The sequence below is a fragment of the Glycine soja genome, chromosome 16 (genome assembly GCF_004193775.1).
Source record: "Glycine soja cultivar W05 chromosome 16, ASM419377v2, whole genome shotgun sequence".
Lineage (NCBI taxonomy): Eukaryota > Viridiplantae > Streptophyta > Magnoliopsida > Fabales > Fabaceae > Glycine > Glycine soja.
Window position 1 is genome coordinate 30,907,337 of NC_041017.1, and position 141,598 is coordinate 31,048,934.

Consider the following 141,598-nt stretch of genomic DNA (forward strand, 5'->3'; position numbering starts at 1 on the left):
TTTAAAAAACAATCTTGAATTTGGCATAGACAGACTTTTCAGATTACATTTATTTATTTATTTATTTATTCAAATCAAATGCTGCATACGGCTTTTGACGGTCCAAAAAGGAAATATATTTTTATGGTAATTGAATATATTATAGTTTTCATAATTTTCTGTGTAACATATGTTACACTAATATGATTTTTTTTAAGAAAATCAGTATATATTGATAGTATAAAAAGTTTTTTTTTATAATTTTATTTAATTGTAATTTATTATATATGATAAATTTATTAATTTTTATTCTAATTATTTTAAAAATTTTACTAATAATATTTTATAATTGATTATTAATGTAATTTTTTTGTAAACTGAAACCTGAAATTGAACTCTTCTTTCTTCCATATTTTTTTTTGGCATTAATAGAAGCGTCGTTTATAAAAGAAACCATTTATTTGTCAATCAGCATCAATCACGACGACAGCTAATCTGATTGTCCTTTTATTTTTCTTTTTTATTCTGTGACTGTCTCTGCTAGTTTATTTTTTTAGTACAGATTATAAGCAACAATTTCTCTTTTCAAATATTTGTACACATCTGCTAGTTTAATTTTAAAAGTTTAGTGAAAATATTCGGTAAAAAAATTTAAAGCATTTTGTTATTGGAGATTATAGTGACAATGAAGTAAATAATAATAACCCTGTAAAAAAAAGTAAATAATAATAATAAATTTTATTTTGAGTCTCTTTTCTTTTGAAAAATATCTCCTTATTTTTAAATTTATAAGTTAAATAATTCGATTTATATATTGAGTTAGGAATAAAAAAATTATTTTATATTAAATCTAAAAATTTTAGTTTATTATTTTAATTTTTAAAAGTAAAGCAACACAATTTATCAAAGCATTGAAAAGATGGTGTATATATATGATAATTCTAAATTTAATCTCTTAATATATTTTTTTAAATAAAATATTAAAAAATATTGAAAAGGATCGAATTATTATTATTATAAATGATAACAATACAATAATAATAATAAATGTTACTTTTTATTTTAAAAAATAATCAAATTATTCTTAAAATTATAGATTTAACGATTAAATTTATCTATTCAATAGTAAAACTTATTAATTTTACATCAAAAATAATTTTTTATTCAATCTATAATATTTAGTACATTATTGTATTTTTTTAAAAAAAAATCATACAATGTTGTCATAATCGTAAAAAATGGTTGGTGTACATGATAAATCTAAAATTAATCTCTTTATAAAAATTATTTAAAGAATATAAAATAAGTATCATCTCTAAGGTATATACCTAGTGACGGATAAAAAGAGACACTAAGTGAAAGTTTGGTTGCGATCAAATATATAAGAAGAGAGAGAAGAGGCACATAAGAGCAAAGAAGTGTGTTTGGTTGCAAAGATGTGCGGAGAAATGTTTTAAAGAATTCTGTGGAATCCACCTCTATTTTTTCTTGAGTAGATTTGAGAAGAATTTTTCACTGTCCAAATGTTTTGACTATCATGCCCTTTACCTGCCTCGTGGAACTTGTGGGCTTAGACACACAAAAGCAACTAGAGCTCATTCATCCCACTATTTGTATCAAATCTGAAACCAAGTGGGTTTATTTTTTGTCCCATAATTCTAGACTACTATACATAAAATGATAAGTCTTATTTGTTAGGTCAGCATGAAGTTGCTGAACATCTTGGCGTTTTTGGTAGTGGTGGTTTTCTAGTGGAAGAAATAATGAGAGAGGTTTTGTGTACTATTACAAGCTTCTTTTTCACTCTACTTCTTACCTATCTAGCTTCTTTTATCTTCTATTCTCTCATTTTCTCTCCTCACAACTAAATAATCTGAGTATGTTTTGGATAGAAAATTTTAATCGATGAAAGTAATTTATCTGAGAATTTGAATTTCTGTAATCTAAACTTTATTGTTTGAATGTTTTTTTTAAGAATTTAAATGTTTGGAATTTTAAAACAGAATTTTAAACAACTAAAAATGTGGAATTTTAATTTCCTTCTAAAAGGTGAGAAATTGAAATTTTTTTTATATAAAAGAATCTTCTAAAACCTTTACGTATTCTCTTACTAACTTTCATCATCTCTTCTACCTCAAAGTTCCTGAAATCTTTAAAATGTTAAAAATTCTTAACTTTAATTTTTTTTATCCAAACACAAAATTTTAAAAATAAAAGAATTTGAATTGAAGTATTTGAAATTCTTAAAATTTAAAATTTCTTAAAATTTAAAATTCTCTCATCCAAACACACTCTAAAAGAATTCTTACTGTTACAATGGTTAAAAGTCCACCATTGTATCAAAAACTCACCGTAAACTAATGGCTTAATATCCTTTGGTAATTACTTGTCGGTAAATTTTATCACGGCCTCAAAAAACCCTAAATAATACAACGAGTTAAACTTATTATTATAACTTGATGGTAATAAGGTGAGTTTAATCGTGAGAAAATAAGTGATAAGAGAAGAAATATAAAAGAAATGTAGATCATGTGATTTAATATAAGATAAATACATATATAAAGACAAGAAAAAACTGTGCAAGTACACGAATATATAGTATTGTTTAATTTTCTTAAAATTGATCTATCTCCATTTTCTTCTAATATTTAAATAAATTGTTGACCCGTGGTTTTATAAGCAGTCTTGATACTCTGCGACTCTGCGACTCTGCGCCACCCTTCTTATCTGCTCTCCTTCTTTGACTAATCACCGCTTTTGAACATGTCTAACGTATCGTTGCCATAAAATGTGACTTGTTCTTTTCTCTCATATCGTGTCTTGCGTAGATATATATTCCAACACGCTTATCTCTTGCATATTAGAACATACTCATCTTATATATTAACAAATTCAAAGTGCAAACACCCTTTCATTTTATTTCATAGAAATCTCCAATTTTTTTTGATAAAGCATAGTCCTCATTCTATACTATAGCTACACAATCTTCCGAATCTTCGATTAAACCGTGTTTTTTTTAACGGTTGAGAAAAATAGCAAGACATGGCTGAAAATACCCAAGTTTATGAACGAACTCTGGAGGAAACACCAACCTGGGCTGTTGCGGTTGTGTGTTTTGTGCTGCTTTCGGTTTCAATCGTCATAGAACATATTATTCATGGTATTGGAAAGGTAATTAAACTAGGCAGGGTTTATGTTTTACTCAAAAGACATGCTTATTATTATTATTATTATTATTAATGTTGTTAACCATAAAGTAGAATAAATAGTTTTTACGTAGTTAATTAACCATCATTTAGTATAATATTATGAATAATCATCGATACTTTATAGTGTTATTCAAGGTTTTAAATTCTGGTCATGCGGTCGCAGTTTTGTCGCAATTCATGATATTATAGGAAATTGCCAACAAATGCAACTGAAACTCCAAAAAATTTGATTTTAAAACCTTTTGTATATTATTCTATCTTTGTGATTCAATATTGATATTTCTAACATCTGCCTTGTACCTTGTTCGGTTCATCCCTGACCTCTTGGTGTGTAACTTGCTACTTCTAATTATTGCAGTGGTTCAAAAAGAAACACAAAAATGCTCTCTTTGAAGCGTTGGAAAAGGTGAAAGGAGGTACTTGTGCTCTTCTTTAAATTCATCATGGTTGAATTCTTGTAATAGTTGCTGCTGAATTTGAGTTTCTAATTAAAAACAATTTTCTTTGACATTTTTCTGTTCAGAGCTTATGCTGCTAGGATTCTTATCCTTGCTCCTAACTGTGTTGCAAGATCCAATTTCTAAGATATGCGTATCAAAAAATGTTGCATCCACTTGGCATCCTTGTGCTAACCCAAAGGCCCCAAAAACATCTCAATCTGAGGATGAATCTGAAGACTTTCAGATCAATTCTAGGAAACTCCTACAATATTATGACATCATACCAAGGCGTGTTCTAGCTACAAAAGGATACGACAAGTGCGATGAAAAGGCAAGTTGAGCATCTTCACTGTTGAGTTATTTGTTACTTTTTATTGCATTGAAAGAACAACTTGTGTATATAACAGGCTTGCGAAGATAAGAATAATATTTTGCCCACATCCACCTACTTAAAAATTATTAGGTGATGGTTCTGACTAATTTTCATATAACATATAATTAAGTGTTATTATAAATTAAAATTTGAATACATATTACTTAGAGATTGATAGGTTTATAAATACCTGCTTAATACTTCTCCTTGTCTATATCCCAAAGAGAGAAAGAAATATAACAAAAATAAGTTATATGATATGAGATAAAAGAAAAAAAAAAGTCAAACAAATGTTTATTTATAGCCTTAGAGTATAAAAATCGAGATTAAAGATATAATTTAAAAAATCAAGGTTATGATGAGAGAAATACTATTAGAAATGAAATAATAAATATCACTAAAATGATGCAGATTAAAAAATAACATACATATTTTTATACCTTAAATCAATTTTAGTCTCTCTATTTTATTCAATTCACAATTTTGATCCTTACATTTTAAAATAGAAATATTTGGTTACTAAATATTAAAAAAAACAACTACTTTAGTTTTCTTATTTCAAAATAAAGACATTTTTGGTCTTTTTATTTTACAAAATTTATAATTTTAATCAAATTGTCAAATTTGTCTAAGCTTTAATTTTTTTATTTTGGTTAAGTTGAATCCTAAGCATAACATATTAGGTAGCATAAAAAAATAATTTAGTTAATTATGATGTAAGAAATAAAATGTAGATAAATTGAAAATTGGATCAAAATTATATTTTCTTTTAAAATATGAGATCAAAATTATAAATTTTTTAAAATAAGAAAATCAAATATCTCTATTTTAATATATAAGAACTAAAATCTCAATTTTTAAAACAGAGAGATCAAATGTCTCTGTTTTAAAATTAAAAAAAAATTATAAATTAAGAAAAATATAAATATCAAAATTGCATTTAAGTATATTTTTATATATTTTTAATTTTGGCCAATTTTATATATTTGTAGTTAATTATTGTAGATGGTTTTGATGGGTGATTTTGCATTTGCAGGGAAAAGTTGCTTTTGTTTCAGCATATGGGATTCACCAGCTCCATATATTCATCTTTGTGCTGGCCATTTTTCATATTCTACAATGCATTGTAACACTGGCTTTGGGAAGAACTAAGGTATACTCTCATGTCCTCCCCCCGATTTTGACTTCAGAGATGCTCCTATATATAGTTTCAGAACTTGTGTGCGGGATTTTTCTTTGTTGCTCTGTGGGTGAATTCATTGTTTGGTTCAATGGACGCAGATGAGAAAGTGGAGAGCATGGGAAAATGAAACCAAGACTATTGAATATCAATTTTATAACGGTAAAACTCCATAATTTCTTGTTACTCATTTGTTAGGTGCCAAATAATGTCAATGATATCGTATTTTCTATGCCAAGATTTCAACCATGCATATATATATATATATAATTAAATATTCATTGGCTTGATGTACGTGATAACATGGAGGTTGACTTTCTTACAGTTTTGATGTGACTTTTAGGTGGAACACGTCTTGCGTTTGTTTTGGATGAGAAACAAAAACACTATTTTTTATTATAATAGTAGTACATTATTCGTTAGCAGGTCAATTTTACAGAATAATATGGGTTTGTTCTCTTTATTTAGTGGAAGTTAATTACTTAAAATACACCTAATAATAAAGTTAATATAAATTAAAATTAAAAGTGCGTTATAAAATGTATTATAAATATTTTTTTATAATAACACTTTCATTTATTTTAATGTATAATTTTTTATGTTGATAATTTTTAAAATATACTAATATATACTTGATACAATGACTTATAGTAGTGATGAAAATGTAGTAGCTAGATAAATTAAATTACTGCTATCAACTGTCAAAATATTATAAGGTACCGATAATAAAGTGTGGGAAAATCTGCATATATTCATTCGATAACGAAACTACATTTTTATGTTAAATGTAAACCATGACTTACACTTATCTTTATAATTTCTTTATACTGTTAATACATATATTATTGATTTACACTAATATTTTTATATCAAAAACGAAAAAGTTAAAAAAAAATTCCCCACAAGAAAATAGTAGCCATTCTTGGCTGGTTAAATATACTTTTTCAAGATATATCGTAAAGAATGGGTCTCTGTTTTTGCTTTCGGCCATTTTATATGGTCCATCTCTCTCTTTTCTTCTTATAAAGTTGGTCCATCTCTGATTGTGCCATTTATGAATGTGTACATATTACAGATCCTGAGAGGTTCAGGTTTGCAAGGGACACAACATTTGGAAGAAGGCACTTGAACTCTTGGAGCCAGTCAACAATTTCGTTATCCATAGTAAGGACACGTTTATTCGACTTACAAATGAAATATGCTAAAATTCCTCAATTGAGTTATTAATTTTTCACAAGGAGACTAATAAGCCATTAGCCAGCTTTTGAATTTCAAGTGTTTAATTAATTAGTTGTGATTAGTTGTGATTAGTTTGTGACACATAATAAATACATTAATTTCTAAGTTTCTAACTAATGCCTTTGTACGATGCTCGAATCAGGTTAGCTTCTTCCGACAATTCTTTGGATCTGTCAACAAAGTTGACTATTTAACATTACGACATGGATTCATCACGGTGAGTTATGTTTGAAAAAATTTCCTAATTTTGACACTTTTTTTTGGGGGCATTTCAAAATGGAAAGACTATTATATTTGTGATTATTTTAGGCGCATCTGGCACCGGGAAGTCATGCAAGATTTGATTTCCAAAAGTACATCGAAAGATCACTTGAGGAGGATTTTAAAGTTGTAGTGGGGATAAGGTATGTTACATTGATTTACGAGTTATTGTAAATTCCCTTATTATGCTAGTCTTCGATTCCGATAAATAAATAAATAAAAACATTGATTTGTTTTCATTAACTTAACCATCGTTTTAAGCTCAATGGTTTTGTGACTTGCAGCCCAATCATATGGTTCTTCGCAGTGCTATTCCTGCTGACTAATACACATGGTAAGCAGTATTCAAAATTTTTAATGATGTAAAACTTTAATTTAGTCTATTAAATTGCCTGCATCACTCAATTTGGTCCCCAGTGTTACAAAGAAGCAAATTTAATCTTTATAACTCTGGCAATCATTATTCAATTTAAGTTCTGTTTGTTTTAAAGTTGAGTTTAAATGATTTTATTAGAATTAATTTTGTACTGTTGAACAAGGTAATTAACTATGTGCTCTTTTACAGTTGTACCTCTGTGCACCAGCAATATAATGCAACTTATTTATGCAGAAAATATAAATTCTAAAATGTTCCAGTTTATCCCACTAATCTTAGTTTAAATTTTTTGTTCTATGTGGACAGGGTGGTATTCCTATTATTGGCTTCCATTCATCCCATTAGTGGTAAGCACAGATTACTACTCATTCTGTTTATGTTGCCTATTTTCCTGTCTATATTTCCTTTCTTGATGTAAGTATATAAATAACTTATTGTTATATTTAATGTGAATTTTACAGATAATCTTATTAGTGGGTGCTAAGTTACAAATGATCATAACAAAGATGGGACTGAGGATTACAGACAGAGGAGAAGTTGTCAAAGGTGCACCTGTGGTTGAGCCAGGCGATGATCTGTTCTGGTTCAACCGTCCTCGCCTCCTTCTCTTTTTGATTCATCTTGTTCTGTTTCAGGTAACTTCACTATTTCTTTTTCTTAGATTCTTTCATCTAAGGAATTCTTGTGCTCAGAAAATAACTTTGTTTGCTTGTATGTTGCAGAATGCTTTTCAACTCGCATTTTTCTCTTGGAGTACTGTAAGTTTATCGATTTTGATCAAGTTTTCTTTAATTTGTAACTTACAAGCTCACATCGGTTATTGCTACAACATTGAAGAAAATTTTAGCAATGCTTAATATTATGAAGTACAAACATGCATGCATTCAGGAATCATGTCGTTTCTCTGCTATGAAATAATTTGTTTAAATAAAATGACAATCTTTATCAGTATTAGGAGACAATCTTTATAACTGAGTTAGTATTTCTAAATTGTCAAATCACATGAAAGCTCTCTCCTCTTGAATTAGAAGAAGTAAGAACCTAGCTAATACCGAAACTTTATGTTTAAATTTGATTTTAATTTGGGAAGAAAAATTGAACACTGGATCACTAGGTGAACAAATTTGATACCATGTAAAAAATAAACACTTCAAGAAGTTGAGAAATTCCATAACTAGAGTATTTGATTAACATCTCTGACATAACTGAAAAGCCAGCTTCCTAAAAGGTACAACACGTTATTAGCAAAAGGAGATGTCTAGTAATAGATAACAAGAATAAAGGAAGAGCCACTTCCATCCAAAGCTGCAAGATTTTTCTTAACTTCTCCATAATTTTCTGTTTCAGTATGAATTCTCCGTAAAGTCTTGCTTCCACGAAACAACCGAAGACAATGTCATAAGACTTGTAACGGGGTAAGTTCATTTTCTGTTATAAAAAGTGCACGTGCCAATATATAGAACAACCATTAATTAGTTCATTATATATATAACTAACAAAGAAGTGGCAATTTTAATTTCAGGGTTGTCATACAAGTTCTGTGCAGCTATGTGACATTGCCTCTATATGCTCTAGTCACACAGGTCTCACTTATCCATCTAAGCATATATATATATATATATATATATATATATATATATATATATATATTTTTTCTTGGCATAAATTTAGTCTCTCAAATAGGGGTCTGTCTTTTTTAGTCCTCTAAATTAAAATTTGTATATTTTTAGACCCTTATATTTGCAAAATTAGTCCTTTTTTCTGTTCCTTCCGGTCTTTCATGCGGTTAAAAAGCACCATAGCTTGTGTATCTACACTGTCAAAAATTAGTCAGGAGGGAATAAAAGAAAAGCATTTTGCAAATTTGAATGATTAGAAAATGAAAATTTTAATTTGGGGTTTAAAAAGACAAACCTCAAATTTGAGGGACTAAAAATATATTTAAGTCATTTTTCTTTCCCCAGACTAACCACTGATTTCATTTTGTTTTTGCAGATGGGTTCAACCATGAGGCCCACCATCTTCAATCAGAGAGTAGCATCAGCTCTGAAGAACTGGCACAACACTGCCAAGAAGCATGTAAAAAACAGTAAGCACACCACACCATTCTCAAGCAGGCCATCAACCCCTCAATATGGTATGTCTCCAACTCATCTGCTACACAAACACCTTGCTGGAAGAAGTGAGAGTGCACAAACTTCTCCAAGAACATCCAACTATGAAAATGAACAGTGGGGTGTTGAAGGATCACCTTCCCCGAGCCACCATGCAGTAGCTGCTGATGAAACCCAGATGCAAGTTTTGGAGCCAGGCTCAGGCTGCTCAGGTTCAGCACCAGAATTGCCTATTAGCTCTCAACTTGATATCAGAGTTAGTTCATCTGAGTTTTCGTTTGAGAAAAGACACATTCCTGGAAGTGATTAGATGTGTAGATTTAGTTTTTAGTTAACCGGTTCAAATGTGCAGCTTCTGTACATATCAAAGTTCCAAATGCATGCATGCTTTTGCTGCAATGCAAAGCCATGCATTTGAAGAATGAGGCATAATCTTTTTTGATGGAGCACGATTTGTTGAATGAGGAGTGACACTTTGTTGAAGGCAAATTTGCTGTTGAAATTTCATTATGTGTACATGAATGTGTACAACAACAAAATATGTTTCCCTTCCAAATGACTAATGTTAGGTCATGGGTTCAAAGAACTGTTTTAAGTGAGTGTTTGGATATGTGTATGTAAAATTCATTTTGAATTAATGCGATTTTTTAATTGATTCTTATAAACTTGATTTGTAGTAACATGATTTTTGTTTGTGTATCAGATATTAGAAAAGTGAATTTGATACATAATGTTGTCTGAAAACATGTAGCAAAATTAATTTTGAGCGCATAATTACCAAAATGCATGTAAGGGTATGCAAATAAGTTCAAGGGTGTAATAACGTCAGCCTAATGGAATATTCATTGTCTTCCTTGAATTATGCATGAAACATATTTCAGTTTTAGTTCAAATCGAGATGTTGGTTGGTACGTAAATACTAAACCAAAGTAATAAAGGAGATTCATGATGTAATCACTAGAAAACTAATGTGGTGGTTGCGAATAAGTTGCACTCAACGCCAATTGCGTTGAAAAAAAATGATTACATTGTTTTAGCTTCTGTATCTTGAAATGCATATTTTGTTTTTTTTTGTTGAACGTGAGTTTCAATGTTTAACCAAACACATATTATATCTATAATAACAAATGGATAGATTTGAATTATTATATGGGTTGTTAGACCTTGAAAGTAGTAGAATCAGCTCCTCAACTCAAAATTGTATCTACATACACATCAACTACGCATCCGGTTTTACGGTAGCGACTATACAATCAGTTAGCCCAAAATCGACTACATATGGATCTGGTTAATCAGTCTCAAGCATTTGAATCCAATACCTCTCATTTTGAATCTTGTGTCTTCCAATGGAAACTAAATGGACAAAAATGTCCCGTCTTCTTTCTTTTGTCTTCTTCCACTAGTAATGCGCCCGACCCTTCTCATTCGGCCCTGCGCCATCCTCCACCATGCCACCTACCACTGCATCACACGCCACCCATCATCACAAAAATCAAAAATCAAATCAGCACCACCACGCCACACACCTTCGCACCACACAACACCACCCCACGACCACCTAGAAAGGAAATTGTTGATATGAAACTTCTATTATGAAATTGTTGATATGAAATTTCTAAGAATATATGTATTATGAAACAATTATTTTATAATAGGAAAAATCTCGTTCTGAAATAGTTGTTCTACAAGTATTTAAGTATTATGAAATAACTATTCTATAATAAAAAAAATTATACACTTTTGGAATAATTATTTCTAATAGAAAAAATTATTTCCAGAAAAAGTGTTTGAGATTCTTTTATTATGGAATAATTGTTCCATAATACATATACAATTTTAAAACAATTATTTTGTAATAGCAAAAATTTCATTAAGAATGAGATTTTTTCTATTATGAAATAATTCTTCCATAAAAGATTTATATAATTAAATTCAAAAATTTTAGTATAATTATTTTATGAATCAATGATTGCATAAATTTTTATCGACTTAAATATATTTTTAATCTGTTTGTTTCTCTTGTTTCTTTCCATTAAATAAATAAACAATGATACTTCCTGATTTTTTTTTCTTTCTTCTCAAATCAAAAGAGCATTGCTTGATTATTAAATCATATATTCCCTGTGGAAATGATACTCTACATACTTCTTACGTGTAGGACCGGTGCACTTGCAGCAATCTTAACACTTTCCGTACCTCCAAGAGATAGTTAGACTGCATAGGGTACCAATTCACATAGTGTTAAATAGAAATCCTAAATTTATCTCTAGATTTTTTAAGGCACCCATCAAGCCTTTAGTGCCAAGCTCAATTTTAGCATTGCCTACCATCTTCAGTTAGATGATTAGAGTGGGAGGGACTATATAGTTTTTAGAGGTTATTCTTAGGACTTGCATCTTAGAGGAGAAAGGGAGTTGGGATATGTACTACTTACCTTTGATAGAGTTTTCTTACAATAACAGATCCCACTTTAGCATAATATGATACATTAATTACGATGTCTTGTATGGTAGGAAATGATATAGAAACCTGTTGTAAAATGCTATTTTTGCACTAGTGAATATTTTTTTATGCGTTTTGCACTAGCTAGTGAATATAAAATTACATTGTTGATATCCAATAATGTTATACAAATAACAGAATTCAAACATATATATCTTCTCCAAGCATTACTCTCTCTAACAATTAACAATGGAAAAAAAAGTCAAACGTTCTAAATGCATGTAATGCAAATAATACTAGTTTAATAACGTATGTTTTATTAGTAAAGTTAAAAATTTTAGATTCACTTTCTTTTTAGTTAAACACATTAAATGATTTGATTACCAAGTTGTGGATTTGAGAACCTTGGTGATCAATAATATTAGTAAATATTTTTACAAACGTTTATTGAGTCTTAAAACATGTTTTGATTCTGATAAGTCCCTGAGACTTAACTCACCTATATTTTTACCGTGAAAAAAAAATACATAAAATTCATTGAATAAAAGCTCACATAACAATTGGATTAGTGATCAATATGTTGATTATGTTATGAGTCATAAAAACACAAAATTAGTTATAATTAAAACCACTATAATTTTTTTAGGTCCCATTAATTTTATTTTTGTGTTGGTAATGTCACGTTAGTCACCAAGTAAAGTAAGAAGGGTGAGCTGTAGATTTGCATATAAGGCTTCAATATTTGGTCATCAACCACAACCCAAAGATACTGAAATTACTAAAGGCAAAAAATACAAGAAGCTAGATGATCATGAATAGCAAGTTCCTTTTGGTTTTACTACTCACGGAAATTCTTAACTGTGAAGTACAATATTTCAATGCCAACCCGTACGACTATTTAGAACTAGCCTTAAGGTGGCCAAACTCCTATTGCTTAACACATGAAGATGGTTGCATGGATATAGTGCCCCAATATTTCACTATTAGCTACTTTCGTCCCAGGAAAATGGGAGGGCCTGATCTACAATATTGTCGCACTCCAATTACTCTGTCAAATAGCATTGTTAGTATCTCTTCCACTCCCATTCATTGAGATCATAGTTATAACATTTTATGCATTTGATTTTCAAGTGTTCTTCACGGAAAATGTCCTTGAAATTTGTTAGAATAAAACATGTTTTTATATATAAATTTATCCGTAAATATTTACTTAAAATGAATTGAATTTCATGTGTTAAAATAAACTTGTGCACCTAAATTTATTTTACCATCTTAGTTTTTTCTTTATGCTTATCAAGAAGTTTATCCAAATTAAACATCGCACTTCAAATTTATATAGCTAAATAATTTGATAGTTTGTATATACATGCAGATTGAGACAAACAAATATGACCTACTTAGATTCTGGCCTGATCTGACAACTGACAATTTTATAGAGAGCAAGTTATTATGGAGGGACCAATGGAAAAAATTTGGATCCTGCTGTTATATGATGCCAGATGATTATATTGTTTATGCACTCAACAATAGAAACAGATACGATCTAAAGAGAATCTTGACAAGTGCAGGTAAATATAAAATGAAATTCAAATTCATGTTTCACACACGAAAAGTTAAGTGAAAAAGAATAGATCGAATATGGAAATTCAAATTCATGTTTCACACACGAAAAGTTAAATGAAATTCAAATTCATGTTTAAGTTGACCATGTTTTGAGCTTGAATTGTTCATGTTAAAAAAGTTAGTTTGGTATCTGGTATCCACTTGATATATAGTGAGGAATGAGTTTCATACTATGTTTATATAAAATTTATTCTTGGAAGTTTCAGTCCTAATTTAAGGAACATCCTAAATATGGGAATGTGATCCTGCTCTCATAAATGTCAGGTATTGTTGCCAATGGAAATTCATATCCAACGTATAGGATACTACAAACTTTCAAGAAAACTCTAGGTTTGAATGTGAGCATAGTTTGTGAGTCAGATAGAAGTGGCAATGTTTACCTTGCAGAGGTGCATCAATGTGTAGACATCTCGGGAACAATGCCTATAAATTGTGACAACAATGCAAAAGGATGTGACGATGACCCCATCTTTCCCTATATGGGATTTCAACCAGATAAAGATCCCAAGTAATAATACAATGCAATCGCAATCTCTTAATTGTATTGCCCCTAGAATATATAGATGCATCATATATTGTCTAGTTTTTGTATGATATTTATTGATCTAATTACATATTTAATTTTAAAAACTTATTTTAAACAAGTAATAATCCTTGAAGAACATTACAAAATGTAATAATTTTTAACACTATTTGGAACACTACTGGAATGATAGATGTAAATAAAAAAAATGTCGCTTACAAATGCTCTGCAATAAAAATTGTTAAATAAAATTAAAAGTACTTAATATAATGGAAATAAAATATATTATAAGAAAATTTATTAAATCAATGTAAAAAAATAAATGCGTACAGTGTATAAAAAATTGTTTAATTTTCAGGTATGATGTGTTGAAAAATTTAACTATTTTGTGTTATGATTATAAAAAGAGTAAGTTACATTTGCACTGTGCCTTCCCATCCCCTTCTTTTATCCGATCCCATTTTACAACGCTCATTTCAGGCAAGGGATAAGATAAAGGAGAAAATATGAAGGAAACGAAACAAAGGGAGAGAAGAAATATTACTCCACACACTAACTCACAGAGGATGGAGAAGGTTGAAGGGAGAATGGGGAGTGAAAGATAGCGGGTTTAAATTCCTTGATAACTATCATTTTTAATAAAATTAATAAATTAACATTTGTTAATAAAAAAAAAAAACTAATATGCATGGAGGAGAAAAGATAAGGCACAGAATTTGTCTCACACGTGCACTCAAACTTAATTTACTGATTTCACGAATTCATTAGTCTAGGGTGCAGTACACAAGAAGTCTTTTAATAGGAAAATTCATATTGAGAAAATAATAAATACTTAACATATAACTAAGGAAAGGTACAATAGACTATTACAACTCAGTCTCAGGCTATGCAAATAGGCAGTGAAGTGATGTTCTTATCATTGAAGCAAGAAAAATGGTGCAGTGACAGTATAGCATATTACTACTAATTATTAGTGATGTTTCGCCGTTCAATCTCTTAATCTTGAAGAATATTGCTGAGTCAAAAAAATATAGTAGCACAACTTTCATTTGCCAAGCTTGTTGATAAATTTGATGCACAATATCAAGCCATCGCAAATAATCAATTTTAAATCATCTCATGTCAATTTTGTGTATAAATACATACTATCTTTCTTTGCAATGCTAATAACAAATGTTGCATATAAATGTGGTGTCAATGTATAAAGTCTCCTATTCTGTGGGACTTTCATTATAAGAAAGATTCTCTATGGATTCGGTGGGTTCATCATTACTATTTTAGAGAGAGCGATATGTGGAATTACAATACTTCTTCATCAGATTCAGTTTTGATAAATAAAATCATTTAAATAAAGAACTTTATTATCTTCAATCTTGGAGCATCAATACTTGTTAGCAAAGTCTATGATTACATTAGAGGTGTTAAGCCTACTGTTAGTAGATGTTCTGTTATATGAAGCCCAGCCATCTCCCCTAAGATGTCTTTCATTTTATGACTTGTTAAAAGGAACCGACTGCTTACTCTTGACAAAACTACTTTTTTGAACAAGAGTTTCCTCTATCCTTTATGTTCAAATGAAGCTGAGTCAAATGCTCATTTGTTCTTTTCTTGCAGGAAATATCTCCAAGTTTGGACTCACATTCGTGATTTGGCTCCTTTCCACAAACGTTTCACTTATTTGTAGCGCATTACTGACTCTTTAATTAGGAGCAGATCCACATCAGGTGTTCAAGGAAAATTTCGTTGTCTGACTATAACAATTACAGACTACTGCATCTGGCTGTCTAGGAACAAGCTGATTTTTGAAGATTATCAATTTTCTGTAATAGAGGTTATTAGTAAGATTAAGTTTCTTATGTATAGACAAGCGCACCTATTGCATTTGTTTTAACATCTTGATATAGACCTTCAATTTTCTCTAGCTGCGGGGTATGTCCTGTTTATTTTTTGTATCATTTTGGATTTAATATAATTTATATTTTTCCCAAAAAAAAACATTGACACCACATAAGTAATATTTTTTTGGTTCATATTAAACAAAAAAAGTCTAAATCTAAACCAAATCAATCCAATTAAACTTAATTGATTTTGTTCCTCTTAATTATTTTTTTAGTCATTTACATTAAGAGGTGTATTTTTTCAGTCTCCCAAATAAAAATTTGCATCTTTCGGCCTCTGAAATTCAAAAAACATTTTTTTAGTCTATTCCTTTAAATGAAAATTGTATTTTATTTTAGTCCCTCAAACTTTGGCAAACAGACTAAAAATAACATTTTTTATTTTGAGTCTAGAAACTACAAATTTTTATTTGATAGTTAAAAAAACATGTAGCGGAAGTTGATCCATGTAGCCGACCCCACCTAGTGGGATAAGGCGTAGTTGTTGTTGTTGTTGGTTAAAAAAGCATACCTCTTAATTTGAGAAACTAAAAATAATTAATAAGCTTATTCAGTTTAACATGGTGGGTTAACTCAATCCATTCTTAACTTAATTTTGAGGTCTAAAAGTTTGCAAGACTTTTTTTTTTTCAAAAAAAGCTTATAGAAAATGGATTAAAAACAGACCACCAATGTCACAAGGGACTAAAAACAGACCACCAAATTTGAGGGACTAAACACCCAAGGCCGCCAGTGTCACAACCAAAGAAATTGCTTACGAATTCATGAGTGGCCAAAAATTTATTTTAAGTGGATACACTAGGTCTTCTACCACAATAGTTTAATAAGATTTGCCAAAAAATGTCATCAACCTTAGCATTTTCACTATTTTATCACGATAACCAAATATGACATACGATAGTTTCCACAATCATTATTAACTTTCATTTACCACTGAACCATGGATTCCACAAGAGGTTGGTTGTTTTGTCATATTATAATTCAGTTGAGGCGTAGTAAAAATCTTCACTATCATCATTTGGGAGCACAAAATGTATTGTGCAGCAAATATCCGATTATGCAAGGATTCGGTAGGCCGTAGTGAAATTAAACTAAAGCATAACATTAAAATAGGTAGAAAAAATCTTGCACCCTACAATACACTTCAGGGGTAGATGTGTATGATTCCACTTCTTGCACAACCCAAAGCTGCCAATATTCAAAACGTTGGGGCAGCTATATCTTCAAGCTCAAGAACTTGGATGGACATCTAATGGTATGCTAATTGCCTTGTCCATGCAATTGCATGATAAAGTTTGTCTTTATACAGGGGACAACAACTACAAAACTCTTTAGATTCTGATGGAGTAAACTTTTGCATCATAAAAGTGAGTAAAAATGGACCATTAGATCATTTTATTTTCAAAATCAACGGTTTATATATTTTTTAATTTTTCATTTTTTTTCTTTTTCATTTTTGTATCTTCTTTCTAAAATTAACCCTCTCCCTCTCTAATGTTATTTGTCCACTACCTCTTCCCAATCCTAACAATCAAACCCGTATCGCCACCACACCTCTATCAAACTCGCGCCACAAGGCGGTGGTGCTGTTGTCACCACTATGATGATCTACCTTTGTTGTTAATGGGAATATAAGATGGAGAACAAGAGAGGGAAGGAGAACGATCTATGGCGGAATAGCCTTGAACTTCTCTCTCTTCTTCCCTTCGTCCTCTACTTTCATCGCATCAAAGCTCTACCATCTCCACCATCCCTGACGACAAACACTTCATCATACCTGACAGCCACAACACCACCTCCAAAGCTGCTCTGTCGCGAGTCCTGACTGTGGTCCCTCGCATAGTGGCACACTCACTCTCATGCAAAGAGTGTGATTTTGATGGCGACGAAGTACATGGGTATGGTGGCGATATCTAGAAAGAGAGGGATTCGGGAACCGTGACAAAGATGTGGGCCTTGGTCTTCAAATGTCGAGTCTTTCTCTTCTTCTCTTCATTGTTTCTGATGGGACAAAATGGTGGGATAGCGGAGAAGGTAAGGGGTTTGAGGTAGATGAAAGAGAAGAGGGAAAAGAGGAGTAAAATTGATAAAGAGAAAAAAATAAATAAAAAATAAAATAAAATGTGAAGAAAAACACGAACCCTTAATTTTAAAATAAGTTGATCTAACGGTTTAAATTTTCACTTTCGTACGCACGGTAGACTCCGTCTTAGATTCTATATATTTGGGTAAAGTACACAAGAAAGTCAATTATATTTATCTGACAAAAGAAAGAGAAACCTTTGGTTTTGTAAAGATCATAGTCCATGGCAAAACTCAATAAAATCTTCCTTGACCTAAACAAAAAATTTCTAATTACTGTACGACCTCTGAAAATATCACTCCTAATAGTTTCATATTGGCTGAACTGATCCAAATTTACAAAATCTGAGGAATTACACATTTTCCTCAGCCTCTCTTTGCAACTCACGTCGTGCAGCAGCCAACCTCTCTGCAGCCAATCGTTCTTCCAGTGCTCGAGCACCTCTTTCTCTGCATGAACAGTACCAATTGCCATGGCAAGTTATTTTATGCAGTACAATAATTACAAGAATGATGCAACAGTTGTTATTGCTGTTAATAAAATGTGAAAATAATGCCAAAAAAAAAAAAGGAAATGAAGACAAGGAATTTGAACCACTCCCCCCCCCAAAAAAAAAAAAAAAGTTCTGCTTAATGGAATAGTAGTATGATGTTTTATCAAAATAATAAACAAAATAAAATATCTTGATGAAATAATATGATTGCTTTAGTTAGTGTTGCAATAGCACATGGAAAATTTCATAGCATGCTTCTTGAGTTGATGAACACCTAACAAAATCAGTTACATATCCAGATTCTAGTACAACTTTGACCTTACTAGTTTTTCAAACCAAAAGAAAAGGTATGTGTTTTAGCCACTATGATAAGGAGTTGAAGTATTAATAGACAGAAGCCAGGCTTTTGATTCTAATTCCTTTCCTTCTATAAGATTATTTGCTTTTTTATGGCTAGCAGAAAGATAACATGACAACTAGAAATTTGAGAATAAAAAGCAATTTTACTTTTAGATAAAATAAAACAAGAAAAAGAAAGGCAAGACAAAATATGCACTCAGAACATTTATAAACAACTTATCTGTTCTTTGTTTGAGCTGAATAATTTATCTAAAAGAAAGCCAATAAAGCAACCAAATATGCAAAAATAGATTGGACACTTGCACCTCTCTACTGTTTATTTATTTGATTTTTCCACATGACATGCTCCACAGAAGCAATTTCTACTTGACAATAATATACAGGTGACCCAATTAAAATTAACAACGGCTATGTAGAATTACCTTCTCCTGGATGCCTCAATTGAGTCTGAACCTGGTAAAGGCTCATTTTCCAGACTGTAGCCATCATCATTAGAAGCATCATATCTTCCACAGAGCATTCGATGAAATATTGAAGCGATAGGGTCAATGACCGGTCTACAAGGCAGCAAAAACATAAAAAATAAGAGTTTCTTAAAATCTAGAAAGCCAATACTGCAACTAGTCACTTATTTTTGCTGCAAACTAAAAGCTGAAATTACCTTAAAAATTCTGGAAAAAATGTGGAGAAAGCAAAATCTTCACTCAGGTCACCTCTATGTTTAGTTTCTGGTTTCCTCTGCCAGTATCTAAGATAAATCCAGCTTATATACGTGCCAGATATAATGGTTGGAAGATATGCTGTAGCCTCTAGCGTCCAGAAGCTAATAGCAATGGAAAGCAATACAGTGATAGATGGCAACCACTGAAGAGATGTAAGTGGTAAAAAATTTAGGGCATTTGCATAAACCTATTGTCGCTGATAAGTGACAAATTAGAAGAGGATAAGAGTATCAAACCTTTGTTTTTATCTTAATGAAAGGAAGCTCTTGATCTGGTATAATTTGCTTGACGCCAACCAAGAAACCAGATACAACTCCATGAAATCCAGAAAGTGGCATGTAACTAGAACATTCCACAAGAGTATTAAGATCAAAAGAATATTTGTTCAAGGTGGATATAGAAAATTGAATGCCTCTTAAGATTTAACAGATAGCCTAGAAAACAAGTAACTTGGAAGTCTGGGGGACCAACAAAACAGAACTTCTGTTCCATTGTTTTCTAAATGTTAGAGCCAAAAGAGCACAAGTAATAAAACTTCAAATGGGCCTCCATTTAGCTTTTAATTTTAAAATTTTAAAAATGGAGAGCCAAAATGTAGCACAAGGTGTGGGAAAGGGAGAAGTATAATACTCTGAAAGAAAAATAAGACAAAACATCATGATCAGCAGAAAGAAAATATCATCTCAGATTGTAACGGATTTTTATATACTTACAGGTAAGTCTCCAGCCTTGTAATGTAGTAAAAAGCAATAGCAGTGATGAATAAACATACTGAAGTTAGAAGATTAACCACAAAGATGAATTTAAAGAATTCCCTGGAGCCCCATATTGGTTCAAGCAGCTTCCCAATAAACAGGAGACTTAATGTGCTGACCACTACCTATAAAATTGTACAAACCATGTTAATTGTGAAGTTTTCTTATAAGCAAGATTTACAACTCTGGTAATACAATGAAATATGAATAGTGAGTTCAAAAAACAGCATGTGCATACCCCATATATAGATTGTTCAACATAACCAGCTGTGATGAGATTCCAGGCAAATGGGATTGTCCTGCAAAATGAACAGAACAGGAAAATAAGTTCTAAAAAGAAATTTGAAATATTCACAGTGTGGTAACCTACATAATCACACTTATATGGAGAACCCAACAAGCACAGTAGTAAAAAGAATGAGCTTTGTATTGATTCAGTTATATATAAACTAACATAATCTAGCAAAACCTAAATTTGATGTCTTTGTGGTCTGCAAAACAACTCTTTTCCTAAAAACTAGGAAATCATGTTAGCAAGTAGATATTATAATTTTTAAAACTTTACTTGATTACTTCAATCTACATGTATAACAAAATAGGGAAAATGTTTTTATTACTGAACAGTTATTAGAAGTTTCAAAACTCTTCTGTCTATTGTAGGTGTCACAATTCTAATTTATATTAGAACCCCTAAGGATAGTAGATAAAATGATTTTTAACCTCATTTAAAGTGATATAGAGGGAAACCACGAAGGACACTGGAAGAAACTGTAAAAGGGGATCTCATGGTGAATAATATCCTTGAAAATTTGGTTATTAATCAAGCCCAAATATATCATGGGATCCATATAGCAAACCTCACTTAGAGAGATAAGGCTGTTGTAGTTGTTGTAGCATTTCTCTTATATGTATTTTTCTTTAATCTGTCCAACCTATTATCAAAAGGGAAAATGAAAGTTCTTATCAAGACTAACTTCTAAAACTGACTTAGTTGTTGTGATCCATATAACTCTTTAGCTTCTACACATTCAAATTTATAAATCTCAAAAAGTATTTCTATACACACCGAATGAAAGTTTTCAGTTCGTTCTATCTGTTCATTATATTGGCTAAGTTGAGAAGAGTGATCAGCAAATCTTCTCAACTACATCCTGTATCAGATAACTCTTCTCAACTATATTATGTATTTGTGAACTCAAGAGTGGTTAGAGAAAGGAACAATTCAACCCTCTCTTCTTGTGCACTTGCCAACTTCAATAGTTTCACTTTGTCACTATGTGATGAGGCATTATTTTACTCCATCTGTCCCTTTTATAAGACCCATTTCAGAAAATTTGTTTGTCCCTATTTATATAACCATTTCTAATTGTACGTTGCATTAATTATTTTTTTTCCTAAAGTACCCTTAATTAATTAACAAATTTTTCAGCCAAGGAAATAATAAATGCTGGAAATTAATGAAATAAACACTTTCTCTCTCTTATTAGGATTGGAGAAGATAAGTAACAATTAGGTGAGAAACAATTAAGATGAAAGAGAGAGATGATTAATTTCAAAAAAAATAAGGGTAAATTTGGAAGAAAATTACAAATTATTGACAAATTTAATGTCACTAACTAAATTAATCAATTTTCCTAAAGGGTGTGAATTAGTTGAAAGGGTCTTATAAAAAGGAACAGCAGGAGTAGTACTTTTCCTATTGGCATTTGCAATAACAAAATGAAAAGAACAACTTCCCCAAGGACCCTTGATTTCACATTCTTCAATCAACATTTAGTGGCAAGTAGTAACTGTAATAACATAAGTACTCACTGAAAAAGCAGCATAAACAAGCTAAACAAAGGACTAAAATATATACTCAAGCAGTCAAGCCCATACTAACTTAGTAACATTAGTTTGCCTTAATGACTTAATGTTACATATCCTAGCACCAATCTTTCCCATTCAATTACAAACTTGGGGTGCGTGATTGATGATGCCATAAAGCCCATTGGATGGTCAAGATCCTCCATCAGCTAATGCAAGTCTCCATAGACGAGCCTCATGAAGCCAAGGCCCGCTGTGCTGCTGCTGCCCCCATCCTTGATAATTAGCATTAGCAAGCCCCCTCCATACCTAACAAGATGGTGATAATAATGAGGATAAAAAAGAACCCTGATAGCCAAGCTATCACAAGTACGTTTTGGACTTGTGGATATTGTGCTCTAATATCTTATATTTTAAGCCATACCTATTGTTCAAACAACTTGAACAAGCTCAACCACAGGCTCACAAAACTTAAGCCCTAGCTATTTTATATATTCTTAATCCTCCACTGAAATGCCAGATGTCCTCATCAAGCCCAGCTTACCCCTAGGATCCTTCCTAAGGAGATTTATAGTGAAACTAAAGTCAGTACCCATGCAATTGAGAGTTAGCTGGACATCAATTCAAAAATGCCTATCATCACCAACAAGCCATTTTGGAGGGGGAAAAAAGTTAACAGCATGGTGATTTGGCTGGACACTTTCATTATATCTATAGACAAGAAATCACAAGCAAAATCCACCACAGTACTGTCATTAGACTCGTAATGTTACATAATAACTCCTAGCAAAATTTACCCTAAAAAAGGTTATGTACTTGTTATCATTTATGACAAGTAAAGCAGCCACGATTTAAGGAATTTGATTGGGTGCACCCAAATCTTGGCACAAGTTAAATGCAACATATACCTTTTATACCTAATACCAAGGTTTTAAATTGTGGTAATGGTGAGGATTACATCGCAGTTCTTGACATTGTGGGAAATTGTGAACAAATGTGACTGCGATGGCAGTTGTGACACGGTTGCAAAGAGTTCAAAAACCTGATGTTGTTGCTGAAATCTCAGTTGCAAACCATTTTTCAAAACCATGCCTAATACCGTACAATTGTCACATACTTCCATTGACAGATGAGAGGTTTAAGCTGATCTCTGCTAGGTGACATGATGGGTGATTTGAGTTCAACTCATCCTTTCCGCTGTTTTGCTATTGTAAAAATGTCAGCCGCTACCTTCTTTTAATGTTTTAGTTTAATCTGTCCTCAAAAACTCAAGTAATTTGTATTAGGAGTCATTAGCTTGTAACTTTAGCTCAAGTTATGATCGGTCAATTATATGCAATAATCATCTCTTAGCGGTTCCAATTTTAGTTTAATTATACCTTAATCAATGTCATTTTACATGCGTATACAAATCTGGAATTCAGGTAGGATCTCACAATCATCATCACAATCATGCAGTTTTAAGCGTATCCCCCCTCGATCCTCCACCACACAACCAGAAACTAGGGACTATTGGAGTCACAGATGATTGGTAAAGTAAATAATCATAAATCATATTTACACATTTTAATTATGCATAGTGGAACATGCGATTCATTTTACAAGTTAGGGCACGGTACCTGGCGGGAATAAGAGCAAGGTAGTTAACAGCTGAAGGGAAAAACTGAACCGCAATGTGACCGCAAACAAGCACCACCGCAAGGCCCTTGCATAACCGAGTGAACCCAGAGAAGAGGCCCGTGCCCTGAAACCATAAATTAATCAAAATAAAGAAAATTGAAATGAGGAAGCTTCGAAATTTGGACAAGTTTATAGAATTAGAATCGGAATGAAGAAGCAGTAAAGTGTTACCCCTGAAAGCGCTGGCGTGCTCATGGACTCGGCGTTGATCCCAATCTCAAGAGGATCGGATCTGATTATGGGTTTTGTTAAAACAACAAACAAATAAAAATGGGCGAAGAAAGTGAGCTCCTGAAATGGTAGAAGATGAGGATCTGATCTTCAGAGACCCACTTTACACTAACAGTGATGATCCAAATTAAATACTACTGTTTTTTATTTTAAGAAAAATGTTCTTTTTATTTAAATTTATAAGTAATTAAAGGTGTGAAATGTTTTCAATTAGAATTTATTTTAAAAATTGAGAGGTTCTCTACCAAAAAATATTCTATATTTTTGGTAGAAAAGCTCTCAAAAACTTCCTAACAGGAACTGGGTTGAAAATAAAGTTTAGAAATAACATCAAGGGTGTTTTTGTCATTCTCAGTCATGAGGTCAGACAAGGGTGTTTTTGTAAAAATGGTAATTGATTTGGTCCATTAATTATTTTCGAAATTTAATTCGGTCCTCTAGTGGTTAAACGGTTGAATTGGTTATAATTTTTTAAAACGATCCAATCAACTGTTTAAGTAATTTTTACAAATTGACCCCCAATAAGTAATTTTTACAAATTGACCCCCACTCCTCGCCACTCTCACCAGGTTCCACCGTGGAAGTGAGCATCGACGACGATGGCTTCTACGGGTCGTAGTTTTCTGCCACCATTGTTAGTTGCGTGACCATCGTCTGGTTTTTTGTCAAGTACCTCAACCTCATGGCTTGCGAGAAGTTGTCAATCTTCACCAGCTTCGGACACTGCCCCCGCCGGAGAAACATCAAGAATTCAAGTTCCGCGATAAGGTGGGTGCATTTCACAACGACAGCTTGTGGGAGGGTCACATCACTCAAAAATTAGGGAATGGAAGGTTTTGTGTGTATTTCCCGGTCTCGGAGGAGAACATGGTGTTTTCCAAGAACAAACTCAGGACTCACTACAAGTGGATCAATCACAATTGGGTTCTCCCAATCACAAATCACAAGGTATTTCATATGCTAAGTTTTTTTTTTCTTTTGTAAAAGATAGTAATCAATTTTTAAAATATAAGGAGGATATAGCTCACTTGATTAAGCAGGTTGTTGAAAACTCTTGAGATAAAAAAAATAATTTGTTGAAAATTGTATTAATATAATAATGTTTGTATGATCAAAAGCTAGTATGTTAGTGAAATTTCTTAGGCTCAGGTATGGGTGAGAGGTAAAGAAACAGAATGCAAGAGATAGAGGCGAGACAAGAGGGACATGATCAGTGAGTTGCCAGACGGCATTCTGATGCATTTAATGAGTTTCATGGACACAAGACTGTTGTTCAAATTTGTGTTTTGTTTAAACGATGGAAAGAGTGTTCCTCGCTTAGTTGCAAGTGCATGAAGAATTTTAAGAAATTTGTGTCTTGAGTTTTGTTTAGTGGAGATCACTCTTGTTCCCTACTTAGTGTTGATATTATGAGTTGGATTGAATCTGAAGCTCTAGACGTGTTCATCGAGTATGTTATGTTACACAATGTCCAGCAGTTGACAATGCATATAGGTTTAAGCAGCAGACCCAATTTGGATTCCCTCCCTTTGGTCTTTTGCAGTAAGTCTTTGGCATCCCTTCAGCTTTCCGGTGTGCATGACTCCTCTTCTAGAATAGTACTTCCTAAATCTCTGCACTTGCATGCATTGACAATTCTACATCTTGAATGTGTCTATTTTACATCAATTGACAATGACTGTGCTGAGCCCTTTTCAAACTGCCCCGTGTTAAATACTTTATTCATTTGAAATTGTGAAATGCATAACAATGCAAAAGTTTGTATATGGTATTGGTACGAAGTAATTTCTACCGGAAGCAATGATTAATCTTTGTCAAAAACAATAAGCACACGCAAGATAGGTATTTCCCTTACAACACGATTTATTTCATACCCAAGAATCAGCCAAGAATCAAACCTTGAACCACTTAGTTATGGAACACAAATGGTTATGACTTGTGTCAACCGTTGTTGGTCGTTCTCCATATACCTAATTCTACCCTTTCCTGTTTGAAATTAACCACTTACATCAATTTTCTTACTATTTAGTAAATTGTGCTTTCTACACCAAATCTTAGTTCTTTCCTTATCAAGGGTTTTGCTTGTCACCAACTTTCTTCCTCGTGCAATCTTTCTTTTCTTGGACCAGTGAGTATTTGTTTGTGTTTTATCTCTATTTCAACCTTCACAAGATGGCTGCAAGTGCTTGCCAATGTTAAGATATTGACGCTAACTTGGGATACCCTTCGAATGATACTATATGTAAGTTATTTTAGCATGTATTTGTCTCTTCACTTTTTAATGCTCATAACATGTCTGCATTCTATATGCCAAATTTTTTGTCAATAGTCAGTCTTGCATTTCAAAATATCCATTTAAATATGTATTCTAATATTGTAGGATCTCTCATATCCCAATTCAATGATGCTTCAATCCCGTGCTTTTTTAGATTGGAGTCGTTGAAAGTGAAAAATCAATTACGCCAACTATCTGATGGGGACATAAACAAAGTAATGGAGTACTTGCTTCAAAATTCTCCAAAGGCCAGAGTTGATATCATAAGTGCTTAAAGGGATATCCATCCTTAACTCATTAATTACGCTATATTGTAAGTATCTTGATTATAAGGTCTTGTTTATAAGGCTTGTTACAGTTTTTTTTTTCTTGACTTTAACAAACGAAAAATTTTAAATTTAAGAAAGTGTCACCGTTGACAACTGTGTCGCTGAAACATACGGACCTTTTATTCTTTTGTTGTTGGAAAAGGATAGTAAGATTTATCAATAACAAGGTCCCCTTTGCCAGAATTAGCAGCTCTTGTGTGTGTGTGATTTCAATCTTATGCCAAAAGCTCAATTGCCTCAGCGTATTCGAGAGTCATGGAATTCCCTTGTTTACGTCATATAAGAGGAAGGGACCTTTGGCTCCTGGTCATGGAGATGGTCTAAGTGTTCGGAATAATACTTCAACGCCTTTGAGATTTTTGTTCATGGGAGGAGAGTCACTTTTTTGTGATTAGCACAATATGAGATTGAGAAAACTATTCAAAATCTTGGCCAACTCAAAAACGGGTTTGCAACGGGCAAACATTGACGATCTTATAAATTTGGAAATAAAAATAATGTTTGAACTTTGAAGTTCCTTTTCTTTTGGGTATTTTACGGATTTCATTTTATATATTAACAAATAATTTTTTCTTAATATTTATTATATAATTGGGTTTTTCTTTTTATTCTTGTGCTATTATAAAAATTCCTTTGATAACTCTATGTTAATTACATCTTTCTTAATTTTTAAATTAAATGTTTTGTTAATGTCAATTGTTAACATCTTCCTTTACAAGTTTTATTTATTGGGAAATTTTTTTATTAAAAAAATATAATACTGCACTCCTTTGTAATTTTTAATGGAACTCTAATAATAATTTTTTATTTATTAATTTATTTAATCAATATACTAAAAACATGATTATTAAATAGTAATATCCATCCTACCCACCCACTTACATTCTTTTATTTTTTTATTTTTATATCATCACATCAGTTATTATTCTTTTTTTTTTCTCTATTTCTCAATTCTATTAATCCTAATCCACCGAAAATGAGGGATTAACATTACTCTTAATTATTTGACTTTAAGTCACCTACCATTCACAGAAACAATTCTACTTTCCACCACAGACAATCTTAATCTTATTGATTTTTTGAAGATCTGACATGTAACCTCCACCACACACAAACCTCCCTAATATCCGCAAGTGGTTCCACTTCATCAATCAAATTGGATGGACAAATATCAACGTGGACCAATAACAAGTCACAGGCTAACATCATCACCCAATGGCAATCCACTTTTGGATTTGCCTATATCCACACCACTCTCCTATATTCTCTTGTGTTGTTGAGATTCTAAAAATTGCCAGTTACATTCCCTTCACATGATTCTCACAAACAACTCTTGAGAAAGAAAGAATGGCTGCCAACACATTGATGAGTTCTGCCATCTCAGCCTTCCCATCTCTCCTTTCCTCCTCAAAATCCAGATTTGCCGCAGCAGTTCCTCTTTCCAGCTTTGTTGTCACCAATGCCTCTTCTTCTCGCTTTTCCATGAGTGCTGACTGGATGCCTGGCCAGCCTAGACCCCCCTACCTTGATGGTTCAGCACCTGGGTATGCTTCAATTTCCCTTCTTTTGTTTAGTGCAACAAGTTTTTTTTTTTTATCGCCATACATTAGTTGGTTGGTTTTGTTAAAAATGTCACATGTAGGGATTCGAATCTGTCACCTTTCTCTTCTTTTCTTTTCCCTTTTTCCTTTTTTCAACCAGTGAACCAATCTTATATCTATTGTTTAGTACAATAATGTTTCAACATGTTTTCGGTTCTTCAAATTATGATTCTAAAGAAGAACTTTGCATGTTATGTACAATGAAGGAAACTTATGTTTTCACATACTCGTCTTTTGGATAATTATGTTATTGTTATGAAATATGTCAGTTTTACTTATTAATCTCTGCAAGAAAACTTGACTAGCCACATTTAGTGGTAAGTGACTAATCTAAACTATATAATCTACTCAACAACTTATTCCTGATTAAAGTTCATATATCTTTTAATCTTTACAAATTAAAGCTGGTATGGTTTTAGTTTCTAGTGAAAGATTAAAAGTACAATGTTTTTTATTAAATGTAAAAAATTGAAAATAGAAAATATAAATAAATAGAGATTGGAACCGAAAAAAAAATCACTTTGTTGGCATATTTTAGTGATTTTGAATGGTTTGGTGGGTTTTGGTGTGATGGTGATTTATGCATGCACGTTTTGCTCTTATGTTTCAGTGACTTTGGATTCGACCCTCTTCGTCTTGGTGAAGTACCAGAGAATCTTGAGAGGTTCAAAGAGTCAGAACTCATTCACTGCAGATGGGCCATGCTTGCTGTTGTAAGTGTCTCTTTAAAAAACAGCGGTTTCCTTTTTAGTCTTTGTAAAATTGTAAGATGCTAGCAGAAACATGCATTTAGGATAGTAAACATTCCATGAATCATTTAATCAGAAACTATTATATAAAATAAATTTGTCCACTCTTATAATTACTATCTTACACAAGTAATATGAAGGATGTTTTATCATATAATTAATTGAAAATATAATTTTTTTTACACTAATACTGCATACTCATGAACCTCGATTTGATAGTTTATTGCAATTATTTTATTTTAGAAAAAAGTGTTAAATAACACATTACCAACGTCATATGTTAAGATCTAATTTTATTTCACTTGAAAAAGTGTGGTATCAGACATTGTCCCCAATATTAAAAAATAAAAGCTCTAATATGCTGAAATTACTTATATTTTGCAGCCAGGGATTTTGGTTCCAGAGGCATTGGGCTTAGGCAACTGGGTAAAGGCTCAGGAATGGGCTGCAGTTCCTGGTGGCCAAGCAACCTACCTAGGCAGCCCAGTTCCATGGGGCACCCTACCCACCATTCTGGCCATTGAATTCCTTGCTATTTCCTTCGTGGAGCACCAAAGGAGCATGGAGAAGGACCCTGAAAAGAAGAAATACCCTGGTGGTGCTTTTGATCCTTTGGGATACTCTAAGGACCCTAAAACATTCCACGAATACAAAGTCAAAGAAATTAAAAATGGTAAGAACTCCTCAGCCATAACATCTATTTTTTTTATCAGTAAGAATCGAACTCAGATACTGAGAGATTTATAATAATTCGCACACTCTATTTAACCAATTGAGCTAGAAAATGGATGTACTACTAACATTTGTTTGTTGTATAGAAAATTGACAACATTTTGTTATTTGTTCAATGTTTAGGACGTCTTGCTTTGTTGGCTTTTGTGGGATTCTGTGTTCAACAATCAGCTTATCCCGGCACTGGACCTTTGGAGAACTTGGCTGCTCACTTGGCTGATCCATGGCACAACAACATTGGAAACGTCATTATTCCACAATCGATTTTGCCTTGAAAAAAAATATATATTTGTTTCAATAGCTACCTGTATAACTCCGTGTAACAATTTGTAATGAATCGGATCGATCTTGCTACGTTGGTATCGCTGTGCTGTAATTAAACTTTGAATTCAAACTCATAGATACTCTGGCAACTAGTTGGTATGAAAGAGAGGCTTGAAGCAAACTTCCAAGTCCAAGTTTAAAATTTGCATTACATGACTAAATCCATATATCATGATGAATAAAGCATGTTTTGGACCAACTGCAGCCTACAAATTAAGTACCAACTTCTGTGAATGCTTCCTAAAGTATTAGGCATGCGGTGTGTTCCAGCAAAATGTTTTACATTGGTTCCTAAATCCTAATCATCTAACGACTTTCCAACAACATTGTGTTTTGTTAAAACTGCTTTTCCTGCCAAATAATAAGTCAGCTAAACCTATACAAATTCAGCATTAGGAAATGCATATTTGTTCCAGTCAATGAAAGGGAGTCAAGTGGTGAAAATTAGAGAGAATATGATGCATTGGACTGCCAAGCTGCCGCAGCTGCATTGTTGCTTATGTTGATATGAATAGTCTTGCAAAAACATTTCACTAAGCCTGGAGAAGTCTAACATAGACCTATTTGGGTAAACTTTAGAAGCACTTCTGAGAAGTAGATAAAAAGAAAGTAATGATATGAGTTTCTCCATGAACTAAAATGAATTCTCCATTAACTAATCATTAGCTAATTTACAAAAACTCTCTCATATAACTTCTCTAAAAGATGAAAAGATATTTACAAATTAACTAATGATTTACTAATGGAAAACTCATTTTAGCTTATAAAAAAACTCATTTCATTTCTTTTTTCTTATTTTTTTCACCTAGAAGTGCTTCTAGAGATGTCGCCCAAACAGGCACAGGCCCCATGTATTCTTCTGTTATTCAAAAATTAGGTTTTACCATGTATTTTTCTTTTATTCAAAAAGTAGGTTTTGCCCGTGCACTGTACTCTTTTATATGCTACCTATGTTGCTATTTATAAGATATAGTTAACCAAATTTTTTATCCCTTATTATAAAACTTCATTTTATCTTTCTTGTGTATTTTTTTTATTATTATTAAAATATTATGAATTGTCTTTTTCTCTCCTATGGAGATTGGAGAAGTATGTTCCCAATACAATTAAAGAAATTTTTTTAAAAAAAATTATAACTACATAAATTTAATGTTAACAATTCTTAATAAGCATAAATTAGTCAATTATATCTTATAGTTAAGGATAGAGGGAGTAGTGTGCAATATTATTAATGGTAGATGTTAGTTTCAGATTAATGATTGATCACACTTCTCCCTTTTTAGGAGATTTAGTTGTTATGAATCTCAACGCTATCCATTAGCACTATTTGATTTCTTTCTGGCATGCCGAATGTGGTGGTTAGTTTCTATTTGATAACACTTGCATCAATTGTGCTCGAGGGGCTAGGTGCTCGGCTCAACAGCATGACCTTGGTAATGTACTCTCGCATATGCTCTGTGTGTTTGGAAATGCTTATGCAATGCACGTATCAGTGTTTTTTTAAGTTCAAACTATATGGTTGATGCATAAGCTAGTAATACTTGCACCAAGTGGACGCACATCACTCCCCTCAAACATCTAAGCAAATACACGGTTAGATGCTAAGAGTGGAGCAATGTTGAGGTTGGGATGAACCTAGTTATGAGCTTGGCCAGAGCAATATATAAATGAAATTAAATTATTTTACTTTTATTTAGAAGAAAAACTTAAATACGTAGTGTAAATAAGCAAATAGAAATATCAACTATCACACCCTTTGAAAGAAAAGGAATTAAGTAGATTATATGATTCCGAGTTCTCATGGCTGATGTGTAGTGATGCTTAAGGTAGATCTGTTGATTAACAAATTTAATATAATTTTTATGCATTATAGCCATGTTGGCACTCAATGTGCCATATCAGACACTCTGCAATTATAAATTGACAGATCTTATAATAAGAACTAAAATGACAATGATTTCTAATTTTAAGAACTAAAAATTCTTTTTCATTTTAGATATTTAAAAAAAAAAAAAACTAAAATGACAGTAGCATGTAAGACCGAGCAATCCTACAAGTAAACCCACAATTGACATCTTTGGATGCCCGTGAAGAAAAAAGTGAATCAATTAAAAAATTTAACCATAATTTATTTTGAGAATTAATTATTCTGCATGGGATGAGGTTGATTGAGAACTCTTTTCATGGGTTTCCAATTTTCCATGATTTGTCCTCCAGCATAGACCACCTGTAGCAAAGACAGTTAATTGGTAATTGGTAAGACAAATAGTTAATTGGGAAGCGTGATACAACACAAGGCAAAGGAAAAAAGCTCACTCACAACAACACAACAACTCCCTAGAAGCACAATATGGCGAAAACAACACTAACAAACACCCTCCAAAGCCCTCATCCCCCACATTGCAAATACAATTAATTTTGCTGATGATTTACTGCATCAGAAATGTAACACCGTTTAATTACAACAAATAAAACCCTTTGCCAGACTAATATAATTTCAGTGGCTATGTATGCCTGTTCTCAGTGGTCAAACTGCTGCTACCTCCACCCATTCGATTTGATTCCCCAACCTTGGCTGCCAAAGCAAGAACTTCAGGGGACATTTCCCAGCTTCCACTTTTTCTTCCCCAGCTGGATCTCCTGGGATGCATTCCGGCACGGTGACTAGTTTCGTCTACTGTTGTCCTAATTTCTGGAGACAACTCACCAAATTCCCCATCCTTTACAGCCACGCGGTCATTTAATTGACCTTCAGAAGGATCAAGAGCAGTACCCATGTCGGCCCACACGGTTTTCCTGCCCATCTCTATGTCGTCAACAGCTTTTCCCATGCTCGGGCTCATAAAGCCTGCACCCACCGATCGAGCAGGTAATACTGGTTCCATTGGTACCTGTTGAAATTATAGGATTTTAGGTATAAAGGGAAGAAAGGAAACAGAATGTAACACTGAATTAATATTAACTGAAATGTAGCACTGATGTTATCATAAAACCTACGACACTAATACTAATCATATACCCTAACTAATTAGGTAAGCATAAGTAAACATGATAAGATTAGAAAATATGGTAATCAATCGGAAAGATAATAATGAGTAACAAGGAAACTAAACCAAGAAAATTATCTTATATTGAATGACAAGATATTTTCATATATTCAACACTTCATCTAAAGTCATAGCTTACTAGGTTTTTAAACTTGTTATAAATATAACCATCAGGGGGGGAAAATATAATTAGAGACTGCAGAATAAAGGGACAAGGCTTGTTCTCTGGGACTATTGCAGGGCCAAGCTGATTTCTGAGGAAAAGTCACAAGGCAAATTGTTGCTTTTGGTAAAGCCATGAGAACAGGCTAATTTCCATAAGAAAACCATGGGGACAGATTCATATCTCTGGGAAAGCCATGGGGCCAGAATCATGTCTCTGAAAAAGGCACGAGGCCGGCTAATAATTCTTGTAAACTTACAACGCTAGGTTGAATTCTGCAGGAAAGCCATGGGACTAAACTGATGTCTCCAATCTCACAAAGTCACACAATACACAATTTGAATCAAAGAGAGAAAATCTGAATAGGGTGGCATTAACATCAACTAACTGGGGCAGAGGCGGAAAACTATGATTACACGGTTTACCCTACTGACCAAAAGGGGTAAAAACCAATGCACAAACCTCTGAGAAACAAAACTAGACCAACAGCACTAATTATTGGAATAGAGAAGAATGCCAAAAAAAAAAGGATATGATACTTTATAGCCAACTAAGAAGGAAAATAGGTGGACAAACTAGAACTCTATTTGTGTGTGTCAGGTGGGGAGGGGGGGGGCAGCAGAGGGAGGGTCTTGGCAGTGGAATAATAACCAGATAAGTCACGAAGGAAGGTATTGCTCTAATACCATGTTGAAATTATGGAGTTTATAGATAGAGTGAGGAAGAGAGATAAAAGATGAAACACTGAACTGATATTAACTGAAATATATTACAAAGAATTAATGTTATCACAATTTAAAAACTAACCCTTATTTATCCTAATCATAATCCCAACAAAGTAGAGATACAAATTAAAAGAAAATATGGTAACCAATCCTAAGATATAACAAGGAAATAAGAAAGGAAACTAAATTTGGAGGATAACCTAAGATATTTGCAATAAGATATTCTACTATAAGATATTTGCATAAATTCTAACAGCACCTTTGCCCTGAAATTGTTCTTTGATTGGGGAATGCTGGTGCAGAATATCTCTAAGAAATTATTGAACACTCCTGTGTTATACGGGTTGGCCCGTCGATCATATCGGTATCTGAAGTTCTCATATGTAGTCTGTAACAGTAATGGACACAAATATAAAGTTGCAAGTCCAGTAGGATAGATACTTAATTTTAAATTATACTACTATATAAAGATTTTAAAAAGGACTGATTACCTGATTTGTACTTATAAGATATAAATGAAAGGCAGTCAGGCCACCAACAAACCACATTGATATGAAGGTGTAAATTATTAACACTATGGAGGCTGGGGTTTTGATCATTGCCTTCCAAATTGTTGTCTCCTCTGCCTCCATAATTCTTCTAATATAGACCCAACAAAATGCGAAAACATATATACAAAGTAGTGTAGTTGAGAAGACAAACATGAAGAAGAAGCGATAATTACGCTGCATAACAATTGTGCACACATTCAGATACATAACATTCAAGAGTGACATGTATCAAATAATAACTGAAAAGTCACCAAACCAGAAATATATATACAATTGAAAGGAGAATAAAAAGCACATTAAGAATCCTCAAATGGAAAAAAAAAAGTTTAGTTCAGTTTAGTTCAACTGTATATTAAGACAGGCATCTCTTATACTAACTCTAAATTCAATCCAACCTAAAATTTTCTCATGAAAGTAAAAAGAGTTCCAGTACAAAGCATTTTGAGAGTGGAAGCTAAGCATAATTGGAAGGAGTATTTCTCTTGACCATCATTAATAAATGAAAGCCACCCAACAAGAATTGAACCTAGATTTCCAATATGAAACTCAATGCTCCTAAATTAACTATAAAGCATAATTGTATTATGTATGAAAGCATAGAAACTCTAAGTAATACATCTGAAAGGAAAATTTCCATAACAAAATTCACCTTAAGGACAATATATACCCATCAACCATTATGTCACAATTTATGAGCTGGACTGTTCTACAACTTTGCATTATTATTATGAATTGCCAGATATAATAAACTGGAAAGTAATATATCATACTAATATAACCTTCTGATGATGAACTTTACATTCAAATTTTGACTCAAGGAATCTAAACTAAATTTTGGAAATACAAGTGTTGATAATTAACAAATTACTAGAAAATGCTAGATTTTCCAGCATAGCCTATGTACAAAATATGAACTATCTCAACAAGTTCCAAGATGACAAAAGATCACCTATCTCTTTAAATTTCATAACTATTAGATTCTACTCACCCCAGATACCAAGCCAGTCTTTCTGCCTAGCAGAGGAAATTCTGCAGATCAGACTCAATTAAAAATCAATTTTGTCAAACAAAAGGTCTAACTTACCAGCCCAATGCACTGCCCAACCCAGGGACAATGGTGATCAAACCGTTCCACACAGTTATTACAAATTGAGCAGTGAGAACATCGAGGAGGCCTGTAGAGCATGCAAGTATCACAATACTTGACCTTAACAGTAATTCCATTGACCTCAACCTCCTTAATTCGAGGCAACCGCAATTGAGGAGTTTGACCAGCCCCAACATCTAGACTACCTTCAAAACCTTCTGGTTCTGGAGGATGTGCATTGCGTGGAATTATGCCAGGGTCTCGTCCAGATGTTAACAAGAGAAGAACTAACACCTAAAAAAGATTATAGCATCAGCATACAGTAGGAAATAATATACTTCATTGCTCATAGTACAGCAAATGTGCAATGCCATCTAAAGAAAATGATGTGTTGGTGGCTCCACCTTATCACAAAATAGCTCAAATGATAATTAACCAGCACATAAAAGTCAATGGTTGTGAAAAACCCTACCATGTTTCTGGCTAGTAATACATGCACTAAAAGAAAGAATTTACATGTAAAGAAAAAAATTCTCCTTTCAAACTAATTTGTAAAAGATGTATTATTAGTTTAGTCTGCATGCATACTCACCAAGGCCTTGTCCAGTTGTCCAGATATTGATTTTGTGAATTACGAGGCAAACTCCCAAGTGGTTGATCAATTTTTATTGACACAACCACCCTGAATTCTAGGGGAAAATGCTGGTGCTTATTAGATCATTACTGAACTAACTCTTATCTCAGCTTCAGTCTTTCAATCATTTTCTCTTGTTTTCTCTGATTCTCTCTGATCCAAATAACTTCAGTTAAATTTTCATGACACTCAAGTACATCGCATATCCATGTAGACCTATTATGGCATCATCAATATCGTCCAAGTTAAACTCAAGATTTTTCACTGATTATGGTCAGGTATCATCTAAACCAGATATGACTGGAATTTTTCAGTCTTAAACATGAATTTTGACACCTATATGAGATTGACTAAACCAGTTACCCCAGGTCATCTCCTGTTTTCCTTTCAGGAAACATTTGTAAGTCATATATCTTGAATTTCCAAGCAAGATGCACTCCTTAGGTTCATTCTCAGGTAAAATTAAAAATACAAAACAATGTGCCAACCAGATCAGACATACGCTTTGGCTCCCGGAAGACACTTTCTCTTGACAAGGAGGTTAATTTGTTGATTTTCAATAGGCTATGAACACAACAAAACTATTTCATTCATATTCTTTTGCTTAATTAAGTCAAAGTCAGACTTCAACAAGAACCCATATATCACCCAAATTTATTAACTATTTATACTTTGACTTAATATGATATCTGCCACTCAACTGAAAACAATAAACTCCTCTAAACTATATGCAATTTGAGTTGAAAAAGAAAAAGACAGAAAACAATAACCTAATAACTAGTAAAGTAATATAGAAGTTCCCCCTAGCAACTATTAAACTATCAAACTTGGGTCAGATACTTTACACAAGTTAGATTGAAGAATTGCAGACAATGAAGCTAAAAAAAGTTTTGTCTTCTAATGGGTTTCAGGGTGTATGATGTGCTGTTCTAACTTCTAATTCAGAAACAACAGCAAATTTACTATGCATAATAGTAGATCATACGGAGAAGGATTCTGTGTTTGGTGAATCATGGAACCTGATGGATAACAAAGTACTGCCTTCTTGAACTTCCACTCACAATTTTCTACTGGAATTGATGTTATATTATATCAGTCAAGGAAAAAGATGGTATTAGCAGTGTTTACTCCTGTCACACATTCTTTTAAGTTTGAACCCAAGAAAAGATACAGCAAGTGCTTCACAGGACCTGCAGATCCTCCACACTTTTCCACTCAATTTCTGCCAGCCTCACACTTTTACCCTTTCCTTCGATACTTTATTTCTCACAATCAAAACTATTCAGTGCCAGCTCAACACGCAGTTATGTCCCAGATTATCAACAAGAATATTCCTCACTTTCCTATTCTTCCCTACTCACCCACACGTAATCATGTACTTCTCATCCCCTTCCTTGTAGAATACACCTTACTTACAGGGATATATCAGAACCCCATTGCTTAGGAGCAATTAATCTCAATTAAGTTAAAAGGCTTTGACAAAAACAAGGACAATACTGTTCTGTAGCAGAGTGCTATTTATGCTGACATTTGGTGTCTTTAGTTAGAACTAAACACTTGGATACTTAATGGGAAATCACCATAATTGATAATGGAATAAATTGTATTCACCATGACCAGTGTTTAGAATGACTCTCTTACAGCTAAGCAGTAAAGTGCTCACAGTAGGCTTGAAATTTTATTTGGATTATTGGTTTAAGGAGGAGGATGTCTACTCAAACTTCTCTTAGCGATCTTTGTTTCCCCTTCTAATAAAATATTGTCTTTAATTTAAACAAAATGACACAATGCACAATACTTGGCTTGGCCATAGATTTCCATTTTTTTTGTCAGGAGAAAAATTATGTTTGTTGCACTAGTTTAATGATTATGATCAAATTAGTTTCATTATGGCCATGGCTAGTTTTGTTTTAATTATCACTCAAATAAGCAGAAGAAAAAAGGGGCATCAGCCAAGTTGTATTTCATTCAGAAATCAGAAGTTAACCAAATCCCAGCTTCTAGCTTTACCTCAAACAAGTGAGTCTGAGTTGCAACATAGAGAAATGTTTCTCAAGTCAAGACTATAAACAAAGTTCCCAATCAATAACGGTTGAACAATGTAGGCTCAAAGAACAAAATTGTATGCATGGTGTGTGTTTGTATGCGTATGAGAGAGAGAAGGAAGAGAGAGAGAGAATCTCACATAAATTGTGAATATAACAGCAATGGCCATTATGGTTACCCCCAAGTGATCAGAAAAATCATCTATTAGTTTTCTGGCAACATAGACACAGAAAACTGCAACGGGAGCAGCAATAAGAAAAATCGTCAGGGCCAATGATCTTGCATCTGGTCCAAATATGAACCTTCCCTGAAGAAAAAATTTCTGCAGGAAATGGATGAAAACAATGAATATGCATTTTCACAGTAACATAACCACCAGAACAGCAGCACATTTCAAATAAAGTTGCAGCATCAGCCACTAACATAATAATATTCTTTTTAAGTACTATGGAAAAGACAATTTAGGAAAATCAAATACAAGTTATAAACTAACCAAGTGATTGAACACAAGTGGTTAATGTACTAAAGTTAAGGTTGAATTGTTCAGGTACTACCCGAGTTCGATCTTTGATGGAAACAATTATTGATTAGGCTTTACTTACCTCCCGGCTGAACTCCGAACTAGTTAGGGTCTCTTTCCCTGATGAACCGGAGGGTTAAGACAAAAAAATACAAGATATATACTACCAATACCTCAACATCACAATATAGAGAATTTGTCATAAAAATAATGTATATATTAGTCAGTACTCAGTACTGTCCAAATTCAGTGACAAGGGTTCAACCTAAATTCAATATATCATCTTAGAAAATAACCAGCAACTACTTTCTGCTTCACAACTAAAATGTATGGCCAATCAACCCACTATTCTTGTCATAACCTCACTTTATTATTCAGCTTTCCCAAATTGCCTAGGGTCATGTTTGGATAAACCTCTCTATAAACACTTATAAGAGAAAAAAAATAATGTAATGAATTGAGCTTTCCAGAAAAGCTAAAATCAACTTACACACTTAACTTTTATAAAAGCTCTTTAAATTAACATCTCCAAAAACAAAAAGTTAAGGTGCATAAGTTGATATTTTAGCTCATATAGCTCAACGCATTTTACCTTCTTAGTTACTTCTCCTCTAAGTGCTTATAGTCAAGTTTATCCAAACAGGGCCTTAGATTCAAACACCAAAGCCTCCTTGGGCCAGATTCATTCTCCCATGTTTTCCCCTCAACAAAAAACCAATTTCTACTAAAAAGAAAAACACTAAACGATCACAGTAAATAAATAAATAAATAAATAAAGACTAAACTGAAAATTTTAAAAAAAAAATAGAAAACAAGCTATGACAGAATGCTGGGTGAATGAAAATAGTAATTTTAAAATATACAAAATTTAAAGTAAGAAATAAAAAGGGGGAGGGAGGAGAACTCACATTGCTCCCCTTCCACGCTTGGTAGACCCGCAAATCACCGGATCCCGAACCCGGATCCGAACGCTGGGGTGGAGGCACCACGTACATACCGTATCGTTTTTTTCAAAAAAAAAAAAATCACACACACACTCTCTCTCTTTTTCTGTTGAAAGAAGGGAAAAAGGTGAGAGATTGACGGCAATCTAAGGTTGTTCGGAATAGGAGGACATGGCGGAAAACGATGAAGGTGTCACCGGCGAGCTGAAGAATGTGAATGTGAATGCAATGGAAGTAAAGTAAAGTGAGGGTTTCTTTCTTCTTCTGTTGGGTTTGAGAAACAACAAGCGGATTCGCTTTACATTTGACTACTATTGCTGTCACAGTATATGTGTCTGTGCTTTACAGAGTGTCCACCATGACGTGGCTGCCTTAAGTAATGTAAGAATGCATGTTTAAACATGTTTTTCATACGTATACATCTAATATATTATTTTTTAGTTTATTATCTAAAAATATTTTTTATTTTAATATTTTTAAATATTTTACTATTGGTATTTATTATTACCTTAAATCTATTAAATGATGAAGTATTAAAACTATCCGTAGATATTAAATATAATATTTTGAAAATGTTAGGCAGGAAAATATAAACAAATATTTTTTAGGTAATAAACTAAAAAAAGAAAATATTACATGTATAAAAAATAGTTGTAAGCTAATAATGTATTATTGGGGCTTATGATTTATTGTTTTTTGTATGTATCTATGCTTATAATAGTTCATCCTTCTGGTAAAATTAGTGGCTAGCTGAATTAATGTATATTTGGAAATTAGGTGAAAAAATATTTTTGAAGTAAAAGTAATTTTGCTAAAGCACCATAAGTCTTGTTTCTGCTTTCATTTTGTTTTTATCCTTTAGAGCAATCCAAACACGCACTTAGATAGGTTATTGTTAGAAGATTTCTTGAGTTTTTAGATGAGTAAATATGTGTTTGGTTCTTTGGATTGGTGAAACAAGGTTGTTATAGTTGTTTTTGAATTTAAATAAATTATTGAATTCCAATTTCATTAAATAAGTTATTTCTTGTCATTGGAAATTTAATAATGAAAATAAAAATATCATTAAATGGTAACATGATATCTTATGATTTAAAAATAAAATTATTGTGTGTTATCCTACTTAAATGTTCACTCAAGTTTTATGTAAGATAAACCAAATTAAAAGAATTTAGGAACCAATTTGACACAAAGCTATAATATTGATTACTTTTCTAATTTACATATTTACATTAAATAGCATAAATCTTTTCAAATCTTCTGCATCTTCATCTATGATTGTCGTTTTCCTCTATAGAGTGTAGTGGAGAGCATCTTCTACACGAGGAAGGAAGCACAAAAAAACTTCAAGTGCCATATCTGTAAGTGGGAGCGCATAATTTAATGGTTGAAATTTGCGTTTTTGTAACTGTGATAGAAGAGTTTAAATTTGAGCTACTAGAACATGGAGAAACTTAAGAAGATTGTTCTACATGTGCTCTTTGCCCCATGTAACATGTAAGTATCCCTTGCCCACAATTAACTATACGAATCAAAAGGTTGATGCCTGGATAGAAGGAACCTTAGGGTGTGTGGTTTATATTTTTATTTTTTATTTTCATTTTTTAAAAACTGTTTTATTTTCAAAAGATTAAAATCCTGAAAACATGCTTGATTTGACTTCTTATTTTTTGCTTTCAAGAAATAAAAACACTGAAAATTTTCAAAAGGAAATGTAATTTTAGATTTATTTAAAATTACATTCTTTGTCACCGTGTTTTATTTTACTTAAAAGAGATTCCTGGTTTCAACTGAAAATACTACAAACAAAAGACTTTGTTATTTCCAGCTTTTAAGTCGTTTGGGAAAATATTTTTACTGAAAATGAAAACAGAAATTCAACCAAACACATTTTCATTACCATTTTCTATTTCTAGTGAAAATGAAAAAAAAAACAACTAAACCAAACACCCTTAGCAATTGGCATTGTTGCATATATTGTTATCCATGAACATTATATTGTTGGTTGTTGTGGTGTTGAGGAACACAGTAACGACGAAGGTGTAGACAACAGAAAATAATCTGATAATGAGAGTGGACATAATATCATACATATCAGATTAACTCAAAGGTTAACAAATATGGTGCATCATGAATCATTCATAAAGGTGATCCCCAGTAAAACCTACTTGTAATAAAAATATCAATAATCAATATATAATGCAGATTAATGAAACAATATTTGAGATTTAACTTTTCAACAAACAACTACTATTATTTTAATACAGGATAAATGAAATTTAGAATATGTTAAATTTCCCTGCACTAGAGAGGTGAGCAACTAGTTCATAAACATGCATGGAAATTAAGACCTAGAAGCCTTGCCCGATAGCATTCCCAACCACGTGTGCAGCAAGATTAAATCCCTTGAAGTGAAAGTCACAAATGCTGGCATGTTCTTAGCTGTCTTTGCTTATGACAAGATTCGGGATGTTCTCCGTGCCCCTGAATGGAAATTTGCTCCAAGTTGAATTTGATAGTTATACGGATAAGTTTTACTTCATAAAAAATAAAAAAAATAAAAAAACTTATATAAGTTTAAAAAATAAACCCCATATATTTTGAAGATGAGTGAAAATTATATTTCAAATCATTCTAACTCAATTTAATTTTTTTACATTTTAAAATTATAACTTTTTTAATAATTGTGTATTAATAATAACTTGTTGATTTAAACTATGTCTGATAAAAATAACTGAAAAATTTAAAAAAATTAAATAAATATATAATAAATATTTAAGGATAAAAAGAATAAATATAAAAAATTAAAAGTCAATATTTAAAAAAATATTACTTCAAATAATGTTTAAAAAAATACTAAAAATTATTAAAAAAACTCGAATATCAAACATTGAAACAAGTTTTTCAAATAATAAAAAAAATTAATAATTAACTGAAATATTTTATCAAACACACTCTTAATAAATAATATTACACATACCATAATATTATATTATTTTGAAATATGCATCAGAAAATATATCTTAAACTATATACTTCTATTCTACAATTTAACTATTCCAATTTTGTCCTATACCATTGGATCAGATTCTTGTTCAAAAATGACAAGAAAATTTTAGATCGAGTAAAACAAAGATAAATCCGACTCAACCCGTCCCACACTCACCCCTTGCAACTTCAAAAAGGTACCCCACCCTCCCAAAAAAACTCCATGAAAAAAATGTCCAGTATGCATAATGTAGAAACTCATGTGCAAGGCTGTTTATTCTGCTAAAGTTAACAAACACATATTGGGGTGGGAAAAATTTAACTCCGTTGTAGTAATTAGTCCTATTATAATTATAATAAATAATATATCCGGCACAACACTCGAAATCACACATGTAAGACAATGTTCAAACACAAAATTATCTCCTCTTTTTTCCACCCTTCCCAGATTTGGTGGAAGGTCCAGCAGTTGATGTTGATGCAGGATCCTGCTTCTTGGTCCTTCCATGATGCCTAGGTACCATCTCTGCAACCTTTACCATTAGTTGCTTTCCTGCAAAACAATCACAGAAAAAGATGAAAGCATGAAAATGTCAGATTCATTGTATCCACGCAGAGGATAATTTTCTCATCAATTTTGATAAGTGATATTTACAATGAAAAAAGAAAACAGAGAAATTGTTTTTATATTGTCAAGAGACATCAAGGCTGTATTTGGTTCAACTTTTGAGTGCTTTGTATTTTATATCACATCAAATCTATATTATACCAATTTGTGATTATTTAAGTCTTGTTTTTATAACTTTTTTTTGACAGATTCTTTCCCTAACTAAACCCTCTAATTTCAACAAAACATTTTGGTACCTAGAAAAGTTAAAAGCTTATATTGGATGTTTTATTAACAATGTCACTGACTAACTATTTTAGAGTTAGATCCTGACCACTTGCAATCTTATTGTTAAATATTAAAAGGTCCTTTAGATTGTTGTGCTTTTTCTGCACTTCAAGCTCAGTGGTCTTTCCCTTCTTGAGAAGGACCGAAAAATTGGGATGGCACAGAACAGTATGCAAGGGCATTCCATGATAGCCAGGCTATCAGTATTTAACACCATGAAACAGAAAATCTTTACCAGTATTAACTATGGTGCTAGTTTCAAACCTTCATCTCTTGTATATTAAGTCATAAATATGTACTGAAAAGGTATCTTCCTATTAATAACATCTACAATCAATTTAAATTCACTTAAACAAGACAAACTCTGGCCTATCTATAATAAGGCTTATCTCTCTGTTTGTAAGCAAATTTCCATGAATTTCATATTAACTAAACCAAATAAAAGACAATCTAAGTTTCTCCTTTTGTGGAGGGTTGAATGGTCCAGGTAGCAATCCAATCCATCTTGATCTGCAGCTAACAAAAAGAAGACTTCAATGTAGAAGGATTGGTTTGATAACAGTTAACAAAAGGATTAAACTGAATTTTAATAGATTTATCAAATACACTACTGTCTTTGAAGGATTTAAAAAGAGAGCCAAGAAAGGTGATCAACTAATGGATATATTAGAATTTTATCTACAAGTGTAGGGAAGGAGGGGGCGGGACAATAGCAAAATTTCTCAAAAAGAACATGTAAAAATTGTCAACTTTAAGTAAAACCAGTAGTCCAGTAAAATCTTATCAGACCTTCACCTTAGATAATACTATAGACAAGTACTTATGCCTCCATTTCTAAACTTTACACTACACTGCACATCTCAATCAAATTTTCAACTTTAAAAATTGAAATATTTTAAACTGTATCTAATAGCTATTAAATCTAAAGAACCCACAAAATTAAGGGGAAAAAAAAAGATATAACATTGTAACTGTCACAACTTAATCATTCATATATAAACCAGTGGATATTAACACAGTTTCTTAGTATCAATTTTATTTTCAACCCTTCAAAATCAAAGGAACACACTTGTTAATTTCGAAGTGAACACAAATGAACCTTTTCCCCCCTTTTGAGTTTGCCTTTCCCTAAGAGGAAACTCACTCAATGAGAGTTCACTGTCACTTCAAAATTCTATTTCAAACAAAATTGCATTTTATTATGGTGTTACGCATATGAAATGTTTTCATCCTCTCCTACTCTTGTGATTTTACCCACAATTCCACATAAGTCCTTGATTCCTTTTTTTTTTTTTTTATTCTTGACAGGATTCCAGAAACAAACTACTTCAACTGAAAAAGAAACCACTTTAACCATAATCATGTTATGTTCTTAATGGTACTGGCCCTACCTTAAAACGTTCACAAAACAGAGATTACCACAAATATGAGAAGGCAGAACAAGACGCTGTCAATCAAGTTGCCTTAAATTATATATACAGTGCATCCTTGGGTTCAAGTCAAGAGTACCCGTTTGTCATTCAAAATTTTATTTCTACAACAAGAGCACATATTTTTAATTTATCAATTTAATTATTAGCTCTACATATGAATACACGACTTTTTTCTCAATCTTGCATTCTCAAATCTAATTTCATAGTACCAATAGTACTCTAAGTCCAAGCCACACTTCATAGTGGCCAGTCCCAATCTAGTGTCTCTTGTGTCATACAAGTAGAATACAATAAGACCGAGGGAAGAGAAGCTTGCTCAACTTGACACCATGTGCCATACATATAGACAGACAGACTTCATGATCTAACTGACTTTTTTTGTGTTGACCATGGTATTGGTATGAAGTAGCTACCACCAGAGGCAATGACTAATTTTTGTCGGGGATTGTGAGTACACGCAAGGTGGATATTTCCCTCCCAACACGATTTATTTCATATCCAAGGAAAAGCTAGAATTTGAATCTTGGATCACTTGGTTAAGGGACACAAGCTGCTACCACTTGTGCTAATTGTTGCTGGTTGATGATCTAACTACCGATACAAAGTATCTTCACTTGAAGGCCATAGTGTTTTGTCGCGTTAAAAGTAACCATAAGCTTTAAGTGCCAACCCAATTGCCAAGTGAGTTCCAACATCACAGTTGGGAAAAGACATCAATTTTTTGTAATCATGACACTGACAGTTGTACATTACAGAAACATTCTCGCTAGGCTGTTGACAATGTTTAAAAACAATCCTATCCTCAGCAAGACACACATAAATACAGTATGCAGAGGTTCAGCCATTGGATGAATGATCATGATATCTAAATAATATAGTGATTCAGATTCATATAACAACAACAACAACAACAATAATAATGAAAAGGTAGAAAGATTAAATCTTACTTGATGAGATGGCGGAATTAAAGAGAGTCCCATCCTCCTTCTTAAGCAACACCCTCACGCGCCCTCTCTGCATGAAATCACGAGGGTACGCCTTGTCTATCTGCAAAGTTCCATAAAAATAAAAATAAAAAATCAAATTTCCCAGTGAAAATGAAAACAAATCCAAAATTAACACAGCAGCAACAAAACAACGAACCTCAATTGCAAAAGGGAGCTTCAGATAGCTGCAGCAATCACCGATTTCGGCGCAAGTAGGATTTTCGCAGGCTTTGGCGAGGCCAATGCGCCTTCCTTCGGCCATCGTTTTCTTGGAGTTTATGTAAACGGGATACATCACAATCCATTTCTTTAGGTTGGGCAATTCGGAAGTATCCATGTGCTTCACTCACGCACTGCAAATTGAGAGCGAATCGAAAAATCCCAAACTGAATCTTCACTTCTACGATGGCACACACCGAAACGGAAAGGAGGAGGAATGAAGAAGAAGAAGAAGAAGAAGAGAGTCTTCAATGCTGGTTGGCCCAGTCAACCCACCCATGCTTCATCTGGGCCAAGGCCCAAAAGCTCACGAATAATAAGAGATAAATAGTCATATTTATCTTTTAAACGTATGAGACGCCAATAAATTAATTATAAAAGATAATAAAAAATAAAAAATTAATCATTGAATATATAAAAATGCAAAAAATTAATCTTATAAATATTTTAATGCTAAATTTATTTTTAAAATTTATAACTTAATGTCAAATTGATCCTCGAACAATATAATTTGTTATCAAATTAGTCCTTCAATATTACAATTTAATTATATATGGTCTTACAAATTTAATAACAGGATTAATTTGTCGTACTTTTTTTATGTTCAAGAATTAAATTTATATTTTTCATCCAATCAATTTATCACTACATTATATTTTCACAGAACTATTTTACAAGGATGAAATCTTAATTGGTTATTGCTATTTGCACTCCCCTACACTCTCCTTTTATGTTTCTCTAAATAAAAACAAAAAAATCCCTCCAAAATAACATTTGGCATGCGCTCCATAAACTAAAATGCACTCCCACTCTACTTAGTAATTCCATAGGTAGCATCTTTCATGTTAGTGCAAATACAAATTAAATGGTAATGTGGATGTTAGATTGAGGGTGTGCCCTTGTACCCTCTTATTTTTTAAAATTCATCAAATTTGTAAATAAAATCTTATATTTTTATATTTTATTTTATTTATATTTATATAATTGAATCCATTGATTTTATTTTTTATAATTTACATTCACTGACTTAAGGTCTTGGATCTGTCACTGCTTGTGACATCATCGAAAAATTCTCTAAAGACAAAAGGACATGGAAGGAGACACAAACTCAAATCCGTTAGGGTAGTGTGAGACTAGTTGGTGCATGTTGTATGTACAATCATATCTTTTAAGAGGCACGTATATCCTTACATGTAATGCGTTTACCATGTATATGATATCTCTATGTGGTGTATTGTATCTTTTTGCATGCATGGGCGAATGTATTAGACAAAAATGAATGCTGCATGATCCCACAAAAAAAATCATAACATTTTCATAATCAAATTAATACAGAATTTTCTACGATAAAATGGATCTTAGAGATGAGTATTAGTCGATAGTTGTTAATGTAGCGACAATGAATCGTTACACCTCCTACCTTTCTCTTTGTTTTACTATTAAAATACATCATATATTGTAAAAAAAAAAATACATCATGTGTATTTTCTTTATAAAAAAATGCTCATTTTATGATAAATTATTTATCATTTGTATGATACCTAGCATGATTTATCACATTATCGTAGCATGATTTCACAAATGCAAGACAAGGAGGGCATTTCTCTCTATCATATTTTCTATTTTTACATATTAAAAAATACCAAATGTTCACTTGTTTTTCTCAATAGAATTAGAAAAAAAAAATGTCATGTCACATGACATCATGCATATGTTCATTCCTTTTTTTCCCTTATTCCCTTATCCTTTCTTCTTCACTTTTTAAGGAACAAAATAGCAACAAGCAAATTATCCAGAGACTCCAAAACCAATGCAGATGGACAAAGCTGCAAGTTGGCTTCTTGAAATCCAATGTTGATGCATCTTTTAAGGGGGAGGACCAATGGACCAAATGGGGTATGTCCGTATGTGTATCTGGGATGATAGGGGATATTTCATCTCTGCTAGATCTCATGGGAGGAATTTGTGCTAACCAGTTGAAGAGGGACTGAGGAAGACACATTACATTGGGGTTGTTGCAAGCAATGAAGTGAGTAATTGAAATGGGTTTTACTCGTGTGATCTTTGAGATGGACAATAAACTAGTGGTGGATAAATTTAATAACTCAAGTCTATAGTCTGAACTATTCTGAGATTGGTTCCATTCTAGAGGATTGCTGACAAATTCATTCCAATTTTCCAAACTCTGAGTAGAGTTTGGTAGGAGCCAAGCAAATATAGTTGTTTATTCTTTTGCAAGGATAGTTTCCTCTTATGCTAGTCTTACTATTTTTAATCATATTCCGTACTTTTTTTATTAATGAAATTGCTTGAGTTTGTCTCTGTATTAAAAAAAACTAAGATGAGACTAAAAGAAAATATTGGAATAATAATAAGGTGAAAAAAATATCTTTTATTGTGTTTCACAATTACACCATTCAAAATTACACACAGAAAAAGACGAAACGAAGAACATAGATAAATTACTCTAAGAATAATTCTTTTTTATATATCATCATCATTATTTTTATAATCTAATAATTAAAATTAATTATTTTTTAAGTTAAATTTTAAGAAAATTAATAATAAGAGTGAGGAGAAACTTGATATCACCAAGATCAGATTACTTCAAAAGAATTACTCCTTATTTTCCCTCTTAATTTTCTTTTAATGTAGCAGTAAAAAAATGAGTTACTAGTTAAAATTGTTAGATTAAAAAACTGAAGAGTAAGGATAAAAAATAACTCTTAAAATTATTGTTGATTGCTTCTCTTTATGTATAAATAATAAAAGTCTCGTCACATCTTCTTTTTCTTTTATGGATCACATCCTTGTTATATTTCCATTAACCGTTTGATAAAATTTTGGGGTGAAAAACTTCATCTTAACAATTAAAAGGATGATTTAAGCTAAATGCAAACAATTACAACAGGGGACCCAGGTCACACATAAGTTTTTTTTGAAGGGAGGTCGCACATAAGTTAAATATATAAACTAAATATAATAATCTTATTAATTGTTATGGTTATACAACTAAGAATACAGAAAAATGTGACTTCCAAACACTATAATTTGAATGTAATGGTTCGTACAACATTTTTCTTTTTCTTACAGTGATTTTTAAGGGAATCTTTATCAACAGTGCCAAGAGCAGATAATTTGATGCCATAGGAAGCCAGACGATTAATATCCCTAGGAATTGGAGACTGCCAAAGACCGTCCCACCAAGCAGAAGGGAGAACTGGTGTGAAGGCACATTGATTGCCCTGCTTGCGACAACTCAATGGACCAGCATATCTGTTCCACACATGGCCCCAACCACGCTGATTCTTTAGGCCATCAGTCAACAAATTACTCTGGAAACTGCTAAGGAATATAAACCTTGAACCAGACATGTCCCCTGAAGAGTAGAAAAATATCATGTTTCAGCAGCATGGTTCAAGAAAATTTGTTCATGTAGGCAAAATTGATTTTGAAAGAAATTGATTATGCAAAATTAATGTTGGTTAAGATTAATTTTAAAGTAATGTGATTTATGTTCGAATATTTTTTATCGTAGCAACTCAGTATAACTTTTTTAATTCAATGCAAAAATATTCAAAGTTATTTTGACTCAATCAATTCTAGATTCAATATCAATTCCTCATCATTGAAACAAATGCCAACATGTATTTAAAATCACGATAGTTGATATTTCAACGTAATTCAAGAAAATTCAACATAAAACTAAACACGCATCACTTAATGCGTGCTAGGGTGAGCATTAAAATTGATTTCAAATAAAATTAATTTTCTAAAATTGGTTTTGGTAAAAATTGATTTTGAAGTGACATGAGTTATGTTTGAACGTTTTTTATTCTAAAAGTTAATAACAAATTTCAAATTTTTTTTATCCAACGCAAAAGTCATCTAAAAGTTATTTGAACTCGAAATCAAATTTAAACTCAAAATCAATTCCTTAATGTGAAATTAAACATGTGTCCATTTACCTCAAATCATGTTATCCGATATTTCAACAAGACTTTAAAAAATCCTACGTGAAACCAAACATGCACTTACTAGAATAAGCAGAGTGAATAGCAGAAATACCCAGATTGTAAGCTGCAGACAGTGCAGCGACTAATTGAGCATATGTAGTCCCGACACGCCGGTGAGCTCCAGAAATGGTGGCATATTTTGCGCGAGAAGCAAGAAAAAAATCCACAAAAGCAACCCATCTAGGCGCTGTACCCCAATCCCTCCTTCTAGAATCTGTGATGTGCAAACCTTTAAACATACTTCCTCTGTATTTGTCATAATCAAAATGAAGAACCTGGAGGCAAGAAGATATGAAAAAGAATCAAAGGCCCACAAATTTTACAGCATTCATAGGTTAGTAGCATCATGCATCACTGCTTGACGGAAATGAACAACAGATTGTATAATGGAGAATGAAGCATTTAATACAGAAGATTGACAACATAGAGAATAACATTTGCCAGTTCTTGATACAAGGTAATAATTTCATTGTTAACTAATAATATTTTTTTGGTATGAAGTATTAACACTTGTATATGTTTTCATCAACACATGTATAACGTCTAGTTGCATGCAGTTTAGCAATCAGGAGCTGAATAATTACCTCTACAAATTCACTTAGGTTAGACATATACATGATACTTTTAACAACAGCAGGTGTATCTGACACCACAACCACCTTTGGTCTTGATGACATTAGATGTTGACTGCGCATGGCTTTGTTCAGGCAATGCAACACTGCCTGCACAGCTCTTCCAGACCTGAAAATGGGGATGACAAAAACAGAATTAGTCATTTAAACCTATATCCTATAGGAAGGTTGACTGTTGCTACCAAAAATATAGAAAATGTTTTGATGCTACATGCATTTTTTTCTTCTAACATATTACATAGATATTTTGCATCAACAATGTCCATAAGAGAAATGTCAGCAAGACATCCTTTTAAGTACACTCTCATATTTAACGAGCATCTCTCATGATTATGTAATTTTCAATAAATTTTAACCAATAGAAAGTGCATTAGAAAGACTGTATTAGATAGCATGTTGCTAGCACTTTTCATGCACATAAATACAATACAAGTGTTTTTCTGAAGGATAAAAGATACCTATTATGGATCTCACATAGGATGGGAATGGTACCACAATTGACATTCTTTCCCTACTCAATACCATGTATTAGAAAGAATGTATTAGATAGCATGTTGCTAGCACTTTTCATGCACATAAATACAATACAAGTGTTTTTCTGAAGGATAAAAGATACCTATTTTGGATCTCACATAGGATGGGAATGGTACCACAATTGACATTCTTTCCCTACTTAATACCAGCTTTACAGCATGGCTGGGCTTTCCTTTGCTTACTTTCTGTTTTATTATGTTAGTATTTTACAGTTATCCTATACCATTGCAGAAGCTAAATTATTTGACATCTCATGGAGAGAAATATTTACCCAATTAGTGCTTACAGAATTGGATGAAAACCAATAGATAGAGGACAGCATAATGGAATGAAAACCAATAATATGATACTGAATTGAATTTGGCAATATAACATATTCTTTGGCTTCTCAAAAGAGTTCTATCCAAGATATATTAATTTAACTTTCCAAAAGTAGTAAAAGTAAAACTATTTTTTTTAAGATTTTATCAGAAATCTCTTCAACTAATTCATCAATCAAGCATGATGATTTCCACTCAATGAAATTAACTCATACTTCCATTACCTATGCATAAGCATTCGCATATGCAATGAGATGTCAGGATTCTCCCCACCACCAATAACCCAATTGACAGCTGCCTCAACATCTTCTGAAGGGGATATGAGAACCCTCATGAGCTCCCCAAAAACATTCGGCCGTAAACCTAGAACTTGTGGGTCACCAAACAAATTGAGAGCAGCAGTCCTCATCTGAGAGTGCATATTCTTTAAGAAAAACTGTGCCGCCACAGAATCTACTGTTCCTTGAAACCTAAAACATAAAGTTTATGCTCATTTATGATGGTTGTGAGACTAATAATTAACAAAACTATTCTCACCTTACCATATGATAGGTTGCTTCCATTTCTTCCAATTGCTACAGATAACATTTGTTTCTACTGGTTTCATAAAATCATCAATCCTCATAACCAGTTTCCTCCCATATTTGCTTTCACACCCTTTGTGTCTCCACAAATGCTTGATTTCTTTCACCGTAAAAGTAAAGTTGGAATAAGAAATGTAGTCTCCAAAAGGATATTTTCCTCTGAAATGTAGCAACAAGGTATTAATCAGATAATGAAAGACAAGACCATGATTTATTACAATATTTGTGGCAGTATGGTCTAGTCAGTTGGGATTTTGTTTGATAATCAATGTTATATTCGGACCACTTTTAAATACTACTTAAACTGCCTAGTTTTTGTTTTTTTTTTTTTAAATAAAGCTCATTATTTTTTCTCATTGCAAAATGTTTTCATATCTTTACATGTGGAATATTTTTTCATGTTATCTTGTTCAACCAATCATGGTCACACCAGTTACTCGTTCACTGTCCAGACCAATTTTAACAGCAATGATCTATAGTTGATTCAAATATGCTATATTTTGTAAGAGCAGTTTCACAAATATATCAATGGCACAATGTCATTAGTCTTCAAATATCAGAAGCCATGAACAATCTAAGTTGTCTCCACAAGTTCTTGAAAATAGGTAGGTAAATGTAATATGTATATGTATGATACTATGATTTAAGCTTACAAGGAGAGTCTAACCCAAAAGACTAGTCTACTAAATGAAAGAGTCTCACGACTTAAGTCCTACACAATGTGGGAATCATAGCAGAAGAGTGCAAAAAAGATCTGGCACAAGTTATGCTTTAAAGCTACCAAAGTCATTCATATAAGAGCCAAGCCAATGAACATGGATTCTCTAAATTTCAGTTGAGAGAATGTAAAAGTTCTTAAAAGTGAAAAGAAAAATTAGAAAGGCTTGAGAAAAAACCAATATGCCTGGTTTGACCAATGATCAAGGACCGGTTTAGCATTATACTAAGTGCTGCAGCAGTTAAGACCTTGTACATTTCATTCCCAAAACCTGCCTCACTTGCCTTCCCCAGAACAAAGCCATGTCTACAGAATTGCTCTGGGGGAAAATCCCTGATTCTTGAAGCACCTAAAACAAAATCAAACAAAGTCATGTTCTAATCTGACACTATTCTCCCCAGAAGCACAGGGAGTGTATCTATATATATCATAGTTTCAGATATCTAATTACACTCATAGGACACAACTACGAGTCTACAACTTTAGATCTTTATTAAGTATTTTCAGAAGATTAAAACTAGCAGTAAGAATAGAGAAATAGTTTTCTCTCCGATTATTTTTTCAGTTTATGAAAATTCTGTTGGTTTTCTCTAAATTTATAAAGTTCCACTTTAATTTTAGTTTGTCTTTCTAACATCAAGTTAGTGTTTACTCAAGTACAATAACAACTCACGCACACTGCTCAACTAATTGAGCCCAATTATTAATTCAAACTTTTTTTAATGGAAAATGTTAACAATTAGTATGTTATGTTAGTAGAAGATTAGAACTCATGACCTCCTTATCACTCCAACCCTTATGCCCCTCCCATCCCACAATCACCAATGACCAAACCACCTTATGACTCCCATATTAATCAAAACTTGATGACATGTAACAAAATTAACACCAATTTTCTATGATAAATCGATGGGGGTAAAAACATTAATTTAGTCTATACTACATCAACCGTTAGTAAGATTAATTTAGTCTAATATGTAAGGGAACCTGGTAAAATAAATAAATAAGATGAGAGAACAAATAATATTTTAGCCTAATAATAATAATAGTTATTAATATTAATATACAGAATGTATGAGTTATTGACAGTCTCTTGGATTTCTACATATAAAAAAACATTTATTTAACATAGCAGAAAGCCGAAAGTAGAGATCAAAATAAAGAAAGGCGAAGGTACCGTTGGCGAGAAAATGATTCTGAATCATCCTTCTCACTCTGAGGGACTCTTTCTTCCCGACACCACTTGTGAAATCCTCCCCCATTTCTTCCACCGTCTTGCATGGCTTCTCTCCCACGCGCCGAACCGCCACGACGCCTTTCACGCGCGAGCCATTCTTGGATGAAGTGTTGAACTCCGAAGAAGAAGAAGAAGAAGAAGAAGAAGCTCTTGAGAGAGGCACTGTGCTACTAGCGGGAGCATCCAGGAGCCTGAGCGAAAGCACCAAAAGTCCAAAACCAGTCACCGACACACACAGAACAAAGAATGGTTTCAGTGCCACGCGCCTCCTCTTTCCTCCACCGTACCTCATTTTCCCTCTCTCTCTCTCTCTCTCTCTCAAGCTTTTTGTCGTTCCCATTGAAGACAACTCTGTCTAGAGTTCAATAAATTAAGTCCACAAAGGAAAAAACTGAGTGTTCATAAATAACACGTGTTTTCTAATGGGTTTGGATTCTTCGTGTGACATTTCTGACCACTAAATCTCCCCAAGTCATAATCTCACTTGAAAAGATTTTTTTTCTTTTTTTTTAATCATAACATTGATGTAAATGACAAAATATTTATTAATTTTATTAATAATTTATTTTAAAAAAAATCTGACTAATCACATAAAAAATTAAAAACATAAAATACTAAACAAATAATACGCCAATAATTTCTTATACAAATAATAACTAACTACCTGAAAAATCAATAATTATCTTAAATTAGCTTAAAATATTAAATATTTTAAAAAGTAAAATATTGATTAACAGGTGGATGAAAATTCAACTGAAATGATCAAAAGAAAAACGTTCATCCAATAAGCAAATAAATTGCACCACAAGCACCCGAAAAACACACAGGAAGTAATACTCTACACCGCAATAAGAAGTAAACAAATTTAAAACATAAATTGCAAGACAAATAATAATATAAGATTTAAAAAAATAAAAATTTGAAAAGAGGAGTGAAGTGGAGTGACGCGTCATGCTAAATGACCAAATTTGAACCTAAGGTTAAATCCCTAGGACAAAAATCTTTAACACATTTTATTGTTGGTTAAAATTGACTTAAGTATCATAAACACTTCCTATTTTCTAATACACTCTTTTAACTTATTAAAAATACAAAATCATGAAAATGTTGGTTAATAAGGCATAACATTTCTCTTTATTGAAAAATACAAAATTTTAAAAAAAAAATACTCAATAAACAAATGATGAAACAAAAATAAAGTCTAATTAATTTAAGTTAATAACAAATAACATGTTAAAAAAATTTCACTTAAGTTTCACATGATAGGAAAATATCTTTATAATAATTAAGACTTGTTTATTTGATATCTTGTTGTAGTGTATCAATTAATTTAATATCTAATATCATTGAGCAAATTATTTAAATTTACGGAAAGTAATTCACGTTAAGAGTAAATTTTTTATACTAGAGTCACTCGTTTGAGAATGTCAAGAAACAATCGTACTACTTTCAAGTTCTAAATTAACAATTATAAAAATAGATACATAATTTACTTTTCATATTGGTTAAAAAACAAAAGAAAAAGGAAAATGAGAGTCAACGGTCAACCGCACAGATTTGCCATGTGTAATTTTTGTTCTCATTGAAGGCTTTCTGTCCATTTGTTTTCTTCTCTCTCGTTTACACAATCGCTTCAACTCTCAGCCCCGTAAAATTTTTCAGAAAGAAAAAAGCCGAAACAGTAACAGTTCAATATCCATCAAAACTAAAAAAGAAGTAATTAAGGAAAATAAAAATTAAAAAAGAAAAAAAAAACACAAAGTGGATAATTCTCCGACCAATGTTGTATTTGCATTTATCAATATGAAACTCCTTATTTCCACTATTTGTTTTTCTTTCTATGAGGGAAACCAAATCTTCATCGCAACAATCACAATACAATGGAGAATAACCTTATCGAGGATTCTGGTAGAGTTTGGCTCACAAAGATGATCAAGACATGAACACCAGCGACAACAGTACTCATTCGTCGGTGTTGGAGCCCGAAGATAATAAACTCGACGGCAAACCGGACGACGAAGCTGAAAAACTCGCAGATTCAGAACATGCTGAAGGAGACCAAGATCCCACAGAGGAAGAGAAAAAGGATGAAGAAAAAAAAAAAAAAAAAAGAATCCGCGAAGGCTCCACCGGATTCTCCTCTTCCAAACCTTGAGAAGGTTTCAGAAGACATCGACCAATTGCTTGCGACCTATGAAGCACAGACACTCCAGTTCCTTGCCGTGTCCGGTGTCTGACACGACATCGACATCGACACTGACGTCCATGTCTGGGTTGAGTTTGATGTGTTTAACATGTGTTCACGTGTCCATATCCGTGTCGTGTCTGGTGTCCGTGTCAGTGTCGGTGTTTCATAGCTTGCGACTCTACAACACAATGCAGATGCTAACAACAAAGAAGTCACCACATTGGATATGCCTAATTTCATCCCCATTTTCTTGCAACTAGTAGAAGAGAAAATAGTGAAGTACGAAACAAATGAGGTCAAATTGGGTGAGAATGGGGAAAAGGATTCGTCGTTTTTGGAATGCATGAATTGCATCTCAAAGTTGATGAAACATTTCACGGAGTAGGCTCAGTCTCATCAAGAGGAAGATCAAGAGGAAAACAAGGTCAAGGGAAAAACGAACTTGATCATCAACGACATAAGTGCGATTCAGCAAGAGGAAACGGTTACAAAATGGAGCAAAATAGCTAAAGAAATGATTGTAGGTACGCACTTTGCAAAGGCACGCATTCGAAGATGGCATACACAAGTTACTAAGGTACGAGAATCTCAGCATGGATAAAGTGCAGAAGATGTAGTAGGAGCCACTAGAGCGCGAGATCCCCACGAGGAAGGAATGCACCTCCGTGTGGCTCCCCGGAGAGCAGAGTCGAGTTAATGTTTGACAAAGAGGAGACTCATCTTCATTTTCCTCCTCTTCAGAGGACAACATTACGGCGAGCCTCTTCGGCAACCTCTCGCGTGGGATCGTGTACGAGACCCTGAGGGATGTGATTCTGAACATGGAGAGCCTTTTCCCCGCCAACCATGGGGAAATCAAGCACGAGATGATTTCGGTCAAGTGCCGCCTCCGTGAGGCGGCGGTTTTGATATTCTATGACCTGGAGAACTCTATCAAATCGGAAACCAGAAAAACTTTGGTGGCTTTCATATGTAACCAATTAAGTTATTAAAATATCCTTAAACTTGAGCATAACTAACTAGTAATTGTGCATGATCCTATATGATAGAGGCTGAATTATTCGCAAAATACATCACACATACCTTTCCTCATATAAGTTTAACGAGCCCTTCATATGTCTCACAAACAAATTCTTATGCACCTGGCTTTTGAGTAATTATATTAGAATAATTAGAGTTAACCACTAATGAAAAAGGATTAACCATTGTTATAATCTTGAAAAGAAAAAGTATTCATCAACAATCTACAATCCATAGGTATTGGTGAAGTTCACATACTAAAACTACTGGTAGCTACAACTATGTTGGGAAATATAATATTTTGTTGAGAGACAATTGATAATTTACTAACACATGAATTGATACATTCTTTTAAAAAACTTGGAAGTGAATGACTTGATGTCATTGACAATAGAGAGGTCACAAATCTGCTAGATAAATTATAGGCATATAAAATCATAAAATTTCCAATTGCTTTTAGCTAATCCACTAAATTGTGGAAGGTTTCATAATAAAACTCATGTACAATGCATGAAATTAGGAAATTCTTGTGTCTGTGATTTGAAAATTCAAAATAAGATTAGTGAATTGAAATACATGAAAAAAATATATTTATAACTCTAAATATACATTTTGATTGTCAATTTTAGTTTGAATATCAGAAAGTGCAACCCCTCCTTATTATGACATACAAGATAGACAGTTGCACCACTCTGAAAATCATTAATCATAACATGTAATTTCAAACTTAAAAGTGCAAAATTCCAAAAACAAACATATGAGAAAGACAAAAACTACTTTGCAAGACCCTCAACAACAATTGCATAGCCAATTCTTGAATTAGCTCCAATAACAATGCAAGTCTTTTCTTGGTATTTGTATTTCCATATCCTCTGGTTTGGATATCTCCTGATGATCACCACAAAATTTTTGATTCATACATCAGTTAAAAAATCATGAGGCCAAATAACAACAACACTAACAAATGTTACTAGTTACACATAAAAATAAATGACACATAGTAGGTGCCAAGTTTCAATCCAAGAACACATGCCTCAATGGTTTTTAATGCCTAATTCAAGAAGCTCTAAGATATTGATACTACTTTTGATCATTCTCATTTGGTTTGCTAGTTTTAAAAAATTAACATCATAGCTATCAATCTTTTGAATGATTCAATCTTCAATATAAATTATGGAAGCCTTCCCTGCTTTATAGAAATAAAAGAAACATCTTGATTCCTAAAATGAGCCAACAAATTAAGGTGAAAGCTAAAAGTAAAGGTATTTTTTTATGTTTATGGACCCAAACTAAAAATGTATATGTTTGTTTCTTACAAAATAAAAATAAAAATATATATATGAATTATGGGTTGTCCCATAATGTAGAGAAATACCAGTTTGTGCTTATAGGTAATATCGGGGAGGGGGTTTCTTATAAAAAATACCACAAGATGCAATTAGGGATTTAGGGTTTTACAATCCAAGGTTCCAATTCAAAGGGGCACAAATCACGACCATGGAATAGTTGAAAGGTTTTACAAACTAGAGGTTAGAGTTACCTGAGAAGATTTGTGAAGACTGGAGTGGTGAAAATTGGGGATAAAGAGTATTTATCAGATGTTTGAACTGAAAAGTGAAGCAACTCCAAATTTGGTGAAGCAAAGCTCAGGTTGCAATGAGGGCGATGCGCATTATTCTCATTGCGGCGATTTGAGACAATGCTTAGGCTACAACAATGTGTGACGATGATGTGAGATGTGATCAGGTTGGGATGATGTGAGATGTGCTCAGGTTGCGATGAGGTGCGACAATGAAAGGTTATCCTTGTGATTTTGAAATCGTGTAGTACATGATGAGGAGCGGATGGTTATTCTTTTTCCTGCTTTATTTCAGTGTTTGGTAAAAAAAACTTTTTTTAATTATTAAAAATATTTATCATTAAAATGTGTCACATAAACGGGTGTAGTATGGAACTGTTGAGGGAATAAAAAGGCCTAAACATTGGGAGGATTTATCCCAATGAGTCATAAGCAACCATATAAGTGAACCTGAGATCTCACACTAACCCAAAATCTTAAGGCTTAGGTTTATGAGTCTTGCCTTCACTTATATGGTGCTCAAACTTTTCATTCCTACACAATGTGAGACTTTACTTCACACTTGTACTCCAACAATCTCTCCCTCAAGTGTGAGTCTCTTTCACATGGTAGTCTCCCCCTTGAACGGAAGTCATTATCATCCACTAGTATTCCATGGTGGCCATTAGAGCCCACATACTCTAGATATTTGCACCATTGCTGCATACACAGGACACACCGCACCGCTTAGACCTACTGTCAGGAAAACTTTCAATACAAGGGATCCCTAAGCCTAGGATCCTTCGCCACCATCTTACTTGTTTGAGTTGTTCACCAAGTCAAACCATAGGCTATAATATCAATTGTTGTGTAACTAAAAGGGTAAACATTGGGAAGATTTATACCAATGAACCATAAGCAACTATAAAAGTGAACCTGATACCACACCTTAACCCAAAACCTTAAGGCTCGGGGTTTATGGGTCTTGTCTTCACTTATATGGTGCTCAAACTTCTCATTCCTATGCAATGTGAGACTTCACTTCACACTTGTACTCTAATATTTCACCTTCTTGAACATCATGACATGGATAACTCCAATCAACTTTTGTTAGAATCAGGTTGTCCAAGTCATTTCAAAAGAACATCCTAAACCCATCAACATTAAGATTCTTAAAAAACCAGCATCTACATTGCACTTTATGTCTCTGTTTAGAGGTGGTTCCCAACAATCTACATGTTGCACTTGTTGTTGATTATGGAAGCAAGCGTCCAACGACTTGAACTGTGACTAATCTTGGAAGAACTCATCACCTCACTACACTACAAATTCATCAAAATTATTCTTATTATCCCATAACTTATCATTCTAGCATCGCCAAATACTCCGAGGAATCATTGCAGGTTCATTTGGTTTAGAGGATAGAAATAAAGATGATGGAAATATTAAGAAATTTTGAATTAAAACAGAATGTAAAAGATATAGATCTCACATGAAAAGTACAAAATTTCTCTCATATTTCTCTCCTACAACTCACTCTAAATCAAACACAATCGACATATGAGTGGCTTAAAAAAGTTATTTGTCTTTTTCTTTTAATTTTAATAATTCAAGCATGATTGTAATTTATATTTATAATTTTATTTCTCATAATAATTACATATTTTATAAGACTACGATAAGTATGAATTAAGGACGATTAAATATGTTTTTTATTCTCCTAATCATACCAACATGTATTAAGAAAATTAATAAAGCTCTACACTATTTATTTTTACTATGATATTAGTGTAGAATATCTATTAAATTTATATACAATATGATTAGTTTCCAATTTTCCATCGAGGCTTCCTTTAACATGCAAGGACACAAAATAATTTTTTTTATAATTTGTTTTAGACTTGAGGCATGGGTTTCTAATTTTCAATTTTAAAATGTAATTTTCAAAACAAAACATATTCAACAAAAATGGAGTTGAATTGATTTTTAACTCAATTTTAAAACTTTGACATTCATTATCAAAACCAAAACCAAGAAAAAAGGTTTTGTGAATTTGGTTTTTAATTTTAAAAAATACATTCTAACCAACATCACCATACCACTATCATCGCCACCACCATTATCATCACTATTGCCACCACACTATCATCATTTCACCACAATCACCACCACAGCCATCACCTCCACGTCGTTTGTCACCTCCACCACCACCACGCTGCTACCACCACCCAACCTTGATTGATCTGCATGACTCAGCATGTTTCTTCCTTTGGGCATGACTTGACTCATTTAATGGGTCATCGGTTTAACCACAAATCTAATCGGGTTGTATCGAGTTTCACTTGGTTCAATGTATGATCGATCTGATAGGCAACTCGAACCAGTTAAACCTCTAGGTCGCATTCGAAACAATCCAACTATTTGGGTTGATCGAACCACTGTTATTGCTACTATTGTCACCGTCACCACTCTTACCCTTCTACCTTTGTCACTGTCACTATTTTACAGTAGAACGATATAAGATGAAATGATTGACTTATTTTAGTTATCTTTAATTTGTAATATATTTTTAAAAATTAAAAATAAAGAATAAAACGAAACTCAAAACTAATTTTAATTTTTGAAAATTTTAAAATTATAAGTGAGAAAACATCCTGAATAGGTCGTTACTTTAGTACAACTTTAAAATAAGTCATACCGGTATGCGTTATGTATTGTTCAATCATATAATGTCATGGAACTTTTTTTGTCACATAAATGATTAAGTTAAATTTTTCATTTTTTATAATTAAAGCTTAATTTTTTTTTGTAAATTTAATATTTTTATTTTAAATTTAATGTATTTGAAAAGGCATTTTAATCCCTAATTAATTCTTAATTTTCTTAATTCTAAACCTAGTCTTCCTCATGTGAAGGTGGGAAATATTGAATGAAGTTGAAAAATTGATAGAATGCAAGAAGGCTATATCCCTCAACGAATCACAAGCTCCATTAGAGGAGCTTTTTGTTTTGGGTCGTTTTTCGTGAATTAACAAAGCAAAAAGCCCATCAAGAGCGTGCATCACCGAAAAGCTGCGTGGGGATTTGTAATTCTACACTTGTTTTCATGTTACTTTTGTAAGGATATTTGTAATGGGGTAATACTTAGCATTTGGGGGAAAACGTTACACTGAATACAGTAGGGGAGAGGTATATATATCCGGGGCAAATTTCTCCATCTGGGGTTGTTTTAGAAACTATTTTTTTAGATGTGATTGTTTTTAAATTATTTTCAAGAGGGGTAGTTTTTTACGTGAAAAACATGTATGCAGGACCCAAACCGTCAGAACCAGTGACGAGTTTGATATCCTTGAGCAAATCGCCAACGTTAATGACGATACCAGTGACCAAATCGCCACTTGAAATGGCGACACATGCGCAATTTTTGGGAACTGCCAGTCAAACAAGCGAGTTCCGTGGATTAAGCTTTTTGGTTTTGTTTTCTTTTGCTAAAGCATGAAGCATAAATTGGAACTGACCTCGCGCTATATAGGCTACGGGAGTGGGCAAATATCTTTTTGAAAAAAATAAATAAAACTTAATCGTATTTTAATTTTTTAGTTGTTTTCTACTTTAAATTAATTAGTTTTTATTTTAAAATTAAAGAAATTTGATCTAAACGTTATTTTCATTTTCTACCTACAAACTTTACAAAAATTGAACAAATAAATTTTTATTTATTTTTGTTTCGAATTTACTAACTAAAAAATAAATTTCACTCAAAATAATAAAGATTAAAATTTCCTATCCTCAAATAATTTATTGTAAAATCTTTTAAATATCATCATGTTGGTACATTTTATATTTAATATTTATAAGCTTTTGAAATTATTTTATATCTTCATAACTCTGCAGAATATTTAGATAAAATGATAAAATATGAAAAATTGACAAAAGAATCAAATTAACTTTTTTTTAGTAGGATGAATCAAATTAACTTAATTAGTTTTAATTCTATAGTTATTTTAACTTACAATTATATTTTTAAATTGGCATTAAACTGTATTAATTATTGTTATCATTGTAATAAAAAAAAATGTTGTTATTCAGAATACTTCATTATCTTTAAATTCAAATTAAATCTTATTTTATTTTAATTTCTAAAAAATCCCATACTATCTTTAAAATTTTTTTTGTTATAGTTGTATTATTATCTTCAAATTTAAATCGAATCGAATGCTAATTTTTTTGTATTCATTTATAATTCTATAAAAGAATATAAGTTGTTTTAATTTACATACAGAGTTATCGCTCAATCCCTCACGTCATAACTACTGCTTCACAACCTGACACGTATCGTTGAATATTTCCAATTCATGCTTCATCGTTCAGCAAAAGAAAACAAAACCAAAATCAAAAAGGTTAATTCACGGAACTCGTCAGTTTGACTGGCGGTTCCCAAAAGCTACGTGTGTCGTCATTTTAAGTGGCGATTTGGTCACTGGTATCGCCATTGACGTTGGCGATTTGTTCAAGGACACCAAACTCATCACTGGTTCTAACGATTTGGGTCCTACATACATGCTTTTCACGTAAAAAAAATTGTCCCCTCTTGAAAATAATTTAAAAACAACCCCATCTGAAAAAATAGTTTCTAAAACTACTCCAGATGGAAAAATTGCCTATATCGGACTATATGGAGTGAGATATGGAAATACTTGTTTTATGAGAGGGGAATGGTACCGATATCTCTTTATATAATGAATATACTTTTTGTCGATAAAAAAAAGAAGCAAAAAGCTGTTTGAATTGATGGTTTGAATTTCTACGAGCTAATATGGAATGCCCTGGAAAAACACTACCCAACCACATGCAATTCTCTCATAGGTGATGACGGTGAGAAAGATTCATAGAATGCAAGAAAGGTTAGATTTAGAATTAGAAAATTTTGGAATTAATTATAGATTACAATGTCTTTTTAAACTAAATTAAATTAAAAAAATATTAAATTTACAACAACAAAAAAATCTTATACCTTTAATTAAAAAAACAAAAATTAAACTCAATTATCTTACATAATAAAATAAATCACACAATATTATATAATTAAACAATATATAGCATATAACGCTTACTAATGTGACATCACACCAAATAAGCCTAAGATGTATGGAAAGTCGGCTTCGCTGTGTGAAGACGTGGCGAATGATTACTAGCCAGACCGAACCAACTAACAATCAAGAAACCGGTCCCATCGGTTTTCAATTAATTAATTTTTTACTTTTTTTTTTCATTTTTTTACACGTGGGTCATTTTTAAATTATTTTCTGAAAAAAGAAAACAGGTCGATGTAATAATTTCTGAGTTAAAAATCGCAATATTTATTATAACTTATTTTTTTAAATTTTTTTTTAAAAAGACCCAAATATGAAAAATGAAAAAAAAAATACCCAATAATAAAACAAATAAGTTAAAAAAGACCCGAGTATGAAAAATGGAAAAAAAATTACCCAACAATAAAAAAAATAAGTTAAAAAAGACCCGAATATGAAAAATGGAAAAAAAATTACCCAACAATAAAAAAGTCTTAATTTTTCAACTCTTGTACTATTTGTCTATTTCAGCTCTTCCCTCTCTCACCCATTCACACACTGAAATGAGCAATTTCCAGAGAATATCGCACGAATCCTACCCTCCCCCAGGTACCACACACTTAATACCCTACTAATTCCCTTAATCTATCTATGATTCTTTGATTTCAATTTCAATTATTCGATTTTTCTTTTCATCCTTTCAATGAGATTGCCGAATTAATTTGTTCAATTGAATTCTGAATAGGGCACGGATCTCCTTACCCTCCACCCCAACCGGGTTACCCATCGGCGCCGCCTCATGAAGGGTACCCTCCGCCGCCGCCGCCTCCGGGATATGGTGGGTACCCTCCACCGCATCCGCCGCAGCGTCCGCCGTATGACTCCTACCAGGGCTACTTCGACAACGGGCGTCCACCGCCACCTCCGCCGCCGCACTACCATTACCAGCACGTGGATCATCATCACCTCCACGATGAGCCCGGGTGCTTTTCATTCCTGCGAGGCTGGTACGTTTTTTTCATTTGTTTATTAGTGTTTATCTTAGTGCCTATATTTTAAAAATAATTATCTAATTAATTGTTAGTCCGAGTGGAATTGGATCCAGATTGTCTGTGGATTGAAATAATTTGGTTGGAAGGAGAAATGGAATCAGTCAGGTTTTTCGGCTCAAATTAGTTATCAAAAATTGATACCTCGTACCAATGTCATGGTGACTAAAGTAAAAAGTACACGGATTAACAAAAATTGAGCAATCTAAAACATATCTTACCTTTTATCTATTTTTATTTTTGCAGTCTGGCTTTTTTGTTTAGAGTGTGCTAGTCTATCCTCGTGGCTTTGTTTGTTATTTCCCTTTAGATCTAATTCTCCTGGTAGAGTGGCAATTATATTTTTGATTGTGAACATTTTCGTGTTAAATAGTTTATGAGGGTTTTAACCCTAAACGTTATGGGGGATGAGATTGTTGACAAAACATTCAAATGGAAGAGTTAATGAGAATTTGAGGTTAAACAGTATGGAAGGATATGTTAATTCTATTATATCCTAGTGAGAAGGTTTGAGTTGGGAAGTGGGAGGCTAAGGCTTGGTTTATTATGGTTTATGTTATCCTTGGCTTAGACAGCTCTAGCTAACATTTGATGTATCACTTGTTTGGGTTTGTTAATATCCACCTAGATTGGAGAGATTCTGTCATGTTTAAGCCTTCAAGGTGCACAGCTTAGTATGTGTTAGAATGAAAGGATCAACTGTTTCTTTGTGAAAGAATAAAAATTAGATGTAGTTTCTTAGATGTTTTTGGTACTATTTTTCAATTAGAATTGGAGTTTCACCTCAGTAACCTATACTGGTCTTTAATACAAACTTTTATTATGTTGATTCATAAGATGAAATTCTACTTCTATACAAACTTGTATTATGTTGATTCATAAGATGAAATTCTAATTCTGATTGGATAATAGCATAAAAATTACTTAAGGTACTGCATCCTAGTTTTAAAATACCAAAGCAATTGACGGTTCTGTTGCACAACTCTGATGATGCATCAAGTTTAACCTCAGTAGCAGTGTCATGCCCAAAAGAATACATATTAGTATAAATGTATGTGCTAATTACTTACTGACTTGCTACATTTTCACTCATGAGCCTAAGACATTATTTCTGAATCAAAGTTTTTCCTGGTATAAATTCTCAACCAAGGGTATAAGCAGAAAAATGTTTCATACCCTTAATCCTTAGTATGCAGAATTCTTCAATTAGCTTTGCTGATGCATCATTAATGAAGTTCTATAGAATTGTTTTATTTCAGCTTGAGACATCAACTTCTTTTCATTAAAACAAAAGAATCGCATGAAATTTTTTCTTAGTTTCTGTACTCTAATTCATCTCCTGTTAGTTTTTTATGGTGGTAAATAAGAGTAAGAATCTTTCATTTACATTTTGCAGCATCGCAGCGCTTTGCTGCTGTTGTGTGCTAGAGGAGTGTTGCTTCTAATAATCACACCACAAAAGTTGTTTCTTCAGTTTGCTGCACTTTGTTATGGCTCTCTAGAGAAATGTGGCTACAATTCTAGATAATAAGTGAGAGGTGGCAAGTATTGGTCATTCTTGTAACTCTGGTCTTTTCCCTCTACCCTAAATCCTGGTCTGTGCATAGGTTCTGTGATGTGGTCTATATGTGAATTGCTTTGTACGAACACTATAATGGAAAATGTAAACCGTTTCTTATAAGGTGTAACAGACAATGATATGGTTAAATTTGTTACATATTACTCGCCTTCTTTACGCATCAATATCATTTTCTTTTATACTTAGCATGAGAATTTCAATTGTGAAGGCCACTTTTACCAGAGGACAATGGAATCAATTAACGGGCAATTACCTATTGAGATTTTTCTTTAATTTAATTTTGATTATTCTTTCCACTTTGAGTCTTTGCAAGCTGCAAGCTACAAAGTATTGTTTTTGTTACAAGTCTTTACAGGCGACGACGCTTAACTTGCTATCTTACTTTACACGTAGGTCAATTGTTTCATGTTTGAAAATTGAAATATAATGAGTAGCTCTGGAAATTACTCGAGTGTATTTACACAGTTTATATAGCATATCAAACACCTTAAGCAAAATACTTGCTAGTACATATAGTTTGTAGGATATTGTAGAGTTGTTAAGTAGAAGAAAGAACCAGTATAAACGTTTTTATCCAAGCAGTTTCCTCCTCCTTTCGTTTTTCAACTTGACGTCCATATATATGCTCGGGAAAGAATATTTTTATTGATAATTCGAACCATTTTAATACGCCAAGGATAGATTTTAGTGTTACTGATTTAGTGTCTGTTTATACATACACAATTTTTAACCTGTACTGTTTTGTCTTTTTACAAACATGCTTTCTCATACAATTTCTAATACGCCAAGGGTATACAATTTTTTATTGTATAGCTTCTCAGAGCAAGTTTAATGCTGGCTCATAAAGGTACTTGGGACGGTTTTGCGAAAAATCAATGTTGTATAAAACTTTGGATTTGCTGTGGCTGTAGTTGACAAAATGAACAATTTTGCATTTTTTGTTATTTTCAATAGAAAGTTAGAAACTATGGAGAGAGAGAAATTGAAGTTTTAGTACCACTAAAATGACCGAATTAAATGCACCAAATCACAAGAAATAATGGAGAAATTTTTGTGTGGGAACATAAATCCAATACATCATAGACACAACCAATAAAAAATTTATAATTAATGTTAAAATGAAAAATAAAAATAAACAATCATTTTTTTAAAAAAGAAATCCACTATTTTCTCTATAACCAAGTAACCAACCTTCCTCTTATTTCCGTGGCTGGCCATCACAATATTTTGTGTCACGGAAGAAGGAACAGAAGGCAACGATCTCTTCTTGGAATGAAACATTAGAATGAACACTAAAAAAGTTAAAATGAAATTGCAGACAGATAGTTAATCCACTGAATTTGGAGAAAGGAATTAGGAAAAGGGGAATTACAAAATTGAATCAAGGGATACAGTTTGAAACAATTGAACGTGGAGGCAGAGGCAGAATTAAAATTTTCCCAAATTACAATGTTTATGAGGGAATTAGAAATTAAACCATAACGTTAATTCGATGTCCAATATGTGCGTTTTCTGACGGTTACAATTACACCATAAGAGGAAGAGATGCCTTGCTCGTGTAGATTTAGATTGATGGGGTTTGTTTCAGGAGAGAGATGAGACGAAGTTTACACTGAACAGATACAGAGAATCTCGGTTTCATTTTTTAAGAAAAATATTTTTGTTTATTGTTATTTATTATTGACTAAATTGTAATTTTGATATTGTAATTTCAAATTCAGTTGATTTTGGTTCCTATTTTTAAGTCAAAATATTTAATTTTTAATTTTTTTTAGAATAAACAATCTTGATCATCTCATTAATTAACCATCCAAAATCAAACTACAATTAATATATTTTATTGATGTTGACGTGACATTTATGTAGCGATTGATATGATCCTTATGTAACAAGGAATTAACATAAGTGAAAAATAAAAAAAAAATAAGAATTAAACATATGATATTTTATTCAAAGATAATAAATTACCTGGAAAAATCAAATAATCAAATAATATAATGACATATATAATGATAGATGAGAGAATGAGAGGGAGCATTGACGTGAGAGGGTGTTAAGAGGCGAGGCTGGGGAGGGGTACTATGAGAGATCTAAAAGGCATGAAGTCCTTTTTTACCCATTTTTCAAACATGTATGATGAGGGTCCTTTGCAAAAAGTGTTCGAGGAGAAAGGCTCTATTTGCTAGTTGGTGATCCCAAGAAAATGCGATCGAAAGGGTTGGAGATTTGGATTCGTCAGTTATGTAGACATGAAGGACAACACTATACTCGAAAGGGAACATGATAGCATACGCTTGGATGGTATGAAGCTATATGTGAATAAACCTAGGTTTCCACATAAGGATGCATGAAATGTAAATCTTAAAGGTTTCACGCTTATTTCTGAAACTTGTTCTATTTAATCCAATTATAATTTAATTTTTTATTATTAATTATTTATTTATTAGTCCCTACATAAGTTATATGTTTCTCACATGAGACATTAATTTTAACATTCTCTCAATTGACTCATGTGACATTACCAAACATTATGGATTAAATAAATAAATAGATTAAATTAACATAATACGCATTAAAATGACTAAATTGTTCTATGTTCTATATATTGAGTACATCATAATTTCATGATTAAGAATAAGAATCAATTCGAGTTATGACGATTGTACATCACTTAATCGACATAGTTTCTTCTATGTATTACAAATTAGTCTTCTCCTTAATATGACCATTATTAAGAGTACATAATTGGTCCAACATAATGTCTTTATTCAAGACAAAACCTGTTAAGATTACTCTGATACAAATATGCATGCAAACATAGAGAACATGTAATAAAAAAACATATTCATAAATGAGCTCAAAGTGTCAATAAAATAATAATGTCCATACTTTCAACATGTTCTATAAATGTCTTGGGCGGTAATCCCTTTGTCAAAGGGTCAACTATCATAAGATTTGTGCTGATATATTTTATTGACACTCTTTGTTTATGAACTTCTTCCTTTACAACAAAGTATTTCAATTCCATATGTTTAGCATCTTTAGAGTACTTGTCGTTCTTAGAGAAAAATACTGTTGCGGAGTTATCACCATACATTTTTAGCGGCCTAACAATACTGTCAATAATTTCAAACCCTGAAATAAAGTTCTGCAACCAATTAGCCTGAATTGTACCCTCAAAACATGCTACAAATTCAACTTCCATGGTAGATGCAACAACAACTGATGCATACAGAATTACTTCCATTTGTCTTCGTTCCAAATCATTTCTCAGACATTGTGCGAGACTAAATTTGTCTCCTTTCTGAATTGGAACGAGTGATGTCGAACACTTTTTCATCCTAAATTTCTCTAGTACTTTATTGATATATGCTTTCTGAGACAAACCTAACAATTCTTGTTATCTATTTCGGAATATTTTTATCCCTATCACATAGCTTGTCTTACCTATATCTTTCATTTCAAAGTTGCAAGAAAGAAACTTTTTAGTCTCATGAAGAAGACCAAGATCATTAGTTGCAACCAAAATATCATCAACCTACAAAATTAGAAAAATAACCTTGCTCCCACTGACCTTTAGATATATGCACCGATCAACAGTATTTTCCTTAAATCCAAAGGAAACAATGGTATCATTGAACTTCAAATACCATTGACAGGAAATTTGCTTAAGACCGTATATTGATTTCTCTAATTTGCATAGCATGTGTTCCTTTCTTTCAACTGAGAAACCCACTAGTTGGTCCATATAAACATTCTTCTCTAAATCTTCATTAAGAAAGACAATTTTCACATTCATTTAAGGTAGCTACAAGTCATAATGAACTATTAATGTCATGATAATCCTAAAAGAATCATTTCATGATATTGGTAAAAATATCTCTTTATAATTAATATCATCTTTCTGAGTAAATCCCTTAGCAACAAGTTTACCCTTGTAACGTTCAAGATTACCATGAGAGTCATGTTTAATCTTGAAGACCTACTTACAACTAACTCGCTTACAACCCTTTGGCAATTCTACAAGAGGGTGACTCAAATTCACGCTTTTTAGCTCAAAGATTGAGAATTTGTAGGATCCAAGAGGGTGACTCAAATTCCCACTTTTATCACTCCTTTGTGAATTGGCGATGAAGATCTAATTCTACTAATTGGATCTCTATAGATGGTGAGTGGATAGAGGACCTTACTCGGGTCAAAAAGGAAATTGTCCAATTTTTTAACATCTGATTACAACAACCTTTGAAATTGGGAGTAACATTGGACAAAGTAAGCTTTAGCTCTATTTCAACAGAAGATAGATTGAACTTGGGGAAAATGTTTGAGGCAGATAAGGTGAAAGCCGCTATATAGGAATGTGACAAAAATCAGAGCCTAAGGCCTGATGGGTTCAATTTCTGTTTTATTAAGTGCTTTTGGGACATCCTGAGAGATGATATCATGAGAATGATGCGGGAATTCCATTCTTCTGGAAAACTACCTAGAGGTTCCAAAAAAGGAGGTGCCTATTGGTCTTGGAGATTATAAACCAACATCTCTTATTGGTAGCTTGCATAAGATTATAACTAAAGTACTACCTTTGAGATTGAAACCTCTTTTGAGCAAAATCTTTGATGAAACTCAATCGACATTTGTTGGAGGAAGGCAAATTCAACGGTTGGCAGATGACACGATCATTCTCATGGAGCCAAACTTTAAGAACATTATAACTTTAAAATGTATTGTAGATGGTTTGAAATTGTTGCAGGTCTTAGGGTGAACTTCCATAAAAGTTCACTTGGAGCTGTTAATGTGCAAAGATACTCTATGGACAGATTTGCAGAGGTGCTGAATTGCACGATTCTCACCATCCCGTTCACTTATCTTGGTGTTCTGGTAGGCATTAATGCTCGCAAAGAGGACGCTTGGAGGATAGTAATCCAGAAAATGAAAAGGAAGCTAACTCCCTGGAGGGAGAGGCATCTCTCAATTGGAGGCCGAGTTAGTCTCATTAATTCTACTCTCTCATCTATTCCTTTATACTTTCTATCATTTTATCGTGCTCCCTCAAAGGTTGTATCTCAAATTATCCGTTTATAATGTAACTTTTTTTGTGGGGCTCAAAAAATGGTGATAAATCTATAGCATGGATCAAGTGGGAAGTAGTAACTAAGAGTAAGAAGCAAGATGGTCTTGGCATAAGAAATATATATGAATTTAATAAAGCACTAGTCTCTAAGTGGAGATGGAGGGTAATTAACGAGAAGGAAGCTCTGTGGGTGAGAGTACTAGAAGGCTGCCTAAGTCCACCCTTTTTGAAGACATGTAATAGTAGAATCTCTCAGTGGTGGAGAGACATTATTTCCTTCACTGGTGAGCAGTCTAGGTCCTCTTGGTTCATGGATAATCTGGGTTGTAAAGTAGGGAGAGGTGATCAATTTAGGTTCTGGTTGGATGATTGGACAGGAAACAGTTGCTTATCTAGGCTATATCCATGATTATTTTCCGTTGCAGTTAATAAAAAGTCATTAGTAATGCAATTGGGAGAATGGTAACAATCGAATTGGGTTTGGAAAATTGATTGGACAAGATCTATTTTGCCTCGTGAGGAGGAAACTGTAGAACAATTCTTTACTGACATTAATCAAATTCCTATGAAACAATTTGAAGAGGACAAATGGTTGTGGAAGAGCAATACTGAGGGACTATTAACTGCTAAAGATGTCTATTCCTTACTGCATAATGCATCTTCTGGGGTAGTGGATAACTATTTTCATTATTGTGGAAACTGAAAGCTCCCGCCAAAGCTAATTGTTTTTACATGGAGATTGGCTCTTAATAGAATCCAGACATATGACCAGATATTGAAGAGAGACATCATCACTCATAATACTGACTCAACATGCGTGTTGTGTGGACTAATACTGGAAAGTGCAAATCACCTTATTTTTAGTTGCGAATTCTCTTATCATATTTGGCAACTATGTTATAGTTGGCTTGGATTTCAATCAGTTCTGCCTACAGGTTGGTGTGGCCATTTTTGAAGTCATTATGGCTTGGTTAAAGGTGTAAAGTCTCAAGGTGTACTTATGCTCATTTGGGTTGCAGTAGTTTGGTCCATTTGGAATCATTGAAATGTTGTCATTTTTCGGAACTAGCAGCCTTGTGCAGAGTATGTCATTGAAGAAATTAAGTCTAAATCGTGGGGATGGATTAAAGCTAAATACAAATGCTTTCAATCTTCCTATTATGAATGACATTCTCAACCTTTCTTATGCCTTCTGCAGGTTGCATAACTCACGACTAGTAGTGTAAGATTGGGATATATTGTTTTGTAGTTGTTAATTATACCTTAATGTAATTGTTCTGTTTGTACTGGTGGTACTAAAGCTTGTATTCTGTTGTTAGACCACTTCTTGTGGACTCTAACATGTTAATAAAATTTACTTTGTTGGCTGCTAAAAAAACTACTAGCACACTTCACCTTGTTTTAACTAACTTTATAAACAGTATTTTGTATCTATCAAATAATTAATTTTCCTTAAATTATAAAAATTATAAATTAAAAAAATATTTAATATATCAATCTTTTTAATTTTATTTTGTCATTTTATATATTTTTATTTTTATTTTACCAATTTATAATTAAATTTCATAAATTAATATATAAATTATTTTATAAATTTATTTTAATATATAGATTATTTTTTATTCTAATTATATAAATCAACATAATTGCATTCATTAATATGTAAATTATTTTTATTCTAATTATATAAATTAATAAAATTTTAATATTTATATTTTTAGGAAACATATATGTTAATATTTTTGTTTTAACTATTAAAGAAATTATTTAGTGAATAAGTTTTTTAATACCAATTATATAAATCATGAAAATTACATAAATTAAAATGAAAATTATTTATATAAATTATTAGATGTAATTTATAAAAAATATGTAAATTTATTTTTATATATAAATAATACAAATTTTATTTTAATTATAAAAGTAATAAATTTTTAATTTTTATATTATTTAAATATTATTTTAAATTTACATAATTTGTATAAATTACATAAAATATTTTTTTAAAATAACCCATATATTAGTTTATGTAAAAAAAATTAAATTACATTAAAATAAAAACAAATTTTTATATATAATAATTTATTGATTTATATTTAAATAAAATTTTATAATAAAAAAATGCATATAAAATTAAATAATAAATATATTTAAATATTAAATATTTTTATTTTAATTTATACATTTTTATAATTCGAATAAAATTAATAATTCTTGGCTAATGATACATGTGAAATAGTGTTTATAAAATTAATTAAAAAAAATAAATATCTTAATGATTTATTAGTTTATCTTTAAATAAAAGATCATGAGTTTAATCCTTACCAAAACTCTTATATTTTATATCTTACAAGAATTCTCTATCCCTTAGATTTATGGACCTAATTTAATTCAACGGGATTTTTCATATTGGATGATCAACCGATATCAATATGCAAATAATTAAATATTTTGATTTGAAATTATAAAAAATTAAAATTACTTATAAATTATTTATTGATTGTCTAAAAACGATGTGTTGGGTTTGTGCCGCACAATTTTTTTTTCAAAATAATGGTACTAAATGGTCTTACTAAAATGGTAAGTGAAAGTATGTTTCATAATTTATATATATAAAAAAAGAGTATGTTCTATAAAGATTGACGTTAGCAAGTACTATTTCGTAGTATTTAAATTATTTGGATGAAGTAGAATAATGTGTTTGATTTTTTTTATTGCAAATTCCCAAGTATGTAAATAGAAAAAAAAAACTAATTACTATGTTATAATCTAATAACAAAAAGAATCACTAATATGTTTGATTTAGAAAAAAAAAAGTAAAAGCGAAATGAAAAGAAAATAGAAAGTGAAATGATTTCTAAGTTATTTGGTAAACGAGAAAATGAAAAAAAATGGCAAAAGTTTTTTTTTTCTCGTGTGTTTATCTAAAAAGTAAAAGGGAAGGAAAAGTATAAAATGATAGAATTAGGTACTTATACTTTGTGAGTTTTTTTTTATCTCTAGTAAAAAAGTGTATAGAAAGATTTATTATTTTGTGAGTCTTTATATTTTTACAAAATTTTTAATTAGTTACTTATACTTTTTTTAATTGGATTCCAGATTTTTTTTTATTGAGTCATCTGTCTAATTGTTGTTATGAAAAAATAATTATAAATACCTAACTAGAAGTGCAAACAATGAATTGATATTCTTAGAGTGACTTGTAAACACAACTAAATCAATTCTAAGATATTTAATAGAGTTTCAATTTATGTAAGTCAATTCAACTTGACTGCAGAAGCATAAACCTTATACATTTTATAGACTAATTTAATTAAAAAAAATTAATTCTTTTTGTCCATCCGTTGCAATAACGGTCTTAACATTTTCCAATCTAATTATAATATTAGTTTACTGTGAATATATGTGTAAAATATCAAATAAGTCCTTAAAATTATTTTTTTTATCATTTTAGTCTCTAAAATAAAATAAAAAAGTTTTTGAAGTTAATAACCTTTGCCATTTCTATCGTTCATGTTAAGGCCATCAATTTATTTCTTAACTTTGACAAGTATTAATTTTGTTCTTGACTTCAAAAAAGTAAAATGGTTCTTGACTTTGATATATGTTAGAGCTTGTTTGCATAACAGTCTACATAATGCAACCCGTTTGAACGGAAGTAACACTCAAGTTGCTTTAGGATTTTTGCATCAGAATGCGAGAATTCTTCGTTGAACATTTAATTTATAATGTTTAGAATGAATATTTTTACATATATAGAACTTTTACATGATTATATAATTTAATCCTTATTTCAAAAGTAATGTAAATCTCTAAGCAAGATTAAAACCACGTGCTTTTATTACTTTTATGTGAAGTTTGTCCGTAGGCAAGTTAATCAAGTTGCTCGTGTCTTTGCCAGAGTGTCTAGATTTTATGGTGGTTAAAAACCTATTAAACTCTTCATTAACATGAAGTTTAATATTTAATAAAAACGTTAACATGATAATAAAATGATAACATGACGGTAAAGTGTTGATGTAAACATTATGAACTTGTTTGATAGAGATGAGAAGTAACATGGATGAAAACATAATTGATGCGTGAAAATAAATAAGAAATAAAAAATAAAGTAAAAATTAAAGATGGTTAAAGAAAAATAATAAAGAGATGTGCGAAAGATAGAAAAATGAATTGAAATAGATAAGAAATAATATAGTAAGTTTCAATATTTTTAGAATTATCTCTACCTTATTTTTCCTTTTTCCTCCTCCAAAGACATTAGATTATAATCATTCACCCTTCCCTCCCTAATTTATCACCTACGAAACAAGGGGGGCAAGACTGTCATTTGTAACACTCTTTTGCTTTCTTGCTTTTCTATTTTCCCTTTAATTTATTTGAGAGTTCAGATACGAATTCGAAAACTTTGGAGCCCAACTTTGTACTCAAAATGATTCATACTATTGAGTTATGATTTTAACCATTTTTCTCGATTGAAGTTCAGAATATAATAAAGTAACTGAAACGTTCTTCAAAATCAATAATTAGAAACAAATTAATTAAAATATATAAGAATCGTGAGAAGAAAATATTTTTAAAAATTTGAAATTTTATTTGAAGTGGAAATTAATTAAATTAACAAAAGTATCCTTAAACTAATAAAGAAATTGACCAAAAAAGGTCCCTAGTTTGCCTGTAGTAAGAGGTGAATTTAGGTGATCATGACATTCTTATTAACTCATCCCTAATCTCCTTTATATCCATCTTATGAAATTCTTAATGCAGTTGCTACAGGGGATATAGGAGTATCGGGCACTGGTCTAATTATTTTGAGCTCTCTAATAACCCAAGGAACATTACAAAATGCCTCCCGATCGATCAATTTCAAGCTATCATCTTCATCTATACTTCATTATGGCCTGGAAATACAAAAGAACAGCCACTTGAATGGCTTTTCTAACAGCAAGTTATTGAGACCTGGTCTCACTAAAGCAGTTCAAGTTCAATGATATTGCATATATATTTGCTGCTCCCCATAAATTTTCTTGGTTCTTACAATTTCAAGGACCAAAATGGTGATTCATTCAAAGTTATATGGTAATCTTTAATTGGTTCCCCAATAAACTCCATGTTTAAGCAAGCACGTGCAAGGACCCCGACAAAAGTTCCATTAATTGGTACAGTCTAGTGAAACAGTTTAGTAACAAGAACTTACATAGCCAAAGTGCACACCTACAGAGTCCATACAAGTTCTGGTGCATCTTTCCTTCTCCCAGCCAGTGTTCTATATAAGTACATCTTCTCTACTTTCTGGCCATCATCCACATCACGATCTACCTTTTTGTTTTCGTTAAATATCTCCACATTTAGTCTTGGCATCTTCTCAGCTAGTGCCTTGCAGGCTCCAACGGTGACATTGCAGGACGTCATCCAAAGGAATTGCATTGTTTCATACTTCCCTACATCCATCAGAAGCGCTGAGTCACCAAAAGGGCTACCTCTTATCGCAAGCTTGTGAATTTTCTTGCATCCATTCAACACATAGAGCATAGCCTTGTCACTTTCTCCTGCAAATGCTACAGACAGCATCTCAAGCTGCTCAGCATACATCCCAATGTAAAGGAAAACTTGATCAGTCAGCTGGCCAGAGAGTGACAACCGCCGAAGCTGCTTGCAAGACTGCACAATTGCGCCAAAACCTTCGTTGAGTGGCTGCATTGTATCAGGGTCAGGTTTTGTTGGATCAAGGATACACAACCTAAAGCGGATGAAATTTGGGCAGTTTTTAGCCACAGTTATGAGGGCGGCGTTTGTCATCTGCTGGCAGAAGTAGAGCAATGAGTGAAGCTCAGGGCAACCCATAGAGATTGCAACAAGTCCTTTCTCTGTGACTCTTGTAGGGCCATTTCCACCAACACGAACAACCGGAAAAACCCTTAGTTCTTGCAAATCTTTACATGTGGCAGCCACAACACCTAGTCCATTGTCTCCAATGCAATCCATTATCTGCACCAGTATAGCAATTATAGATATTCACCAACATAAGAACATAGATGAAAAGAGACTTAGGTTGGTATATTTACCGATAAACGCTGAAGTTTCCCACAGCAGCATATTAGTTTTATTAGCTCTGTGTTCTGAATTCCTGCTGCAAACCTCAGGTTCAAGGTTGTTAAGTTCATGCAAACAGGATATAAAGCACTAAGGCAGTGAGGATAAACCCAGAAAAATCCTGACAAACTGGTTATTGACATGCACTTTAAGATGGCATTCTTCATATTATTGTAGACCTCAGAACGTGGATCAAAGACAAATGACCCAATACCCAAGTCCACTAGCTGAGGTGCTTGCATCAATATCCTTTGGAGTGCACTGAGGGGCACGGTATGGTTTAACCTTAAGCTTTTAAGGTTAGGAGATCTGGCCACAAGTCTCTCGAGATCCCCCGCATTAATCTGCCCTTTAAGGCAAGCAAAATTAAGAGAGACAAGAGATGTACAGCAATCAGGAAAACAGCTTAGCCACTGGCCTTTGAGGTCGGTAACTACATTTTCATGCAAATCCAGATCCTTAAGGAACCTACATTTCATAACAGTGAATGAAGGAGTCAAGATAACAAGCCTAACAACCTGCAGGCCAATTAAAAAATATGTTTCTGAACATTGTTCAATGTTCATCTCTACCCTCGGCTATGCCACGTAAAAATCAAACTATTCAAGGGAAGGTAAGTATTTCACCTAGGAGAACTTGAATCACAAACAATTCACAAATTGATAATTCAATGAACTTGAGTATGCATGGCACAATGAAACTCAAGATCGTCTTAAACACCAGCTTGTTAGCAAACCATGACGACATGTTGGTAAGTCATCAGCTATGTATAAACACAATCAACAATCTCATATTGGATTAAAAACATTAGTCCAAATCCAAACTAATAACACATTATACTCAAGCAACTGAATTCCTTTTCTCCAACCAATAGTCACATACAATGCAAGCCAATAATCAAGTGACAACAACTGATAGCAAATCAAAACTAGACAGACAAAACATCAAACTAGTTAGATTCCTTCGAGTAGTGTCATTCCTAAACCCAACAAGAATGAAGGATCGACACACAAACAAAACCCATATGGCAAACTAAATCACATGAACAAATTGACAAGTAACAATCCAATAATCGCTTGAAATCATGGTGGTTTCATAAACAGCAGCAACATTATATTGAACCAAAGTCACTTATCTCACCTACAATTTGCAGCTATAGCTGCAAGTCCTTCGGTGGTGAACCCTTCACAACGAACAAGAACCAAAGACTTGAAATTCACGAAAGAACGGGAAAGAAGCTCCAGGCTCTCATCTGTGACCACCATCCTCTTCAACCTCAGCTCCTCTAAATCAACCCTGCTCCTGGCCAATGCTTCAATCCAAGGAGCCACAAAACCACCCCAACCACTAGGAACCAAACTAAAATATGGAAAATGAGGCTTTCCCTTCAAAGTTAAGGACCTTAGCTCAGGGAACCTCTCTATCACTCTCTCAGGACTTATGGTGTAGCAGTTCCCTATGAACAAACTCTTCCTACAACATCTCTCTAACCTGTGCCAGTTCTTGCACACCAGAGACACGGCATTCCTGTCCCTTTGTGAAGTCACGCAACCAAATATGTGCCCAATCACCTCATCAGGAAAACAATTCATCTCTCACGAAAGCTAAGCTATCAATTTTCTCCCAACTTTACCAGAAAATCATCACCCTCTAACAAAAGGGTAAAAGAGAAAACACTTGCAGAAAATCTAACTGGTCGCAAATTTGAAGTTTCAATTTTCAATACACAATAACCATGATCTAACAATTGAGATTCATACCAGTTTCCACATAAAACCTAACAAGAAAAGAAAGGTCTTGGCCACACAACCATGGTAGAAACTTTCTCACGAAATCAAAGAGAAAATTGAAAAAGAAAATGACAGGAAGAGAATCAAACAGCAAATGACGATCTACACATCAAACGATGATGATTACATACAATAAAAAAAAAGGTTAATGGAGAAAAAAAACAAAGAAACAAAGAAAAGTGTACATATTTGAGAATCCTGACTCAGTAACTGTAATTTAACATGGTAGACCTACTTGGCTACATTGTTTAAACTGATAAAAATAGCTATTTTTCTGTTCTCTCCTACGGATAGGTTTTTGTGAAAGAAAAAAATAATGAAAGGAAAATAAAAAAAATATTTGAATTAAAATTAAAAAAGACATAAAATCCATGTTATTTTTAAATTTTTTTTCTTAATAAAAATTTCTCCTACAATCAAACAACACATAAATCAAGCACAGCCTAAAAGGGGATTTGATTGTATGAAAATAAAAAGAATCAAAGATAATTAAAAAAATATTATAAAGATATAGGAACCACAAAAAAATTTAAATATTTATTTTTATTTCTTAACAATTTGATCACAATCAAATTACCATGAGTTAATTTGGTTGTGTAGAAAAAAAAATAACAAAAGAAATATTTGAATTAAGTAAAGAAAAAGAAGTAAGAGGCTCACACTTAATTTTGAAAAATCATTTTCCTTTCTTTTTTATCTCTTCACAACCAAAGTGGAACTGATTTAGCATGCTCAAACCCCATTGGTTGAGGCTCAACACAACCATGGTTACATACAGCCCAGCCAACAGCCACCTTGATTCGTGTTAGAGAAATCAGAGAGCTTTGAATCTAACGGCCTAGGGAAATCAGTTTTCTGGTGGGATGAAAAAGTAAAAAAGGTAAATTATAATGGGTTTGGCCAAATTTTATATCAAAGTATTTCTTTATTTTATATAAAAAAATTCTTTATTTTCTAAATCAATTAATGAATATTTGGAAAAGATAATGAAACAACACAAATTAAATATTTGAAAACATGATAGAAATTCAATTTTTTGCTATTCATAAAATCATTAGACACTTTTTTATTAAGGATATAAAATATTTAAAAGACACATATATCTCATTATATTCAAATTCTCATTATTTATTAGCTATAATAATCTTATCATGCCATATATTTTGAATTCACATTACATAATTATTTATTAGTTATATTGTTTAATTTATATTATTTATTAGCTAGTTTATTTGTATATATCCTGTATTTTGAACTAAAATAATATATAATAATATAAATTATATTAAGATAGTTAATATTAAAGAAGATATTTTATTAATTTTAATATTATTTTATTTGTGTTATTTATTATTTGTCAAATGTATATAATAAAAAGATGTTCTATAACTTAAATATTTATCTTATCTTATTCTGTTTATCTTGTACGTAATAATACGTGTAAAACACACCCTTAGCAGAGTAAGTTTTATTTTTACAACCTTAGTATCATTAGCTAGCGAATTAGATTTCATATTTTTTAACTTGATTTTCTATTATTTTAACTATCTAATTTTGGCTCATTGGGGTTTTATGTTTGATAAAAAAAAAATATTAACATGACAATAAAATGCTAACGTGAGAACAAAGAGAGTGTTTGATATACAAAATCTTTTATTATATACATACATGAGAATCATGTCTTTTAGAATTATATTTCTTAAGAATAATGTTGTCTATGAATGTCATAAATATATTTAGTATGTGTAAGATATTATTGGGAATAAGAGAGATTTCTTTTTAAGAAAATTCCCTTTTATGGGAATATTAGATTCTTACATCCTCGCATGAAATAATAAATAATCAAAATACGATTGTTACATTTTTTAAAATGATTTTTAAAATATTTATAGCATGAGAATTTAACATTTAAGATTTTTGTTTAACTTCGAAGAATTTTCTACTGAACACCTTCTAAAGTGTTGGTATGTCATTGTAGGAGACTATTATGTGTAAGACTCTTTTTTATTTGTTTATTTCTTCTATTTCCCCTACAATTTATTTTGAAGAATTCATATAGGGATTTGAAATTTTCAAAAGCCACTATCCGTTTGTGATTTTAATAATTTCTCGATCCGAACATAGGAAATAATAAAATGACTAAAATGTTCATATAAATTAATAAAAATGTTTAATAGTTTTGGAAAAAATATATTTTAAGTCTAAAATAATATTTATAATATTAAAAAAATTATTTTTTTATAATTAATTGAGATTCTTGTGAAAAATAACAAAATTATCTCTGGTTATCTATATTAACTTACTAGTGTCATTTTAATTTAGGAATAATTCTAAAAAATGTAGAAAAATATGGAAAAATGGAAGAGGGTTGAATTATGTACTAACAAGTTATTGGTTCAAGCAGTATTAAATTTGGTCTTCTTAAGAAAGATCTCAGGTTCGAGTTTTATGGATGAATAAAACGTGATTGGAAGAGGAGAATTTCACTAAAAGTGATCAGTCACATTTTTCGACAAAGATTAATCATCAGCAGGTGAATACTCTGCACCAATAACATGGTTACAAAAAAAGAGAGGATTGAATTGTGTTTCTTGAAAATTTTATATCAAACCTTTTTGCAACTGATGGGATCACCTTATAAAAATGTGTTTAATTGTGCAACAAATAAAAAGAACATATTATAGTCTTAAAAATTTTGTTTCATCAAACTATTTTCAAACACAAGTGTTTAAATTGAAGCAAAATTTTTTGTTAGATAGAAGCAAACCAAGCATAGAAACAACACATAATTTTTATACTAATTCGTCTCTATCACTGAGACTACGTTCAGTTTTTGGTGACCTACCAAGTTCCACTATCTCTTATATAAAGTACAAATATTCTTTCTCAAGACACTTTTGGTTCAATCCCAAGTGGTTTTATACTAGTCTCTTCAAGCTAACACCCAAATATTCTTTACAACAAAGCCTTTTTAGGCTTCAACAAATCAAACACATTTGTTTGAGATAAGAACACACTAACTTTCTTAATGTCTTACAAACACATATAATGATGAAGCTCAAAGTCTAAACTCTTAAAATGTTCAAGGTATTTTGAGAGTTAGGATTCTAAACATAAAATAATGTTACAAAGAGTTTTGAATGCTTGCTCGCGCATTATTTTTCTCTAACTTCAACACTTTAGATCTTCAACTATTTATAGCCTCATAAAAAAACTATTGTGACTAAATGACCTTCACCTTCATTTTTTTTATTTATAGCCTTCATTTAATGCAACATCTAATGCATGTTACCAACTTGTCAAAGTAATTTGATAAAGTAGTTTACTTATCTTCCCTTACCCATACTGCATATCTTGCATCAAGGGTCAAAACAACTTTTGTGCAATCATTACATTGCAACTTGCTTTGGCATACCTTTTAATGAAGTATATGGCTTCTTAATTAACTTGTTTTTTTTCATGCTCTTAGGTGGATCTTATGAAAAACAAAAGAACATTATTTACATAACACATAAATACATCAAAGCATTTAACATGATCATTAATATATAGACTTAACATTCATTCATTAAGGTTATCATTTGATAGATAGACACAAACACTATGAAGTTTCCATGTTAGTATAGGTGTTTTAACTATTTCAAATTATATTATTTTTAATGTACTTATATTGATATCAATATATTTATAAATATGATATATACATACATGCATATATGTATATAGCTAAACTTAATAAAATTATGCTTCCAAATGTAATCATCATGTTCAATCTACCTTTGACATTGTAAATCTCATTGTTCTGGAATGTTGACTGTAATATTCATCTTGTTCACTTTGAGATTGTCTTTAACCATTTTCTTTTTTGATGAATGACTTGAAGACTTAGATGTGAATGACAAGTTTATGTGAATATTAGAAATGGTGGTAAAAGGAGACACAAGTTGCACCGAAAAATAAATTACATAGTACATTCAATAAATAAATTCTATACTAATGGGTGTCACAAATTGACCTCATAGAAAAATATTATTTGTCTATCTTTGATTTTGATAATTGTTATACATGGTTTTTGCACTTAAATTTCATAGCAATTATCTCATTTATTCTCTTTTAATGCTTAATTTGATCCCAATAAAGTTGGATATTGTATCTTTTTGAGGTTTTAAGTTTAATGAAGTTAATTTTAGTGAATTCATTAATTTTAGTCGTGTTTTGTAGTTTGGTGCACCAATAATGAAATTGGAGAATTCAAAATTGAAGTAGCTCGCTTAGCAAGTTGGGAGTCACTTAACGCAAAAAATAAGAAATGCCACGTGGCAAACATCTTGAAGTTGAAAAGGTCAAATTCGAGTTTATGAAAACCTTAGCAAGTGATTTTTGCGCTAAGCCCAAATCCCCTATGACAAGACAATTTTAGGAATTTCTATAATTGGACTTAGCTAGCATATGCAAGCTGAGCTAGCTACAACTTTCGTCAGTGTAAAAGTGGTGGTGCACATATCAAGTGATATTTGTGCTAAGTGAATTGTCTGTTTTGCAAAAAAAAGAAAAAAAATAGAGATTCTTATGCTATGTAAGACACTTTTATCATTGGGATAAAAAAGGGCATTAACTTAGGATTGTGTGTGGCAGTTAGAGCTCCCATCTACCTCCATCTTCCATTTTCCTTCATTCTTTTCTCCCTTCCATTGTGCTTTTTATGCCTCTCATGACAATGAGAGGCTAGTTTATCCTTTGTTGGGGAATTGGTATACTAAGCTTACTCCTATTTAGTTAATTTTATATTTATCCCGTGTGTTATCCATGTGTTATTGTTTTTTTTTTTATTTTGATTGCTTATTTTTGTGGCGTAATTACCCTAGCTTAATTCTCTATTTTTTATTGTCATTGAGAAATGTTTGATAACTAAGTTTTGAATAGAGCATCTAATGAATATCTCATCTAGGAATGGAGGGATGTTTGTTAGTATCATTAGTGATTAACCATATGAACATGTTTCATTGTTAAAATGTTATTGGGAAATACTTTTTGACTAAGATCTAAAAGTGATATCTAATTGGTGTTATGTTTAGGGATGAAATAACACTTGTTAGCCTTTATAAACCTTTATTCTTGGATCCAAGTGGTTTAGTTTGACTTGCTAAGGGATTAACAAGGCTTTTAAAATTGGACCGATCATTAAGCCGATGAAGGTACTGGTTCAAGGTTTAATGGTTCAATCATGATTAAACTATGGTCAAAGCGGTAATAATTAAATAGTACTATATATATTATATAATTTTGATAACTTTCTTTAAAATATCATCATTAACATATAATATATAAAATTACACATTAAACTAAGTCAAATATGTTCTATTTGCCCACCAATTATTTGTATTTTTGCTCACCTTTAATTTGTTCTATTTTTAGTTTGGAACCAACGTTATTTTCTACACTTTTACATTTAAAACAAAATCTCCTTTGCCTAGAACTTGAATTTGCGCAAATGCTTGATACAAGCAAGTCCTTGTGGATACGATACTCAACTTTCCATTTTATACTATTTACACGATACTTTATTGTGCTTGCCAAAGATTTATCAAGTAGATGTCTTTTATCTTTGCCATGAGAACTCATAAGTTGTAAAAGCTCTGTGATCTAACAATAGTGTGAATGTTAGTGTTTACTTTTGATTGTGGTACATGGTCACACATTGTAACCTTAGGGTTCAGCTTGAATTTGTTTTTGTTAACAAGAATATCATTTAGTTCATCAATATTGTAACTTTCACACAACACTTTTAAAATAACACTTGAACCTCGTCTTAGTTAGTAACCTATGCTACCCTTTGTTGGTGTTTGACTAATCAATCATTTATGTTTAATTTAATTGTATCATTGATTTATTATCTTCTTGTTGATGTTAACATATCAAACACAATGACATGTGCTGTTTTCGCAAGGCCTTTGCTAGGGTTCATATTGGCTTCCAAAATACCTTAAAAATGGGAAAACATGTTACATTATTCTTCATATATTGTTTCGATTTGATTCACAAGATAATATATGCCTTACATAAATGGATCATGTTGTTAATAGTCACACAAAGGGATAATTTTGTGTCCAAAAATAATTTTCTTTTCAATGATCTAAACCAAATTCTTGAGATCTTCAATGGATTTTTTTAATCCTTTAACTTTTTTATCTAATAAGTTATCCTTTATTCATTTTGTAGTTACTTGCATCAAGAAATTAGTTGATATTCATATTGTCAAACGAAGGAATAATTATGTCCTAAAATTATGATTTTTTCAATGACTTGAACCAAATTCTTAAGATCTTCAATGAAGCATTTCAATCCTTCAAGCTTTATATTCAACAAGTTATCCTTTGTTGTTGATTATATATAAAAAAAATTATCATGTTTTACTTCAGTTGTGTTTTCCTCTAGCATATTATATGTAAATGACAAGTTGGTTGTGATTAAAATCTTGTAAAATTGTGGTGCATTTTTAGCAACCTTGTCCACTAATTCATTAAAACCGTCAATCATGCACAAAAATAATATTAGATATACGATCATACACCATCATCTATAACGTTAAAGTTGCTAGGTAAGTATTTAACTTGAGCTACATTAAATTTTGGATTGAATGTTTTTTTTTGTAATAATTAATTAAGTAACGGTTGCTTATTAAACAACTCATTTAAGCAATGTGTTGTTTAGTCATCAACTTCAATGAAAATTTTTTCAAACAACATTGTTTAAGTTTGAATGACTCATTTAAACAATTGTATTAGAGATGCTTTTATAGAACCTGCTATATTGGGTAAATTTAGTGGTACACCTTTCACGGTGTACCCCTAAATTTATTACTTCATTGTATACTTTTTCATTCTTAGAATACTTGATAAAAAAGAATAAGATTGGATAAATACCCAATTTCGTCCTTGAAAGTGTAACTCGATGACATATCAATTTCTGATAGATATAAAAATAAAATTTAGTCCCCAAATATGCAAAAGTGATGACATATTAATCATACTGTTAGTTTCATTCGAGATGTCTACCGTTGTTGCTTACATGACAATTGAGGACTTAAATGTCATAAGAAAATATTGTCAATTGGGAAGTTGACTCAATAAGACCAATATGTCATCAAAATGTCAATGAATTATTTTTTCATTTTTTGTAAATTGTAAATTTTTTTATAGTAGTCTCTTTTCTTTAAACCATTGACCCCCTTCCCCCAACAACTAGTTCCCACCCTCCTTTATATCTTCTTTTCCACATAAGATGCAAACATCTTCCTTTCTTAAACAATACTTGTTGCAACTTCGTTCTCCTTCTTCTAAAATCTAAAAACTTGTGTAACATTCAGCTTGTGATCATTTGGCTAGTTTGTGTAGACAGGTTGAACTGCAATTTATGGTGTTTATGTATGTTTATAATTAATATATAAGTACTTAAGTTCATCCATGCTTCAATCGTTATCGTTTGCTTTCATTTAGTGCATTTATGTTTAAATTTTTTATAAGCTTCATTAGTCAAATTTGCAAGTTTTTAAGGTTGTACCATGGAAACACAAGCAAATTTGTTGCCATAAGAATACAAGTTACTAACAAAAAGGTCTTTGAATAAAAAATTTAATGTCATTGTAGCCCCTCAATAATATAACAAACTGTCAAGTAAATCTTTGGATAAAATGCAGTTAGCCCCTACACTATCAACATAAATAAAAGGAAGACAATCTAAGCAACCATTTTCAAACCCTAAACCAACCACATACAAATAACATTAACAATGACAAAAAAACATAATTTTATAATCTTCAAGTCCTTTTGCAAGCCAACAATCTTCACCTGTATGTCTTCCACCCACCTATCTTCGATATGATTGACCCAATAAAAAAATTACATTTTTCAGCATCATACACATCAACACTACCTCTTTAGTATGCGTGAAAAATAAATGAACAAACAACAACCATATACACTAAAATGGTTGAAAAAATGGAAACAATAACCTTTTGGCAACGTACAAGTGTATACTAGTCTCCCTGGGTTTTTTGTGGTCTTTGATGTTTGAATAACAACCTTCAACCCACAATCAAATTCAACAACACACTTATTAGCACCATTGTAGTTGCTGGATGTCGGACATACATCATAGTTGCCATTATTTTTTTTTCATCGAATCAATCATGTGACTCTCCACTCATTGTCGACAAATTTTCAACTTTCGGAAGAAGAAAAAAGTTGTAACAAGTATTAGGTTTAGAAGAGAAATATATGTGTATATAGAAGTTGATATAATTTCTTTTTTTATAATTTTCAAAAATGATAAATTAATCTATCAATATTTTGATGACAAATTGGACCAGTTGAGTCAACATCCCATGTAATAGTCTTTTCCCATCACAATGTAGTTCTCAATTGTTACGTGCAAACTAATTACAAAACTACAAACACAATTTTTTGTATTTTTGTCATCACATACAAACTAATAGTAAAATTAATACGTTAGCATTTTTGCACATTAGAAGATTAAATTTAATTTTTTCATTTTTAAGAAATTATTATGTCACCAAATTACACTTCAAGAAAAAATTAGATATTTACAAAAAAGATTTATTAAATACTTTTATTTAAAAAAAAAAGACTACAAACACAAATTATACAAATTTAAAAGATTAAAAAAATATTTTTTTAGAAAAGCCAAACTCTTTTGTCATATCCATTTATTACACTTCAAAGGATTGAATTTGTCTCTTTCAAAACTTCAAATCAAACCTTTCTACCAAAGATCCCCCCATCATGAACCCCAAGAAAGAAAAAAAAAAATCTAGTCATAACCCGAGGGAGGGAACCCTGGTTTAGCCGCCAGGTGGACCTTTCCCTCTTTCTTTCTTCCTTCCATTCCATCACATTGTACGGTCCCCTTTTCATTGGTTCCTCCAACCCAACCCAAGCCAACAAATACAACATAACACATTCCTTCAACACTTTGCATTTTCAAACATCCACCACCACCTCCACCGCTTCTCTCTCTCGGGTTCGGATCTCCGATCGCCGCCGCACCGCGAAACGAGTTTCCAAACTCAGAATCCAGATCCCTACTTCAACAAACAAACAAACATGATTGCGATTCCGTATTTAACCGCCTTAACCACCTACTTCAGCTACGGGTTGCTCTTCGCCTTTGGCCAGTTCAGGGATTTCTTCCGGAAAATCTTCGACTGGTGCAGCGCCAACACTCTCCAGGTTCCAAGAAGATTTTACATTTTACATTTAATCTTATAATGATAATAATTATCATAATAATAACAACAACGCGTTGATTTGTTTCTCAGGGTTACGCACCGATCTGCTTAGGGCTCGAAGATTTCTACATTCGCCGTTTGTACCTCCGAATTCAGGTTTCTATTTCACTTTTCGCTTCCTTAGTAGTGAAAAAAACAAAATTCGAACATTGAATTTTCATTGGCTCGTTCAATCTTGCAGTGTAGGATATTTTGAACATTTTTGTGTGACTACTAGATCGCATCATAATATAATTAGCAATGCAGGTATGTGATTGTGACTTATGAAGTTTTTTATAATTTTTTTTGTTTGTTTTTTCGCAGGACTGTTTTGGGAGACCAATTGCAAGTGCTCCTGATGCTTGGTTTGATGTAGTCGAACGCTACTCGAATGATAACAACAAGACACTGAAGTATAACCCTCTGTTTATTTTTCAGACCTATAATTATGTTTTATTATTTTATTTTTTCTTTGAGAGGGGGATGGGGGAGGATTTATTTTCTGAAATATCAATTTTTTTATTGGTGAACAGTGATGGCAATGATGTTTAAAGTTATGATTATGATTTCATGCAAACTATTCAAATCCCTCAACCACTAAACCGACCCTTGTGGATTGAATTATTATTATTTTATTTAATTTTAAGTTAGAGCTTTAGCATGAGATATTTATCCGATGCCTATTTTTCATACTATTTCTCCTAATGATGCCTATTTTTCATACTATTTCTCCTAATGCAGACGGACTGATAAAATAAGTAGATGCCTTAATTTGGGATCATACAACTATCTTGGTTTTGCGGCAGCAGATGAATACTGCACACCTAGAGTAGTTGATACGTTGAAGAAGTATTCTCCTAGCACTTGCAGTACCCGTGTGGATGGGGGTAGGTATTATTAGTTTGTATTCCAGTCGTTAAAATGTGGTTTTTTTTGTTTACATTTGCATGTGTCTTATCATGTTTCCTTGAATGTGGCTTTTCCAATAGGGACGACTGCACTTCACCTTGAATTGGAGGAGTGTGTTGCAAAATTTGTTGGGAAGCCAGCTGCTATAGTTTTTGGTATGGGCTATGTGACGAACTCTGCTATTCTTCCAGTCTTGATGGGAAAGGTTTGTGAAATTTAGTGGTTTTACCTTGTTGAGACACTAATGTTTGCATGAATATTCATTGATATAACTTTCTTTTACAGGGAAGTTTGATTATTAGTGATTCATTGAATCACAACTCAATTGTTAATGGTGCACGAGGATCAGGAGCAACAATTCGTGTTTTTCAACATAATGGTGGGTATCGTTATTTGCTGTGTACTAGAATAAGTATTATGAGTTAGTCATTGAGTGGGCCAGCTTTTCAATTTCCACATATTGTTATGAAAATTGAAAAGAAAGGTCTTCATTCTAATTCATGGGTTTGAGATCATGGTGGCTGCTGTTTTTGCATCATATCATTATCTTCATGCTAAATTTGTATTGGATAGTTAAATTTTACATGGTGACTTCATTTCTGTTGATGGAATTGAACAGAAAGTGTAACTGAACTGGCTTTTGATTAGTTATGTTTTTATGCTATTGTTATTTGAACACTTCGTTACCTGTTGGGTTGTATATTTTTTTTTCAATTTGTCTCTATTTGTGTTAATATGATGTTGCTCACAGAGGTTGCAGTATTATTTATTCTCTTTCTTCTTGGTTATTTACCTACAGAGCCATCTCATCTAGAAGAAGTGTTGAGAGAACAAATTGCTGAGGGACAACCTAGGACACATAGGCCTTGGAAGAAGATAATGGTTATTGTGGAGGGGATATACAGCATGGAAGGAGAGCTTTGCAAACTTCCAGAGGTCATAGCTGTATGTAAAAAATACAAGGTTGGTAATTATGGTAGCTCTATTTTTATTAATGTACAAATCGTAATTCTTTTATTTATACCCGTTTCCCATGTGCATTTTTTATTTTTATTTTTATGGGGGTGGTATTTAATCTTGAGTTTAAAATCCAGTATGAAAGTCAAACAAATGAGGATATCTGCAAAATTTCCGAATGGATTGTTCTAAATGCTTTATGTCTAGGAAGAATGTATTCCATTTAAGATAAATTTTAGGTATTGACTAAAATAAAGGGCATGGCGAAAAAGAAATAAGATCCTACTTAAAAGTTTTTTTTTTTTTGGTTGGAATAGTTTTGGATAATCTCTTGACAACTTTTCATGTTGCTACTTTTTCTTTAAAAGTCTAGTTCAGAGAAGTGGAAAAAGAGGGCAACAGTATTGGAGGTTTTCCTTCATATAACACTCCTTTCCTTAGCAGACATTAAGGGGGATTTTGGATGAACTTTTTATTATAAAGTTCTATTTTCCATTTTACTTTGGTTCATTGTTACTTTCTGTATTTTTTCATTGCTTTATAGGCTTATACATATTTGGACGAAGCACACAGCATTGGAGCTGTGGGCAAGACAGGAAGAGGTGTTTGTGAGCTCTTGGGTGTGGATACTGCTGATGTTGACATTATGATGGGAACATTCACCAAATCTTTTGGATCCTGTGGAGGTTACATTGCGGGATCTAAGGTACTTTTGTCAAATGTTAGACTCCAAATTTAGTGTTTAACTGAGGCAGTAAGTTGCTAAAGTTTGTCAGAGTAGGTGTTCAGATTTTCTTTCTTATTGAATATTTGAAATCAACCATGTTATATTCTTCTATTAGTTATCAGGAATAGGTTAAAAAGTTTATTGTATATGAAGAATAAAATGAAAGGACCTATAGAATAAAAGGGATGGAATAAATGGATGCACATGGTACTTCAGTATAGCTGGAGTATTTGTATCTAATACTAATTCTTGTGTAGTTGTATGATACATTTACATTTGTATTTGTCTAATACTGATACATGTATGATACTCAAAAAGTCTCCTCACCAATTACCTCCTCCCAAAATAAAAAAAATCTCAATCTTGCAATCTTGTGTTTCTCAAAATTCTTGCATAGAATGACAGACTTTCATCTTAACCAAATGAACTATTACAATGGCAATTGTTGATAGTAGGCAACATAGACTGATGGTAAAAGGGTGAGAGTCGAAGAGAGGGAATGGCAAGGGCATGAGAAGTAAAATGATTATGAAGGAGAGAGAATGTAAGGGGCTTACGATAGATAATCATGGATTAATTTTTTTAATAAAATTCTATTTTATCTGATATATATTGCCGCATGGCCTACATCTGTATCTTAATTTCTATAAATATTATTTCATTTGCATATCGTATCAAATTGTATTGGGTTTTTGTATCATTACCTGTGCAACAAACATGCTTACAAATGGTAATTATTGTCAGATATTAGAAAGGAAAATCAGCTTCATACAAGTACAATTGAAGTTATGTAATATTGCTGTATTCATGTGCTGTCTACTCGTGGAATATTTTTTGTTTTACATGTGAAAATTGATCTTTTCTGATTTGTGTTTCATATTGATTCTACAAGTTCGGATCATGGATATTCTGTATCTCATTATTAGAATATTTTAAACTGTTTCTTATACTGAACTTTTGTATCTACTGTCAGGACCTTATCCAACACTTGAAGTACACTTGCCCTGCTCATCTTTATGCAACTTCAATTTCACCACCGGCTGCACAACAAATAATTTCATCCATAAGAGTTATTCTTGGAGAGGATGGTTCCAATAGAGGTTTGGCTGGCACTAGTTCTGCTCTTTGCTTTGCATTTGTATTTGATGGTTTTTTACGTGCATCAATCCAAATCATCTACTTTGTTTACCTTGCATTGAAGTAAGTTGTTTCTATATAGGTGCCCAGAAACTTGCACAAATTCGAGAAAATAGCAACTTTTTCAGGTCAGAATTGCAGAAGATGGGATTTGAGGTTCTTGGGGATAATGATTCTCCAGTAATGCCAATCATGCTTTACAACCCCGCCAAAATCCCTGCCTTCTCAAGAGAGTGCCTCAAGCAGAATGTGAGAAGATCAAACATCCAACTTTATGCTCCTTGTCGATACCCTACATCATGTATAAGAATGAAATTGTTAATTAATGTTTACCATTTTTGAATTCAGGTTGCTATTGTGACAGTGGCATTTCCTGCAACCCCACTGCTACTGGCTAGAGCACGTATATGCATATCTGCAGCTCATTCAAGGGAGGACCTTATCAAAGCCTTGCAGGTATGTATGTTAAATTTCATTAAATGGATCTTCTTAAAAAAAGTACTCAAGTGGTTGATGAGGTAGCTGATAAGGTTTTGTGCAACATTATTGCGCTGCTTTTTTTCCTTTGTTAAGAAAATGAATATTTTCTATTCTACCAGCAACTCAATAAATCCCCCTTTTCTCTCTCCTGCTTGTATCAGATAACAAGGACCAATCTGTATGCCTAGTCATTTTGTTTGTTTCGATATACTTACAGGGATTTTGTTTAAATTTGCTATTTCCATGATATGTTGTGTTAATTTGCTATGATCTTCTTTCTTTCTTAGGTTATTAGCAGAGTGGGTGATCTTGTTGGCATAAAATACTTCCCTGCTGAACCAACAAAGCAGCAACAAGAAGGGGGTAAAACTGTGAAGTTTGATTGAGAGAGAAACTTTTCTTTAAGCAGAAATGGGATTAGAGACTACTGAAGATAGAGATGTAGTGATAAGAAAGCAATTTGTTTAAACAAGGGATTGGTTTCAAACTGGCTGGTGTCTTCTGTATATGAATTCATTGCCATATTCGGAAGTGTGGATTTTGCCCAGAGCAGCAGATCCATATAATTGTTCTCAGATTCAAGTGAACGTCTCTTGGAGGGAAGTCTGTTCTTATTTTGCCCAGTCATTAGATAATATGTATAGGTGGAGTTTGGTTATTCATTTGAAACTTACTTTTGCTTGGAATTTTAATCAAGTAAAATTGATGATGATACATTGGGTTGTAATTTTGAATGCGAGCAGTCCTTTGGAAAGTGTATAGGCCACTTTAGCAATGTTTTTTTTACAATAGGCTGTCTACTTGAATTGCCATGTGGGCATGGGTTTCTAGTTTCCTCAAAAGCTGACGGTCAAAATCCAATTTTCTGACCCACATCTTGCTCATGATATTTCATTTGCCAATTTGATAAAAAATAATATAATACAATGAGTCTGGGGTTGCTGATTTTTTACTGTTTACGTTAATGCAACTGTTTTTCTTCTCAATCGCTACAAACATAAAGATTTCTCACAAATTTCAACTGTATGTATTAATTTATTTTGTGTTCATAAAAGCCTTTCGGGAAATGAAGAATAGGTGTTGCAAGTGTAGTTTGAAGGAATGATGAATACTATTTATCCATGAAATGCGTGTGAAGGGATTCTTCGGTAATGCACAAACCCTGAATTGATGCTTCACCAATGCAGTGGACTGCACCTAGGAAATGCTTGGTTAATTATCCCCCGCTAACTTGGTCCTATTTCCTTATACATTTCACCAGGATGAGTCTGCAAAGGATTTGGCATGGTGCCATTGTCATTCTCCTTAGGATAAGCTACCTTGTCGAATAAAAACCATGGAGAGGGGGGTGACTAAAATTAAAGAAAAAAGGGTTGTTAGGAATACACTCTAAGTATATTTTTTCTAATTGATTAAAATTTATTAAAAATTACAAAATATGATAGAGAATCATTGACTATCATGTGAGATTTATCAAATTTTATTATTTTTAATAAATTTCAGCCAATAAAAAATACATATTTGAAGGAATATGTTTCTAACATTTTTCTATAAAAAATATTTAATACTTTTAAGACTTTTAAGTATGAATTGTGCAGTGCATAAAAAAAAGATGACAAAGATTATTTGTTTAAGATTATTACCCACAAACAAGTGACGACATCAAGTTGTTAAATTTTATATTATATATTTTTTCCAAATTTTTTAAGTCATGTCATGTTATTTGTATCTTTTTATTCTAATCTAATAACTAAAAGTTTCTTGTATGGATATGGATTTCAGAGCCTATACACCCTTTATATTTTATTATTCGCCCCATTTCAATTCAATATATTTCTATCTTAATTTTAAAGTAATAAATGAGTACTAATTTTTTAATCAAATTATTTTTTAGTCATTACAATTTTTCTTGGAAATTCAAAATAGATAAAAAATAAACTTAAATACTTTTTTAGTCATTACAATTTAATATTTTTTCTTTATAATATTCTTATTTTAATCCTTATAAATTATACTTATTTTATTTTTTATATTTGTTCAACTCAAGGGAGTCAAATTCAATAACATTCAAATCAATTATTCTTTTTTCTTTTTATGGAACTCAATGACATGTTAGTATATGATTATTTTTTTATAAAAACACAAGTGAATACTAAAATCTTTTTTCCTTTTTACTTTTTTTTCTTCTATTAAATCAAAATAATTTAAAAATTCTTCCTACTTCTCCGTGTTTATTGCTGTCTGTAGTTTGTTTTCATTTTCATCTCTTTTCTTTTCTCCTCCAGACACAAATCAGCAAAAACACGATCCATTCCCAATTTCCATCACACACAGACAAACACTCTCTACATTTTCATTTCCCTGCGTGATCGTTCAGATTCACAGGCCTTATGGCGACGAGATATTGGGTAGTGTCTCTCCCCGTTCAAAATTCCGCATCCACTCTCTGGAACAAATTGCAGGAACAAATCTCCAAACACTCCTTCGACACTCCTCTTTACAGAGTACTCTCTCTCTCTCTCTCTCACATCACATTTTTTTTTATAACCAACAAAACAACCACCGCGTCTCTTCCTTTTCTTCTCATTTTCATTTTCCCTCCAAATTCGCAGTTCAACATCCCCAATCTCCGGGTCGGAACCCTAGACTCCCTCCTCTCCCTCAGCGACGATCTCGTCAAGGTACGTACAATTCCCAATCACACGAAAAACATTCACCGTTTTCGTTGCGATCCTTGATATTGTGGAAAATTGCGGATAAATGTGGTTATGTTGTGGCTGCAATTGCGCCTTGTTTGTTTATTGGTTTCATTGTGCTTGATCTGTTTGTGTGTATGTGTGTGCAGTCGAACAGTTTCGTGGAGGGAGTGTCGCACAAGATAAGGCGGCAGATTGAGGAGCTGGAGAGAGTGTCGGGCGTGATGAGCAGTGGTTTGACGGTGGATGGAGTCCCCGTTGATTCCTACTTGACGCGGTTTGTTGGATTGGAATCGAATCTGTGATCTGTTTCTGGTGATCTTGTTGTTGTGTTGTGTGATGATGGGGATTTAGTGTGTTTGTGGTGGATGCAGGTTTGTTTGGGATGAAGCGAGGTACCCGACTATGTCGCCATTGAAGGAGATTATCGATGGGATTCACGGTCAGGTGGCAAAGATTGAGGATGATCTCAAGGTTATTCATGTTTCTTAGACATAATTTAATTAGCTTGTGTGAGTGCCAAATGCGTAAGCTATTTCTGTACAGTGATGTATATTACGTGGTCGGTGATTTAATGGTCTTGCTTACTATTGAGGAATGTCAAGTCCTTTCTTATTGCTGGGCATTTTGATTTTTCTTTTCTTCTTGATTGATGCCTGAAGGTAACGGATTGATAATACTTTAATTTTGTTGAAAATGCACAAGTGTAGAGATAAGCTTTAATAGGTTTTTTTTCTTATGGCTTTGGCACTCTGACCATGTAGCTTACAGTGACAGAGATTAAATAACGGTTACTTTCATGGTAGTAGTAGTGCTTATCCTACACTTGCATAAATTCAACAGAGTTGCTAATGCCCATCATGCCAAATGGGTTAGTTCTGTTTTAACATGGTCTTTACACACTACATTAGGTTTCATGCAACCCAATGTGGTGGTGTCTTATCTTAACATAATTTAATACTGCTCATGCTTTATCGTTTAGCATGGGATGTTTGTCCTCATGCACAGTTAGTCAATATTGTAATTTCTGCAAGCTTGTAATTGATAAAAGACAGAAATGATGCAGAGTTGACAATATTGAGCTTCGTGTGTGTGTTTACCTTTCTTAGCTTTTCATTGGAGAGTCATCAACCTTCAGGCCTTCTCTTGCTAGTAGCATTCTTCTTGAAGTTCTCTGTATGTTATGCATAGACTCATTTTATTTCATGACTTATTCTCGACTGAGGACCTCAATTTATCACATTTTGTTAGGGTTCAGTCAGAAACTAGTACGATAGGCTATGAATTCTTTTTTAATAATTTTAGTCTTATTTCTACTGAGCTTCGAGCTTGTACTATTAATACTACACGACTTAAATAGTAAAACTAAGAGCATTATGCTACACCCCCTATTATCAGTTATCATGTTATCTATAGTCTATACTCAATACTGTTGTTACCTGTCTTTTCCTTCTTTCTCTAATCCTTATGACCCACAATGGGAAAGATGTCAATTTCTTAATAAAGCACAACAAATTTTATAATATTTTGACTGATAACAATGTCAGAAGTTCTTGCTAAAATTGTTCCATTCCCCCCTCCCTTCTGCTCCCTAAAAAATAAAAAGAATGACATTGTTCTTTGCTGATGAACAAAGGAAAATACAGAATCCCCATTTTGCACAATGCAAATTAAATTTTCTATTTTCCCCTTAAATCTTTGTGTTTTATGTCAGGTTCGTGTTTCCGAGTATAACAATATCCGCAGTCAGCTTAATGCCATCAACCGAAAGCAAACTGGAAGGTGTGAATGTTATTTATTGACCAATCATGACTTTTAATATAATACATATTTCTTAGCTGACTTAAATGACCTATTTGCCTGTTTTTAGCTTAGCCGTCCGTGATCTTTCCGACTTGGTAAAACCTGAGGATATTATAACTTCAGAAAATTTAACTACCCTTCTGGCAATTGTTCCCAAATATTCACAGAAGGATTGGCTCTCTAGTTATGAAATCTTGACAAACTATGTGGTAAGAGTTACCTTCTCTGCTCATATACTCAAATCTCTGTTGCTAATTCCCCAAGATTACTATAAATGGTGATTCACAATATTTTTCTCTTGATTAATGAAAACAATCTTTGTAATTTATAAATAGTACAACCATGTTATCTAACTGAAATATTTCTGGTTTTCCTTGATTTATTTTTTATTCTGATTACAATAAGTATTTTAGGTTCCCAGGTCTTCCAAGAAGTTGTATGAGGATAACGAATATGCTCTTTATACTGTAACACTCTTCAGTCGTGTTGCAGACAATTTTAGAACTAGTGCACGTGAAGAAGGGTTCCAAGTAAGTACTTTTCTTAAGTTGCATATACTGTCTTCAATTTGTTAGGATTGGCATAATTCATATATCCTTTTACAGATTTGCATCCTGTAACTTGTTTATGGAAATATGTGGGATGGGAAAACATGGGGCATGTTATGCCAAGTATGCAATATCAATTCATGAGTTGACGAGAAGTATTTTAATCGAATTTTATATCACATGTTCAGATTCGTGATTTCGAATACAGTCCCGAATCACACGACAGCAGGAAGCAAGAGTTAGAGAAATTGGTGGAAGATCAGGAAAGTTTGAGGGGTTCTCTATTGCAGTGGTGTTATACAAGTTATGGAGAGGTATTATTCATTTATATGTCACTTCATTTAATTTGTAGAATATATTGCATATGCAAGGGTAAGGCTGCGTACAACATCCCTCCCCCATACCTTCGCATAGCGAAGAGCCTCTGGGCAATGGGGTACGAAGAAAGAAAGAAAGGATATGCCCAGAATATTACAATGCAGAATTTACAGATAGCAGGAAGAAACCAAGCAGATGATGAAAAGAATAATGGTCAATTACTTGACTATCTGCATCCTGTATTTCTTATATGTTGATTTGTTTTCCTTGACTAACCACTGCTGGCATGTTTGAGCGGCCTTTAGTTTTTCAATTTAAATTTCTTGTGTTTGTTGACTTTGACAATTTTGTTGCTCTCACTATCATAAAATGTGAATAAGTTCTGTGATCTCTTGTGCTTGCCCTGTTATCGTAAATGCTGTGACTCTTCTGATTTGTTATTTTTTTTTTTTTTTTTCCTGAAGGTTTTCAGCTCCTGGATGCACTTTTGTGCAGTGCGTGTATTTACCGAGAGCATTCTGAGATATGGTCTTCCACCATCTTTCTTGGTAGATATACCCTTCTGTACAACAGCTTTCAGCTTCATCTTTTCCTTCTTCAAATATTTTATCACTTATCCTTGATTCTTGTGGTCATTCCAGGCATGTGTTTTAGCTCCATCAGTCAAAGCAGAGAAGAAAGTACGTTCTATCCTTGAAGGGTTGAGCGATAGCTCAAACAGGTGAGTGGCTTGTTTCTGTTTAGTGTATGGCTTAAAATAGATATACTTAAGTAATTTTTATACCCGCAAAGGCACAGACATGATTGGGGTCAAGATCCTTCTCTTTTCTTTTTTTTGGGTCACCATGACATTGGTGCGGTGATGACTAATCTCGCCGGGAAACTTGGCTGGTTACCTTTAGTGAGGTCTTCCTCCCAACCACGATTTTTCCATCCACAAGTCTCGACCCGAGACCTTGCTTAAGGGGATTGAGTCCAGCACTTATTGGTCCAACAAATTGTTGGTTCTCTTACTTCTATTAGATATGAAAAAACAATGCTTTTGACTTTTGAGAAAACTTATGCTTCTATAATTTTTTGTCTCTGGATGTGTTGGGCAGTGTCTTATTTTACAGTTTCATGCATCTTCCTCATAAAATTTGGTAAAGGCAAGATGCGTCATGCTTTGACATCAAAGAGAGTACTACCATATTTGGTGATTTCTTAATCAATCATCATAATCCTTGACTAACAACCAGATTAAAAGAGAGAAAGTAAACAAAAGAAATTTGTTGCTGCTTTGGTTAATCTGTACTCTGTCACATTGTGCATGCCTTGCCAACGATGCTGCTTGTCAAATTCCTATGATTTCTCTCCAAAAATCTGATGCTCCTTTTTCAAGGAAGCATCAATCTAAAACACTGTCCACGTCATTACACTATACTGCCACATATTCTATCTTAATAATTGCATTCAAATTTTTTAGGCATTGCCAACCCATTATTATTGGGAAACCGAAAAATTCAATTTCCTCACTTTTTTTTTTCTCACTTTGTCTGTTGCTTTTACTATTACTATTGCTACTTTTGCTCTACTCATGCCCAGATCCAGATGAATTGATTTGAACTCTACTTTAATCCTACCCCTGTAATATGATGGCGGTATACTAGCATTATGGAACAACATGCACAGAAACTCAATCAGCAATTCCTATGACATATTTTTCATCAGAACTTGCTTCCCCATAATATTTTGATGCACATAGGCCGTATTCATAGTTCCTTTATTTATCTATCACACACACACACACACACACATATATATATATATATATATATATATATATATATATATATATATATTTTTTTTTTTTTCTTGTTCTCAACTTTTTTATAACTCTCTTTAATGTCACATGTGCTCATATTGTTATTGTTCCTTTCATATTTTCCCTGCAGTGCTTACTGGAAGACTGAGGACGAAGGAGTTGGGATGGCTGGCCTAGCAGGTGATGCTGATGCCCACCCTTATGTCTCCTTCACTATCAATCTTGTTTGAGTGCAGCACCCAGAAACAAGCCCTGTCTCGTTTCAGGGTCAGCGAAAGATTCCTTGTACATTAGGGTCATGTTCAATTCTTTTATATATATATATATATATATAATTTGAGCGTATTGAAGTTTCCAGAAGGATAAGGATCTGGTGAATTTAAGTGTAGTTTTGTGGTATCAAGTTTTGATCATTAGCAACTTGTATGTTGAGTTGTCTCATTATGTTCGATCGTATGTGATTGTGCGACTCGAGGAGTTAGAATCTTTGTATTTTCCTGTTAAATATCTACAATATATCATATAATATTTTAATTGTCTTGAATTTTTTAAAATTACATTTTGAGTAACTTAATACTTATTCGTCTGCATTGAGATTAAATTGTCTTTGTACCCATGCGATGTTTAGAATTTTTATATTAGATGTAGATTATGATAACTAAATTATAATTTATATCTTTTGTAGATAGTTGAGGTGACTTTTGTAATTAAATATCATTAATGGAATTTACTCTTTATCTTTTGAATATATATTTTTTCATTTAGTGGAGATAAATCTTTATAACTATATGATTTGAACTTCCAACATCACTTTATTTGACCAATTATTAATAGGTATTTAAGCATTTTAAAATACTTAAAAGCAATGTTTGTTAAAAATAATAATATAACTGAGTTTAAAAATTAGTTGAAAGTTGAAAAGTTTAGCCAAAGTTGTTGAAAACTATTAACTTCATTGTATTATAATAATTTGGTAAAATTAGCAGTTAACTATTTGATAAGCGAAAATGTTTATATTATTTATAGTTTTTTATTTTATAGATAAAATATTTTGTTTTGCTAATTATTGTTTTAGACTTTAGTTGATTTTGAACTTACCATTTTTTTGTTAAAATATTTTTGGTTTAAATATATTATAGGAGAATTTTAAAATAGTGTAATGAATAAACTGAATAATGATTATTAAAGGAGAAATTTGGCTAAAATAAATAATGTAATATTAAATGAGACAATAAATGAGAAATTTTATTAAAATATTAACGATAACATGAAATAATAATAGAGAATTTAAGTTATAAATTTAAATATTTCTAATAACAAAAAAATTACAAGTTGGTGAAACAATCTATGTTTAGAACATTTCCAATTTAATAAAAAGTTTATAAATTAGTTAAATAAACTATGAGATGACTTGCGACTAGTTTTGTTTTTCCTTGTTTGTTTTAAAATTGGAAAATCAATTTTTACACTGTCCAACAAAAACATAATTTCAACATAAACGTGATTCAAATAAATTTACGCACATATGTCAATTACAACCACCGGTTTAAAATATATCCCAACATAGTTAATTTTGCTCTGTTCTAAATCAAATGGGCACTAATTTACATTTCATTAAAAAGACAATGGACAGGATCCGTGTGACGAATCGTATAATCACATTTTTAAGTATCGTTGTTGACCCCTATTAGCTGCCATTTATGTTTCATTTTGTTACTGTTTAAACCATGACTAAATTAAGTCATTGAATTTAAAAAATATTTAGCCACCCAGCTTTTTTGTTCCAACCTTTTGTGATCACCGTGTTAAATTTCAACTCATGTTAGTCATGACGATTAACTTATAATGCATTTTAAACAAAGCCTACAGAAAAGTTGCTCATTTTTTTTTTTTACGAGAAAAACTGCTCTCATCTTATAGAGCCATTTTTTGTACAGAAAAAATATATTGAGTCAGATAAGGGAATTGTATCCTACAAGTATATTTATTTACAAAGCAGCACCCTGCCAATAAAACGAAAAGCCAATTGCTAAATGCATCAACATATTCTACAAGGTTGAATGCAGAGAGCAAGCAAGAGATTTCTTACTAACCATTTGTATACTTAGAGATTTCTTTCATGTGGTTCAAGTCAAGGGAAGTCTAGGAAATCAAATATCTCCTTTTCAGTATTAAATTTCAAACTTGCACTACCTTTTGCACCCTGCAGTGGCACAAGTATACGTGAGAATTCAAGCACAATATCCTATGGCTAAGGGCTAATTATGGAAATGATTGGTAATCCCAGAACTCTCAAAGTAAAATCATGCTTCTAAAAGAATGTTTGATAGGTACCAAGAAGGAAAAATGCAAAAACACAGATTGATTGCTATTTAATGGAAATCCAAGTCTGTATCAAATACAAGATACCAATGCTGGAGATTAAAAAGAAAGCAACAATTTGGGCAAATTCAAGAGAGCCCAATTCTCTCCCAAATCCCAACTAATTCCAGCCAACCTACAAATACTCCTTTCCTTGAACATTGCATCACACGCACCGCCCCACTACTCTTGCAGTCTTGCCACATAGGCAGTTAGTTACTTGTTTTGACCAGGTGCACCCCTTTTCTTATTAAGTTATTATTATGGACCTTGGGTTTGCACCAATGTTTTAAGAATTTTGTTTTACTAAGGGAAATTTTGATACATGGTACCAGTAAAATATTACTATTTACTAAATTTTTAAAATTTGTAAATTAGACATATACCATGTACAAAAGGAAATTTAGTTGCCAATTTTTATGTATTTTGTTTTTAGTTGCATACTGCTCTATATTTTATACATATATAATTGGTATATATCAAATACTATTTACTATATGTATATAGCGGATTATTGGCTTTCCGCCATTTTCCGCAATCTGCAATTGATACCACCGTGTGGACATTCAAAAGCTGACAACAAAATCTTTCTGAATTGAGGAATCAAAGTCAATAAAAATCTTAATCCCCTCATGTTCATAGTTCATACGATTGCGAGTTCCAAGTGGTGTTTAATACCACTCTACAGCCTACAATGAGTGCATATGGAGGATCCATGCATCTCCAGCTGTAGACAAAGAAACTTATCAGATAAAGTCCTATGAAGGTAGACACACATGCATTAGAACAATGAAGAACTCTGATGCAAACTCAACTTGGATTGCTAAGAAACTTGCAAGTTTATTGGTTGTTGATCCACATATTAGCTACCCTACAATGAGGCAAGTCTTACTTGAAAAATATGGAATTATGCCTTCAAATGATATGCAATTGTATCGGGCTAAGAGAAAAGTGCTTAAAACAAATAATGGTATACATGATGTATCATATAATGATTTGCCACCATAGGCACTTGTTGTTAGACATAACAATAAAAGAAGTATAATCAAATTGTGTATGGAGCCTAGGGTGTCTAAGAACCCCTAATTTAAAATGATTTTTGTCTGCATTGGTGCAATCAATAAGGGCATTGTAAGAGGGTGTAAGCCATGGTTTGGTGTTGATGGATGTCACTTAAAAGGTCCTATGGGAGGTATCTTACTTTTTGTTGTTTGACTAGATGCAAACTGAGGGATGTTTCCTATTGCGGATACAGTGGTTGAGATCAAGAATAAAGACTCATGGAGGTATTTTTTGACATTACTAAAAGAAGCATTGGAATTCATGCCTGAGTGGAAGGATGACTCCTTTATCATTATGTCTGCTTTGAAAAGGTTGGTTCAATGATCACTTTTAATTGTTATTTATTGCATTTAATTTTGTAATGGTTACTTTATTGAAGAGAACAAGAAAGTAGTAAAGCGCATTGTACGTTAATTGAAGAGAACAAGAAACTACATGTTTTCATATCAGAAGTCTAGAAATTTAGAGATCATTAGGTATTTTGACTTCGATTTTTTCAGAATGTCTTAATAGTAATCATTCCACATAAGGATCCACATTTTGCTATGAGACATCATACTAGAATTTATGATTGCTAAATTATTGTAACTAATTTGCCTATTGTTGCCAGCATTAAGTAACCATCGGGTGTTTTTTGAAACAATATCTTAGCGGTCTTATTAAGGATTCAACCAAGTAAAAGTTTGTTGACATAAAGTATTTAGTTGTTAAATAAAGAATTCAAAAAATACAAATTTGTATAGAACATATAGGGACTCATTCCATGCTAGCTGATCCACTTACTAAAGGTATGACACTTAAAATTTTTCATGAGCACACTGCTCATATGAGTGTAATTCCTGATAGTACTTTAGTTTAGTGTGAGTCTTACTTATGCTTTATATCTTATGGTTTACAAACATTCTGTTGTTTGAATTTTCTGCAGAAATAAAGTTGAATTTTATCACTTCATTATCAGTTTGTTTTGTTTGCAATATTTATGTTGTGTTTGGATAGATCTCTATTAAGAATAAAGTTTGTATCAGTTGGAAATAGACATGACTAAGATTACATTACATGTAATTTTCATGCTGCTTATCCATATTGACCTATGTCATTGAGTATACTGATATAGTGGTCATTGGGGTCTAGTTACATTTGTTGTAGTGACAAAAGTCGCAATGATTCCATTATTGATACATGAGATGGACTAGGTTGTTAAGGTGGAAGTCTGAAGGCAAATAACATATAGATGCACACTTATTTTTGATATAATTGTTACAATATGTAGATCAAGTGAGAGATTGTTGGGATATTCTATTCCAATAATTAATGTGGGATAATATTACAAGACAATTATATTAATTATTTATCATTAGTGAGTTTTATTTTATGTGATCAAATTAAGTGAGTCCGTTAGATAACTAAATCAGATGATATAGACTTAAATGAGCAGATGTCAGTGTTGACCCATTAGGGGATAATGGGAACCGTATTAGGTTAACACACTATAAGAAGACTATAGTCACTAATATACTGAGTTGTCACATATAGTTTCTCTTCTATCCATCTGAAGAGTTATGAAAGTCTTGTTAAGGAATAAAGAGGTTTCGATTGATGAAGAACCATGAAGTTACCGGTTACGTTGTTAGTCGGTTATCCGTTCCGTAGCAGATCCTAAGAAGAGTACATAGATCAGAAATCACCTACGGATTCAAATTTCGCTGCGTTTGTTTGATCAATCATTGTGGATCCAGGTATTCCTAAAACTCTTCTTGATAATCTAATGTAATGTATTCTTGGTGGTTATTGATATTTTATAAAGATCTTCTAAAATTCCAACACTAATGACTCCTTTTGAGCACACCATCTTGGACGTCTGAAGATTAATCCTTAAGCTCGAGATCTGACAAGAGTGATTAAGGACTGAGGAAACAACTTCCACTTGATCCACCATGGCCTTGCAGAACAACAAAGCATCATTTGCTAAAAAAACAAATGGAAATCAGGTGGACCTCCCCTCGAGATAGAAATAGGATGCCAAACATACAAAAATTATATGAAAAATATGTATATTATTCAATATATGTTGTTATAAGTAGTGGAAATTAAAACATAAAAATTAGAATAAATTACACTAACTATTCCTAAAGTTTTGTGTAATTATATAAACATTTTTTTTAAATCATCATAATCATCTCCATTCTATTGTAGAGAATGTTAGTATAATATATGACAAATGCCAGTGTAATATTTTTAAACATATAAACAAGTGTTATTGTAATGTTTTAAAACATAAAGAGATGTTAGTGTTATATTGTAATGTTTTAAAACATAAAGAGATGTTAGTGTAGAAATAGAAAAAAATATTATGTATGATTTGAGAAAAACTCATGGTGCGAGTGCGGGTGTAATTTGTTCTAAAAATTATACAAGTTTTACAATAAATGTAATTTGTTAAAGACTTAAATATGTTTCTTATAAAAAAAAATTTGCTAAATAATTTTTATATTTATTTTTGTTTTGGTCTTATTATTTTGTTGTACCTCGTAATATATCTATTCTTTTAATCACTCTAATATTTTGTTCACTTTGAATTCATTCATTTAAAAAATATTTGATAGGACTATAAATAAATTATCTACATATTACAAGTACAAAATCCAGAAAAAAATTATTAGAAGTACTAAACTAAAATAATAAGGAGCAAATTAGAAAAAAGAAAGTTTACCAGGACCATTTTGAAAAGAAAAAAAAGTATAAAGACAAAAAATAGTATATTACAGAAAAAAAATATTTGAACCCCCTTTAAAATAATCATTTGACATTAAATAACTTTTAGTTTTTTTAAGGGGACTTTTTGTCTTATGAATGGATAGTGAAGATTACTACTCTCTCACTCTTATAATTTTCTCACTAAATACATACTTTGAATTAGTAATTTAAAATATTTATATGTAAAATTGATATAGAGAATCACAGACATTATTTTCTGTAGGAGAAAAATTAATAGATGAAAAAATATTTAGCAAAATATTAGCAATAAATTAGGACCAAAATTCAGTTTTTAGGTGATAAACTTTTTGTGAAACATTTTATTTTGTATTTTTTATATCACTTTCAGCCTAACAAAAACTTTTAATTTATAATTTTATATCTAAATTATCAATTTATTGTTATAATTTTCCTAATAAATTTATTCATTGATAATTATATTATTGATTGATATCTTAAATCTAATCCATGGTTAAGAGTTTTGCACTCATTGGATCATTTTCTTTGGATAGTCAAACTATTTTTCCATCAATCAAGACTATAAAATTTATAATCAATTGTTTTCATCCTGTCATACTGAAGATTCTTATATAGTAAATGGCTAGTTTAGTTCTAAAATTGTAATTCATTGTAACTTTAGTCCTTAGATTTAAGGAAATTCACAAAAGTCTCTAAAACTACAATTGTTTGCGTCTAAGCTGTAAATTTAACCACTTATTATTTGGTCCGAGAGCATGTGTTAATATTATTTCATAAATCACATATATGTAACTTTAGACTAAAATAAATATATGACGAATCAAAGTTTAGATTTTTTTTTATTGAATTCCATTAATTCTAAGGACTAAAATGAAAACAAATCATAATTTTAAAGATTAAATTATCATTTATTCGATCCTAATATCTAAAAGAAAAAATAAAATAAAATACAAGAGATCCTAAAATAATGTTTAAATTTAAATTCAACGATCGGCAGTGAACTACACTATTAATCTTAATTACAAAAAACAGGGTTATCAGGACATTGATTAAAAAATGATATACATAAAGTTTTAAGATTTATTATGAAGACACTTTTTTTTATAAACCTTTCTAATTTTTTTATTCCTTAACCAAGATCTCAAAAACATGTAGCATTCTCTTTCACTATATATAAAGTTCCTTATCTATGAACTTCAGAAGTTCTCTGAATATTTATGGTCCCTACATTCGCTGGTTTTCTGTGTTTCTGAAACAAAACTATCGAAGTGTTATCTTGCTAATCCATTGGAGATTTTACACCTTTGCAAGCTAAGCAGCAGAAGCGGGAGCAAGAACAGCAGCAGGAGCAACACCACCAGTGGTTGGCCTGATAAGAAAAAAAGAATTTCATTACCATATCCAAATGAATACCATGATCACATAAACCATGATCAGCTAGCAAATGGTGCAAACTTACAGCCCCACAAAAACTTTGAATGAATCATATATTCCCCATTGTGCTCCAGTGAGAGTTCCAACCATAAGAATACGAAGAGGAAGACCACGGGTAAACAGACCCCATAATCCAAGCTTCTTTACAGCCTGCATTTTAGAAAGAAAAAAAAAATTCAGTACTCCAGGAATGTGTTTTTTTCCATTAAAACTATGAAACCTTACAAGTATGATTTTTTTTAATTTAATTTTTATGCAGTAATTTTTTACACAGAATCACCGTTGGTATGAGTGACTGTTTGTGATTAGTGCATATCCTATGTACTTTTTTTTTTTTTCCTGATTTCTCTATCTTCAAATAAAAATGGAGCAGTTCATAGAACATGATTGATGCAGTTAAGAAAATTGTACCAACCATCTTGAAATACATAATTAATTGCATCAATCATCTTCTATGAGGTAAGTCCTTTTTTTCCTATATTATATACTTTTTTTTTTCAAATGCAGTTATGCAGACAAAAGACCAAAAACAAACAACATTGATTGTACATCAAACCAGGCACTTACATCACCAACCGTTGCCCCTTTGGAATTGTTCAGGAAAGAGACGAGGTTATCAGCGGGATGAGAGACAGTGGCACACAATATACCAGCCATGTATCCACTGACAATGCTCACACCTAGTTGCAGGGAATTGCTGCATTCATATTTTGGTTTGGGGATGGCATGCTTATAAATCATCTCAACTATGTTCTCATATGAAGCAAATTTCATCATTGTATCTGCAAGAAGGAAAATTATATACACTCTAAATAATGATATATAATTGCATCCAAAATCATCAAAAAATGACAACAGATTAGCAATTTTCCAAGGGAACTCCTATAAAGAGGGGAAAAAACACAAAAAGGAATCATTGATAAGATTTTGTATGATGACAAGTTTTCAGATTAGTCCTTATAAGAACTTATTAAATTTCACTGTTACCATATTGTTTCACTAACTACATAGGAAAATGGCAAACACTACTATATAAATCCTACCGAGTTTTAATAACACATAAGAAAGCAAAATACCAACCAGTATCCCCCAGAAAAAAAATAGTATGTTAGCAGACATTTTGTGGTCAAATTGGGACTTAATCTACAACATATATTACAGACAACAGGAAACAAAATAAAAACAAAGTGACATTTTTTTGTAAAAAAAGAATATGACTTAATAAACTAAAATAGGCAACACATGAGCAGCCAATTCAGCAAAAAGAAAAAAGGACTTTATGGTGCAAACTACAGAATATACGATGGGGGGGGAACTTACATGGAACTTGTCTTCCCCATAGAGGAACAATTCCCTTGTACAACCTGAAAGCATATGACATTTCATTATAAGCTTATCCTAGTAAGAGTATGAATCATGAATAACATATACACCTTCATAGAAAGGGATTAGGTGTAGTCAATTTTTTCACACATTCATGCAGTCAATGCATTGTAATAGAACAGCTAACTCAAAATTCGAAAGCATGTTCGATTTACTGATATAAAATATGAACTGTTTGATCTTCATTCGATGATTTTGTGTTGCTAACTGTGTGAATGCATGGAAAAGCAATTGCAGGGAATCTAGATCCCTTGACACCACCTTCTACTACCAAAAAACGGAAAGAGTTAATTAAAAACATTTATAAAATCATAATCATACCCTGAGACTCCTTCAGTTCTGACCAACTTTGGTAGCCCATCAGCCAGGCCTCTAGCGAAACCAGGCTGAGTTTGAACTCTGACCTTCACTGCCTCAAATGGGCAAAGAGCAACACCTGCAATCAACTCGGCAGATGCGGATCCAGCTAGGTAGATCAATGTCTTGTACTTGGTTGCATACTCTGGACCAGCTATGTCAGAATAGTACTTCTTGAAGAACTCATAGAATCCATATTTGAAGGCACCCTGAGCACTGTAACCAACAAGGGTAGGTCCCCACCCGCGGAAAAAGCCCCTTAGTCCCTGCTCCTTAAACATAACTCCAAATCCAGTGCTGGTGTTCTTGTACTTGACAGGGTCAATCTGAAAACTAACTTAATGTTAACAGACAAATCAAGCACCAAATTACTTAAAAGTTCGCTATTGTTTTTTTGTGACAAAAAATGCGTAAGTGTTTTCTAAAGATTAAAGTGAAATTCAAATGCATAAGTGCTTTCTAAAGATTAAAGTGAAATTCAAGCATCAACTCACTTAAAAGTTAGCAATTGTTTTTTTGCGGCTATGATCCTGGTTGCAGTTAGTGAAATTCAAATGTAGCTAGAATTGCAGTGGCAATACAAATATACAATTATGGATATACATCAAAACTATCTACATTCGTATGGAGAAAATATTTTCTGTTTTCAATTTTGATTGAAGTGAGGCATGAAAATTGAATATGAGAGAATGCATTGGCAGGCAAAAGGGTTATGGAGAGAGTGATACCTGTATGTTACATTTGACAACGTCAAGAGGTGTGATGCCGGTGTGAGTGGGGCCACAGCTGAGGCTTCCACCAACGGTGCAAGCAGCATAGAACGACGGCGAAAACATCTCTATATTTCGATTCTCTCTCGGAGAATGAATGGCGAAACTCGAAGCCTCCATCTTCTTCTTCTGCGGCGAGGGAGAGGAATAGAGGTAGCTCGGAATCAGAGAATGGCGCCCCAAAGTGTCAGAGTCCACGGGAGCCATCAAGGAATGGAACAATGATAGAGATCAATGGCACTGTTTATGTTTTGATTCGAAGGAATCGAACTCAAGAACTAGGAAATCACAACTGAGCTAGACTCCTAGGTGAAAAAAAGAGTTTAACTTGTTCGAAGAGAGCAACTAAAGAGAGAAGAAATGAAAGAAATTGTGGTGTGTTAGTTGTTCTGCTTTTAGAAGGAAACTATTTTCATCTCTTGCGGGTTTTATATCCCCAACAATGTCGTCGCGCGAATCTTCGTGGCAGTTTGAGCCTTTCACGACTTCTACAACATAGAGGAAAGAAAGACCAACCAAGTTGGAGTTTATGATAATATACGCATGCAATTTACTTTTATCCAAACAAAATTGGAATAAAAGTTGATCACTTATAGGTTACAGTGCCTTTTTATTTCTCTGAATATGGCTGCAATTTCAAATTTGTTATGGGTCAAAATGCTCAACTTTGAAAGAATTTGGTCAAACAGATTTCGGGTCAAAATGCTCAACTTTGGTGTATGAATATGTGATATCATTAAGAGGTGTCAATTGTTGAGAGTAAGAGGCATGAATTTAGCTTGTCTACTATCCCTTCATTTTTTACTATCCTATCAAAATAACATGAAAGTTATATTAATATTTAATAATAACATTTAATTTTAAAAATAATTAAAATAGTATAATTTTAAAGGTGCAGCATGACAATATAAAAAAAAAAAAATAGACAAATCAATTAAGGAGTGACAATAGAAAGTCAGATACGGAGAGAGACATATGTTTCTAGTTCCATACAGTTTGGAAAGTACACCAATCAGGCGGCGGCAGTAAACTAAGTGGTCGAATCTTGGAAAGATCAATAAACGCCACCTTCCCCTATGGTTCCTTCAGTTTTCAGACTTTTATTCAGTTTGATTTTGACTTTGATTTCCACTTACAATTTCTGGAACGTAACTTTTTACTAGTATTATTACAAATTTTGTATGACGTTTCTTGGATTTGGCTCCAAGTAAAGATGAATGATTCAGTTTTTTTATTCATCTTACTACGTTACCGGTGGATTGGATTAAAGTTTATAAATTTAAGTTTGAGTTAAACTTAAAACGTGTAAATGTAATTTTGATATTTTCATTTTAAATTTTAAAATTGAGAAATTTGGTTTTTTTGTTTTAAAAAAATTGTGATTTTAATTTTTTTTAAAATAGAGAGATTTGATTTTCTTATTTTATGAAATTTTCAATTTTAGTTAAATTTTTAATTTTATTTACGTTTTATTTCTTTTATTTTAATCCAATTGAATTTTAGGTTTAACATATTCTATAAAAAATGATTTAATTAATTATAATGTAAGAAACAAAAGAAATAAAATGTAAATAAAATTGAAGATTAGATCAAAATTGTTGATTTTTTTAAAAATATGTGGATCGAAATTGTGAATTTTTTAAAATATATCTCTATTTTAAAATGTGAAACTAAAATTACAAAAATTTTAAAAACAAAATGACCAAATATTTCTATTTTAAAATAAAATGGAGGAACAAAATTATGAATTCAACATGAGGACAAAATAAGCAAACTTAAAATTACAAGTTGAGCTTGCAAAAGTATTCCAAATTTTCTCCGAATCTCCATTTCCAAACATAGTTTTGGAGGCAACCAAATATAACTTCAAAGTGGTTTTACTCTTAAATATACTTTTGAAACCATCCCAATGGAAATCCATACTTGCCTTTAATGTTTGATTTCATTAGAGAAAAAAGAGAGAGGAAAATAAAATAAAAAGTGAAAAAAATAGATAAACATTAGAGTATTTGGATTAAGAGAAGGAAAAAAAGGGAAAGAAAAAGTTATTTTTTAGTTACATAACAGAAAATGAAGAAAGAAAATAATATTATAAATTTAAATATTCTTGCTTTTGTATTGGAAATATAATTTTTTTATTTATTATCTATTAAAATAAAACGTGTGTCTTAGAGATAAAATTAGTAATTGGGATATCTAACTTTATTTATTTTTTTGTTTATCCTTTAACTTTTTTTCTTTTTATTTTGATTCTCTATCTTGTTTAATTTAATTTCAGTTTAATTTCATTGAGATAGTAAAAAAAAACTGCCATGATTGACAAAAAACAAAAACCACATTTTTCAGTAAAAAGATTGTTTCCTGTTGTTACACTTGTAAAATGTTGCTTAGTGAAAATTATTCTTGGCAAAAAATTTCTTGTTAATGCTAGTGAAGGCTAAGAAAATTAATTGTTATGTTAATAAATTCATGATTTATTTTAGCCAAGACAGAGAATTAGGAGAATGAAAATCTTGTAAAAAATCAAAGTACTTTCCTTTTAATGTTGGGTTGCACAAATATAAAGAATTTGTGGTAAAGTTAATGTTTTATTTTTCAATAATATCTTAATAATATAGATTTTTGTGTCACCCTTTATCACATTGACCAAAATAATCAGATTTGACTGAAGCTGTTACTTTTAAGGGTTCAAATTGAAAGAAATGTGGAACAAAAATGATCACAATTGAGACTGAATACAAAGAAATTTCTTAAGGTATGGCATGAATTTTATACATGTTAAAAGGCTAGTAATTGAAATATGGAGGAGAAATAGAATGAAAGAACACTTCATCTGGTGGGAGAAAATGACATCTTACGAAAAATATCACCTATGGTAATTGGTAAATGCTCAAACAACTATGCTAGATATCAAGAAACTGCAGAGCAGGGTGCCAACAATGGCAGCTGCACAATCCAACCTAGATGAACCGGAAGACTTCTTCCCAACAAACTCACCAGAACTTGGCACTGGTGGCGGCGAGGATGCCTCTTCCTCAGGAGGAGCTGCCCAATTCATAGGTCTATCAGCACTTGGCCTGGGAAAAAAAGAGGTAATACCAGGTGCTGTTACATAAGGTTTTGGAGAAGCTGAAATTGTTGGCTCAGTACTTGAGCTGAGAACTAGTGAATTGGCTAACACGACAAGCACAAAGACAAAGGAAGATAACTTGGAGCTAGTAGCCATGAAATCCTGAGAACTTCAGCTAAACAGAAGGATGTAAATAGTGATGTAGTCAGGGAATGTTGGTGAACTTTACCAATGTGAATGTGTGACAATATATACTTGAATTTGGTAATACGTCACGGGAAAGGCAGGGGGGATGTAATGTTTCTAACTTTTGTTGTCTCTTTGCACATGTATTTATGAATGCCTTTGGTTTCTCTTTATTTTGTTTGTTGCCATCAGTACAGAAAAGATTCCATTTTTCTAAGGGATGAGAGGGGAATTGAACCTGTGCAGTAGACAATGCACTTGTGCACAACCGTGAGTCATGTACTACTGCAACTAATGATAGGTTCTTTCACATGCTGAAGGTTTTGGACTTTTGAATACACTGGTCCCATTTATTTCAACCCTTTTGCTGCTGCTTTCCCTACCCCATGTGACCTGGCTTGCATAAGTCCACGAGCCATGATGCGGCCAATCAATTGCTAGTTTTGAAAATTTTCGGTGAGTAAATTAAGTATACTCAAGTAAAAGAGAGACATACAAAACGTTAAGAGAATAAAAGGCATTTACTGGTAATGTAAAAGTTTTTATATTGTTAATCAATCAAAAATAATAGTTAGTATAACTTTTAAAGTAATTATTATATAAGCCAATAAACTTCACATATGTCAGTTTTCAGTTTTTGATGATGACAATATACAACATTTTACATTGTCATTACATGTATTATTTATTCAAAACTTGAGTCAGTTCTACAGTTTAAAATGGGTCCATAAGTTTTCATGTCTTGGAATCATATCTTGTACTTTATTTTTCAAGATGGTTAAACTTGTACCTGTGCATCTTAGTTCCACAGACTTAACATCACTTCGTCTTGAGTTTGAACTTTGGGAACAAAGGAAAAAAAGGATAATAGAAGCAAAAGTTTACCTCTTTAAATGAGTAGCTGATTCAACTTAGATTAGTTGAAATTCAAAGTAGCTTTCAGATAATAATGGTATCATGCCTAAAAAAAGTGAAACAAATTAAAGATTCCACATACCAAACTTTTCCAAAGGATTTAATTCACTGAAACCAAAAAGTACTATAAAGCGATACTGGCCACGGTTGAAGTTGCTAAACTAGTTAGATCCCAGATCCTTGAAGGATGAAAAAATATCATTACCTACCATGTGAGGTTCACATGACAGAAGGGTAGTAGCATGGTCCCTGCGGCATGCTACAGTAATGGCAACAAATTAAAATGAGAGGTCTTTTGCTGATGACCCTACTCTGACTAACAAGAATCCCTCGACTATAGACAGTGGTCCTATTCGTACATAAGAAAAGTTCAAGTATAATTCTAGAACAAAATTTAACTGTCATATCACTAAGATTAGGATAAAAATACTATCTTCAAAGCTATTGAATTCCGAAACAATTGTATCTTTTTAAGCACATGGAAATACATGGCATGTAGATGTATAACAACAACTTCAGTAATGCTACAAACCAGAAAGAATTAATACAACAATCCAACTCCTGCATCATTCCTCTTTTGGAATAGATCAGTGCAGAAATAAATAAAGGTTACAATGAAAGACCTCATTTCATGTGAATAGGTGAATATCAACAACCAACTAAATTTATATCCAAACCATTGCCAAAAATTCAGATTCTTAAGTACAGCTTCCCTAACTAGAGAAGCCTAAGGTGTGCAGTATCATTCAGCCTTTTTATCTGCCAACCAGTTCTCAGAGAATGCTGCAACACAGTCACTGAAGAGTCTTCTATGCAAAACTTATGTGACATCAGAGGGCTACATCCAAGAAGGCCAGTCAGGAGACACTTAATTGGCAGAGAATGAGTAAATAGTCCTATACAAGACACAGTTGGTGAAAAGCTGCTGAAACCAGAATTATGCAGAGAACTTCCGTGGTTTACATTGCCAGAAGAAATTTCATCTTCAATTTCATCACCAGTGGTTGTCACAAATTGTAGTCTGCTCTTACCAGACTTTTTCCTTGAGAATGGAGGCCGGTGCCTGTTGAGCAAATCCCATTGGTTTGGAGGGAGAGAAGGTCCATCTTGGTCGTGAAGTGAGTTAGTGAGAAGAGCATGGGAGTTGTTCTGTGCAAATGCCTGGTTGTCATTTTGATGTGATGATAAATCTAATAGTTTTTCATGTAATGCAAGGACAGTTCCATTTAAGAAGTGAATCATCCGGAATTCTACTTGTCTAAGTGATTCACCAGAAGGTGCAGTAAAATCTGGCTGGAACCTGTCAATTAAGCCCTGAATTTCGGGAGTATATATTTCTGATCGAAGGCAGCCTTCCCAATTCCCTTGACTAATCTCTGCAAGAGCATCTGTGGATTGAATTTGTTCCTCTGAAAAATTGACTTCCTGTTCATTGGAACTTTAAAGAGTAAGATTTCAAGCATGAGATTCTGGAATGTAGTTATTCCTTTTCTCATTGGCAGTTATGCAAACCATGAACCATCAGAAGTGAAATTACTTAAGACACATAAATGACCATTGTAAAATAATCATGCTGCTACTGCAGATTTAGGTAATTCTGGAGTTTATTTTGTTCATGCCTTCCAACTATCGAATACCCTCTCAACCACATCATTCTGAACAAGATTATTTAATGTCAAGCATCAAAATAATAGTTGCCATTGAAGTTTTTACCGTTTCCACTTTTTCCATCTTGCTTTGATTAACATCTATAACTTTTATTCATACGAATCAACATCCAATATAAGCCAACAGTAATAATCAGTTGTGGTATCTATGGGTTTTTCCTCCACTCTCCTCAGCAATTTCATAGATGTTATGTAATGTCGCATTTACCCACCTAGGATCACACCATGCCAGTCGGATCGGTTACAATACAAAGTACATGATTAGTTCAAAATTAACATAAAACACAAATCTCATCAAGAGAAACAATCAATGCTCTAAAAGCAAACATAAGTCACTATTGTCTAATTTGTAAGATATTCTAATTTATCTTTCTAAAAAAGCTTATAAAACATAAAATGCAGTTAGAAGCATTCAAAACACATGGCAAGAACACACATACACAAACACTACTATTCCAAAATGTAAGTGATCCGTGCACTTGCACACAATTGAGCACATTCAAACTGAGAAAACTACCTTGCACACCGACACCGCCGTGGACCGCGCCCGATCCAGCGGGGACGAATACACGGCGCTGAACCGAACCCCCTGCGACTTGAGAAACACGGCCAGAGCCCTGGCATGGCGCTTCCCGTTGGCCGTCAGTGCGGCGGCGGGGCAGCGGCCGCCAACCAAATCCGGCGCCAGATTCAGCTCGCACTCGCCGTGGCTGATCAGGAAAACCTCCGTCACCGCCTCGTCGTCCGCCACGGCGACCATCCCGTTCCCCGAAAAGCTCCGGGACAGCGCGGGCGGCGACGGAAGCGGGGGCGGCGGGCCAAGGACGTTGTAGGGGTCCCAGACCTTGATCGAGGGGCCGAGCCGCGGCGTCCCGAGGGACGAGAGCTGCGGCGAGAGCGGAGACGCCGACGCGTGGCACGGCAGCATCTCGGGCTCCTGTTCCAGAACCTTCTTCACCATGTGGTTGCCCAATTGGGCCCGGCCCATCAAGGGCCCGTTGAGGTTCCTCTCATCTTCTTCTTCTTCTTCTTCTTCTTCGCTGTCTTCCACCACTTGCACTGACTGACTCGCACCCATTTTTCACGAAACGGCGTCGGATCGTGCGAGATGCGGGGGTTTATGACTCCGATTTGAAACGCATCGCGTGGCGGGGTTTGGGTAGAGAGGGATCTGAATAGAGAATAGGGTTGGGGGGGTTAAGTGGGTGAGCGAAAAGGAAGAGAAGTAGATCTCAATGTGGCGTTTTCGATCTTCATTTCATCGTGTTGGGGCTTCAACCCTCGTTCTTCAATCCGTGTTTGTATATAAATAATTAAATATGCTGTCAACTGTGAAACTATGAAGACGAAGCCCAAGGGAGCCACGGACTACGCATTAAATTTTGTCTTACCTCGTTAATTTTTCTTTTTTTTTTAACTCTTCAGGAACATGCTATAAGCTACTCTTTGTATTTGCTTTACATTTTTTTTTTTTGGGTATTTGCTTTGCATGTTGATTTTGAAAGATTTTATTTATTTATCATTTGACAGCCTAAGAAAACGTTTACTAAATTGTCTTTAATTTATTCACCAAAAAAATGTTTTTAATTAAGATTTTCTTTATTTAATTTTTAAGTATTTTATACAATTTTAATAAATAAATAATGTGTGTATTGATTTTTTTTTATGTTTTATTTGATTGTAAATGTATAACAAGTTTGTAAATTTTTCTAATAATTTTCTTAGAAGCATTAAATACTCCCTCCATTTCCAAATTATTGATTTTTAAAGTTTTTTTCATCTTGAATAAGAATAACAATAAAAGAATTACTTAACCTAAAAAAACAATAAAAAAGTGACTTTTTTATAAAGGAAATAAAGAAGTTAGTTATTAAAATAATTTTACTAAAATATTTTATTTTTCATAAATACATTACTAGTAACGATTAGGTGACTAATAGTGATGGTAAAAAAATTACACCCTTATATCCTCAAACAATATCAAATACACACTAGAAAGTCAAGATATGTGTCAATTACATTAACTTGTAGATATATAAACAATTAGACATGTGATTTTATATTTTATGCATTCAAATTATTTTGAAAATTCATAATGCATTCAAATACCCTACTCAAATTATAATGCTTATATCCATGATTCACCTTTGTCCACTTTCTACTTGTAAAAAAAAACTCACATCCACCTTCTCATGCCCTTTATCTCGTTATTCAACTATTGTCTACCGCCTTTATTAAAAAAATTAGCCTTCAAGCAATAGCTTTTACACTCAATTCTCACAATGCAACATGTGTTACTATTAAGGGGTGGTGGTTGTCATTCTACATTGGTTGTAGAACTGACGTAGATCTTGCTGATGTAAAAAGTCTAATATTTTAAATTATAAAGGAAAAAATATAAGAAAAAAGATTGAATTGTGATTTATAAAATTTTTGTAATCTTTTCAAACACAACTTATTATTTGCTTATAAGTTTGTCAACAAAACTTAATATGAAAATGAAGACCATATAATCTTAGTAGTTTATTGTTTTATCAAAAGCCTTTATAAAATGAAATGATTTAAACTTCACAATTCAAGTTTAGGTATAACAAATGAAAACAAAATTAAAAAACACAAAAAAATTATATTAGTTCGTCTCAACCATTGAGACTACATATAATATTTACAAATATATCTCATAGTCATTCATTCTCGGGATTTATAGGTGGATATATAAATATATTTCATTGTCTTTCTCTCTCATGATTTATAAGGTGCTTCGAGAGCTTTTTAGAAAATTTAAGAAAAAGTTATAAGAGTTTGAATGCTTGAGAGAGATGTTTGTTCAGAGTTTGTAACTTCAAAATTTATGTCATTTATTACATACTTGCTAGAGAAGTAATCATTGTCTCTAAAGGGTCTTCTTCTTCCTTTTATCTTTGTCTATTGGTAAAGGTGTTTATTGGAGCATTAAATGCTTGTCACCTACTTGTCAATTAATTAGATAAAACATTTTACTCATCTTCCTTGATGAACACTTCAAATCTTGCATCACAAGGCAAATCAACTTTTGTACTATATATAAGGTTATTCTAGAGTCACCTTTAGATTGAGTGATAGCTTTATCATCTAACTTTTCTTTTTTGTTCTTCAACAGATCCTATGAAGAATAACTAACATTCCATGCACAAAGGATCAAAAGGACAAAGTATTTAATTGATCATAAATATTGTAGACTTAGCATCTGTTTGCTATCGTCTGATTTATCAGACGAAAACTCAACACAATTTATTTTGTATGGATGTCAGATGAAACTTTGAAACTTAATATATATTCATCAAATCAAAATAATTGAAGATTTTGATTCATCTTATGACTCAACATTAATCGATTATGGTAGCTAGAACCAATGTAAAAACATTTTACATTGGTTCTAAATAGAATCAATGTAGTATTTGTACAAATCAAATACCAAAATACTTATATTTGTGTTTTCTCCCGTGATCACAGAAATCCCCACACCAAGGAAGAACATTTTATCACCAATTTTAAATTAAATATTGATAAATAAAAGAGGGGACAACCCCTTGGCAGTGGACGAAATCAATTGCAATGAGACCGATAACAACTCACATGATTGTTTGTCTGCTTAGAAAGAAAAGGCATAGCCCAATCCATATTCCAGTTTGACACTGCACTTTGATGACTAAGGTCTAGTTTCCTATGGTATTTATTTAGAGCAATCCCAAACATGATGTGGTCATCAATGTTAAGGATAATCACAAAATATGCCTCCCCTTTTATCACTATCTTTCCATTTCAACACATCTTACGTTTCCCTTTTTTTTCTCTGTTATGTTGCAAGCCTCCACTATTTGCCTCTTTTATCACTCTTTTTTATTACTTACTCAATCGCATACTCCATCCGTGACTGCGTCCTATTCAATAAAATCTTCCACTTTAACAATATTTATTTCAGGATCTCTTCCCTTGTGTCAACATTACAAGGTCTATGTCTTAATGGTTAGTTTAATGGTGTCCGATCTGTGTATCAAATTACACCTTCAAAGGTCCTCCAAAAGCACCCACAATTCTTTGCCTGGGTTACACTTGTTGGAGACAGATTTAAACTTGCCATGCTTTTGGCATGCCAAAGTACTAGTACTAGTAGCTCAAAGATCTTAGTTGAATCAAGTTAATCATGAGACTTTGATCAATAGGGTATGCAAAATAGGAGAAACAAGGGCTGCCATTGTTTGGTTACTGCTACTGAATAAACTAAGAAATTAAAGGAAGATAACTTTTGCATTCATTTTTTATGAAGCTAGCATTCGCTTTTGCAGAGTACATATACTAGGTAAATGAAACAACACAAAAGCTCAATAATAAAGGGTCCAAAACAAGGAATTAACAAAGTTTAACAAGAGAACTACTTAAAGTCCAAAATGGATAAAATTCCTAAGGGAACTACTATTGGCCCTACCTTCTTTGTTGTTGGCCCCTACAAATTCAAGGAAAGACCCCCTTACCCCTCAGTGCAAACCTTCCTCTTTCCCCTTCCCCTGTGCCACCAACACTCCTCCCCCATCCCCTACGTTGTGCCCCCATCCCTTGTGGTGCCCCCCCAACCCTCCTTCCCCTTCCCTCGCGTGCCACCCTCTTTCCCCTTCCCTTGCGCATGTGACCCCTTCTACCATGGTCCAGTCACCACTGTGCCACCGGAAAGCCACCTCTGCAACTCTGTTCGCCGCAAAGCCACCTCTGTAAGTCCGTCCGCACCGCACACCACCCCATTAAAATAACAACGAAAATACGATTCTATTGTATTGTTTCAATGAAATTTTATTTTCGTTGTTAATTTTTTTCCGATCCTGTAATACAATGGAAACATGATTCCATTATATATTTGTACAACAAAATTGTATTTCCATTATGTATTTTTGTATACACACCCCATCACATAACGGAAACACCATTCTGTTGTAATGGAATCATGTTTTGGGAAAATGACATTTTTGGAGAAAAAAAAGAGGTGCCAGCCCCTTAGTAGGGGCTATTAGCAATGGCAATGAGACCAATAATAATTAAGCAAAACTGATTGCTTAGTCTTTCTCTTCGGCCTTTCAAGGCCCAATGCTTCTTGATCCGTTGATGGTCCAGCAACAGCCATGCTGTTGCTGAGAAAGGTTGAAGGACAATTAATCGAGTCTAGTGTGGTAATGAACAACACTATCATGATAGCTTGGGGTGTGTGATTTATAAATCACACTTTGAAATGGCTGTCAAGGGGATCTCTCCCGATCTGGTCATTTCCAAGAAATTTTAAATAGGGAAAATAATTTATCAAAAAAATTTAAATTTCTTTAATCTAAAATTTATTGTTTTAATTATTTTTATGAAAAATTTAAATTTTTTGGAATTTTAAAACAGAATTTTAAATAACTAAAAATGTGAAATTTTAATTTCATTTTAAAAGGTAAAAAATCATCTTCCAAAACTTTCCCATATTTTCTTTATAATCTTAATCTTCCCTTCTACTTAAAAGTTGTTGAAACCTAATTCTCGAACTCGCAACTCATTTTCTTTCACCTTCACAATTTTAATTTTTTTTATCCAAATACAAAATTTTAAAAATAAAAGAATTTCAATTGAAATATTTGAAATTCTTAGAATTTAAAATTTTTCAGAATTTTAAATTCCCTTGGTTCAAACACACTCTAAATTTTTCATGATTTTGCAGTCAAGTTAGCTTACTAGAATTACAAACATATTGGTTTCATAAATCAAGCTGCTGTTACCTTATTTTGGATAGAAGCAGAAGAATTTTATGATTTTATCCTCTGTTCGGTTTACATGTGTAATTGCTTTAAAACTATTCATAAATCAAGCTGCTGTTACCTTATTTTGTCTATGAATAACTCCATTGATGCATTTCTTCTCATTGTTTTTTTTTATAATTTTTATCGGCAAACTAGTATATATATTCATAAGCTCAAGAAGTGCCAAATAGTAGATCATACAATTTGTAAAAAGATCAAGCAGGGTTCCCCCTTACACCAAATTAAAAAATCTGATCCACCAATATGGGCTACCTACTGCAGAAATTACCAAAAAACATCAAAATCAAACAATATCACCACTTGACAATTGTGATCTATCATTGCTTTGATTTCATTAACCTCCATGCCTATTGCTTTAAATTCTCACCATACATTGCAGCATCCAAATAAGACTTTTTTTCCCTACCACTGCATACCCTTTTCTGTTGGCTTCCTTCTTGTTGCTGTCAAAGAACTACTTTCCGACGCCTAGTCCAGTTCCCCCTTCAAATATCAGCTGCTTGTTGAAAAGCCATGATCATCTCGAAGAGGAAACATCAATAGGAATAACAGAAGCAGGTTGCCTCCATTCCCTGCATGCACACTACTAATAACAGAAACAGATTTTCTCCATTTTCTAAACAAATCCCTGCATATCCGCCCCCCTCTATAAAAGAAATAGTGAATCAACCTTAATAGATCAGAAAACCAAAAAATAGTCCACCTGAAGATGTATCTTATCAACATTTACATGCGTTTCTTTTATTGTTATTCTTTACCTTTTATCTCTTTGATGATGAAGACTGAAGAGAGGTTATTTCCTTGATGGCCGTTTTGTTTTGTTTATTTTTCAGTTAGTCATTTGAATCTGAAGCAAAGAAATTACAGAAGCACTTGCACTTTGTTTTTTGAAGATAAAGATATTTGATATTTATATTTGTATTTGTATTTGTTATTTTTATCTTAATTAACTCACTAAGTAATGCTATTAATTGATGAAAGATAATATTGTTTGTTGAAACAATTGATGAATCACCAGTTATGCTTTGGTTTTCAATGCCCTAGTTAATGTGTATGAAGTTGAGTATTCTGATTTATTTTAGTATTATTAAGCATCCTAACTTCCTAAGGATTTGGGAACAAAGAACAGCAAAATAGCAATAAGATTCAAGTCAAATGAAAATTGGAATTTGTTGTTGATGCTGGGCTTAATTATATTTTTCCAATTCTACATAGTTCTATTTTTGGTATATTTTCTTTCTTTTTTTCAATGTCAGAATGTACACCTATTAACTTGCCACTTTTTTTCAACATCCACTATAAAGACAATGTTGAACCTGCAACCAAATGATTGCTATTTGCAATTTCGGAGAGGGAAAGATAATAATCATAATAAAATATCATTTGCAGTTTTTGGTTTGGTAGAGTGAAGAGACTGTCTTGTCTCGAACCAGGGACCAATACATGATATTGGATTCCGCAAATCATTTGACCAGGTTGCAGAGAGAAAATATCATTTCCACTTTGACTATATATTTTGGTACACCATCTTTCCTTTAGCTACATAAATATGTATATGTTTGGATTATAGTTTGGAAACCATGCTTTCTTCCAAGGAAAAAGTGATTTTTTCATTTTCAATCATGTTTGGGATTCAAATATAAGTATAAACATGATGCAATTGTGATTGTGCATACATGTTTAGATAAATTTTAATTTGTGTACCCTCATTTTAGAGTTTAGTGTAGGCAAATTATAATCCAACATGCCAAAATTTGCCAATTGTATGAAACACAAGCTAGTGAGATAAAAGATATATGATCATCAATAGGAATATAAGAGTCGTACGCACTAGTCAAAGCAACAGGTTAACTTTTCTGACCAAGGAGAATGAATTGCCACAAAAGAAGGGTGGTGGTAGGAACATACATGGGAATACAGGCAACAAACCCACAATGAAAAGAAAAAAAAAAATCAAGACTAAGAAGTAATAAAACCCATTTTCCAAAAAAAAAAAAAAAACACCCAAGCTTACATTTTCATTACTTGCAACACACACACACACACACACTTTTACAAAACAGGAATATGTATTAGTGATTTAGCACCAATTTGGCTTGCCTTCTGTCTCATATTATAAGTATACAACAGAGCAGATATCTTTCCATTTACTGAAAAACCAGATATATTTCCTGTTTCTGATATGATTATTAGCTACATGGATTAATAAATAACTACCTCTGCATAAATAATGGTCGATGATTGGGATTTATTGACCCTATGCATTATTTTCCATGAATAGTGTAAATCTCGCCTTGTCCATTTTTGTTTGTCTAAAAAAAGAAATGCTATATTATAAGAATAACTTCGTATTATTAGCCTTTTGAGGCATAAATAAACATGATACACTATTATAAGGAAGTCTCTGATATGCAATGGTTTTCGCAAATGTTGAATCAAGGAGTAATTAATTTCTGTTTTGGCATCCTATGGTTCAACCTAGAATAAAAGACCAATGAAATACAAAATTAAAAACTCAAAAACGATCAACAATTAATTATATAACGACATAAAAAAAGTGATTAATTCTACCGATGAAATACAAAATTAATCTTTACTTTGTCACCAATTTTAAATGAAATATTGAAACCTGACGAAGAGGTCTAGACTCTAAACCAAAGATAAAGTTGAGACTGCTATATAAAATTGGAGATTTCAGGATGGGAAGTAAAATATGAAACAATAAATGTTGATTCAGAGGAATGTATAAAAAACATTCAAATGCCCAATCTATTTTCATTGAAACCAAAGCATAGTTAAATATCTAAAACCAAACTTGATTACAAAACTTAAATCAGTGTCCAGTATGCAGTAGCACAAGTAAAATTAGTTACAATGTTGTCCTAGCAACTTCCATGTCTGCTAGTCTGTGCTTTTTCAGCAACTGTTGGTTTTGAGATTCTGAACTATCGAGATCATCATCTAATTTATTTCTCTACGAGGATCGGTGAATTGAATATCCTCCATGCTACTTTGCTGTTTCAATATATGGATTCCACTTTTTACAAGGACAGGGATGCAATCCCATTTTTCAAATATATCCTCCATTCATTTTCTGAAAGTGCTTCATCTAAATTGTACTCAACAAATGTTTATCTTTGAGTTCCATCTCCTGCAGATCAATAAGACGTGTAGTATCCATTTCCATCCACAAATTGTACTCAAATAAATGTTTATTGCCGTTGATGATCAAAATGGTACTAACAACTTCACTTCCTGGCAGGAAATAGTCATAATCTTCATCTTCATGTTCTAGCAGGGAATTCTCATCTTCCTTCTAGCAGGGAATACTCATCTTCGTCTTCATCTTCATCTTCTATCAAGGGATACTCATCTTCGTCTTCAAGCAGGGAATACTCATCTTCATCTTCGGGTGGGGAATACTCAACTGATCCTGTAACAAGACAAATAACTAGGGCTGGGAACTTGTTATGGAACCAGAAAGAAATTGATGGACCCCCAGCCCGGTCTGGTACTCAAACCACTCTGGAATCTTTTCTCCTGGCAGATGAAAGTTGGTGTTTCCAGCCTCATGCAGTTCCTGTTAGTAATATATAATTCATCAAGTTTAGCAACATTGAATACACTATGAATGACCAAATTAATCAAATACATAAGAGACAATACCAGATTCAGTAACTTGCTTCTACATGAGGAAGTCAAGGATAGGCAATTCTTTGCAGAGAAATATTTCAAGTTTGGAGGAATCCCTCTAATTTCTTGAAGAAGCTTGCAGTGATGCAAATAAAGACTAGTTAAAAAGAGGCATTCTTTGATGCATTCAGGAATAACTGTAAAATTATTCCCACGTATATCTAATTCCTTCACATTAACAAACCATGGGAGAACTATCGAAAAAAACTCATCTGACAACTTGCAGTATTGGAGAGCAAGCTTTTGAATGTTTGAAGACACAGTTGAGCTAACTTTTTCTGCACCCTTTTTAGGCAATAGCCACCCTTCCTATCGCCAAGCTGTAATATCAGCCAGTTGTGTCATCATGGAAATGTTCGAAATGCAAATGCGACCATCATACCTCAGTGCTACTGTGTCACCCAGATGTAATTGTTTAAGCCTAGTAAGATTTTTAAATGAAAGAGGGAATTTTTTTATGGGAGTTCCTTCCAAGTCAAGTTGTGTTATACTTATCATCTTTCCTAATATTTCTGGAAAACTCTCAAGACTGGAACAAAACTAAAGTTTGAATTGTTCAAGAGAGGTCAGCTTGATGGGTGGAAAATTCTTTATCTTGGGGCAACAATCAGCATTCAAGATTTTAAGTTTGTCCAAGAACCCAACTGAACAGTGAATTGTATATCAATTCTGACACGATTGAAATGACAATTTTTCCAATTGTGGGAGGCAAGATACATCTGGTATCATTGTTAAACATTGACACCCATCAAAATTTAAAAATTTCTGCAACATAAAGAAAAGGAAAAAAGAAGCAAATCAATAAACCAAAACTGAATTTATTAATATAAAACATGAATAAAAGAACCAAATGAATAACGAGTGAACTTTCAACTTATTAATAAACATGGTCAATGATATGAACTCAATAATACACTTGCCTTTTTCAATAATAAGGTGGCCAACTTGAGTGATGTAAAGCAATTGTTGGGTAACTTGCAAATAGCAAGTTTCTTTGGATGAAAATCGTTTGGCAAAACCTGTGAAGGATATCTCCACCATTCCAATACTCTAAAGTATTAGGAAGATGTTTGGGACCTTCGGAAAACAGACCATTTCTAATAATAAGTGTTTTGAGATTTTTCATCCTCTTGAAGGCATCCCCATCCCATTCTACCTCTACTTCTTCACATAAGGGAAAATCCATAAACATGATTTCAATATGACGAGTTCCCTTTTAACCCAAAATTCACGAATCAACCACAACATACATGCATGTTTAGAGAAATGTACATATTATTATGAAGGGAAAAAATAAGTATGAAAAGAGAATACAATAAACAAAAGAGATAATTCAAGGATAAAGATGAAAAACCAAACCATCATCATATGCCAATCTTATTCATCTTATTTTCTTCTAAAACTTGAACTATATCTTCAGGGAACCATAATCTGCTACGTTTTCCAGGCTCTTTTGGTGATTCTTTTTGGACAATTTCTTTTCCCATGTCCTCAATCAAGTTATGTAGTGTTACCTTACCACCCAAACCAATCTTTATGAGAGATTTTTCAACCAACACTCCAATGTGATGTTTCATGCATTGGCCATGATGTGCATGAAGTATATCTTCAACCTCTCCCAATTCATATTCTTTGAAGCAGCAGGCAATGTCGAGAAAAAACTCTTTGCTCATCTTCTTCCAAAGCATCATAGCTTATTTTAAGTATCTCTAGGATCTCTTTGTTAGGAATTCTTTCATACCGATTTAAAGCAAACTCCTATTGTTCCATACTTCCTCCAAATAAGTTGGAACCTAGTACTTCTAAAGCCAATGGAAGGCCCTAAGCATAAGTTATTGCTCGAATTAAAACATCCTCATAACAGGAATCAACTTTGTACTTTTCTAAATTAAAAGCTTTCCAACAGAGTAACCGAAGAGCATCTTCATCGTTCAACAATTCCACCTCATAAGTTCTTTTAACACCGTGACATGCTAGCAACTGTTTGTCCTGAGTCGTGATGGTGACTCTACTGCCAGGACCCAATCAATCAGGTCTTCCAACAATCGCTTGCAACTGTTCTCGTTTGTTGACATCATCTAAAATCAAAAGAACCTTCTTCCATCGGAACCTACACTGTATAATGGAAATTCCTTGTTTAACACTTGTTAACATAATTTCCTTCTCTCCAACTGAATCAGAAAGAAGGTTCCTTTGGAGATGTTGTAACCATGTTTGTTTGAATTTTCTCTCACATTTTCAAGAAAACGTAAAGTTTCAAAATGGTCAGCAATGGAATTATAGAGGAACAACAAGTGTTGTTTTACCCACTCCACCAAGTCCATGGATCCCCACCATGTGGACAACATCATCAGATCCAACATCCAAAAGTGGCATAACATTTAGCACTTGTGACTCTGGTCTAACTGGGTAGTCCGCAACATGTAAAGGAGCATGATTAATCTTGCTTGAAACCAAGTCAACTATCCTCTTAATAAACTCATTCATATCTGTCCCTATTAAATCAAATATATTTGTGTGAAGTCAGACCAATCTCTCATGTCCATGTCTTGATATGTATGTATGCACTGGCGATCTACGTTCACAGCAATGGCGGCAATTTGCCCCCACAAGAAAAATAATTATAGTTTAATATTTTTAATAAATTTTATTTTTATCCCCATAAAAAATGGTGTTGCTCCAATAAAATATTTTTTTAAATGAAGTAATATAAACAGTTATAGGTGATAAAAAAGAGAATAAACTAGTACTAATTTTATTACTTTACCTTTGTAATTTTAAATAACTTTGACGTAACACAATTATACAATATCTTTAAAATGTAAAAGTATGTGTACGTAGAAACTTGAGTATTTTTTACTTTTTTGGTTGGAACATTATGGATTTTGTAAGAAATTGTAATTTTTTCCTTTTATAAAAACATTATTATTATTTTTGGATCCGCCACCTTATGTATATATGTTGTTCAAGGTTAGTAAGTATTATTTTTCTCTTTAAATTTTAATATTTAAATATCATTAGAAGAGTTAAAATTAATGAATGAGTGTAAAAAATAAGTTAAAAGATTGTAATGGTACCCATTGAAATGGTAGCCAGACAAGTTAGCCACTTGAAGCAGAGCCATCTTCCATGTCTCTGTCTTCTCCATGTTATGTTTGAAACCCATCTTATTTGCATTGAACTTCTTTTCATGATTAGCCAATGCCTCTCCAAAAACTACCTCTGTGGTGTCGCACATCCGAAGAATCTACATAATAAAAAATTGGTAAAACCAACAGACCCTTCCCCTTAATAAAGTTAAGGATGTAAGCAAGTTCATTTAAGCAAAAGGAGGAAGATGCATGGTTTTGGGAGAGCACGATGATGAAAATTCTGGACACTTCAATTCCCTTCTCAAGTGCTGATGTGATTTCATGCCCTCTTTGGAGCTCCTTGTAGTCGATGAAGGTGTGAATTCCCCTGTCCTGAAGGGCATTGTAGAGATTGCCACTGAAACCACAACGAGTATCTTCCCCTCGGAAGCTAAGGAACATGTCATAGGTGAATCTGTAACTAAATGAAGATGAGGATGGTCTCATAGCCATGAGAACTGAGAAGAGAGGTCAGCAATATTGTAGAAGGAGGAGTGATAGGTTGAGCCTTCAAGCAATAGCTCCTACACTTGATTAATTCTCACAATTCAGCATGTGTTGTTCACTTCTTTCTTCCTCAACTGCAATTGTACACACATGTTTAGTTCATGCACGTACACTTGCCTCTTTAAGTTTTTTTTTTTCCTGCTTGAAATAAAATTACGTATTTTTCCCATTGTTTATCTTTGGGTTTCATCATCTGCAGATCAAAAAGACGTGTAGTAGTATCAGTGGTTATCTTCATATTGTTCTTAAAAAATTGTTATTGCCATTGAATGATCACAATGCGGCAAACCATTTTGCCTTTTGGTAGAGAAAAGTCATCTTCATCTTTTAGGGTGGAATATTCATCTTCATCTTCATGCAGAAAATAGTCATCCTGTGATTAACAAGACAAATAGCTATAGTTGGGAATTTGTTTCGGAACCAGAATGAGATTGGCAGTCCCCAGGTCTCGCACTCAAACCACTCTGGAATCTTATCTCCTATGGGCTCCTGGCAAATAAGAGGGTGTTTCCAGCCTCATGCAGTTCCTGTTAGTAACAAATGATTCATCAAGTTTAGCAACATTTAATACACTATGAATGACCAAATCAAATAGATAAGAAACAATGCCTGACTCAGGAACTTGCTTCTACGAGAGAAAGTCAAGGATAGGCAACCTTCTGCATAAAAATATTTAAAGTTTGGAGGATTCCCTCTAATTTCTTGAAGACACCTTCAGCCATTCAAATTAAGGCAAATTAAAAAACAGAAGTCTTTAATGTATTCTGGAATAACTGTGAATTTATTCCATGATAGGTCTGATTCCTTCATATTAGCAAACGATGGGAGACCTACTGGAAAAAACTCACCTGAAAGGTTGCAGTTTTGGAGACGAAGATGTTGAATGTTTGAACACATGGTTCTGGCAAATGTCACTATAGGGCATTGCCACCCTCTCAATCCTAAACTGTAATCTTATCCAGGGAATGATCTACATGGTGGGTTTTGGGGGCAATTGCCCCCACTAACTTTAAAAACTTTCTTCCTGTAATATACATGAGTAATTATAAATTGTACCCATAATTTCAAATGTAGTATAAAAAAGTAATCTATATGAATATTATCTCCACTAATTTGTATGAGTATTGTCCCCACAATATAAAATTTCTGGATCCGTTACTGATCTTATGCGGTTCTGACATCATGGATATGTTCGAAATGAAAATGGTAGTTTTCCAGCTTCTTAATCTCTCTAATTCTTTGTCACCCAGATCTAATTCTTGAAACTGAGAAAGATTTCAAAAAGAAAGTGGGATCTTTTTGGGGTGAGTTTCGTGCAAACCAAAGGTATTTTATATTCTCCCCCTTTCCTAATATTTTTAGAAAAATCTTGAGCCAGTAACATCTTGAGAGTTCGCGTTCTTAAAGAGAGGTCAAATTGGATTTCTTTTACAATTCTAATTTCTTAAAGAGTGTACGTCCATGCATATGCAAGTGCAGGCAAAAATATATGAACCTTATGAGCTAACAGTATAATTTTTTTAGTTAAACACTTAATAAAGAGTGTCTGACACACTTGTATCAGTGTTGGAAATGTGTCACACACTTAGACATTTCAACCAAAAGGAGTGCCTGCACTTCATATTTCATAATCAGAAATGCATGAAAGAAATGCTTCAAAATCAAATGACACTTGGTCAGACACAACAGAAATGTTTTATTTTAGTATATTTACTTCAAGATAGATGGATCTAGTTATTAGTTACAGGCTGTCTCGAAGCAATTTGGACCAAAAATTTTAGGGTAAGCTATATCAAAATAATCAGTATTAAGTATGACATAAAAAGTGAAATTTAATTCCTTGTCATATTCTTGCCAATAACATTCATGGCAGCTGTGAAAGCCTGAAAGGTGTCAATAGGTTTGAGCAGTTCAAGTTTAGATTTCAGGAAATAAAGTAAAATGTGGAAAAATAACCGCGGATTCAGAGGAATGTGTAAAAACATTCAAATGCCCAATCTATTTTTATTGAAACCAAAGCATAGTCAAATGTCTAAAACTAAACGTGAATAGAAAAGATAAATCAGTTTCCAGTAAGCAGTAAGGCAAGAGAATTAGTTACATTGTTGTTTCAGCAATTGTTGGTTTTGTGATTCTGAACTATTGAGATCACCATCTAATTTTATTTTTCTGTGAGAATCCGTGAATTGAATATCCTCCATGCTACTTTGCCGTTTCAATACATGAATTCATATTTTACACGGACTTGGACACAACCCCAACTTGCAAATATAAACTCTGGATGGTTCCTTTCATTTTCTACAAGTGCATCTAAATTGTACTCAAACAAATGTTTATCCTTGGGTTCCATTTCCTGCGGATCAAAAGGACGTGTGTTATCCATGCTTATTAAGAATATGTTCTCAAAGATATGGAAATTGCCATTGATGATCACAATGGGCTTAAAATTACTCCTTTTAGATGGGAATAGACATAGACATCTTCAAATTTATCTTCTAGGGGGGAATACCCATCTTCATCTTTATCTTCATATGGGGAATACTCATCTTCATATTCAAGGAATGAATAATACTCTTCATCCCCAACAAGACAAATAGCTATGGTTTGATTTATTTTTTTTTATTGGCAAATGTTATTTGTTTGAAATTTGTTTTGGAATCAGAAAGAGTTTGACGATCCCGAGGTCTTGTGCTCAAACCACTCTGGAATCTCAGCTACGGGAAAATAAAAGGTGTTTCCAGCCTCATGCAGTTCCTGTTAGTCATAACTCATAAATGATTCATTCAGTTTAGCAACACTAAATACCTATGAAACATTGACACTGGACACGGATACCGGACACGGACACGTGGATACCTGTCAAACACATCAAACTCAACCCTGACACGGGCGTCGGTGTCGGTGTCGGTGTCGGTGTCGGTGTTGTGTCGGACACCGGACACGACAAGGGGATGGGGTGTCCGTGCTTCATAGCTAAATACACCATCGATGACCATATCAAACACATAAGAAACAACACCTGCCTCAGTAAGTTGCTTCTACACGAGGAAGTCAAGGATAGGCATTCATCTTCATAGAAATATTTCAAGTTTGGAAGAATCCCTCTAATTTCCTGAAGACACTTGCACCAATTCAAATTCAGGAATAACTCCTTCAATTCACATTAGCAAAAGCAAACAATGGGAGACCCACTGGATAAAATCCTTCATTTCACAGAATATAACTGTTTTAATTAAACACTTAATGAAGAGTGTCTGACACACTTGTATCGTTGTTGGAAATGTGTCACAAACTTAGACATATCAACCAAAAGGAGTGCCAGCACTTCATAGTTCCTAATAAAACGTATGAAAGAATTGCTTCAAAATCAAATGACACTTGGTCACACTACAGAAATGTTTCTTATTAGCATACTTAATTACTTCGAGATAGATGGATCAAGTTCTTATTTTCTGTTGGCATGTATTCCACATATGATCTAGATAAACATTTAATGCGGAGGAATTTACAAAGCAATTTGGACCAAAAATTTAAGGGTAAGCATTATAAAAAATAATAAGAACGACACATAAAATGAAATTTAATTCCTCGTCATATTCTTGCCAATAACATTCATGGTACCTGTAAAAGGTGTCAATATATAGGTTTGAGCAGTTCAGGTTTAGATAATAGCAGATGCTTTCCACTAATTTTCTTGCAGCATCCCTGGTCATTAGAAGAATATTAGCTACTATTGAAATTTCATAACCGTCTTTTATCCAAAAAGCTAACTCAACTTTATTCAGAATTAGCTCCAGTAAAAAAAAAAACTTTATTCAGAATTAGAAATCATAAGATTTCAAGGTTAGTGCTTTTATGTTACCCGTTGGGAATGAATTCAGAGGCGTAACATATTAAAAATAAAATTTAATTTAAAGATGATTAATTTTTTTATTAGTAGATACCAGCTGGCTTATGTATTCCTTCTTCCTTCATAGTGGGCTAAGCCCAGTTCCTTCTAGTCTTTGTATTGTTTTTTCACTATTGTTATGGGGAATTTTATGTGTATCTCCTTTTTTTCTCTTTGCACCTCTGAAGTTTTTTACTTTGGAAAAAAAAAAAAGAAGAATAGATGGCATGAAACAAAAAAGAGGATACAAATGAGTCAGATGGAGCTTATTTTTAGGCTGTTGTTAAACATACCTCTCAGTTTTAATCATATACCTCACATTTGCTTACTTAATTTATAATTATTTAAAAAAAATATATATCCTTCATTTTCAGAGATTAGTGCACCTCCCCCCTTTTTTTCTTTCTTCTTTCTTCACAGTTAAGAATGTTCAGCGGCAGTTGTCTATTACAAACACAGTTTTTGAAACAGATTTCAGCGAATTTTGTGTGCCTATAAAAGGCTTCTTACGTACCACATGAATTCAATTGAATGAGTGAATTCGAATTGCGAAACTTCTCTTCTTCTGTTAGTCTTGTGTTCGTGAGTGTGAAGCAAGTTTCTTCTTCTCCCGGTTTTGTTCGTTCCGCTCTGTAAATGTTTGTGGGTTTTTTTAGTTTCTATCTCACTGAACTGATATTACTAACGTTTTCTATCTGGAACACAGATGAAGATGGAACGAAAAAGGAGAAGAAAGTTGTTGAAATAAAACGCAACAAGTAAGAGCGGAGGGTGTACTAATTTTCAGGAGGAAAAGAATGAGATATATTTGGAAAAGCAATCACAAAAAAAGTGAAAAACAGGCATAAGATTAAAAGTGGGAGGTATATTTAACAAATGCCTATTTTAAAGCTACACAAGCACAAACAAATGAGTACACCCTACGTTCATTTGTTTGTGCTTGTGTAGCTTAAAAATAGGCATATTTTTAACATACAAGCTAGAAGGACCTATTTTTAACAAGTGGGAAGTTACCCTTATTAACAAAGGTGGGGAGCAGATGAAAAAGGCGTGGTTCGCGGAGAAGAAGAAGCAGCCGAGCTCACTGGTCTCGCGGAGAAGAAGAAGCACGCAGGAAGAAGAAAAGAAGCAGCACCAAGTGGCCTTCCAGGACGAGGAAAAGAAGCAGCAGGAAGTGGTTCCGGGAGGAGGAGTGTCTTTTTTAAATTTTTACTTAAAAGACAAAATGGCCCATTCACTAAAATTGCTGGTGCTGGTACATCTAGCATATCCCAAAAAGAAAAGGCATAGCCCAATCCAATTCATTTTCCACTTGGATGACTCAGCCCTAGTTTCCTATGCTATTTATTTATAGCAATCCCAAACACTATGTGGTCATCAATGTTAAGGATAAACACAAAGATATGCCTCCTCTCTGGTTATCACTCTCTTCCCATTTAGATTCATCTTATGTTTCCCTTTTTTCTTCTTTGTTATGCCACAAGCCTCCACTCTCTGCCTCAGCCTCATCCTCCACTCATTCACTTCACTTAGTCAATCGCATGTTCCATCTGCAACTGCATCCTATTCAATCAAATCTTCCACTAACAATATTTATTTCAGGATCTGTTCCCTTGTGTCAACACTACAAGGTCTCTGTCTTAATGGTGAGTTTAATGGTGTCCGATTTGTGTATCAAACTGCACCTTCAAAGGTCCTCCAAGAGCACCCACAATTCCCTGTTTGGGTGACACGGGCCGGAGCCAGGTTTCAACTGATCCTGCATTATCCATGCCAAAGTATTAGTAGCTCAAGGATCTAAGTTGAACCAAGTTAGTTATGGGACTTTGATCAATGGTTTATGCAAAATAGGAGAAACAAGGACTGCCATGCAGTTGTTCAGAAAGATTGAAGGACCATTAATCAAGTTTACCATGATGATGTAGAATACTATCACTTGGGAATAACCTATGCAAACATAAACATGTAATTGGACGTGTGATTTATAAATCACAGTCTGAAATGGCTGTCTAGGGAATTTTTTCTGATATTGTAATTTTTTCAATGACAGTGAGAAAATTTTCATGACTTTTGTGGTCAAGTTAGCTTACTGGAATTATAGAAATCTTATTACTTTTGTAAATTAAGCCGCTGTTTTCTTTATTTTGGATAGAAGCAGATGAAGAGATTTATGGTTTTATTTTTATCCTATGTTCGGTTTACATGTCAACTTGCTTTAGAGCTCGATGTGAATTTGATTCATCCACGTAACAATGTAAGAGAACAATCTGTAAGTCAATGTATATCTCTTATGCAAGCCCCCCATCTTATGTGTACGCCTGAAATTTCTGTGGCAGCACATGTGGAGTTAGAGGCTTTTTGAGCTAAATTTTGTCTTCATTATACTGAGCAAGATTGAATAATTTCTTTCATATTTCAATCTTTTCTGAATAACTTAGTTAGAAGATAAGAAATTACTAATGCAAAAGTTCTTGTTATTTTTAATGAATGTCATCACTGCTACGCATTTTTGGCCAATTCATGGAATTGTAGGGTATAATTGACTAATTTCTTAGTTTAGGTACATGTGGGTGAATATAGTAGAGTTAGAATTTTCTGTGACCACCATGTGCTGCTGTATCAATGCTTATTTCCTTTATTAATATTCACCCACATGTTCTAGTAGCTAACATTGTTTCTTAACTTCTTAAAATCTGGACAATTGAATTTACATTTTCAGTGGCTTTAAATCTTATAATGATTAGTCCAACTGATTTGTTTTGGACCTCTATTGCATACTGACTTTTATTTTTATTTATTCATCTGGTTTTGCTGCATAAGGGATAATGTCAATGTAAATAGAAGTATGAAATTTTCCACTATAAACAAAATGTTGAACCCTCAAACAAATGGTGGAATATAGGAAATTCCAAATGATTGATGTTTGGAATTTCAGAGGAAGTGATTAAACCAACGGGAAAGATAAGAATCATGATAAAATAAACCATTAGTCATTTTCAAATTTTAATTAGTTTAACACTTTTGATTTTTAAATTCATTCTATTTTTACTTATTTTTTTATTTTCCATTTAAAGTATTAAATGAGTTTTAAAAAATTATATTAAATAACATAACATACCAAGAATATATCAATTACATTCAAGCATAACTAATTAAAAATAAACCATTAATTATTTTCAAATTTAAATTTATTTACTACTTTTAATTTTTAAATTCATTCTATATTTGTCCTTATTTTTCTAATTTTTCAATTGAAGTATTATATTAAATAACATAACGAACATGCAAAGAATGTATCACATTCAACCATACCTAATAATAATAAACCAATAATTATTTCCAAACTATAATTAACAGCTTTAATTTTTAAATTCATTTTATATTTGTACGTATTTTTTTATTTTTCATTTAAAGTATTTAATGAGTTTTAAACAAATAATATTAAATTAAATAACATAACATACCATGAATGTATCACTAATTACATTCAACCATACTTAATTAATAATAAAATATTAATTATTTTCAAACTTTAATTTGTTTAACAGTTTAAATTTTTAAATTCATTCTATATTTGTACTTATTTTTATTTTTCATTTAAAGTATTTAATGAGTTTTAAATGGGAAATAAAAAAAATTAATTTTTCAATATTTATTAGTAATTAGTATAATAGAAGGCATCCCAATCCATTACAAAATAATAAAACAAATTGATGGATCCAAATCCACCCATTTAATTTTATGGATGGTTAATGATTCATCCACCAATTTTAAAAATTCAATGAATCTTGTAATCAATATTTAATGGATCAAAATTGATCCAACTTAATAACAATAGATTTTGTGGGCAATCTTCTACCAATGCCAGCTGGATTTTTTTTCGGTCATTGTCGGTCGAGATTATGTTTTGGCATGCATTGGCCTAGATTTTTTGGCAGACATCGATTGAGGCTATTTTTCGATAAACGTCGACTGATGATATTTTTCAAACGATGTTGGTCGATATCGTCCTAAACTTTTTCAGTTAACATCTACCAATGTTATTTTTTGGATGATGTCAGCTATGATTTTTTTTTTGTTCGACTTTGGTTAGGGCTATTTTTTTGCTTATGTTGTTTAGAGTTTTTGGTTGATGTCGATTGATGATTTTTTTTTCCGATGCAATTTTTCAAATGATGATGGCTAAGTTTTCTTAAGCTAACTTTAATTGGGGTTATTTTTTGACTGATGTCTTCTAGAGTTTTTTTGACCAATGCCTGTTGATGATGTTTTGCGGCCGACATTGGCCTAGGCTATTTTTATCGACATTCACTAGGGTTTTATTTTGGTTGATGTCGACCAAAAAATAACCATGGCCAATGTCTACCAAAATTCGTCATCGGTCGATGTCGACCAAAAAATAGTATCAACCAGCAAAAGCAAATCGACCAATGTCGGCAAAAAAACTAGCCGACATCAACCAAAAAAATAGCCAACATCAGCCAAAAAAATAGTCACGGTCAATGTTGGCTGGAAAAACCCTAGTCAATGTTGATAAAAAAAAATATCACTGGCATTGGTCAGAAAAAATTTAGTTGGTGTCAATTAAAAAAACATAATCGATCGACATTAGCCAAAAAATAGTCTTGATCAATGTCAGCTAAAATTAGCCTCGGTCAAGGTTAACCGAAAACAACCTCAATTTCTTTTTGTTTTTTTAAAATATATTATTTTTAATCTAAAAGTATTTAAGTTTTAAAATATATTTGTTTTGTGGATGGATCGGATGAATATACATCCATGAAAAAAGTGTTAATGGATGGATTAAATGGATTTTTGTCAAATGGATCATATCCATTAAATAATTTTTAATGGATCAAAATGAACGAATGAATTATTTTGATTTGATCCATTAGGATTGATCTGATTCATCCATTTTTCTTCCCTAATCCAACTTAGAGTTTTTTTTGGCTAAAAAGGATTTCTGAAATGGGGTATTTTTTTAAGCAGCCGAACTCTTTTGCAATTTATCCTCTCGTTTTGGCACTCCTTCCTTGTAATAAGCTCCTTTAAATCAATCTCCTTAAATAGGCCTTGGATCTAGCTGTTTTATGAATGATAGAGGTAGAATTCAAATGTTTAAAAAATTGTGAGTTGTTCAAGAGCATAGTTGAAATGTTTGTTCATTCTTCTCTTCTCTTTATCTTTCTTGTGTGTACTTCTAAATAGCAGACTTTTTTGTCTTCATTCTTTTGTTATGCCATGCATCTTTTGATTATCGGTCCTCTAGTCAACTTTTGGTATCTACCCATTGACTAAAGTTATCCTTAATATCATGTTTTTTTTTTATCATAGAAAATTTTTAATATTTACATTTTAATCAAGAAAATAAATATGATTGACATTCATGTTTTTAATTAGTTCTCCTTCTAGTAGTCCTATTTATGATTTTGTAGAATCTATATCTAGAAAGCTTCTATATTGTAGGCCACTACTTCACACCTTTCTTTATGCTTTTGAATCAACTCTTGTTTTTTAAGGCATGTTTCAAAGTAATCATTAATAGTTAAGTTTAGATAACTTATGATTTGGTTCTTGAAAGTTTGTTATCATTAAAACTTAAGCTTATAGAGGAATTTTGTTTCAATGATGTATATTAACAATTATGAAGTGAATAACATCAAAAACTTTTCTTATGTAAGGGAATCTATAGTCTAATATAACTTCCATAACCATAGCTACAATTTTACACTAACAAGAACAAATATGTTTAGCTTAAAAGTTGTTTGTGCAAATTGTAGTGGCCTTTTACCATCAGTAATTGCAATCACTTTCATCGCCAAAATACCAGAGGTCAATTAAAAATGCCAAAAATCGTTTCATGGTATCCTGCCAGTTATTTTAATAGTTGAAAATGTCAATTTTGGCAAATTATAGCTACCAAAACGTACATATTTAACCGCCACAAAACTCAACTTTTTTTTCAGTGACATAAGCCTCTTACGCTACACAGTTTAAGCAAAACTAATCAAATTATCCCTAAAAATTATCTCACCTTTCCATAAACAAAAATCACCACTCTCACTCACACACACAAAAAGAAGATTTAATTAATTTTCAAAACAACATTTTCACCTTCTTACCATTTCTCTACAAAAGTAAATAAAATAGTTACATTTAACAACAACAGAAATAATAAAAATAACAACTCCACATCTTTTCACCTACAATTTCAATACATTTTATTATTAAGAAAAATCCTCATAATTATCACAAAATAGGAAATCTCACTTTTTCTCTATTTAATGAGTTTTAAGAAAATTATTTTAATAAAATAATATAGTAAGAATGCACACTTATATTCAATCATACCTAATTAATAATAAACCACTAATCATTTTCAAATTTAAATTTGTTTAACACTTTTCATTTTTAAATTTATTCTAGATTTGTACTTATATTTTATTTTTCACTTAAAGCATTATATTAAATGACAGATCATACAAAGAATGTATCACATTCAACCATACCTAATTAATAATACACCATTAGTCATTTTCAAATTTTAATTAGTTTAACACTTTTGGTTTTTAAATTCATTCTATTTTTACTTATTTTTTTATTTTCCATTTAAAGTATTAAATGAGTTTTAAAAAATTATATTAAATAAAACAACATACCAAGAATGTATCAATTACATTCAAGCACAACTAATTAAAAATAAACCATTAATTATTTTCAAATTTAAATTTATTTACCACTTTTAATTTTTAAATTTATTCTATATTTGTCCTTATTTTTCTAATTTTTCAATTGAAGTATTATATTAAATAACATAACGAACATGCAAAGAGTGTATCACATTCAACCATACCTAATAATAATAAACCAATAAGTATTTTCAAACTTTAATTTGCTTAACAGTTTTAATTTTTAAATTCATTTTATATATGTACTTATTTTTTTAATTTTTCATTTAAAGTATTTAATGAGTTTTAAACAAATAACATTAAATTAAATAACATAACATACTAATCACTTACATTCAACCATACTTAATTAATAATAAAATATTAATTATTTGCAAACTTTAGTTTGTTAAACAGTTTTAATTTTTAAATTCATTCTATATCTGTACTTATTTTTTTTTCATTTAAAGTATTTAATGAGTTTTAAATGGGAAATAAAAATAAAATTAATTTTTCAATATTTATTAGTAATTAGTATAATAAAAGGCATCCCAACTTCCCAAGGATTATTATGACTGAAAAGATAAAAGGTAAAACCACACAGACAGCTCAGAGCAGACACATCACACATAGATAACCACACTGCACTGTACACATTACACTTTCACTTCCTCTCATCCCATTATATATACACTATTTAACATTCAAACTTGTCACCATTCTCTTCCTCTGAGCAAAAAACAAAAAGCTGAAAACTCTTTCTCTTTTTTTTTTTTTTGTTCGTAACCGAGCCTTTCACATTCACTCAAACACTTTAACTCTGTCTCTCTCGAAATGCTTCCAACGAGAGCTCTCACTCACACTCTCGGCGTTCCCTGGACGGAGCCCGAAAACGACGCCGTTACAGGGGACGCCGCTCTCTTAGCGTCGTTCAAGTCAATGCTGGACCGTGACTGGTACATGGACCAACCTCACTGTGATTTTCTCCAAAACGACGCTGCGTTTTTGGAGCACCCTTTGGGTTCGTCTTCTTCTTCTTCTTCTTCTCTGCCTCAGCAGCAACACTTCGTGGTGCCGCCAAAACCGTGCTACTTCAACGTGAACGGGAATGGTCCTTTGGAATGTGGCTTCGAGTTGGGGTCTCAGAGCAGTTTCCTCGCCCCGTTTCCCGTGAACGCGCTCGAGCTCAGTCTGGACCCCGAGTTCCCGGCGAGCAAACCCGGTGGTGGGTTGATTCGCCGGGAAGAGAAGCAGCGGCCTCTCGACGCACTTGCTCCATCCACTCTGTATCAGAAGCGGACGGAGCGGTGGCGAGAGGCCGGGAAGGCGGAGGAATTGGCGATGCCGCCACCGCCGCCACCGCAGTTGGCGATGGAGAAGAGGAGGAAGAGGGGTGAGCAGGGGGAGGATGAGGGAGGGTTGAATTATGAGTCTGGTGAGGATATGAAGTTGGAGGAGAATGGTGTTGATGCAAATAACAATGATAATGATAATGATGATGATGATGATGATGATGATGGTGATGGTGATGGTGATAATGGGAATGGTGGTGGTGGTGGTGGAGACCAGAAGGGGAAGAAGAAGAAGAAGAAGAAGATGCCGGCGAAGAATCTCATGGCGGAGAGGAGGCGGAGGAAGAAGCTCAATGATAAGTTGTACATGTTAAGGTCTGTTGTGCCTAATATTAGCAAGGTATGAAAATTTTGGATTCAAAGCTCTTCTTCTTTGTGGATTATTAATTCTAATGTTTTTTTTAATCAGCAAATGTTCGTGTTTGTTAGTTTTGCTAGAA

The 141,598-nt window shown here is 32.5% G+C and overlaps 15 protein-coding genes, 2 long non-coding RNA genes and 1 pseudogene across 24 annotated transcripts in view; 7 read left to right on the plus strand and 11 right to left on the minus strand.

Moving 5' to 3' along the window:
* The first annotated feature begins 2,659 nt into the window (after nt 1–2,659).
* LOC114389374 (MLO-like protein 12) lies at nt 2,660–9,849 on the plus strand. Its single transcript, XM_028350032.1, has 15 exons — nt 2,660–3,150; nt 3,547–3,604; nt 3,712–3,959; nt 5,038–5,154; nt 5,283–5,343; nt 6,257–6,345; nt 6,563–6,637; nt 6,730–6,824; nt 6,966–7,015; nt 7,364–7,404; nt 7,519–7,692; nt 7,780–7,815; nt 8,405–8,472; nt 8,580–8,640; nt 9,053–9,849. The coding sequence occupies exons 1-15, from the start codon at nt 3,022–3,024 to the stop codon at nt 9,479–9,481; spliced, it is 1,731 nt and encodes a 576-aa protein (XP_028205833.1). The 5' UTR covers nt 2,660–3,021; the 3' UTR covers nt 9,482–9,849.
* Nucleotides 9,850–12,424: 2,575 nt separating this feature from the next.
* LOC114390643 (extracellular ribonuclease LE-like) lies at nt 12,425–13,748 on the plus strand. Its single transcript, XM_028351456.1, has 3 exons — nt 12,425–12,676; nt 12,986–13,181; nt 13,501–13,748. Exons 1-3 carry the CDS (start codon nt 12,425–12,427, stop codon nt 13,746–13,748), a joined length of 696 nt encoding a protein of 231 aa, XP_028207257.1.
* Nucleotides 13,749–17,800: 4,052 nt separating this feature from the next.
* On the minus strand, nt 17,801–23,934 carry LOC114390960 (rhomboid-like protein 19). Of its 4 annotated transcripts, none has more exons than XM_028351912.1 (9): nt 23,849–23,934; nt 23,728–23,769; nt 23,496–23,620; nt 20,309–20,369; nt 20,029–20,195; nt 19,552–19,657; nt 19,255–19,457; nt 19,016–19,150; nt 17,801–18,189 (listed from the first exon to the last, which is right to left on the minus strand). In XM_028351912.1, the coding sequence occupies exons 2-9, from the start codon at nt 23,749–23,751 to the stop codon at nt 18,093–18,095; spliced, it is 918 nt and encodes a 305-aa protein (XP_028207713.1). In that variant the 5' UTR covers nt 23,752–23,769; nt 23,849–23,934; the 3' UTR covers nt 17,801–18,092. The 4 variants fall into 4 exon arrangements, with proteins under 4 accessions (XP_028207713.1, XP_028207714.1, XP_028207712.1 ...); XM_028351913.1 differs by lacking the exons at nt 23,728–23,769; nt 23,849–23,934 and adding exons at nt 21,953–22,185; nt 22,301–22,434 and having other exon boundaries at nt 23,496–23,621; XM_028351911.1 differs by having other exon boundaries at nt 23,728–23,933.
* Nucleotides 23,935–27,648: 3,714 nt separating this feature from the next.
* On the plus strand, nt 27,649–29,948 carry LOC114390954 (chlorophyll a-b binding protein 6A, chloroplastic-like). The gene is made up of 4 exons (XM_028351901.1): nt 27,649–27,935; nt 28,603–28,705; nt 29,126–29,414; nt 29,597–29,948. Exons 1-4 carry the CDS (start codon nt 27,739–27,741, stop codon nt 29,746–29,748), a joined length of 741 nt encoding a protein of 246 aa, XP_028207702.1. The 5' UTR covers nt 27,649–27,738; the 3' UTR covers nt 29,749–29,948.
* A 2,077-nt stretch (nt 29,949–32,025) lies between these two features.
* Nucleotides 32,026–39,842, minus strand: LOC114390999 (probable protein S-acyltransferase 7). The gene is made up of 6 exons (XM_028351978.1): nt 39,479–39,842; nt 38,190–38,372; nt 35,368–35,664; nt 34,224–34,457; nt 33,992–34,120; nt 32,026–32,688 (listed from the first exon to the last, which is right to left on the minus strand). The coding sequence occupies exons 1-6, from the start codon at nt 39,563–39,565 to the stop codon at nt 32,302–32,304; spliced, it is 1,317 nt and encodes a 438-aa protein (XP_028207779.1). The 5' UTR covers nt 39,566–39,842; the 3' UTR covers nt 32,026–32,301.
* A 2,884-nt stretch (nt 39,843–42,726) lies between these two features.
* LOC114389029 (signal recognition particle 19 kDa protein-like) lies at nt 42,727–46,312 on the minus strand. Of its 3 annotated transcripts, none has more exons than XM_028349609.1 (3): nt 45,974–46,306; nt 45,778–45,877; nt 42,727–43,055 (listed from the first exon to the last, which is right to left on the minus strand). In XM_028349609.1, exons 1-3 carry the CDS (start codon nt 46,151–46,153, stop codon nt 42,922–42,924), a joined length of 414 nt encoding a protein of 137 aa, XP_028205410.1. In that variant the 5' UTR covers nt 46,154–46,306; the 3' UTR covers nt 42,727–42,921. The 3 variants fall into 3 exon arrangements, with proteins under 3 accessions (XP_028205410.1, XP_028205412.1, XP_028205411.1); XM_028349611.1 differs by lacking the exon at nt 42,727–43,055 and adding an exon at nt 43,651–43,907 and having other exon boundaries at nt 45,974–46,312; XM_028349610.1 differs by lacking the exon at nt 42,727–43,055 and adding an exon at nt 43,651–43,913 and having other exon boundaries at nt 45,974–46,312.
* A 2,683-nt stretch (nt 46,313–48,995) lies between these two features.
* On the minus strand, nt 48,996–54,437 carry LOC114391206. 2 transcript variants are annotated; one of them, XM_028352243.1, is made up of 7 exons: nt 54,017–54,437; nt 53,026–53,188; nt 52,080–52,280; nt 51,762–52,007; nt 50,636–50,792; nt 50,074–50,326; nt 48,996–49,414 (listed from the first exon to the last, which is right to left on the minus strand). In XM_028352243.1, the coding sequence occupies exons 1-7, from the start codon at nt 54,414–54,416 to the stop codon at nt 49,080–49,082; spliced, it is 1,755 nt and encodes a 584-aa protein (XP_028208044.1). In that variant the 5' UTR covers nt 54,417–54,437; the 3' UTR covers nt 48,996–49,079. The 2 variants fall into 2 exon arrangements, with proteins under 2 accessions (XP_028208044.1, XP_028208045.1); XM_028352244.1 differs by having other exon boundaries at nt 50,104–50,326; nt 54,017–54,436.
* Nucleotides 54,438–57,874: 3,437 nt separating this feature from the next.
* Nucleotides 57,875–59,110, minus strand: LOC114389497. Its single transcript, XR_003661782.1, has 2 exons — nt 58,825–59,110; nt 57,875–58,172 (listed from the first exon to the last, which is right to left on the minus strand). It is a non-coding gene; the product is annotated as an uncharacterized LOC114389497 (long non-coding RNA).
* A 5,281-nt stretch (nt 59,111–64,391) lies between these two features.
* On the plus strand, nt 64,392–66,706 carry LOC114389019 (cysteine-rich and transmembrane domain-containing protein WIH2-like). Its single transcript, XM_028349599.1, has 3 exons — nt 64,392–64,523; nt 64,660–64,921; nt 66,360–66,706. The coding sequence occupies exons 1-3, from the start codon at nt 64,478–64,480 to the stop codon at nt 66,406–66,408; spliced, it is 357 nt and encodes a 118-aa protein (XP_028205400.1). The 5' UTR covers nt 64,392–64,477; the 3' UTR covers nt 66,409–66,706.
* Nucleotides 66,707–76,587: 9,881 nt separating this feature from the next.
* Nucleotides 76,588–79,729, minus strand: LOC114389092 (protein AUXIN SIGNALING F-BOX 2-like). The gene is made up of 3 exons (XM_028349682.1): nt 78,844–79,729; nt 77,676–78,171; nt 76,588–77,598 (listed from the first exon to the last, which is right to left on the minus strand). The coding sequence occupies exons 1-3, from the start codon at nt 79,293–79,295 to the stop codon at nt 76,825–76,827; spliced, it is 1,722 nt and encodes a 573-aa protein (XP_028205483.1). The 5' UTR covers nt 79,296–79,729; the 3' UTR covers nt 76,588–76,824.
* Nucleotides 79,730–88,306: 8,577 nt separating this feature from the next.
* On the plus strand, nt 88,307–93,862 carry LOC114390803 (long chain base biosynthesis protein 2a-like). Of its 2 annotated transcripts, XM_028351686.1 has the most exons (13): nt 88,307–88,741; nt 88,831–88,896; nt 89,104–89,192; nt 89,521–89,666; nt 89,769–89,893; nt 89,974–90,067; nt 90,488–90,651; nt 91,190–91,351; nt 92,346–92,472; nt 92,592–92,758; nt 92,858–92,965; nt 93,277–93,417; nt 93,494–93,862. In XM_028351686.1, exons 1-12 carry the CDS (start codon nt 88,616–88,618, stop codon nt 93,373–93,375), a joined length of 1,473 nt encoding a protein of 490 aa, XP_028207487.1. In that variant the 5' UTR covers nt 88,307–88,615; the 3' UTR covers nt 93,376–93,417; nt 93,494–93,862. The 2 variants fall into 2 exon arrangements, with proteins under 2 accessions (XP_028207487.1, XP_028207486.1); XM_028351685.1 differs by having other exon boundaries at nt 93,277–93,862.
* A 1,358-nt stretch (nt 93,863–95,220) lies between these two features.
* LOC114389115 (V-type proton ATPase subunit C-like) lies at nt 95,221–100,712 on the plus strand. The gene is made up of 11 exons (XM_028349710.1): nt 95,221–95,493; nt 95,602–95,670; nt 95,835–95,962; nt 96,060–96,159; nt 97,400–97,467; nt 97,556–97,697; nt 97,902–98,018; nt 98,225–98,350; nt 98,819–98,902; nt 98,996–99,075; nt 100,289–100,712. The coding sequence occupies exons 1-11, from the start codon at nt 95,380–95,382 to the stop codon at nt 100,386–100,388; spliced, it is 1,128 nt and encodes a 375-aa protein (XP_028205511.1). The 5' UTR covers nt 95,221–95,379; the 3' UTR covers nt 100,389–100,712.
* A 6,546-nt stretch (nt 100,713–107,258) lies between these two features.
* On the minus strand, nt 107,259–110,692 carry LOC114390061 (mitochondrial phosphate carrier protein 3, mitochondrial-like). Its single transcript, XM_028350743.1, has 6 exons — nt 110,217–110,692; nt 109,453–109,814; nt 109,069–109,112; nt 108,316–108,530; nt 107,774–107,898; nt 107,259–107,683 (listed from the first exon to the last, which is right to left on the minus strand). The coding sequence occupies exons 1-6, from the start codon at nt 110,463–110,465 to the stop codon at nt 107,626–107,628; spliced, it is 1,053 nt and encodes a 350-aa protein (XP_028206544.1). The 5' UTR covers nt 110,466–110,692; the 3' UTR covers nt 107,259–107,625.
* Nucleotides 110,693–113,148: 2,456 nt separating this feature from the next.
* On the minus strand, nt 113,149–113,484 carry LOC114389958. Its single transcript, XM_028350654.1, has one exon. The coding sequence runs from the start codon at nt 113,482–113,484 to the stop codon at nt 113,149–113,151; it is 336 nt and encodes a 111-aa protein (XP_028206455.1).
* Nucleotides 113,485–114,844: 1,360 nt separating this feature from the next.
* Nucleotides 114,845–117,477, minus strand: LOC114390625. Its single transcript, XM_028351428.1, has 2 exons — nt 116,614–117,477; nt 114,845–115,854 (listed from the first exon to the last, which is right to left on the minus strand). The coding sequence occupies exons 1-2, from the start codon at nt 117,172–117,174 to the stop codon at nt 115,147–115,149; spliced, it is 1,269 nt and encodes a 422-aa protein (XP_028207229.1). The 5' UTR covers nt 117,175–117,477; the 3' UTR covers nt 114,845–115,146.
* A 7,239-nt stretch (nt 117,478–124,716) lies between these two features.
* Nucleotides 124,717–129,802, minus strand: LOC114390240 (annotated as a pseudogene).
* Nucleotides 129,803–132,824: 3,022 nt separating this feature from the next.
* LOC114389507 lies at nt 132,825–134,362 on the minus strand. Its single transcript, XR_003661786.1, has 3 exons — nt 134,153–134,362; nt 133,653–133,768; nt 132,825–132,954 (listed from the first exon to the last, which is right to left on the minus strand). It is a non-coding gene; the product is annotated as an uncharacterized LOC114389507 (long non-coding RNA).
* Nucleotides 134,363–140,536: 6,174 nt separating this feature from the next.
* LOC114390091 (transcription factor ICE1-like) overlaps nt 140,537–141,598 on the plus strand; it is a 4,326-nt gene continuing 3,264 nt past the window's right edge. The window contains exon 1 of the mRNA XM_028350776.1: nt 140,537–141,498. Within this exon, the coding sequence (XP_028206577.1) occupies nt 140,641–141,498 (858 nt within the window). The 5' untranslated portion in view covers nt 140,537–140,640. The remainder of the gene's footprint in view (nt 141,499–141,598) is intronic.

What these genes read in the sequence shown, in the direction of transcription:
- LOC114389374 (XM_028350032.1), top strand. Translation starts at nt 3,022, where the DNA reads ATGGCTGAAAATACCCAAGTTTATGAACGAACTCTGGAGGAAACACCA. An exon ending in TTATTCATGGTATTGGAAAG is followed by an intron (nt 3,151 to 3,546) that starts GTAATTAAACTA and finishes TAATTATTGCAG; the next exon opens with TGGTTCAAAAAGAAACACAA. An exon ending in GTCATAAGACTTGTAACGGG is followed by an intron (nt 8,473 to 8,579) that starts GTAAGTTCATTT and finishes TTTTAATTTCAG; the next exon opens with GGTTGTCATACAAGTTCTGT.
- LOC114390643 (XM_028351456.1), top strand. Translation starts at nt 12,425, where the DNA reads ATGAATAGCAAGTTCCTTTTGGTTTTACTACTCACGGAAATTCTTAAC. An exon ending in TTACTCTGTCAAATAGCATT is followed by an intron (nt 12,677 to 12,985) that starts GTTAGTATCTCT and finishes ATATACATGCAG; the next exon opens with ATTGAGACAAACAAATATGA. An exon ending in GAGAATCTTGACAAGTGCAG is followed by an intron (nt 13,182 to 13,500) that starts GTAAATATAAAA and finishes CATAAATGTCAG; the next exon opens with GTATTGTTGCCAATGGAAAT.
- LOC114390960 (XM_028351912.1), bottom strand. Translation starts at nt 23,751, where the DNA reads ATGAGCACGCCAGCGCTTTCAGGG. An exon ending in CTTGCTCTTATTCCCGCCAG is followed by an intron (nt 20,370 to 23,495) that starts GTACCGTGCCCT and finishes TTCATTTTGCAG; the next exon opens with GACAATCCCATTTGCCTGGA. An exon ending in ACAAGGCTGGAGACTTACCT is followed by an intron (nt 19,658 to 20,028) that starts GTAAGTATATAA and finishes GGAATGTTCTAG; the next exon opens with TTACATGCCACTTTCTGGAT.
- LOC114390954 (XM_028351901.1), top strand. Translation starts at nt 27,739, where the DNA reads ATGGCTGCCAACACATTGATGAGTTCTGCCATCTCAGCCTTCCCATCT. An exon ending in CTTGATGGTTCAGCACCTGG is followed by an intron (nt 27,936 to 28,602) that starts GTATGCTTCAAT and finishes CTTATGTTTCAG; the next exon opens with TGACTTTGGATTCGACCCTC. An exon ending in AGTCAAAGAAATTAAAAATG is followed by an intron (nt 29,415 to 29,596) that starts GTAAGAACTCCT and finishes TTCAATGTTTAG; the next exon opens with GACGTCTTGCTTTGTTGGCT.
- LOC114390999 (XM_028351978.1), bottom strand. Translation starts at nt 39,565, where the DNA reads ATGTACGTGGTGCCTCCACCCCAGCGTTCGGATCCGGGTTCGGGATCC. An exon ending in AAGCGTGGAAGGGGAGCAAT is followed by an intron (nt 38,373 to 39,478) that starts GTGAGTTCTCCT and finishes CATTTCCTGCAG; the next exon opens with AAATTTTTTCTTCAGGGAAG. An exon ending in CTGTTATATTCACAATTTAT is followed by an intron (nt 35,665 to 38,189) that starts GTGAGATTCTCT and finishes AATCTTTTTTAG; the next exon opens with GTGTTAGTTCTTCTCTTGTT.
- LOC114389029 (XM_028349609.1), bottom strand. Translation starts at nt 46,153, where the DNA reads ATGGATACTTCCGAATTGCCCAACCTAAAGAAATGGATTGTGATGTAT. An exon ending in AGCTCCCTTTTGCAATTGAG is followed by an intron (nt 45,878 to 45,973) that starts GTTCGTTGTTTT and finishes GGAACTTTGCAG; the next exon opens with ATAGACAAGGCGTACCCTCG. An exon ending in TAATTCCGCCATCTCATCAA is followed by an intron (nt 43,056 to 45,777) that starts GTAAGATTTAAT and finishes ATTGTTTTGCAG; the next exon opens with GAAAGCAACTAATGGTAAAG.
- LOC114391206 (XM_028352243.1), bottom strand. Translation starts at nt 54,416, where the DNA reads ATGGGAACGACAAAAAGCTTGAGAGAGAGAGAGAGAGAGAGAGGGAAA. An exon ending in TTGATCATTGGTCAAACCAG is followed by an intron (nt 52,281 to 53,025) that starts GCATATTGGTTT and finishes GCTACATTTCAG; the next exon opens with AGGAAAATATCCTTTTGGAG. An exon ending in ACCTAAGTGAATTTGTAGAG is followed by an intron (nt 50,327 to 50,635) that starts GTAATTATTCAG and finishes TCTTGCCTCCAG; the next exon opens with GTTCTTCATTTTGATTATGA.
- LOC114389019 (XM_028349599.1), top strand. Translation starts at nt 64,478, where the DNA reads ATGAGCAATTTCCAGAGAATATCGCACGAATCCTACCCTCCCCCAG. An exon ending in CGAATCCTACCCTCCCCCAG is followed by an intron (nt 64,524 to 64,659) that starts GTACCACACACT and finishes AATTCTGAATAG; the next exon opens with GGCACGGATCTCCTTACCCT. An exon ending in TTTTCATTCCTGCGAGGCTG is followed by an intron (nt 64,922 to 66,359) that starts GTACGTTTTTTT and finishes TACATTTTGCAG; the next exon opens with CATCGCAGCGCTTTGCTGCT.
- LOC114389092 (XM_028349682.1), bottom strand. Translation starts at nt 79,295, where the DNA reads ATGAATTGTTTTCCTGATGAGGTGATTGGGCACATATTTGGTTGCGTG. An exon ending in GCTATAGCTGCAAATTGTAG is followed by an intron (nt 78,172 to 78,843) that starts GTGAGATAAGTG and finishes TATGAAATGTAG; the next exon opens with GTTCCTTAAGGATCTGGATT. An exon ending in GGAAACTTCAGCGTTTATCG is followed by an intron (nt 77,599 to 77,675) that starts GTAAATATACCA and finishes ATACTGGTGCAG; the next exon opens with ATAATGGATTGCATTGGAGA.
- LOC114390803 (XM_028351685.1), top strand. Translation starts at nt 88,616, where the DNA reads ATGATTGCGATTCCGTATTTAACCGCCTTAACCACCTACTTCAGCTAC. An exon ending in GCAGCGCCAACACTCTCCAG is followed by an intron (nt 88,742 to 88,830) that starts GTTCCAAGAAGA and finishes TTTGTTTCTCAG; the next exon opens with GGTTACGCACCGATCTGCTT. An exon ending in CAGTACCCGTGTGGATGGGG is followed by an intron (nt 89,667 to 89,768) that starts GTAGGTATTATT and finishes CTTTTCCAATAG; the next exon opens with GGACGACTGCACTTCACCTT.
- LOC114389115 (XM_028349710.1), top strand. Translation starts at nt 95,380, where the DNA reads ATGGCGACGAGATATTGGGTAGTGTCTCTCCCCGTTCAAAATTCCGCA. An exon ending in AACCGAAAGCAAACTGGAAG is followed by an intron (nt 97,468 to 97,555) that starts GTGTGAATGTTA and finishes GCCTGTTTTTAG; the next exon opens with CTTAGCCGTCCGTGATCTTT. An exon ending in AAATCTTGACAAACTATGTG is followed by an intron (nt 97,698 to 97,901) that starts GTAAGAGTTACC and finishes TAAGTATTTTAG; the next exon opens with GTTCCCAGGTCTTCCAAGAA.
- LOC114390061 (XM_028350743.1), bottom strand. Translation starts at nt 110,465, where the DNA reads ATGGCTCCCGTGGACTCTGACACTTTGGGGCGCCATTCTCTGATTCCG. An exon ending in AGAACTGAAGGAGTCTCAGG is followed by an intron (nt 109,113 to 109,452) that starts GTATGATTATGA and finishes ATATGCTTTCAG; the next exon opens with GTTGTACAAGGGAATTGTTC. An exon ending in ATGGGGAAGACAAGTTCCAT is followed by an intron (nt 108,531 to 109,068) that starts GTAAGTTCCCCC and finishes TCCTTCTTGCAG; the next exon opens with ATACAATGATGAAATTTGCT.
- LOC114389958 (XM_028350654.1), bottom strand. Translation starts at nt 113,484, where the DNA reads ATGGCTACTAGCTCCAAGTTATCTTCCTTTGTCTTTGTGCTTGTCGTG.
- LOC114390625 (XM_028351428.1), bottom strand. Translation starts at nt 117,174, where the DNA reads ATGGGTGCGAGTCAGTCAGTGCAAGTGGTGGAAGACAGCGAAGAAGAA. An exon ending in CGGCGGTGTCGGTGTGCAAG is followed by an intron (nt 115,855 to 116,613) that starts GTAGTTTTCTCA and finishes TCCAATGAACAG; the next exon opens with GAAGTCAATTTTTCAGAGGA.